This window comes from Ochlerotatus camptorhynchus, unplaced genomic scaffold, assembly GCF_037179485.1.
Source record: "Ochlerotatus camptorhynchus isolate MF236.1 unplaced genomic scaffold, CSIRO-AGI_Acam_v1.1 ptg000104l, whole genome shotgun sequence".
In the NCBI taxonomy this organism is placed as follows: domain Eukaryota; kingdom Metazoa; phylum Arthropoda; class Insecta; order Diptera; family Culicidae; genus Ochlerotatus; species Ochlerotatus camptorhynchus.
Window position 1 is genome coordinate 992,498 of NW_027040594.1, and position 144,179 is coordinate 1,136,676.

Here is a 144,179-nt window from a genome sequence, read left to right on the forward strand (position 1 = left end):
CGACTTTTATTCGAAGGTTATTCCGAACTTCTTCTGGTTTCCCCTAGAACCAGCTACTTCTGGAATTTACTTCTATTTTTTGAAGCTTTTTTGGCTTCCTTTGGATGTGACATCTGATTTTTTTCCGATGGTTTCTTTGAATATTCACTAGAAGTTTTTCAATTCTTGTCTTGGTAGTTCCCGGATGTTTCTCCGAATTTTCTTAGAACTTTCCTCAAATTTCATCCAGAAGAGCTTCTTTCTTCTTTCTCTGGATGTTCCTTGGGAATCTACCCAAGTAACCATAAGCACGTTATTTTGCCTTTTTGGCTATATACGGGCCTCATCAGACCATACAAACGCTGGTATAGCCGTTGATCAGCTGTATATAGCCAAAAAGGCGAAATAACGTGCCTATGGTTACTTGGGTAATTCAAACATTCCCCAGAGTTTTCTTACAGAATTTTCCGATCATAGTCCAAAAGTTAAATTTTTTGCTTTTAAAAACAGCTAAAATAAATTAAAATAGTAAATACCGATATATGTATACCGATTTTTTTTAAACCTTTGATACCGATAAACTTTAAAACAATCTGGCAACACTGCACGGCAGGAACTCATTTTTTGGTGCTCAAAATGCTCAAAAACATGTTTTCGTTTTGTTTTGTTTACGTTCGTTTCGCTTCGAATCGCAAAGGCTGATTCGGTTCAGCTCGAAACACTCGGAAGTTATCTTTTGCAGTTTTAGAAGCTTGTTTTCGCGGAAGTTTTCTGGTGCAATCCGATTATAATCGTGTGTAAACGGTAAAGATGAGCTTCCATCATTCGAATCGCGGTGGAAATCGCCGGGGAGGCAATTTCAATAAAGGTGGCGGAGGTGGACGCCACGGTGGTAGTGGTGGTGGAAAACGTGGAGGAAAGGATGCGGATGTTCTGATCGATGAGAAAAATCCGGTCGTTCAGTGTTTCCGCGGGTACGCCCGGGAGTTGGACGAGAAGCACGACCGGTACGAACGGATCGTCAAGTGCAGCCGGGATATTACCATCGAGAGCAAGCGGATCATCTTTCTGCTGCATACGGTGGATGTCAAGTAAGTGGTTTTGTTTAGAGTCTACAACCGACTAGTTTTGTTTATTGTTTTATGGGAAAATGGGATCCAAACTTTTTCAAAACAATGTTGAGTTCATCCAGTATTAAAATAACTAGGAATATTAGGAAAAGTCAAGAAAATCAAGATCACTATATGCTCACCGTAAACAGTTGAACCCTTAGGGCCTTTTGGGGTGAGAGGCAATCACGCTTACCACTATACCACCGGCGCCGCTACAAGCTGAGCTTCCTTTATACTAAAATAACAGATTTCTCAAATCCCGTCGGCCCTATCTGATGATTAAACTATGTTAATCATCGATCGAGTTTCCACTTGCTGCAATTACGGCCTCCTCATGCTTCCGGAATGCACGGCAGGTTCTAATAATGTAGTCTGGATCCATTTCTCTCCAGGTACGGGTCAATGTTTGTCTGAGGCTTGCTGTACTCGGGTGGCGTTTAGAACAGGCCTTGGCCTTCATGACGCGCCATATTGAGTAATCCAGCGGATTGAGATCAGGGCTGGATGGCGGCCACATATCCTTCGCCAAGAACGGAAGATGTTCCTGCAACCACTGAGTGCAGTTCGAGGTGTGGCACGGAGTCCCATCTTGTTGAAATACAACATCTGGCTTCGGACCGTACTGTTCTTTGATCCACGGAAGATCACACTTAAAATCCCGATGTAGACCTCAGTGTTGGAATGAACACCGGGTCCATTTTTTTGCCATCGGAAGCCACCAATCCAAACACCATAACGCTAGCAGGATGCTTGTTCAGATACACGTTCTTGTATCGTCGGTTGCCACGTCTTTTACCGGAAGAGAACTAATATACCGGTCGGTTCTGGAATTTGATACGGGATCGACGGTAAACATGATGCAGGGTTGTTACGACAACGCAGATTTCGCGATTTTCGCGGATTTGCTTATTAGATTAGGAAAAATAACAGAAGCTATCAGGAAGAAAAACTAAAAGAAGACAATTTTCTTTAGGATTCAGTGTTTTCAAATCCATACTTGATGTTGCTGAACATCAATTCAAATCATCTCAATTCAATAAGAATGTCAAAGAACACACGAAATCTTTTGGGTCGTATTTGTTTGCCCAAGATGTTCCCAATGAATTTGTTCGATTTGTCAGTAACTTCAAGGTTCGCAGGATCATCAATAAGGACTCCATCAAGGAAATCGTCCGTTTAGTAAACAATAATTGATTTCAAATAAGACAAATCTAAGATACACGAATAACTCGTACATGCAAGTGTGAAATTGGTATGTCAAACGTTTGATTTAGATTGGGGATTCGGAAATTCTGGATCCTCTATTTCGAGAAGGAAGTTTCCCAGAATTCAGCACATTGTTTAACATTGTAACATGCGTATCGCATTCCAATGCAGAAGTAGAAAGGAAGTTTTCACTATCCAAGCATTTGATGCCAGAGAACCGAACTAGGCTTAGTAAACAGGATTTCAATAACAGTAAAAATTTTGAGTGGCATGCATTTTTTTGATAATGATGTAACCAAATTTGTTCTTTCGAAGGATTTAATTTTGAATGCCAAGTTCGCGAGGAAATCTTACGAAACTAAGTGTAGGTAGGACATTAAAAATATATATAATATAAGCCATCCGATACTAAGCAGGAACAAAAGAAAGAAGGCGAATTAATGGGAGCTCAGAAAAAGATGGAAAAAGAAAGGAAGCTAGTCAGACACTACATTAAAGGACAAGAAGAAGAGATCGGAAAGAAAAGAAAGGCAAAAGAAGATATTTTTAATTTGATGGAAAAAGAAATCAGAACAATGACATCCAATAATCCAGAAACATCATTCCTAAAAGTTCTTTTGAAGCAAAAGATAATATTGATCAGGACGAAAAATCAGAAAAGCAAAAGTTGGCTAAAATCGAAGACTACAAATCAAGAAGACTGGCAACTCTGCCAAAAATCAGGAGACTGTAACGGCAACGCCTCTTCTGAGCAAAAGTGGAACCTGTGTATGATGGTGTGTGTTAATTCACGAGTGCATTCACACACATAGGTAGAAATAATTAGGTGTCAATTATTGGGTTTGATATGATTGTCGTAAAAAGTGAAACGTTTCTTTCTTTGCTTTATGCTGACAACGAGTTAAAAATCTAGCTGAAACTGAACAGATGCGTTAGTAAATTTGTTTTGAAAATTAAAACTATGGCAAAGATGCCATTCACAATGATGGTGGGACCTTCCTCGATCATTAATTTGCTATCTCAGAATTATCTTCCACTTTTCCTAAGCCCTTTAGTGATGCATTTATGGGCATTCGTATGGTGCATAAGTAAAATACATGCCCGTTCCGCATGGCTTTGGCACTTGGTCATTTGAATTTCACTGGCCAATCCGACACTATTGTTATCATTCTATGGAAGGGGTTGGTCGATTTCAACAATTGTTAAAGCATACAGAGGATCACTATCCGGTGGTTTCATGTTCTGACAGCATCTATATATGGAAATATATTCTTTATCAATACGTACCGTTTGGGATTGTAGTCCTTCAACCTTTCATTTTCATTTTCTCCAACATTAGATCATGCTACGCCTTCCGTTGGATCGTGATGCAGGTACCGGATCTTTCTTCTTTTCGAATCCATGAATTTTCAGCAGCTTTAGAATAACGGTAGTTCACTCAACGGAGGTGGAAGCCGCCAATTCCTTATATTTGATTGCTTCCAACAAGCAAAGTAAACAATATTTCGGTTCATCGTACACAAGTAAAAGTTACTTTCCCTAGGTATCGATCCGAGTTTCAATCCTCTACTTGATCCAACATGACAAGTTTTTCGGTTTGGAGTTGGAAAATAACCGGCTTGCTGTGATTAGGATACAAATTGCCGTGAAATTTTGTAGAGCAAAACAAAAACAACAACGAGTACCGTGTTCTAGCCGGCGCTGGAGGTGTAGTGGTATGCGTGACTGCTTTCTAACACCCCGATGGGTCTGGGTTCAAACCCAGCCGAGGTCGGTGGGATTTTTCTGAGGCATAAAAATCTCTGGTCACGTCTTCCTTCGGAAGGGAAGTAAAGCCGTTGGTCTCGGCCCATGTGTATGTGTGTTGAATGGGTGCGATATCCTACGCAGGTGTGGAAGCTGCCTTCCTGCACATTCGATTGCTGTCAATGGATGGCAATTAATATCCGTCGGTGATTGGCACTAGATTGCGGAACAGAGCCGACGTTAAATAAAGGAAAGAAGAACGAGTACCGTGTTCTGATTATTCGTTGCGGTGACATTAGGTCACACACACAGTCACTGTTAATGAGCAGTCTCACTAACACTTGTGCTTCAAAGTTCAACCTATGATTGTCAGAGGCGCTGTTATCAGTGACGTTTGACATTTGTATGGGAGAAGGGAACAGTTGCCAGTCTTCTTGATTTGTAGTCTTCGCTAAAATGAATGCTAATGAAGATTATTAGTGTTTTGATGCATACATTCAATCAAATAAGTGCTTGCAGTGGCGTCCCGTAACCTCACTTTTTACCTGTGCACCAACTTTCAAAATCAGATTTCATGCCGTCTTCATACTCGAATCGGTTGAAAAATACACTTTATCTTCTAGTTTACTCGATATCTATCCATTGCAAGCATTATTTTGATAATTGTTTATGTTTTGAGAATTGGTGCACAGGTAGATTGAGGTTAAGGAAACGCCACTGAGTGCTTGTTAAATCATTGACAAAAAATTAACGTTTATCGCTGACAGAAGTCTCCTTTACTTTATTAATTGTCCTCCTGCAATCCTATATCTTAGGTTATTTCTTGTTTTCGTCTGAACCTGGGCGCAAGTCAAATTTCGGTCAACATACGCTACTTTGATATAAAGTCCGCGCGGATTTGGCGCGATTTTTATTTAAAGTCCGCGCGGATTTAATTTCAAATTTCTCGTAACAACCCTGAACATGCTCTAGTCGGTGAACAGGTTTACCGGATTTTTTCGCTTAAGGAAGTTCAAGATTTTCTTGCATCGTTCGACTCGTAGCTCCCGGATGCGGTTGGTAATCATGTGAGTTTTTTTTTTCGTGCCCTCAACTTCGCCCCGCAATCTTCCTTTACGATCTACAGTGCTTTAAAGTCACTGATCCCGTGTTCCTTTGCCATTTTCATTATTGAACGCACTGGATTCTTCCTTTTGATAGCAGCGATAACCTTCGGAACCCGAGCTGACCTCGGACGACCTGTGGCCACCTTTGCGGATAGTTGTCCTTTCTTTTTTCGGTCTAAAACTCTTTTGACGGTCCACCGGGACACTCCCACGGCGATTAAAATGTCTTTTTGCGACATTTGCGCATGGGACAAATCACGAATACGCTGCCACTTCGTCATGGTGCAACTGTCAATATATAAGTAAATCATTTTCTTTTATACACAGCCTACTACCATAGAGGTAACTCTAAGACTAGAAGGTCCCGAAATAACGTGCTCAACTTTTTGGTTCAGATCTGGTACTCTCTTCGGTCCCAAGCTAATCGATTCACCCCTCGAAACATAGGAAAATCCACTAATCCCTCATTTTATCTGTCAAACTTTCATAGCGAATCAAAACAAACATTGCGTAGTACTAGAATTTCAACTAGAATGGGGTACGTTAATCGTTTACTTGGGACCAATAGGCTAATCAAGTAGTGAGCCAATTTAAAATCGTTAGTTTCGTATTGATTGTTGCTACTTCGGTATGAGCTATAGGTTACGTGCATGCAAAGAGAACCAAGATATTGTATGCACAGGTGAAACGGGAACCTTATTTGTACTATGGTGCAAACATTATCATGCATACGGTATATCGTCCAGAAGTGAAGTTACAGTTCTACTTTTCAAGTTGTCATATTTTCCAAAGGTGTAACAACATGCAAGCTTCAATGCAGCTGATTTTAGCTTGAAAAAAATATTAATAAATTTACTATGATTTTTCAAATATTTACAAGGGAATCGCACTTCATAGTGCCATTTTCCCATTTTCTCAATGCCTACTTTTTTCCATGTGGACTGATATGGGATTATAGGCAGTATAGGCATAGAGGTAACTCTAAGACTAGAAGGTCCCGAAGAAACGAGCTCAACTTTTTGGCTCAGCTCTGGTACTCTCTTCGGTCCCAAGCTAATCGATTCACCCCTCGAAACGTAGGAAAATCCACTAGCCCCTCATTTTATCTGTCAAACTTTCATAGCGAATCCAAACAAACATTGTTTAGTACTAGAATTTCGACTAGAATGGGATACGTTAATCGTTTGCTTGGGACCAATAGGCTAGTCAAGTAGTGAGCCAATTTAAAATCGTTAGTTTCGTATTGATTGTTGGTATAGGGCGCTTGAGGCAATGGGTGTAGAGAGTGGAACATTGACTTTGAGCATCGATGGGCATAAAATAGGTAGGCGGGGAAATTAAAGGAGGCAAGGAGCGAATCATTCGCAGTTAGCATTAATTGTTGAAAATGAATTGAATGAATTTGTGGAAACGTTTGTCACTATAAATTCTTGGATTTCGGCGCCCCTGTGGCCTGGTGCCACTGGCGAAGGCCACTTTCGCCATCCCCTCACTACGCTGCTGCCTCTCACCACCATCCAGTCTTCATTGCCGGCGTCTTCAGCGACCGTCGCTACCAGTGCCACCGAAACAATCATGTGCAATCCCGCAGCCATAGTAAAATAAAAATCATCTAAAACTAGCCAAGCCAATTTCAAATTGCTCAAACTGAAACACAATACAGATTACCTAGTACCAGTCTTGTAAGCGGTCACGGTAGTCGACACATTTTCTGTGATAATCAACTGCCTTTGCCTCCGACACAAGCAAAACGAGCTATCATAGTACCAAAGTCAAATGTCATTTGACAGGCTCTGTCATACGACACTGTCGCCGAAGACCGTCACGAATGTATGTATTTTAGTTTTTCTCATAATAATAGCTGCTGATGTTGTGCTTGTGTGAATTCAGAAAATAGCAAGCAATGATGTCCTAGGAATAACATTTCTGATCAGAAATGGGTTAATTTACACCAAATTGAGGAATTAGAACGAAATCACTCATGTCATATGATAGTTATTTGATAATTTTCTTTTTGCTCGAATGTTATTCTACCGGTTGTGTTGTGTGAGAGATACGACGGTAGAGCATGAGTGTACAAATACAAACAGACTGTCGCGCACGACAACGAAGTGTAGTAAAAAACAGTACAGTAGCAGCACCTACCCCACCCGTGTCCCCTCGAAATCGTCAAGTCGACGATGAAAGGAGCACATACCGTGGTAGGGGTAACAATAGCTGCAATTACCAAACCTACGACTGGATGCCTTCCTTCAAATAACAACTGAAGTGCGGTAAAAATCGGTAGAACTGTTTCAAACACATCGTTGGTACTTGAGCGGTCGGCGTTCATCTCTTTTTGCCAGTGTTGGGACACCCCTCACCATCCCTCTCGAAAGGGGAAGTTTGGTAAAGAGAGATGAAAAAACCGATTTGTACCTTCCTTAAGAGTTGTCCTAGCTCGCTATCTACATATCTATATGCAATTTTCACACTGCCGTACTCTAACGGAACTATCAATTCTATACTTTCATCTCCTCCATCTATCGTATAAAAATTACCACTTTAGTCTGTTATTTGAAATTAGCATCTTCAACTATAAAATGACTTGTTGACCGATTTGATATACAAATACAGTTAGTAAAATAATGTATCTGTCACCATGTGACATGGTTAATTAACCAAAAAGAGATGGAAACTATTATCCCTTCCAACGAGAAATCAAAACATCTGAACATTAGAAACCCATTCAAAAGATTCCAAGCTCATTCGAAGATAATACAATCATATTTTATTTAGTGAAAAATACGTTTTTGGTTTGATGCTCACAGATTGAATTCAAGCTGCTCAAAAGTAAGAAACGGTTATAAATAGAAAAAATAATATCCAATATATTCTCCTAATTTAAAAAAATCTGTTTATTTTTCAAAAATCTGTAATCTGTATATACAGATATCTGTATCAAAATATTGAACACCCGTACGAAGTATCGCACGCTTCCTCTGAAACTATATGATGTGAGGCTGAATCACATGTACCAGCGAGTCAGTCGTGAATGGTTTTCAAGTTTCCAACGAGGCATCCAGCGCAAACTTAAACTACACCCGAAATCCTTTCGGAACTACGTGAACGAGCAACGCAGGGAATCCGGCCTCCCATCGTCTATGGAATTCAACGGAGAAGTTGCTGCCACTGTTCAGGATATATGCTTCCTTTTTTCCGAAAAGTTTGCCAGTGTATTCACTAATACTAACTGACGACCATATTAACCTGGCTGCCAGGAACGTTCCAGTAAACGATCAAACGCTGGGTGCAATTGATGTTAATGCAGAAATGATTTCTAAGGCCGCGACTCTGCTCAAGTCATCCTTCAATCCTGGACCTGATGTCCCATTGCAAGCAGTATTTGAGTGCTGATCAACATGGGTTTACTGTCGGCCGCTCTGCAACCACCAATCTGCTGTGTCTCACATCGTATATAACCGAAAGCATGTCGGATCGGGTTCAAACGGACGCTATGTATTCAGACCTATCCGCAGTATTCGACAAGTTGAACCATACTATTGCGATTGCTAAACTCGGCAGGCTCGGTTTATGCGGTAATCTTCTGAGCTGGTTTCGATCATATCTCACCGGTCGGCAACTAAAGGTTGCCATAGGAGATTGCAGATCAGCTAGCTTCTTCGCCACATCAGGTATACCTCAGGGAAGCCATATGGGACCGTTAATTTTTATACTGTACTTTATCGACGTGCATCTGGTCATCGAAGCTCCTCGTTTATCAGAATGGTAGTGAACCCAGCCAAATGCTCCGCTATTACGTTCTCACGAAAACAACAACCGATAATATTTAGCTATGACCTGCTTGGCCGACAATCGAACGCGTGAATCAGCTGAAAGACTTGGGTGTGATCTTGGATTCGCAGCTTTCATTCAAGCAACACTTTGCATATGTTGTTGATAAGGCGTCAAGAACTTAAGGGTTCATTTTTAGGATAGCTAAAAACTTCACTGATATCTACTGTCTAAAATCTCTCTATTGTTCGCTTGTTCGATCGACGCTTGAGTATTGCTCAGCGGTTTGGAACCCAAACTACAACACCGGTGCCGAGAGAATTGAATCTGTTCAATGTCGCTTTCTTCGTTTTGCGTTGCGTAGATTGCCTTGGAATGATCCGTTTCGATTACCCAGTTACGAAAGCCGTTGTCAACTTATCGACCTAGAACTTCTCCGGACTAGAAGAGACACAAGCAGAGCCCTAACCGTGGCCGATATCCTGCCAGGAAGGACAGATTGCGAGGCTATCCTGAGGCAAATTGACCTGAATGTTCAACCCCGACCGCCAAGTAATAACCTTATGCTAAGACTGCCTCTACGTCGCACAAATTATGGAGCGTACACACCAAATTTAAGTTTTCAATGTCAGTAAAACGGATTGCTGGATCATGACCAGCAATCCAATGCTTTACTGAAAAACAGCAAACGATATTTTTACTGAAAACATCAGCTAACATAAACTAACACCCAGTAGAAGAGCTGTCAAACTGTTAGCATCACAGTCGCAAGTATTTTTGCTAGTTCGTTTATTTACTAGGCTCAGTCGTGTGTGACACTTTGCGGAGCCAAAATCAGTAATGTTTGATTTACATTTTAAATAGCAGTATTTCTAGGTTAGTATTGGGTAACAATTACTCGTAGCGGGCTCGATTAAGCTCGAGTAACAATTTCGATTGGAAGGATCTAGGTAGGAAACTGGTTTCTGGAGCCTCCTTCAGATACTACTCTCGGACGGTTGACCAAATCCTGGCTGGGCAGGGGCAAGTAGCACAGGAACAGGAGGATAATAAGACTGGGACACAATGGCGAGAAATTGTTTGGAAAGGAGGGGATAGTCACATCAAACTCTAACATCAGACAAACAAAGGAATTCGTAGATCGCTTACATGTAGGAAAGATCACGTGTTCCCAATACATCTCTTACTTCACGGAAGGGTTGTCTACCTCGGGCCACTAGGGTATCCAATAGTCGTGCTCTGGAGGCGTCATTACCCAGGCAATACCAAACTGCGTGATCGATGTCATCATAACCGGTTCTGCACCTACATATATTGCTGTCAACTAGGTTTATTCAATAGAGATGTGCGTCTAGCGAGTAGTGGTTGGACATAAGTCTTGACATCACTAGAATGAATCCCCGACTTACATCCAGACCTTTGAACCACGCTCTCGAAGAAGCATTTGGAATAATGGAATATAACCACCGCCCAAGAGAATTACTTGTCCAATCGTTCTGCCAACTTAAAAGAGAACTCTGACGTACTAATGGGAAAAATTCATCATGTGAAATTCTTCTATCATAAATCTCGCCTTGTTGTGCGCCCACCTTTGCGAGATAGTCTGCCTTCTCATTGCCTGGGATTGAGCAATGTTTATTTGTTTATTTGTTATGGTTGCATCAACAGACTAGAAATAGTCCCAATGATGTGTTGTAAAAAAAGTACAGATTATACAGACGACATACATATACTACAGTTACTACAGTTACAAACGAAAATAACTAGGAAAGCATTGTCAAGTTACTAAAAAATTATAAGTCTTAAATTTTTCACTTAGCTGTTGGCCTTCGGTCAGCAAAAAAGGCAGAAAATCTTCGGCGATGCATTTCCGTGTCAAGTGGAAATCGAACATCGACGCTACTCGGTTGAACAATCGCTGCAAGCCGTAAATAGCGCTCCCTATGCTATAATTAGCTCGAAGAAGTGGAAGTCTCAGCATTAGACTGTTGCGTAGTGATCGAGGTTGAACATTAATGTTCACTTGTTGCAGAATTGCTTCGCAGTCGATTCTTCCTTGCAGAGTATCGGCGACGGTTAAGGCTCTGAAAACATCTCTTCGGATACGTAAGGGCTCGACATTGATCAATTGGCAGCGATTCTCGTAGCTTGGAAGACGAAGTGGGTATCTCCAAGGCAGCTTACGGAGCGCGAAGCGAAGAAAACGTCGTTGAACAGATTCAATTCGCTCGGCCCCATTATTGTAGTTCGGACTCCAGACAGCAGAGCAGTATTCCAACGTAGATCGTACGAGAGAGCAATAGAGCGATTTCAAGCAGTAAATGTCCGTGAAGTTCTTAGTAATCTTGAAGACAAAGCCAAGCGTTCTGGACCCTTTGTCGACGACATACGATATATGGTGTGAGATGTCAGTTTTGAGTTTAGAAAAACGCCTAAGTCTTTCACGCAGTGCACCCGTTCGATAGTCGTGCCTAGTAGTTTATAGTTGAAAATAATCGGTTGTTTCTTGCGTGAGAAAGTAATAACTGTACACTTAGCTTAGGGTTGACCACCAGTCGGTTTAGACTACACCAGTCAGCAAAGATGTCAATCTGATTTTGGAGAGAACGGCAGTCGGCGAGTGAGCGGATGCACAGAAAAACTTTCAGATCGTCTGCAAACGATAATCGTGGCTCTGTGATAACATGGTGAACGTCGTCGAAGTAGAGGAGAAATACCAATGGTCCCAGATGGTTATCCTGAGGTATACCGGACTTTGCGCAGAAGCTTGCTGAGCGACAAGTACCCAAAGTTACTGTCAATTGGTGCTCCGTGAGGTATGAAAGAAACCATCTCAAAAGATTTCCACCGATCCCTAGCCTATCAAGCTTAGCGATCGCAATTTCGTGATTCAGCTTATCGAAGGCTGCCGTAAAATCTGTGTAGATAACGTCCGTTTGGTTCCGAGCAATCAAACTGTCTGTGATGTAAGACGTTAGACACAGCAAGTTCGTAGTTGTGGAACGTCCAGTTATTAATTCGTGTTGATCTGTACTTATATATTGCTTGCAATGCGCATTTAGGGACTCTATGACAACCAATTCAAAAAGTTTTGATACAGCACTCAGCGACGTGATTCCCCGGTAGTTGTTTACGTCGGGGACCCATACAAAGGTAATCATATATGATCTTTCGACCAGCAAACTCATCTGCTCCCTTAACTTTGAAAGAAAATAAGATGAGTGCCTACCTGTTTTCATCGACCGAAAAGCCTCAATCGAACTGAGACTATCCGAGAAGATGAAGTAATGGTCTATGGGCATATCGGAAATCATCCTCAATGCAAAGTTGATTGCTGCTAGCTCAGCAACATAAACGGAACAAGGTTCCTGAAGTTTCCGAAAGGCGGTTGAGTATTCATTGAAAACGCCGAAGCCAGTGGATCCATCAATGCGTGATCCATCAGTGAAAGATTTTACCATAGTTAATAAGGTTAACATCATTGGGGCTTCATCCAGCCTGTTGATGTAAAACAACAATAAAACAATAAAACAAAATCTGTATGGTTACAGATAAATCTGTATATGTGGCATCAGTGGTCACCAGTGAGCCCAAATACACGAATTCATCGACCACCTCGATTTCGTCACCGTCAATCAGAACTCGGGTCGGGAGGCTAACATTGTCTTCCCTAGAACCGCTTCCTCTCATGTATTTCGTCTTCGATGCGTTTATGGCAAGTCCATGCCGCCTAGCTTTAGCCTTCAGTCTGATGTACGTTTCCGCCATCGTCTCAAAGTTCCGTGCCATGATGTCAATGCCATCGGCGAAGCCAAGAAGCTGGATGGACTTCCTGAAGATCGTGTCACTCGTGTCTATCCCAGTTCTTCTGATCACACCTTCTAACGCGTTGTTAAATAGCAGGCACGAAAGTCAATAACCTTACCCCCTTAGAGATTCCGTTGAAGTGCAGCTCATGAAACAAGAAGGCGAAAGATTGAATAGTTTCATCAAATGTACCAATAGTAATAACAGCTGCTGCCGTCTTCGACAGCAGATGAAACCGAACTATTTGGCTCAAATGTTTGTTTGAACTAATAACAGTAATCATTGTGATATGTCATGAAATTCCCCACCCAGGGCTTCTCTGGTAATAATTAGTAGAAAGCCGTTTTTAGTTTACGCCAAAAATATATAATATATTATTCATACCTTCTTCGTTCTCTCAGTAATTCTCGCAGTCCCGTACTTGGTTTGTTAGCTTAATCTATAGGTGTGTAAATTTTACTGGTTGCGGTTGGTGAGTGCAGTTAACATTTTCAAAGTGTCTTTTTTTAGTAAGTGTAATAATTACGATCACTGCTCCCTATTCATCTAGTAGGGTATCATTAGTTTCTGGCGCAAAATGTTGCTACGAAGGACTCATGCATTCTATCGGTAATACCATTATTTGTATCACGCTTCCAAGGCGTTGTTTTTATCGGACTAAACTTTTACTAGAACTACCGGCTGGTTGACAAAAAAAAAAACAAGGCGGTTTCTGCGGTAATTGAAAAACAAACTAGTAGATTACGCTTTTACTTCGTGGAGCGGATTATGGAAATCTCATTAGCACTCTGTACGCCCGTGTTGCATTCTAAATACAATAAACGATAATAACAAATTCAACTAGTTAGATTTCTTGAAAACAAGAATTTAATTTTTTTTGGTGATGTGTCTACAATTTTCTCTACCATCATCATCATAATCAGACGTTTAGAATCAAACGATACATATTGGTAAAAAATATTACAAATAATTTACGATTACAATAATTAGACTAAATAATGTAAATATGTTACTGCTCATAAAAATAAAACTAAAAACAGAATCACAATGTTTTCGACGAAACGATACACCTGAATAGCAGTCGAACGATGGAAAGCACGTATTAGCAAAACCGAATGTGTTTATAGCAGCGAAAGAGAGAGAGTGTGAGGGCGCAAAAACTCGAGCAAGCCTGGTAAGTTTACGCTTACGCCGTCACACTCCGTCCGGCATCGTCCATCACAATGTCCATCGTGGTATCGGAACCGTAGCTCAGATGAGACGGGCTATCCGATATCATCCTCCGGTTGATGAGCACATCGGCGACGTAGATCGGTGCCGGTCCTTCAATTTCCACGATGCTCAATGGTTTGGTTGTGCACTTTTTGATTGGGGACATGAACGTGAACATGATCAACGTCACGCAAAACGCCAAGATCAGGATCAAGGCTCGCATTTCCAGTGCTCCGGCACGAACCCACGCCAATGCCGCCATTATGAATAGCAGGAGAACTACGGAAACTTTGGTCATTGTAACTGCGGTGCTGTGGATCTTCCCTCCGCTTCCCTGGCTGATCATGTTTGATGGTGCGAACGCGAAGAATAGGTTGTGTTTGTCTACGAAATGCTTCAGCATGATGTAGACCATTGCGAAGGGCATGATCAGAGGACAAGCCAGGCTATAGACGGTGCTCATCGTGAAGACCATCACCATCCACGCGTAGTGGATTCCGAATGGGAACGTGATGAGAATTGATTTCCGGATGTATGGTGTTTCGGCGCGAGATTTAGCTGTTGCCAGTTTCCACATGTAGCAGATCAGGTCCGGAAAACGAATCAACTCCAATGCGGTACCGATGAAGGCAGCAGTTATGATGTAGTTCACGAAAAACGCACCCTTGTCCGGTAAGAAGATGCACTCCCAACGGTAGGTCTCGTTGTAGTGGATGGTCCACTGAAGGAATGCTTCGGCGCTGGTTAGACCAAGGGACGGCAGAATCAAGATCATGAACAGTAAGTACCCGAATGTTTTGGTCATGATTACGTAGTTTTGCCGAGATCGGGTCCAGTGGGATAGCCACGTATCGGAGTACGCTACAATAACGGGCATCAACGCGGACATCGACCACAGCAGCAACGTTGGAAGGAATTCCGAAACCAGGGGGCTGATCTTGCTGATTTGCGATGTCGTGTTCTTGGTCAACGCAAACGTATCCAACTGGTTGACTATAATCACCGGAGTCGTCAGGAAGAATAGGAACAGGAATAGGCTCAGGTTGACGGTGACCCATTTGCAGTACCACTGAGCGGTGTCGATGTTCAAATTTTCCCAGAAAATATCCGACGGTGCCGGAGCGTATGCTAGATCCCAATTGCGGTAGGTTCCCGGCTTGAAGTGGAGAATGACATGCTGCGCTTCCTGCGCCGTGTTCAGTGTAATGAAAGCGATGCCAAGTGGTTCATTGAGAGCGGATGCTCGTAGACGGGAAACTTGTCCTGCAAAGTTCAATAAAAATATTCAAACGAAAGCGAAAATATCCGCATTTACATACCTGCAAGCCGTGCTTCTTCCTCCTTGTAGTACTCGAGAGCATCTACCGTCTGGCAAGTGAAGCAGGACATCTTGGCTTGTACTGGTTCGCGATCCCGATTCCGGTGTACCTCACAGTAGATCCTGGCATCCGCTATCCTCTCGTACTCTTCGGCCGCCTTGATCAAGCTGCTGATGTTATAAGCCATCTGAATATCTTCGATCCCCACGTCCGGAAACAGCTGCTGCAAATACGTCCGAATGACCCGTTTGTCACAATCGGCTTGCGCAACATTCATCACCATTACGGTTCGGGTTGGTGCGGTTTTGAATGCATTCCTGCCGGAAGCTCGCCGCATAATCAGCACCACCATTGGGACGTACGCTATCGTAAACACCACATGAGCCCACATCGATCCCGAATTTGGGTCCAGATTCGAAATGGTCGTATGACCGAATGAATTCTTATCTCCACTTAACGTTCCGGAGAAGTTGATCGGCAGAATGATAGTGATTGAGATGAACGTGATGATTCCCATCACTATCATCAGATGTCGCTGGAAGGACAGATAGTGCACGGCATCCGGTCCGCTGTGGGTCAGTATTTGCTCTTTCGTTAACCGCCAGGTCGCAATGATCCAGGAAAAGAACCCCCGATCGATGTTGATACTGGCGTCGCTCGTTTCGACCCCGTTTGGACCGCCCACGTTTCCATGGGCGTAGAACAGCTGTGTCCATCGCTTGTTCTCCCCGTGGCTATTGACCAACGCCAGGCGACCGTAGTCCCATGCTTGCTGCCGCAGGAGCGTAAATAGCAAAATTAGGAAAGCCCACGCAATGACGTTCAGCATAAGCGTTTCCGGGATGCCTTCGTAGAGGTTCAGGATGATTTTCGTTTTGTTCAACACCAGACAGGAGTCCCGGTCCGGGACGTAGTACGGGAAGTACGTTTCGTTGGTTTCCATGGCTTTAGAGCTGGCCTAGCAGGTGGTTTGAGATCATAGAAAAGTGCGGTGCGGTGCTGCCCTGTGGGGGGGGGAGAGAGAAAGGTAGAATGGTTAATTATGTGTGCTGCTCCAAGCGACATCTAACATCAGATTGTATTTTAAAACTCAACATTTCTAGACAACGAGATTGCAACGAGGACGATATTGGTCCATGTCCACTTACTCGAAAGCAATTTGCTGTTTAACAAGCCATTTCTAAGGATCTATCGGTCAACGTTGAGGAACTTTGCTCATCTCGCTCGAGAACTTACTGGTCGCCTCGCATCAAGATGTTCAGATGAATGATCACTTTTAAGGTTCGACTTGGTCAGACAGTCTGTGAATGACAAAGACAATGCAATGTACCTAACGTCCAGTATTCCATGTGGTCCATACAAATCACAAATGAACGCGGATCTACTCTAGGCAATGAAAGAATACGAGTACAATCAACACCCCGAATCTTGAACCGTGCTTAGGAAAGACTTCTACGGATCTAGCTTGCTATAACGGTACGACAATTCATCTAACAAGCCCTGCGCCAGTTGCAGTGTCATAAGAAGCAAATATGCAATGATCTCGCTGAAGTACTGAAAATCACCGGCTTCATCACGAAAGGATGTACCAGAAGATTCATAGACAAGCGCCTGGAACACTTAAAATTTCATCGGGTCTGACATTTGCCTACATTCGGTTACTAACATCATTAACCCAGGAAGAATTCGAATAGTATGGGACGCTGTTGTCTCCGCTCCCGGAGTATCACGAAATTTGGCTGTATCCGAAGATATTCCTACAAGTGAACATGCGTTTGAACTACTAGTACTATAAACGTTGTCTACGGCTTGTAGCTGATGGCCGTCGAATTTTCCCTAGCAACGATTTCCTCTACACAAATTTCATTTGTTCTTTATCAACCCTCAAGGCAATTTTTTTGAAACACAGTCAACTCTCCATATCAGATAAGTGGCGCCGGTGGTGTAGTGATAAGCGTGATTGCCTCTCACTCCAAAGACCCTGGGTTCAATCCCAGTCGGCGCCGTTGGGATTTTCTGAGGCATAAAATCTCTGATCATAGTTGCGAACAGACCATAACTGTCCAATTGGTTGATGATGGAATCACTAATATTTTCTTGTGGTGCGTGGTGGTGTCCGGTCGGCATCAGCAACAGTGCTTTCGGCGCGTGGTGTTGTACATTTTGCTCCAGTACACAACGAAAGGCTCCCCGCAAGCAGCTAGCTATCAACGCTGCCTCAAGGGCCCTCGATTCACCGAATAAGAAGGAAGAAGCCACACCGCTACTGATCGAATTCAGTTGCTCGACGTGAGCCGCTGTGGGCCATCTATGCCAAGCGCGTCACCCTCATTCCAAACAACATACAGCTCGCCAGCCTCATTCGTGTTGAACATCTTAATAGTAATAGCTCAGCATTACTCAACGATCACGACAAAACGGTTCTTTTCAGGACCACTAGTTTCCAGTTTTTCCAGATTTTGTCAGGTAGAAGACACCCTGCAAGATGACAGCGGGGCATGCAAATTGCTAACTGCTTCGTTGAGATTGGAGCTACAAAAGCGCTATATATTTTTTTAAATTATTATAATAGTCACTTTAACACCCTAGGCTCATTCGTGACTTGTCCCGGGATGAGAACTCGGGACTTTGGCGTGAAAGGAATGGATGTTAACCACTACGCCGTCCCCAAGCGTTGAATTTGAATTCGGTAGTACATCGTAGCATAGGCAGACCCAAGAGCTCATGACGGCGGAGGCTTAAAAAAAAGCCAAGCAAGTCGACCTAAATCGGACCTAGAACCCAGGTTAAGGCAAAAGCAAACAGCCGCTTTAGCCCTATGCACCACTGGCGTTGCTGACTACACTTGAGTGAGAGCAACCACGAGTGTAACAGTGTATCGGAACAACCATCAAGTCCGCCCCTCGAGTCAAGCTCGCTACATCGGAAAACATCTGGGCTAAACCAGAATCGCCGCTTGTCAGTACGCAATCGAAGATGTCCGCAGCCCGATTTGCCCCTTGCGTAAACCCGTAAACCCAAGTTACCGACGATTCAAGAATCGCTGATCGCAATCTCGTGCGTCATGGCAATACGAAGCTTTATATCTCTGCGAAGCAAACTACGAGTGATCTTCAGGGATCGTGATACCAATTTCATCGATGCTAACCGAGAAATCAGTCGACCAAGATACCGGAGGTGTTCCGCATTGGCTTGGAATGTTCAAGTATTTGGACCTGCTGTGCGTGGCGCTGAAGAGGTCCCTCATCGCCAACAATGGTCTGCGCCCGTATCGGAACATGTAGGTTCGGTGGAGAATGTCATCCGCGGCTATCTGAGGATGACTGAGCAGCGAACGGAAGCTGCCCAGCAGTAATTTGATATTAACGATTTGAATAATCTGGCGATGCCGGAATTGATTATGATTCATGCTCGGATCGTACGATGCCGTGCGTGGAGGTCTTGTTTCAATACCAGTGTTATTAAGCGATGAGTCAGGTTCATTATCCGCAACGCCTCGGAAGGTGAAAGGAGAGACTTCCAAATGGCAGGACACTCCAAGTCGACAAGACCAGATTATCTTGTCTCGTCTCCGTTCTGGGCACACACGTGCAACTCACAACATGGGCTGCTCCTCCAATTTCCGGAAAACTTGTGACACTTGCAACCTTACCATGACAGTGGAACACATTTTGGTAGATTGCCCAGTGTTCAGCAATATAAGAAGTCTCTACGGTATACCGAACAGCATAAGGAACGCCCTATCGTATGACCCATCAACCGAAGCAGCAGTTATCTTTATGAAAGTATTTAAGCCCAAGGACTGACACTACTGTGCTGTGACACTACTCAACTATTATATGTGTACTATTGTTTGAACCTGAACTCCGAACTCAGAAAAAAAAAACTCTGTATTAGGGAAACCTCCTTCCGAGGCCCACCCAACTCTGTTATTTGGGGCACCTTCTTCTGGGCTTGCCAGAGATGAACCAGCCGATGGCTGAAAGTCTCTTTAATAAAGAAAGAAAGAAAAGAAATACCAGTGTTTGGAGCTGTGGAAAATGTGAGTGCTTCGAAGCCGGAGACGCAGCAGCTGAATTTGGATACGCATCTAAATCAGCTAGATTGGGATATAGATGGAATTGTGGCTGAAGGTACAGAATAGAAGTGGAAGTGTGAACAAATCAGTGTATCAAAAACTGGGAGAATTTTTGTTCACCATGCGATGCTAGCTTGTAGATGCGCTTCACACGGGTTTTCTATGGACACTCACACCATCAAAGCATGCTGCCCATATAAACTGCAGGCAAAGCTTGCCTTCTACCACTAGGTGCGCTAGTGTTCACAACAATAATATGGAGCTGCCTTCGATAAGATAAATCACGCCATCGCGATTGCCAAATTGGATAGACTTGGGATTAGCGGAAATCTCTTGAGATGGTTTCGCTCATATCTCGCCGATCGTCAGTTGGTGGTAGCCCATGGTGACTGCCAGTCCGACATTTTCGCAGCTACGTCAGGAATACCTCAAGGAAGCCATCTGGGACCGTTGATTTTCTTACTCTACTTCAATGACGTGAATTTAGTTATCGAGACTATCGTATGCAGACGATCTCAAAATCTACTTACGGATCCGCTCGATCGATGATTGTCAATTCCTCCAACGTCAGTTTGAAGCGTTTGCCAGCTGGTGCCATTTGAACCGAATGACAGTAAATCCTGCGAAGTGTTCAGTCATCACTTTTACCCGAAAGAAAGAACCAGTTATTTTTCACTATGCTCTCCGGGACACCATTATTGAACGTGTGAGCCATGTAAAAGATCTAGGTGTCATCCTGGACTCTCAACTTACATATAAGCAACACATCTCGTACGTCGTCGACAAGTCGTCAAGGACATTGGGCTTTATCTTCAGAACAGCTAAGAATTTCTCCGATATCCATTGCCTCAAGTCACTGTATTGTTCCCTGGTACGTTCCATTCTAGAATATTGTTCTGTGGTTTGGAGTCCGAACTACAACAATGGTACTGAGAGAGTCGAGTCCGTTCAACGCCGCTTTCTGCGATACGCGTTGAGAATGTTACCTTGGAGAGACCCGTTTCATTTGCCCAGCTATGATTGACTTGGAGCCTCTTCGCACCAGAAGAGATACTTTAAAAGCCCTGCTTGTCGCGGACACGTTACATGGCAGAATTGATTGCATGGCAATCTTGGAGCAAGTAAACATTAACGTCCAACCTCGAATGCTTCGTAACAATGTTATGCTGAGAATGCCACTACGTAGGACAAACTATGCAATCAACGGTGCAATAGGCGGACTGCAGCGAGTATTTAACCGAGTTTCATCAGTATTCGATTTTCACCAGCCACGACTAACACTTCGGAGACGTTTCTCTTCATTCTTCTCCAGAAATGGAAACAGTCAATGATCATGTTTTAATGTTTTGTAGTTTTAACTTATGACTTTAATTTTAATTTTAAGTTAAACCATCATTGGGACCATATCGAGTCTGTTGATGCTGACAAATAAAATAAATAAATAAATGGAGCCACTTTTGAATCCAAAGTTCCACTTCTGTTCTATGCTGGAGGCTTACAAGGCCATCAAAGACATCCATGGTGATCCTACCCAGGAAGAAACCGATGCCGAGGACGATGGTTTTGTGCTACGAAAAGTTGGCCATAGTATTCTGGAAGGTCGAGAATCAGCTGTTCCATGCTGCGGTGCTGCTTAAACCGTTAACGCCCAAGTCGTTTTTGATCTCCGAATAATGCGCGATTTTTCAGGAGTAACCCAAGGATTATTCTCACACTATTTGAAGACAAGATGTTAACGATACTCCAAGGATCAATCTAGTGATAACGAAAACATATTTCAAGAGACACGCCTAGCGCTCTTTTCACGTGTTTTTCTTGTATTTACGTTCCTAAATTCTGTTAAGCCATGATAGAAGAAGAAAAAAAGCTGAACTATAAATAGATCGCAGGGCGTTAATGGTTTAACTTGTTCCAGTTGCTTCGGGACATAAACAATAATATGACGCAAGAGTAGATTCAACTGATGACTACTCACGTTCGGACTGCCAGTTTGACCATTCAGCTTCCGGTTATCCATTCATAGTTTGATCGTTTGATCTAAACCGCTAAAAGTCCTCTTTGAAACGGTCCTGGAGCTTGTCTCTGTTGAAGGATGTGATGCGCTAGTCCGCTCCCCAGTTCCAGAATATGTTCAAGTAGCTGGAAGTGGAATTTTATCCGTTGAATCTGTGCATGCGCATCCAAGGTATCATCGAATAAATCACCGCTTGATGTCCACTTGCGTTTGGAGAAAAAGTTTCAAAAGCCTTAAATTATCGGTATCATCAATTTGCGTCCCTATTGATATTGTAGGTCCATTCAGATCATTGATACGCGATTTTGACGACCGAAATTCAGCTCTTATTGACCTCAGCACACAGAAGGGCAACGGAGCCATGCGTTGGCGGCTATCCCAAGACCAAGCCAACATTTTTTTCGGAAGCTCTGACTGAATAAGTGATTACCTGATAGTATAGTATAGTATATACTATATTGGTGATTGCCGATCCGAATATACCTCGGAACTCTTGGTCAGCAACAGTCTTCTGTTTTCAATTAATATGCAAGCGCAGTTTCAATCCTACTCATGTACGACACATGATAATCGTTGAACCAGCTAGGTAATTTGGTTAGGCTGTCGTCGTTGTTCATGCAAATCGGGAAAGCCTTTAGAATGTTTGCATGTACATATTCTAAATTCAATGAAATTCGCATCCTCTAAAAGGGGCAAATATTCCATACAACATTCTTCATTTCTTAAAGGTAGGCCCGGTATTCTACAAAGATCCTTAGATGTATGTATGTATGTAAGGTAGCCACCATCCCTTCGAAGATCTTGTCTTGTATGCAGCTCCACTTAATAGCAAGATCAATTTGAGCTACCGATCTGAATTCACAATATCGCTGTATGAAGGGCCAAAAACGGTGGGGTGGACCCGTAAGCAGAGACACTTACGCGAAATCCACGAGAATTTAAGAATCTCCTTCCAACGATACGATCCAACAAATCGAATAACGCAATTCGCAATACTTATTAAGCTTCCTACAGGATGGTTTGTTAAGAAGGGCGCGTCAATCTCACTGAAACTGTTGGAGTAGAATTCACACCATCACAATCGAATCGGTAGGATAAAGAAAATGATAGTGTTTATTCCCTCCTAGACTCCGGTTGTCATACCACTCCAATCGTCCAGTTTCAGGTCAAATGATACCCTGATGCTCCCTCCCAACCCAGTATTTATTTATATTTATATTTATATAGTAAACATATGTAATGGAGAAATGAGATATATCAGAACATTAAAATACGTATTAATGAAAATACATTTATATGGATAAAAAACTGGTATTCCGCAATGAAAATAATAATTATTTTACATACAATATGATGCAGCCACAGACAAACAGACGTAACTCTTCATTGTGTGTCTTCGTTCATGCATTTAACGGAAGATTTGAATATTATCAGTTCCGCAAACTACTAGCCGCAGCGCTGGCATCGGATCACTTTGACGTTTCCATACATTCGATAGAACTTTTATGCAATATTGTTTACGAGTTAGCGAGCAAGCTTGTTTTCCGCGAGAAGCCAGAGAGATGTCGTTACTGAGGTTATATGTTTTGAGATACTATGTTTTCAAGAACAAGTTTTTCAAAGAGTTACGTCTGTTTGTCTGTGATGCAGCTCTATGTCTCCTCAGCTCCCAATAAGGAAGATGTAACCCTGAAATTTCCAACAAAAAACACAGAAACAGAGATGTTGTTAGTAAGTTGGGTTCGTTGGATCAGGATTCACCTTGATAAGTGATGCGACCATGGTTTTAAATGAATCAGTGTTATCATGCATTATACTTGGATTTGCCCGAAGCCAAAACCAAATGGTGTCTCATTGGGCCTTATTACGGGTGTCACTACACGGTGATAAGAAAGTGATACTCAGAATAAGAGCCGTGATTACCGTACAAATCAAATGGGAATCACTTCACCGTGACGACAAGTGACAACTTTTCACCGTTATGTGACATCCGTAATAAGCCCCATTATAATATAAATCTGAAGACGTTCCATCATCGAAATGCTGAAAATGAACTTAGAGCATGAGCATGAGCAAAATTGATCGCCCGCGACTGCCAACACCAAAGAGCTGAAAACCAATTCAAACAAATCAAATCAACAGACAAAACCAGGGTGAAAGCTGTAAGAGTGAATCATTACAGTATAAATCTAGTGATGTTCCGTCATCAAAGAGCTGGAAGAAAACTCAAATAATTTAAATCAATAGATCCAGTCTGAATGAAGGCTGCAAAAAGAGAATAATTATACAGCAATGACCCCATTTTGTCAGCTAGCAAAGTATGTGTATCTTAAACATTCATCTTGAAGGAGGAAGGTATGAAATTACAATTATGTGGAATTATTGAAAAATAACAGTCTGATGCGCGGAGAGATTGACAGGATCGGGTCATAACTGTAATGTGAATATTATGAAGATTTATCATCATCAAACTATTCTTGAATTGACCTGGAAGAATGCTTGTGAATAATTGTTATACAGATAAATTAAATTGATAAACTAAATGGTTCAAACAACAACTCCCGCCTGTAAAAAAGCTGAAAATAGGGAATCTTTACAATGTGGATCCCCGATGGTCTTCTACTCAGTAAGCAAAAGCGGCAGCCACCAGGCTAGTCGATCTGCTCAATTTAAATATTGAAACCTTATTTTGTGAAGTTCTTAAGAATACCAATTGAAACACAATGTAAACAAATAAAAGTTAAGAGTCTCATCCGAATCAAATGATTCCAAACGATACGCATTCATAGAAATTCAGTTTAAATAGACAAAAGTAGAAAAATGGAACAATCTCACCAAATCAGTCCAACTGAATCCCTTGCAAGCAGCTATGTCACGCTTGGTGTAGTAGCTCCGAGCATAGACCCGCCCTACGGGGATCAATCCTCTGGTCGAATGTAGTCGATTGCTCCATGACGCGAACACGAAGCGACCGCTCACAAAATCATACAACGCGTAAACAAACTGAAATCAAAAACTATCACACGCGACGCCACAAATTTCTGTACCGGGAGCACAAGCGAAGAAAAAAACAAACAACGCAGATAGCGACACTTCTTCTGATGCCTGCAAACATGATGCATCACGTTTTCTTTTTCGATTCCAAAACTTCTCGGAAAGCGAGAAAACCACCAATCACACACGTATAACCGTCCGGGAGGCAGAGTGCCAGCGCTAATCTGGCAAAATCAGCGAACGCACGCACAAAACAGAAATAAACTTATACACAACCGTATCCGAACAGGTTCGAAGCTGAACTGTGAGGCCCGGTATTCTACAAAGATCCTTAGATCCTAAGATAACTCAAAAGCTTATCCGCAGGCCCTAAGTGCCGTAGAACTAAAACTAGAACTGACAAAGAACCTATAATGAACTCACACCGTGCCCCCATCATATTGAAACTACGTCCCAACCGTTTATAAATTATTCACTAGTACCGCATTCCACACACAGCACCAGCTTTCAGCTTGCTCGAGTCCATTGAATAGCAAATCCCTCTGCTCTAATCTGCTAGCTAGCTGCAACGCCGCGCTTGTTGCATAAATCAACTTCCCTGTTCTAGGTCAAGGTTCTGCGTTCCCGAAAATCACCGCATTATGCCACTTCCGGACAAATCGCACAATCACCAAACACCTCGCCTGCTCCCAGTCGGTGAGACCGATTTTTCGAAACTCAATCCAAATGATAACGACAAAGACAATTTTTTTTTCGCAATGCACCAACACCGATACATGTTATGTATGGCGAGACACTACTTGTGCTTCACCCATAGGTGCGATGACTCACAATCTTCCAATTCAACCGAGACACTCTGTTTGTTGTCCAACATTTCATTTCCTTCGAACGATCCACAACCACTCTCACATACAACCAAAGGTGAGTGATGCAAGCAGCAAGCGTGGTGCGTATTCTTTCGTTATCAATCTTCCCTAACCCCATGTTGTGTAGCTCCTTGATTTGATTGAAGTTAAATTGAATTGACTTTAATCTCTCGGTCAGTCAAGCAACAAAGGCTTCATCCGCAATCTGTGTAGATGTGAAAGGTTGAACAATGATCACATATCCCCTTGCACTTTGCCCATATTCCCGCTAGTTGTGGATCCTGCCGTGTTTCATCCAACCTATCGTGGGCAACATTGCACGGCCCTATACGCAAGTCGAAGTTTGTATTTATTTGCATTCTCAAGAAAGCTTAATTTGACGAAGCCTTTCAAGTGATAAGGAATCATGCATACATGTGGCTTTGAGCTTTATAGTTGTTTTTTTTTCTCAAAGGTTGATTAAAATATGCCGTTCAGTTTGGGGCAAATATTTGCGAATCTCGTGCGGCTTACCTCATCGCGCGAGTAAGCATCGCAGCAGTATAAAACAAAAAGAAAAAAACTTCAACACAACGACGACGACGACGACGACGACCAGATGTAATCACGGCACGATGCCCCTTCTCTTGGGAGTTTCTGCAAACTCACCAGGTATATCGCACTACCTACCTTTCTTTATGGTGCTGCTGCTGCTCTAATGGCAGAGCAGAGCACACAACTTTTGCGCAATTTGGAATGCAATCAACTCCTGAGAGAGCCTATCATGAATTACTATAATAGTGTTCGATTTTCTCGTGGCATAGAATAGGCAAAATAGGTACATAGAGCAAGTAAATACGCGAGGAAAGTACTTTGAACCCTGACTTTTCTGCACTGTACAACAAACACGGCGAAAAATCATTCCATGTTCCAAAATACGTATAATTTCCGGAAACCATACAAAAAGGTGCTATCAAAGTAGTAAATTTCCACCGTGCCCCTTATTCGTCACCGCCAGCAACCGCCTACAGATCTATAGGTACCTAATGACGAAACGAAACCGAATCGTGTCACGCAAAAACATTCATCATTTTTTCACTCTGTCCGCTCATGAAGAATTCAACCAATCACTTACCACCCTTGTGCACTCCGCAATCTGCGATATAGATTCCAATCGCCACTCGGGTTTCCTCCAAGGAGCAGGATATATTTTTTTTTTGTTAGCCAACAAATCACGCGAAGATCTATAATCCACAATATCCGTTTTCCGATTTCTTTTTATGTGTCGCTACTGATCGAACTGTACCGTACGATTTCAATGTAGATAGGTTCCTGGATTTATTACCACCAGTAGCAGCAGCTGTGCGATATACGAGCTGGCGTTCCGTTCCGATGGAGCGATTTTGATGTTTTGATGTGCTGCAAGTTTTCGCAGAAGCTCGGCTCTCTTGACTTTGATGATGGAATTGAGAACTGTCAAAGCGAATTTGCGTGGCGGTGACGGCGACCAGCTGATGATGATTGAGAACGAAAACAAACGTCTGCGGGAAGCATGAAGTAGTGTTGCCAGAATCTGGCCTGATTGTGTGCAGTTTCAGAATGGTGTACCAAAAATGTTATGGTTATTTTCCCTAATAATAGACGAGTGCACGGATGGATTTGAGTTCACTCACTCGACAAAAAGTGACACAACAGCGGGGCCCTGCTTACTAAAAATGAACACATATGTGTTCATTTTTAGTAAACAGGGCCCCGCTGTTGTGTCACTTTTTGTCGAGTGAGTGAACTCAAATCCATTCGTGCACTCGTCTATGTACGGTTATTTTGTATTTTGTGGACAAGTTCGACTATTTTGATTATTGTTCGTTTATGGTATTAGTTTACTAGGGTTACTTAATGGCGTGTTCGGGGTATCATCCAAACCATTTGTGGAAAAGTTCGACTATTTGGGTTATCTTCTCTTTTTTTAGACTTTATTTTTGAGATTTTTAGCCGTAGGCTAGTTCATCTCGTCCATGAAAGGTGGGGCCTCAGAAGGAGGACCCCCAGCGGAGTAGTTTTTACAGTGTTTATTTCAACCGAAAATTGGTTCCTGGCTCGATCGTACATTTACACAACATATTAAAGACACAACATTAAAATCTGAATAAGACAGAGCTCCACACCGGGGGAACCGGGAGGGCCCCCACCAGGCAGAGATGTCCCAACAGCCGAAAGGAATTAAAAAAGACTAAACTTTAAAATACAATGCAGCATCCTTTAAAAAACGCATTACGGCCATAGAGGTAACTCTAAGACTAGTAGGTCCCGAAGATACGTGGTCAACTTTTTGGCTCAGCTCTAGTACTGTCTTCGGTCCCAAGCTAATCGATGCACCCCTCGAAACATAGAAAAATCCACGAACCCCTCATTTTATCTGTCAAACTTTCATAGCGAATCAAAACAAACATAGTGTAGTACTAGAATGTTGACTAGAATAGGGAACGTTAATCGATTTGCTTGGGACCAATAGGCTAGTCAAGTAGTGAGCCAATTTAAAATCGTTAGTTTCCACCGGTTGTTACTGCTGCCAGTGTGGAGGGGTCATCACCCAGCATGTCGCGTATGCTATTTGGAAGCCCGTGGAATTCCCGCAGGCTCTGATACTGAGGGCATACGCATAGAATGTGCTCGATTGAGGCTGGAGTTCTACAACCGACGCAAGTCCTGTGGAACGGCATGCCACCGCAATTGTGCGAGATCTTGGTGTGGCCGGTTCTCAAACGCGACGTTATCTTCTGATCCCGCTGGTTCAACTGTTCTGTCCATTTCCTCCTCGTCCCTTTGATCCGTCTGATGAAGAGGAACCGGTTTTGAGCCCACTCTGCGTCCCAAGCTTCCCGTACTTTGCTCACGATTCAGCGCTTGACATCGTGTAACGGTACTTCGTTAGTATAGCGAGGGGCAGATGGTCCTGCCCCAGCCAGAAAGTCAGCTTCAGAGTTGCCTGGTATTCCGCAGTGCCCCGGAACCCAGCAGAATACCGTGTTTGGTGGCGCGGACTTCATCGTCGCCTGTACCCAGGGATGAGTCGGGGCCTCGGATGTCAGGGCTTGTATGACGCTGTGCGAATCCGTGTGGACCAGGATCGGTCGGTTGGAGAGCGTTGTAGCAGCGATGAAGATGGCAGCAGCTTCAGCAAAGAAGACAGAACATTGCGGCGGTAAGCTGCAGCTGGTTGGTGTGATGTTTCCGGCTAGACCGATATCGACCCCGGTCCGAGAGCGAGCTCCGTCCGTTTATCGGTTAGTGTGCGTGGGGTATTTTTCTCCTAATATTTCAGCTACAGTCCTTTTCATGGCCATGGAATTGTCTCCGGCTTTAGATTTTCGGTAATGGTGTTTCCCAGCTTTTGTCTCCATGCCAGTGGACCCTGGCCACTGTGGGGGGAGATCTTTGTTGGCAGCCGTGCGGAGGAGTCTGTTCCCCTCGTCGAGGAGGAAGATCCCTTGATTTCCGGATGTCTTCGAGATGAAAGCAGCGGCTTTGGTTGCGATGGCTGCGGTTATACGGAAGCGGAAAGGCAGACGTAGCTAAAAGCTTATCCGCTGCGATGCAGGTCATCTCCAACCCGTATTGAAGGCGACTGTCGATAATTGCACTCGTGAAAACGGATGCTGCAGTTGTTCGATCTATTCTGTCGGGAAATGGTCCGGATGAGCTTCACTCGGCTGCGGCAATTTTTCTTGACGGCTTGCGAAATGCTGTTCAAAGTTGAAGAATCGGTCAACGAGAGCTCCCAGAACTCGGACGGTCTTCTTCAGCGGTATGGACTGGTCGTCGATTTTGATCGGTGGTCCGCTAATTCTGTGTCGAGAAGGGCAGACATGGCACCTGATGCTTTTAGAGGCTGATAATTCAAAGCCTACTGAGTGGGCCCACCTGGCGACGGCGGAGACTGCCGCTTGGGCTCTCATCCTTGTACGTACTGGCGTGGGTCCGGTGGTGACGATGAGGATGTCGTCGGCGTAGACGAACACAAATATGTTCTTCGGCAGTTGACGGAAGACTCCGTTCATCGCCACGAGGAACAGGGTAATGGCGATAACCGATCCTTGTGGGACACCCGTTTCTTCGGGGAAAAGCCGGGATTTGGTATTGCCGACTGCGACTCGGAATGAGCGGTTGGACAAGAAGTTCTGGATGAAGTGAAGGATGGGTCCGTTAAGACCCCAGTCGATTAGTTGCTTAAGGACGAGAGGCGTCCACGTTCTGTTGAACGCCTTCGATATGTCGAGCGATACTATCTCGATGTGCAGACCACTGTCGTAAGAGTTCTTGAGAACTTCCCCTAGGGTTGCGAAATAGGTGGACGTTCCGAAACCTTGTTGGAAAGCGTGCTGTCGGTGATCAAGGAAATTTCCAGCTTCGAGGTGTTGCTTCAGTCTTCGATTGACCATACGCTCTAGGACTTTGGCCATACAGCATGTTAGCGCTATTGGACAGAACTTGCTGACTTCACGGGTGGCTACCCCGGCTCTCGGGATGGGAACTACCAAGCTTTCCTTCCATACTGCTGGGTACCCGTTAGTGAGCCAGAACTTGTTGAAGAGGTCTAGCATCCGTAGCTGTTCTATGAAATATAATGTAAATTTATATTTATCTATAGCCATTTTAAATCGATAAAATTAAAATCCTTAGCCCAACTATTCCGTTTTCTCCACACACTTGAAATCAAAATCTGTCCTCGGTGAAATATATTCCCGTATAACAGTTCAGTAAACTGAAAATTTGCCAATGCTTCGTTGAACACATAATAGTTTACATAAATTCGGATCAGGTTTTTGCAAAATTTCGGTAAATACAATCTTTTACCAAGCCTTGTTAATAAAAATTAATTCTCGTGCGCCTTTTGTACACTTGAAGTGTGCCTATTGTTTTAGAGATCCTATTTTGCGTTCTTCAACACTTTGTCTTGAAGCTATTGAATAGAAGCATTGTGGAGATGAACTAGTCATAGGCTAAAAATCTCCTTAATAAATAATTAAAAAAAAAAAACGTATATGGGTCTGTGCCTAGGGGTATGAACGGAAGCTTGACGTAGGACCGCTAGTCGGCGGAACAAATATGTTGAGCCTTTAGTTCTTTTAATTGATCAATAATCTATTATCTTAACTCTTTCCGTTTTGGATTCATGGCCGTCATTTCCGTCACAAATGAAACTGCCATTTTGGATCGAAGCGAACAAACTGATGTACTTGGGTATCTCCAGAGACAACGTGCTCAGTTGGCTTTCCTGGCAGCAGCATTACGCAGGTGATCATTGTAGTCAAACTCAGCTGTGTAACGTTCGAAGGATTTCGTTGCCGTTGGTAATGCTTCTCATTCCGATGCCCGTGTCCACTTTCTTGGTCTTTCAATTTAGTTGTGACGACTGTCCCTACAGCTAATGGAATTGCAACTGATCACATTCACTGAATTACAGTCTGTTTTATACTTGCAGAATAGCTAATTAGGCCCCTCCCTTTTGGAGTATTTTTCGTTAGAGCGTTTCTAGTTGCAACTATATGGCAGCATTCACACCAGGTCGAAGGTATTGTCGAAACTAACATGCATTTCCCTTAATTTTCGTTTATCATTATCTGATCCGAGCGGCGCCGGTGGTGTAGTGGTATGCGTGATTACCTCTCACCCCAGCAGGCCTGGGTTCAATCCCAGTCAGCGCCGCCGGGATGTTCTGCATAACATCTCTGATCACGCCTTCCTACGGAAGGGAAGTAAAGCCGTTGGTCCCCGGTTCATGAGTTGATTGATGGGTCGATAGGTAGGGTCCAGGTGTGGGAGCTGCCTTCCTGGAGTCGGTAGCATTGGTACGCAGTACGGAAAACAAATCAAGGAAAAAAATATCTGATCCGAACTTATCATAAAAATTTTGTTTTAAACTATCAACTATACACATGCCGAATAGATCATATTTTACTATTTTTCAGTGAAACAGAAGCCATAACATAAATTCGTATAACAACATGGAAAAAATCTTTAATTAAAATGCCTAGCAACTGATATATGCATTACGATATTAAGCCCGCGAACAAAAAAAAAACCGTTGAAAGACCTGATCTAAATACAAATTAAGCTATCAATCCTCCCAGGATTAAAACATTCCATTCACATTGTCTCCTTTCAGGAAAAACAACCAATCGCAAGTGTGCGAGGAAGCGAAAGCCCGTCTGCAGAATCTCTGCCGTACCCAGTTCGCTACGCTAGCCTGGGAGCTCCATAAGCAGGATCCCTACCAATTTCTCCGTGCCTACACGGCCGGATTGCAGGAATTTATCGAGGCGTACACGTTCTGCGAGTATGTCAACTCGCAGAACATCTCTCACTGGACTGCAATCCAGAAGCAGTTGAAGTACAAGATACCGCCTACCGAAGAGAAGAAAGCAGCGGAGGAGGCAGATGAAGCAGAAGATGCTGCAGAGACTGCCGAACAACAACCGGAAGACGAGATCGACATAAGTTGCCCCATACCTCCGATGGAGTTTGTCCTGGGTGTGGGCGATCTTACCGGAGAAGTCATGAGAAAGTGTATCAATTCGCTTGGTTCGGGCGATGTGGACAGTTGCTTCGAACACTGTCGGTTCCTGCAGGAACTGTACAAGGGCTTCATTTCGATTAGCAATGCCAGAAATCGCGACTTCTCACAGAAGCTGTTCACGTTGCGCCAGAGCTTGTTGAAAAGTGAGAGTGTCTGCTACAACGTAAAAGTTCGCGGTGGTGAGGCAGCCAAGTGGGGCAGCACCGATGACGCTGGATTCGTCGGCATGTCCAAGGACCACCCGGACGAGGATGAAGGAGTTTTCTTTTAATTCAGGTAAATGTTTGCTCTGTGTTGAACCGTTTTTTTTCTCGTCTTAAATGGCGGTACACTTGAATTGGAATAAATTACGTGAAATCAACGCGAAAGAACAAAATTGCACTCATGTTATGCTCAAGTCGAACTTATCAGGTATCCTCCATCTTCGGGGGGCGAGCAAAAGAATTGCGCTTGATAGATTCCACTAACCATTTGATTCCTTCGTCAACACCTTCCCTGGAATGGTAGCAGACAAATCAATCAATAGAAAAATAGAGAATTTCCTAATTTTTCTGAATCACACACTTACCCCGTCAGCGCCGATACTGGCATAACCAAGCAATCTCTCCTCCCAATCAGATGACCTGCCTCCTGGAACACCGGTTTAATTTCTCTCACGCCCATGCAATCAGGCAGATCTTGCTTGTTGGCCAACACGAGCAGCGGAACACCGGATAGGTACTCATTTCCAATCATCCTATCGAAAACGTCCTTCGATTCATGCATCCGATCCCTATCGTTCGAATCCACCACGTAGATAATGGCGTGGGACTCGGAATAATATTTGTCCCAGAGCGATTGCAGTTCCTGCTGGCCTCCCAAGTCCCAAAAACTTAACCGAACTCCCTGGATATCAATCTGCCCGATGTTCAATCCAACTGTGGTGGTGATTTTGCTCGGATTCATTCCACGGTAGTTTTTCGTGAATTTGGTTTTCGCTGCCTCCAGATAGGTCTGTGAAGTAGTGGGTGGGGATTTAATTTAGTCGAGTATGGAATTCAGGTAGTGCCACGCAAAACAACCAAACCGTACCGTTTTTCCAGCGTTGTCCAGTCCTAGGATTAGTATGCAGTATTCATCCTTTTGTGTGAGATATTTGTAGAATCCACTGAGGAGCGTGTACATAATGCTGTATATTTAGTTGTCTGCAGTTTGAGAAATTTTACATCAAATATAATTGTTGAAACAACACGAATCGCAAAAAAAACGATGATGTTTTCTTTCGTGATAAACACTTTGTTTTGATTTCAGACGGCCAGCAAAAAATAGCTGTCAAAGTCGAGTTCTCACTTTTTGTTTTACGGTAAGGGAATTCGGGGTTTTGCGATCCTGCATGAACTTATTCACTAACGGAAAAAAAAAAATATGTTGAAAATTTCCGACTAAGAAAAAAATGTGCATATACTATAGAATATGACATCCCTAATAAAAAAATACCATACCCGAACGATAACCCAAAAGATCGAACTATTCCACAAATGGTTTTGACGATACGCTGAACACGTCGTTAAGCAAAATAACCATACAAATTTTATTAGGGATTGTATGCAAGATATCTTGCATACAATCCCTAATAAAATTTGTATGGTTATTTTGCCTAAAGATGAAATTGGGATGGTTTAAAGATGAAATTGGGTACATAGCAAAAAAAAAATGTAATATCGATCAATGTAATTCAAGCTGATGTATGAAATAATGATGTAATAGCAAAAAGCAGATACAATATTACATCAATGGATGTAATTTTGTTCGCAAAATCGATGTACATCGTACAATGTTATATTACACAACCGATGGATTGACCTGGTTGCAGCAGTTTGGAACTTTTTTTTTGTGTGTATGAGTAATATTACTCATACCCAATTTCATCTTTAAACGCTGGCCAGACTGAGCAGTTATAACGTGTTATAACGGTTATAACGGTTATAACGGTGGTCAAATAATTGCAACCCAGAAACCACCATCAAGATAGCATTATAACATGTTATAACTCTGTAGTCTGAACGTACTATTAGTCGGTCGAATATTCGGATCCCTGAAAAGTAATGGTGTCGCATATTCGGTATTTGGTCAAACGCCGAATAGTATTTACAGGTATTTACATGTATTTACTATTCGGTGCTTCTCTGGTTACGGGCTGTTCATAAACTACGTAAACCGCTTTTGAGTATGTTAAAAAATCTAATCAATAGTTGAGCCATCAAACAATCAACACTGTCCGTCAATTATTAAACAGTTCAAAATGTGTGTTGGAATGGTCACTTAAATTATAGGTAAAAAAAATCATCAATTTGGAGGTTATATTTATTAATGTTCTATAGAACTTTAGACTTCCACATTGCGAACTCCTCTTTTGTCATGACTTGTCATCCTTCCAAACACAAATCTGAATCATCATACGCAAAATAAATGACATGAACATCAAATGTAAGAGTGGATTTACATCCTCTTTATATATTTCTAACGACAAATGTAATGGCAGTACTTACAATGGACTGTAGCGTACAAGCATATTTTTTTTAGAATTAATATATTCATATAAAACCTTCATGAGATGTTTTTCTAGTCGCAGTGCATTCGGAGAAGCAAACGTTGTTCGTCAATTACAGCCAGAATTAGCCACTTCTCCGGGGTAACCGAAACATTTCCGGGGCACCGAAACATTTCCGGGGCACCGAAACATGCCCGTGAGGGCTTGTGTGACCGTGGACTATCAATAAGGCTATAGCGCTTGTCATATTTTTAATTGCAATATTTTTTAAAAAGAGGAAGAAATAATTTTTTTCGAATTTAGCATCGTAGTTCACGGGCTTATTCCGGTTTTTTTTTCGGAGACTTCGAATTTCCGGCATTTTCCAGTTTTTCCAATTTCCCGATTGATTAGTCACCCTTATTATTGTGTTTTTTTCCAGTTCGTACTTTTCTGTTCGTTACTTTAATGAACTTCTAACTAGGAACTGAGCATATTGTTGCACTATTACAACTTATATTTATTTTTTTAAATGATTTTTCATTGCAATTCAAGTAGGAATGGCGAAAAAATGACTCTAGTGACTTTTTGTCGAAAATAGGGATTTTAATTACTATCCTAAAAAAAGTGACCCGCTATCAGCCTTGCTTCGGGAAAGTAGTCAATTCTCAAAAAGAATTAAAACTCGTCGTGCGACTCATAAAACGTCATGATTTTATTAAATTCGGCAGGTAATATATTACACTTAATCTATCTCGGTAAAATCTCTAACAGCCGATTACCTCGGCATTTACTTTTGCTGATATCTCTGCAAAATATCTATTTGTTAGCTGATATCTCAGCAGAATCTTATTTTTGTTAGCTGAGTCTCGGCGATTGATTCACTGAATCTCAGTCAAATATATTGCAGAACTACTCGGCTGTTGGAATCTCGGCGAAAAAAATTAAGTGTGGCAGATAACTTCTGCACTGTTATAAAGACATTTTCAAGGTATACTCCCAGTGATAAACTGAAATTTATTTTTGAAGAATAGAATGCTGCACACTGACGTCACGAATGAACACAATGAACCCGCGTTCATCAGTTTGGCATTCAGTGGTGGTTTGTTTACTTTTGCCTGATAGTCGAATCAAAAGGGAGTCAGAAGTTTAAAAAATAAAAAGGACTAAAAGATATGCTATCCACCTGAGTACTGCGGACTTGCTCGATATTCTTGTCACTTGCGAAGCAGTGTGAACTATAGTCGCTATATTCATTAGGTTCTGCAGCGTGACGTCACGAATGAACTCAATGTTAATAGGCTGAACCTTTTTGACAGTTCAGTGGTTCTGTTCGAAATTGAATATTCTAAAATTACCGAACTTTTACTTGAAAATTGTCGAGGAACAGCGCGATGAAAGGATGTTGCTCGTGGACAATGCAGAAGTGTGGTTTACATCTCACTGCAGTCTGAAAAATTATCGAGAAAATCTACCCAAGAAAAAAACGACTAAGTCCACGTAAACAGTACCACTGAACTGTCATCAGATTGAAGTTAATCCCGACGTTGCAAAACCTAATAGTCTGGCAGATAGAATCTTGGGAACCAATTGAGCTGTCAAATAGCGGAATCAATCGAGCAAATCACGACCAAGAACAGAAAGAGCACATCAGCTATTGTGAACAAATTTTCGGAAACCCTTTTCTCGTGACTCAAGGCTTACCTTCGCAAACTAACACCAAACTTAGGTTGAGGAAAGTTTCCCCTAACCGATGATGCCGGTAATTTGCGTTCGATTGGCGTGGAAACAATAATCAACGTTTTGTTTATAAAAGTTGATAGTACCTTTTCAATTGTTGGTCTAAAATATATTGAATTGGTTCCGCTTTTTGATAGATCGAAATTCTATCCGCCAGACTATGAATATAGCGACGAGTGTGAACTATCAAAATGGGAGCCAAACATGTAGCAGCAACAAATGTAGTTACTGTTCTTATTTATCGTCAAGCATTGTAATCTCATAAAAACCATCCATAAAACATTCTTAATTTACGAAAAAAGGCAACAAACATCGTACTAAGTGATGAAAGTTTAAAAACAAGCATAGTTTTTATGACTCAGTTGAGTTTTCAATTGCAATAAATCAAACTGTTGCAAAAAAACCAGCAATATTTTGCTGGATTTTTCCGAGCTGAAAGTCCAGCAATCCATCCAGCAAAGTGTTTTTGCTGGACAACCAGCAAATTGATCTAGTGTCAATTTGACAGCACCCAACTGTTAAATCAGCAATGTTTACTGTTTTTTTTTCCAGCAAAACGGAAAGTAAATCATTTTGCTAGAATTACCGCAATATTCGATGTTTTATATATATTCATTTGTGTTAGAAGTTTTAAAAACACATTTTATTACATATGCACTATTTCATGTTAATATAATACTAAACACCGGTTTCTTCAAATTGATTAGAATTTCGAGCCAAAGGAAAAAAATAAAGTCTTATTGAAGAACTTTTGATGGGCCTCAATGGGTGAGTTTTCAGGTGAAAGGACTGCAAAGATGAAAAGAAGTGAGTATTTCAAGTACGCCGAAAAGGATAGAATACTTACTCCACGATTCCAGTCAAATAGTCATCCCAATGATAATTCGCAAGCCGAACGCTTCTTGGACTGCAAAATACTAAAAAAAAACGCAAACCAGTTATTTACCAACCAAACTGCCTGACACGCCTGAATTTGACATTTGTTGCAATTTACTGATTTACTTGATTTTGCTGGAAGTGATCCAGCAATTCGTTTTGCTGGAACTTAATAACAAAATTTGGTGTGTACCCAGGGGAGGACCCGGATACGACCACCCATGTGTGTCTAGAGTATCGCACGAGCTGACGAGTGCAACGTGAAAGACAGTAGGTGTATAGACTAGGGGGTTGATCCCTAGATAAGCCTTCTTAGCGGAAGGCACAGCCTATGCACTGAACAATTACAATTACAATTCTGAAGATTTCCTGCAAAAAGATGATGCTCGATGCAAGTAGATGCGACAAATGAAAGAAGATTTTTCGAAGATTGATTCGCTAGTGTGAGATTTGTTGAGCATCTTAACTTGAGATTTAGATGTGTCGCCCCCTCGGTAGGAGTGTCATTTTTTCATGTATTTTATCCAGGCTTGCAATTGCTCATTACAGCTAAAATGCTTTTTTTTCGGATTTATGAAACTATGCGATATTTTAATAGTAATTCTTATTTACAATATACAATATAGGAGGCAAAGTATTTGTATGATACATAAAACTTGTCAATTTAGCTTTCAGAGGGTCACAATAGCAATTAGCTGTAACGATGAGCAACGCGATGAGCGAGCAATCAGCGATCATAAAATCGCTAGTTGTGACCTTCTGAAAGCAACGTTGATAAATTGTGTATGTCATACACAAACTTTACCACCCATTCTTGCTTCTTACAAATAAAAATTATCATTATTGTATCTCATAGTTTCATAATTCCGAAAAATAGCATTTTAGCTGTAATGAGTAATTACAAGTCTGGGTTTATGTATCATACAAATATTTTACCTTCTATTCTTGCATATTTTAAATAAGAATTACCATTAAAATATGAAATAGCTTCATAAATCCGAAAAATAGCATTTTAGCTGTAATCAGCATTTGCAAGCTTGATTTTTATCAAAAATCCCCATACAAAATTCAAACTAAAAGCGCCAGCTCATCCTACAACCAAATGAGCTAAAACTTTAAGAGAATGGTTTTCTCACCGGCACAAATCTAGAGGTTGGCCCGTGGAAAATTGAAACTTTTATTTTCGTACACACAAAGAAAAGTCGTTGCTAAAATTAATAAAACCATTGGTAGAATAAAAAGTTTGCATTGGTTCTTTTTGGTAGAAAGCGGTTGGCTTTCAAAACAAAAGTCAGCCAACTGTTAAAGCAAAAGTTGACCGCTCACTACTTTCAAAAGTTAAAACTTTCAAAATAAATTGTACTACTGTCAAATTAAAAGCTCGGGAGTGGTAGATTTAAAATTGGCATCTTTTCAATTCAAAACAAAGTTTCGGTTTGAAAATGTGATATAGTTGAAACCACAAACGAAGTTACAGACGACTAACTGGCGAAGAAATCCATTAAAATAATGTGGTTCACTGTAATAGAATTTTCTTGGAAGCTTGTGCCATCATCCACCAGATGGGTTAGTTTTTTTGTTTTGATTTGAACAAAGTTCATTTTGTGTACAATGATTCTTTGACAGTGTGCAAAGAGTGCGTATCATTTTGTCATTTTTTTATGCATTTCAGTTTTGAGTAGAGTGAATGAGATAGAACCAAAACATTCTAGTACATTTGGTGAAAATGCTAGTTCAATCTAATAGTAGTGTTGCCATGTGGTACAGTCCAGTAGTAGTGGTGTTGCCGTGTGGTACACTGAAAAATTGCAATAGCAGGTTAGTCACCAAAGTTTTCGAGCCGCTCCGTCTGTCACTTCGTTTGTGGTTGAAACAATAAATAACATTTTAAATAGAAAAACAAAATTTTGAAATTAAAAACATGCATTTTCATTGTAATATCACTTTTTCATTTTAAATTCTAAACAATATTTAATTTATGCAAAACAGATCAAAAATGTATTTATTTTCATTTCCTTTTAAACTAATTAACAATTATGTAACGAAATTCACAGATAGACACAGGTAGACATCCCGGTAAGTGAGGGTTGATACGAGGAACACATAATCCAGACACTGACAAGGCAAGCTTGGTATTGTTTTCCATTTGCAGAAAGTACCAACTGGTGACGGATTCTACGGGCAGCGGGTTTTCGTCCTTCTCCCAATCAAAGCTGAATTTTCGTTTTTCCGAGGCTTGTAGTAGGGTTTGATCCTTCTCCGACAGGAATTTTATAAGGTCGATACCGAAACCTGGCGTGATGTCGTCCTGACAGATTTCATAAGCTGAAATCTAAAATCTAAAATCCAATAACAATAACAATGAAAATAGTTTACTTACCATTTGGAATGTCAATTTCACATGAGTCTCCACGAGGGTCTCTAGCAGCGAATAATTTCGGAATATCTAACTAATAACAGTTCAGTTTCTGGTATCCCACAAAAGAACATGACTCTTGTTGTAGCTTCTTATCTGGATTTCATGTTTACAGCGGCCAGACTAGTGAAAAGGGCGGCATATAAGATTCCAGTGCAGCCAGTAAAAACATCGCTGAGGGGTATTTTTGACAGTTGAACAACTTTTGTTTTAAAAATATGTACTTTTAAAATCACGAGTCAAAAGTAAAAGAAAAACTTTCAATTAAAAAATCCAACTTTTATTTTGAATATTTTTGCTGTTGAAACTAAGAATTTTGGGAAAATTTTAAAATGAAAATGCATTATTTTTATTAATACAATTTTCGTTGTTTGTGTGTATTAGCCGCAAAAATACATGCCTAACATTTTTTACGTGAAATGTAAGAACCTTATTGTAACTAAAATCAAACACTTCATCAAGAAGTAACTTTTGGTTTTATATACAGTTAATATTCTGATTGGTTTAAGATAAATATGAATCTACGTCTCAATTTCACGAAGTTCGTGTACCTGATGAGTTTAAAATTTCGATTATCTTCAATGTCCACAAAATTTAAATCTTGGATCATTTTTATCAATGTTCGAGAACTCTAGTTTTATTTTGAGTAATTACGTTGTATAAAATCTGTCAGTTCCGGAAGCTGGGATTGTTTGTTCATGATCTCGATTTATTTGTCATCAAATGTTGATATATTTTCCTGGTTCCTTGTAATGTTTTAGAAGTCCAAGATTTTCATTTTTTCCCTATATCACAGGATCCACAGTTTCGTCAAAGTTTTGGAACGAAGTGAAAATTTCATATGAAATACTCGATTTTTCGCCAGCGTGAAAAATTTAATTGACAAAATTTCACTTCGCTTGGAACTGTAAACAGATATGATCACGCGATTGTCTGTTAACTCGGCAGCAACCGTTGTGTGGTCGTCCTCATTGTTTTTTCGTTAGCAGTTCTTTCAGTCGATGCGTCGACGACTTTGGAAAGCAACCGTTTCGTGATGAGTGTGTGAGTGATGACCACGTTTTGCGTCCATTGCTGCAATGGAAGCGCTCTGACCGACCCCCGTTGGTGAATCTGCCATACAATGAAACCACTGGAAGCGGCTCCCGTTCTGGTGGAGGAGGCGTATTGGATAGTGGAAGATATTTATACTTGTATTTAAATAAATGATCAATAATGTATTTTTAAAATGTCGGAAATTTTACCCAAAAAATTTGCTTTGCTTTTTTTATCCAGTTTGTTTATTTGCAAGGCTCAATCGCGTTAGCTTTACGGAGCCGATAATTGATTGTTCATTGGTAGTAACAAAATTAACTTAATTCTATGTCTAGTAGGAGTTGGGCCGAATACTCGCGGCTTACCCGAAGTTGGAGGGGTACATTGTCGAAGGATAGGATCAGAGGAGGAGCTTGGGGGTGGGGTTTCGTTGTCTCATCAGAGCGTTGTCGCCAGTATGAACGGTAGTGCGGTTCTATAGAAAAAATATCTTTGATAATGTAAAAAAAAAACCGTTGGTAGAAATAAAAGTTTGCATTGGTTCTTTTTGGTAGAAAGTACTTAACTTTCAAAACGAAAGTCAGCCAACTGTCAAATCAAAAGTTTAACATATTAGTAATTTTAAAAGTTAAAACTTTCAAATCAAATTGTAGAACTGTCAAACTGAAAACCTAACCCTTTTAGATAGACGTTAGAAAAGTGTTGCTTCAAAACACGGGTATTTCTTCGCAATTAGTATAAGTTTTCATCTCAATTACAAATTATTTTTAAATTAATTGCTTTTATGATGCATGCAGAAAATAATCAATATTTATCTCGGAACAGATAGTCGTCTTCGGCGGATAATGAAGGTTTTCTCCTTAATGCGAGGTTTCAACGTGCAGCGGACTTGGTCGAACGGAAGTGCATCTTGCTTTCGTTGCTGGTCGACGATAAGCACCAAAGCCGGGTATGGATCGGGCGATCGGGCGTCTGAATTTTACCAGTAGGAAAGAACGGAGTCTCTAATCCCTATTGATAGCCACCAAAAACGTCTCGGCTCCAACGTCCCACGATGCTGGCGATCTGAAAAATTCTCAATTTCATGTTCAAAATCATCCTCGAAATATGTAGACAGTAGTAGCAATCTTACCTTCTGCGAAAAACTCATTTTTTTTTTCACTGACTCCGGTACCGGAATCGGTTCCACGGGTTGTGGAATTTCGGAAGTGCACAAAGCACAATTGATTTTCTGCGGTTGGATTCTAGTATCTTACCTTATATGCCCTATTAGATTTTTGGACAATGACAATGAGCTTTTCAGGAGGTCATTTTGACATTTCAAGACCAACAATTGAAACGGCCTCAACTCCATTTTGTAAACAAACTCTGTAAGGCCATTTTCTCGCGAACCAAAGTCCGCTAATGCAAACCGACAAAATGAACAGGTAGGGGAAATTCTCCTCTACTCGATTATGTGTTAGGTTTGAGAATGTAGGTTTCGGTTCGCGAGAAAATGGCCTTACAAGGTTTGTTTACAAAATGGAGTTGAGACCTTTTCAATTGTTGGTCTTGATTTGTACAATTTTTGTTTTTAAAATGTGAACTTTTAAAATTACGTGTCGATAGTCAAATAACTTTCAAATGATAGAAAATAAATTCACTTTGAATATTTTCGTAGTTGAAACTACCAAATTCGAGAAACTTTTAATTTTAATTTGTAGCATTTTTATAGATACCATTTTTGTTTTTTGTTTGTAGCTTCGTCTTGAGTTCGACCGGTTATGGTGACAATATAGTACAAACAAAAACCATTAAAAAGAAACGAAAGACAAAGGAATTAAATTCTTATACTAGACATTTGCAGACATGTCCGTGGACTTCGGAGGTATTCAACAGTCACTCTATGGCGGCGTCATTATCCGTACATTGTCAAACTACGTGATCGATGTCATCGTAACCGTTTCAACACCGACAGATGTTGCTGTCCACGAGATTTATTCTATGGAGATGCGCATTTAGCGAGTAGTGGTTGGACTTAAGTCACTCATCACGCGTATGAAGTCACGATTTAAGCCCAAGCCTTTAAACCACGCTCTCGAAGAAACATTAGGAATAATTGAATGTAACCACTATCCAAGATTTCCAGTGTCCCAATCGGTTTGCCAACTCGAAAGGGTACTCTGACGCACTAAATGGTAAAATTCATCGTGTGAAATTCGTCTGTCATAAAATGCGCCTTGTGCAATGAGAGGAGACCAATACTCAATATTTTTTTTTATTTCCCCCTCATGATGATTTTCAGAAAATTTTAGTGGACGGGGGGGTTGACAAGAAAAAAGCTTATGATTTTTTCCGGCCTTATACGTTTATTCCTAAGAGTCTTATAATAAAATTTAAACCCCGAAAATCACATTTCAAACTGTATCCAATAACGTGTCTGTACTAGAGAGGGTCTAGTATAAGAGCGGAGAGCATTCAAAACAAACTGCCTTGGCAACCTATGCCGAAGTGATTTCTAGTAACACCGCCAATGTAATCAAGATAGGCGCTGCTCGATTGGCTCTGGCTTCAACAGTTCGTTTGGCTCAAAACCAGCCAATCCGCTCCTCTCTTATGCTATACCCTCTCTAGTCTGTACTACTCCCACCGTCTACCAACACTAAAACATAATAATCGTAAGGTCGGACTTGTCCACATCGATCGTCGTCGGTGGCGGTTCCTTATTTATTTCATACTGTCGCCACAGCAGCAGTCCAACATTTACACTATGGAGCAGAACCGAAATAAACAGAACCCAATAGCTCGCTCCCAGCGAGGCGAGGTTCGCCGAACTGTACGGTGCTTCCGGTGTAAGCGTATCCGTGATGGCAATGTTGGCACTTAACTGCGATCCGTACAAGGCACCCCACAGTATCATCGTCAGCACAGTTGATCCTATCACTATTCCGTTCCAAATGTACAGTCCAAACACGCTGAAGAACGGCTCGACCGGATTGAAGAGTACATTAATGATTGCAAAGCTAGCCGAAGCGCCGGCAAATATCATCGCTATTCCAAGGAATATCACCGTACTTAACCAGAGACCTGCATTGATAAACTCGTCCTTGGGAGTTGCTGCTCGATCGGAATTCGAAGGTTTCATCTCGTAGTCTGCCATTGTGATGAGCGACTTAGCGTTCGATATAGGACATTCGGCTGGCTTATTTCCGGCCAACAATGCAACGACTTCTGCTTCCCGCATCGCTTCCTCCTTCTGGCAGCTGTAGACGCAAACATTATGCTCGTACACACAGATAACTGATAAAGCAAAATATTTCCAATATTATCTACACAGGTGCAAGGGCTATTGAGCGACCACTTTATGATGAGTGGAGCCGATAAGACAACAAATGTGTTGCGTTGATAGTTTACTCAGTGACATACCTATTAGATCGTACGGTACTGGAGTGGCTAGAACGTTCCTGGTTAGAGATCCAGCGAAAAGGCCGTATTGTATTTCACTGTTCTTGTAGGCCGTCCTTTCGCTAGCCTGCGAGACCACCTGTTGGGGGCAAAGGGAAAGAGAGTTCAGCGTTTAATATTGTTAGGTTATCTACCAGACTCTTCGGGCTCTTACCCAGTATGGAGTGCAAAATGCTACGATGAGAGTGGCCAACGAAAGGCACGACAGGACGAACGCTGCAAACAGGATATTCCACTTGGTTTTAGCCATATTGTGTGAGTTACATTCTAGACCAGGTAAACTGGCACATCACTTTGAGCTACGCTCAAGCAAGGATTCCTTCCTGTACGAAGCTGAAACAGATACTGCGATTTGATACTACTTGAGTCATACGCCGTGGAAGTGTTCACATAAATTGAAAAAAAGAATGGCTTCGATAAGGAAGGTTGCATCGCGAATAGGGGAGACGAATTGGCTATCAGTCTGATAACGGGTTGTGATATTAGTAATTGATTGACCCGTATGTGTGCGATTAAAGATAGTGGATACAGCGGTCTGCGGAATGGCAGCGCAACGCAGAACAGTGTAATTTCGGGTTGTTCTAGTCAAAATCATTGTTTTAGTTTTGTTTTTTAAAAGACGATTTTTAATTCAAAAATAAAATTACAAGTTCGATTTCACGATTGGCAATTCGACGCATTGTCCTTAACCTAAGCATTAAATTCTAGATTAAAAAAAAATGATTTGTTCATCTTTAGTTCCAACGTATGGCTAACTTGAGTTACTTCAGCGATGAGTTCGTAGAAAATTACTTTCTAAATTCAGATTGTTTTGTTTTACCAGAGTATGAAGTTCAAAATAATAACGGTAGATTCACATCTCACCTTCAAGGCAGTATCGATTTCAGTACAGCATGATCGCCCCTTGAGTCTTCTCGTCGGTGGGCACTTCCAGCACTCGGTTCCGTTCCCGCTTCTCAATGGTGGTGGCTACAATCAGCAGCGTGATGTTGATCATTACAATCACTATGCCAGCGACGACAAAGTAGAAGCTGGTGCTCAGCGAAGCTAATCCTTTGCTGTACCAGTTGTTATTTCGATCATCCGTCAATAGAACATTGTGCTGGAGATGTTGGATGAACTGGAGTACCCAGCAGGCGAACGATATGATTTGCGAAATCCCCGCGAGGATATTACTGGCATACAGGACCACCATCGTACCGGTTTTTTTCGATGCCGATGAGGATTTCAGAACCGAAGCTACAGCACCAACGGCACCGCCCAACGCTCCCAGGCCGGTGCCAATGGCTGCTCCGAGCCATAACCAATAGCTCATAACGTCCGGTTCATCGCGGAGGACGGCGAGTACTGGAAACAGAATCGGAAAATTAGTCAGTTACTGTTTAGTGATCGATATTTATAGAGTAAACTGCAGAACATTATTCCAAAAATTTGCTGGATTCAATAGTAGGACCATTACCCTGAATGCTATTTTCCGGAATAAGTCATTTCCAGTTCATTTCGATGGCATAATTTTTAATTCATATTTACACAGGACTTGGGTTATGCAACGAATGAGACAACTACCCAAATAACCACCAAGCCTGTTAGCCCGATAACGGTCCTTTTTTGTTATTGTTATTCAGGGTGTCTACTACCTGGAAAAACCTGGAAATCCGGGAATTCACAGGGAATTTTATTTTTTCTGGAAAAACCTGGAATATTCAGGGAATTTTGGTTCCACTCAGGGAAGTTTCCAATTAGGGGAATTTACGTATTCTCGGCAACCTAAGCAGCGACCTTCTTTCTATAGCCTTTTTCTCTATGGAACGAACACATATGCAGTATTGGTTTGTTTACAATCTTTTGCTGCCAGCTGCTCTAACAATTTCAGTCGAAAGAATTGTCAAAAACTGTTTTGAAACGCTTTTACAAAGCTCCAATCTTCTCTAGTGAGAGCGAGTATTGTCGGCAACCAGTTTTTCTTCGGCAACCGTTCCATTTGAACTGCATGTAAATCTGCTGTTCTATTATCGGCAACTCGAAATCAGCTACAATTTGTAGTGCGTGTGTTTCATTTCAAGAAAACCCTGCTATATTGCTTTTTCTCAGTGGTAAAAATATAGTCAAATTGAAGCTGAAAGCATAAAGAATCGTTTGCATGCATTCAGCGAAGTGTTTTCGTAAGAAAATCCAGTGAAAATAGTGTTTCAATTTGGGTTGCCGAAAATAGTCTGTCATGCCGAAGCCGTCATTTCCCCTATCACTTCATTCGTAATTCAAAAGAAGTTTTTCGTTCAGTTTCTCGAAACGTTTCTTAAGGACACTGAACTTGACAAGCATCTGACAAGCAGGTCTGAGAACCTACATAGAATTTTTTGAGCTTCAGAGAGGGTCGGAGATCAACTGAGAAATTTGTTGAGCTTCAGAGTAGTTCGTAGATCTTGAGAACAGAACTGCAAACAAATTAAAAGTAATTAAAAGAAATTCATAGAAACAAAATCACAAGAGAGGTCGTAGATCTTCAGATAAATGTTCAAAGAAATTTTCAAAACTTCAAGCAAGCAAAAATAATTTCAAATTGATTTGTAAAACTATAAGCGAAATTTTGCAAATCTTCAGGGAAATTCGCATAACTTCAGACAAGTCCAAGAACCTACAGTGAAATATAAAGTATTTCAAAGAAGTTTGGAGATCCTCGAAACATTATTCAACATCAGAAAAGTTCGTAGATCTTCAGAACAAAGCTACAGAACTTTGAAAAAAATTACAGGACTTCTGAAAAAACACAAGAATCTCAAAAATGTTAATGGATCTTCAGTAAAAATTGCAAAACTTCAGGGAAGTTCGGCGATTTAAAAAAAAAAAATTACACGATTTCAAGAAAATTTGTAGGAGACATTTTAAACTTCAAAGTAGCTCAAATATTTTCAGATAAATTTGGACAACTTTAGGTAATCTTCAAGGAAATTTTCAAATCTTCAGGATAACCCGAGAGGAATTTACAAAACATCAGAGAAGTTTGCAGATCTACTGAGAAATTTATTGAGCCTCAAGTTTTTTTTTTTTGTAGATCTTGGGAATAGAGCTACGGAGCTTAAGACAACTTTACAGAACTTTAAAGATATTTGCAGGAATTTGACAGAAAGTTTCACGGTTTCACACAAATGTGAGATCTTCAGAAAAATTCGTTAAATATCAGAAAAGCACCTCAATTCCAAAAACAAATCGCAGCGAAGTACAAAAGTACAATATTTTGCAGAACTCCATGGAAGTCGGAAATAGATAGATCTAAAGAACTTCAGAGAAGTCCGTAGACCTTAAGAGAAGTCTGTAGAACGTCAGAAAGTTCGTACGTTTTTAGAAAAAATTGCAAAACTTCAGCAAAACTCACACGATCTTTAGATCAAGAATCCACAAAGAAATTTAAAGAACTTTAGAAAAGTTCGGAGATCTACTGTGAAATTTATTGAACTTCATGGCAGTTCGTAGATCTTTAGAGCAGAAATAAAGTACTTTAGAAAAATTTACAGAATTTGAAATAAATATTAGGAACTTCAGAAAAGTTCAGAGGGTAAATCTACTCAAAAATTAGCAGATGTTTGAATAAATTTTCAGAATTTTACTGCGGTTCTTGGATTTTGAAAGACTTTTACAGAACTTCAGGTAAGTTCACTGATCTTTAGAGATATTTGCACAGCTTCAGAAAAATTAGAAAAACTTCAGAATACTTCCTAAAACTTCCGGAAAGCTCAAAAATTTCTATATAATCTTTTAATCTTTAAAATCTTAATCTTTTAGAAAATTGTACAGATGTTCAGAGATATTTGCAGATATTCATTGAATCACGAAAATCTGCAGAGAAAATTACAGAACTTTCGAGAAGTTTGTAGATTATTAGAAATTTTGTGAACATCAGATTTAATTGTTGATCTTCAAGGATCTTAAATCTTCAGGGATTCAGGAACTTTGTAGATTTTTAGGAAAATTTGCAGAACTTCTGAAGAACACACAGAACTTCAAAGAAATCTGTAGAACTACCGAGAAATTTGCAGATTGTCAGGAAAGATTGTTGATCTTTAAAGAAATTTTACCGGAGAACAGAAACAAAACTTCAGGGGCGTCAGAAGTTTTGAAGACCTTGCAAAATTGAGTTGTTAACAGAAATTTTCAGAACTCAAGGAATCAGGTATATCTAGTGAGAACGTTTCCCACTAGCTTGTCTAAAGATGGACAAGATGAGCCAGATCCCTGCCGGTGTTCCTCCTGAGCAACAATTTCCTACTCCACAAAGTTCACCTTCTCTTTCTCATTCATGAGTAATTCATGATGGAAGTATTTACTTTTGTTTCCTGATACAGTTTTGTTTTGAAATCTAAATTGTCAGTTCTTTCGACATGTGCAAGCAGTGTGAACACCAGCAAACAGGGGGGTTCGACAAAGTGTGTCGAAAGTAAATTCGAGCAGATTTTTCACTATGGCGGCGGTCGAAATCAGACCAAGAAATCAGATAGTCTAAACGGACCTTAAGAGATTTTAGACATGTGAAACCATGATTTATTCTGTCTTGATCTTCCAAACAGAGTTGGACTCAAACATATTATCTAAATAATATTTTGTTATTGAAAGCATATTGTTATCAAATTGATATATCAAATTTTTTTTATCGAAATAGTATAGACAGGTTTCTTACTTGTATTTATATTCTTGAATTAAAAAAATACTACACAAATACAAAATAAAGAATGTAATATTGATTGACGTAATGCATGCAACTGTATGAATAACTAATGCGATTGCAAAAACGAAATACAATATTACACCCATGGATATAATTTCTTTTCGCAAATTATGTGTAGGATAAATGCACCAATAGTGGAGGTACTTTAGTGCAATGTGTTCCTATGGTGGCTTATAGAGTCTCCCTAAGCCGCTATAGAAGCACATTGTACTAACGTACCTCCACTATTGGAGCATTTACTAAACATAAATTGTTCAAATTAATATTAAACAACCTATGTGCATCTGTTCTGCTGTAATATTCAATATTTTTTTTGCTGTGCCGACTTATAAGTTTAAACAATCGAAAATAACATAAATCAATAAGTACAATAGTACATAAAAGGGATTCCAGATGGATAAATAGATAAAATAATAATGTGTATAATTTGTATGCAACTGGAATTTTTTTCATCCGACCTGGAAAAATCTGGAAAACTCAGGGAATTTGATTCCTTGGATTGGGTAGACACCCTGTTATTGTTATTGCTCAGTTCACACCCTGGCAGGCTGCTGCCTACCGATCTGCACTTAAGCCAGGCATGAACCTACGGAAATTTAGTCTTTACGACTTTCCTTTCACTAGCAGGCTTTTTGGTCCCACTAGCGTCCGATTAGGGGATAGTAAGAGATTAAAAGAATAAAGAAGAGAGATAGAGAATTTTGTTGTTTTGCTGGAAAAAAAATTAAAAAAAAATACACGCCGGCTTGTTGTGCAACATCAGGTTTGTTCGCTTTCATTCCGTTCCAAGGGGCAACGTCCATCGTCGTCGTACTCAAATACCTGGGAATCTCCAGAGGTGCACAGGGCCAACGTGAAAGACTTCCATTCTGGGCAGCTGCTTGGCCTGGGCCCAGGTCAAATTCCTATCGGCTTGCTTAATTTCCTTGTTGACGCTCCGCCGCCTAAGTATTTGATTTGCCTTTGCTGCGATGTTCTGGCGCATTTAATTCATAATCAAACGCTTGCCTGCAGACTTCGTTTCTATTGCTATCGGCTTCTGATGACATTTACATCTGAGATCCATTTGTGAGGCCACCAGCCACAAGTTATATACCGCAGGCAGCGGTTGATGAGACCTGCAGCTTTTGAGTGTTCTCCACTGATGCTGCACAGATTCCACGTTATAATCGAAGTTTCGAATTTTGGTACGTTGACCAATCTGATTTGATCTCCGCTTTTGTGTAAATGTCATATTATCATCGACCTTATTACCATCACCTTAGTGTGTGACATCAGGTGTACGCTCCTCTGTGTTTTCGTTACCAATGCAGTTTATTTGACACGTTTGTCTCATTCCCGTATGTCTCAATATTATTCTTGCTGAACCACCGTCAAACCCACTATCCAGAGGCAGCGAACCACCTTAACACCTGAAATTATACAACAGCTCCAAGTCATGCAACAGGATCATTTCGTGCCCCATGACAACTTGATCCAGTTGCTTCCAGGTTCATTGTTTTGGCGCCAGCCGGGAGAGACTTGGTCCTGTACCAAATGCTTTCCTTGTCTCCATTCCGCTCAGCTACTCGCAATTGATTGTGATATAGTGGGCGGAATATTACAATGTGAGACAATTCAATGCAGACTTCTTCCAAATTTGGCCGATCGTCAGGTAATCAGTGGGCTACCACCTGGCACCTCTTAGCAAGCACTATGCTACGAAGCGGACCGGAAGTTTCAATGAACAACCTCCCCCTGTTAGCCCGATAACGGTCCTTTTCGCAATATAAGACTGGTATACGGCTTTTAATTTCAATAACAATTCTATCCACTATCAATTGGCATCTCCTTTAATATTATGTAATAAAACTATAGACTTTGATGGTGAAAAATGTGAAAACAACATCAAGTCAGTTTGTTCCATCAAGCAAAGTAATCGCATATCCAGAAGTCAAGTTACAGTTCTGATTTTTAAATTAAAGGGTGTCCACGATGAAATTGCCACACACGTCCTCGGAGTAGTGGCATGAGGCCAAATCCGGCCAGAAGATTGTTGGGACGTTGTGGGCCTTCAGGAGAGGAAGCAGCCGCTTCTGGAGGCACTCTTTTATGTACACCTGTCCGTTCATCGTGTCCTGGGTCACGAAAGGTGCACTCCGCTTCCCGCACGTGCAGATGGCTTGCCAAACCAGGAATTTATTCGCAAATTTGGACATCTTCTGAGTGCGGACATGCTCCGGAACGCTGAACTTATCCTTGGCCGTGAAAAACAGGTTGCCGGGGATCTGTTTGAAGTCGGCCTTCACATATGTTTCGTCGTCCATGATGCAGCATTCAACTTTCGTCAGCATGTTGAGGTACAACTTCCTGGCACGGGTTTTGGCGGACTTGTTCTGCTTCTCGTCGCGATTAGGGGCCTTTTGTACCTTGAACGTTCGAAGCCCAGCCTTAGTTTTGGCCTTCTGGACAAAACTTCGGCTTAGGTGCAGCTTCTTAGCCACATCCCTAACGGAGGCGTTCGGATTTCGGTTGAAGGCCCCAACTACGCGGTTGTGATTTTTGGTGTTGTACGGAATACTTTTTCCTTCACTTCTGGGCTTCCGATCGGTGGTCAACCGTTCCTCGAACCGCTTAATCACTCGCGACACCTTGGAATTCGCGATTCCCAACGTTTTAGCGATGGAACGATGCGAGAGATCCTTGTTCTCGTGATGAATGCGCAAGATTTTATCACGCACGAGCTGTTCTTTCGACTCCATTTCCGCGAGTTTTGATCACAGGACTTTAAAACTTGCAGGATGTAAATAATGCACTATGAACTAAATCCACCCAAATTGTCATTAAATTCTACCCAACGGTTAAAAAGTTAGAGCAATTTCATAGTGTGGCAATTTCATCGTGGACACCCTTTACCATATGTTAGAGACGGCTGTATTCGGTCGGAGTGCTAACACCTGCGAATGCGCTCCCTGCGACGCTGAGCTCTCGAGTGACAGCGCATAAATGTAGAATGACGCATGTATTTTAGCTAAGTAATAAATTCTATTTTATCAGTTAATGTGCACGTCAGTTATTCCGTATATAGGGAGACAATTCATTCACATACCGAGTTTCCCGTAAACACAAAAGTGGCGACGATCGGGTCGGTTTTGTCGTCGGTTTTCGCGTGATTTTGTTATTCTGGGAACCTAACCAACAATTCCGTCACCCGGGACACATTCTGTTGTCAGGTATCCAGTGCGCCTGAGTCTGCTATTGGCCTGAAGAAAACATTCCCGAAGGTGTTCAGTGAGGAACTTGCTTTGTGCCATAAGATTAAAGTGAAGTTGGAGCTGAAAGAAGAGTGTTTTCTGTCCGAAACGTCCAGTGGCGTATGCAATGCAAGATGCCGTGAATCAAGAGCTCGATCGCTTAGAGCAATCAAACATTATTTCGCCGGTGGATTATTCGGAATGGGCTGCTCCGATAGTCGTGGTACGCAAAACGAATGGTTCGATTAGGATCTTCGGAGACTATTCGACGGGACTGAACTCCGCTTTACAGCCTCATCAATACCCGCTTCCACTTCCGGAGGATATTTTCGCCAAGCTGGCAAATTGTACAGTGTTCAGCCAGATAGATCTCTCCGATGCGTTCCTGCAAGTGGAAGTTGATGAAGCAAGTCGTGGTATGCTAACGGTAAATACCCATCGTGAACTGTACCACTACAATCGCCTTTCACCGGGTGTAAAGATTGCTCCCGGAACATTTCTACAGCTCATCGATACGATGCTCGCCGGTCTCAAGGGAACATCCGGCTCTGTGGACGACGTCGTAGTCGGTGGCGAAAACGAGCAAGAGCATGACCGCAACTTGAAAGCGGTTCTACAGCGCATCGAGGATTTCGGATTCACGATTCGAGCTGAAAAATGTTCGTTCCACAAACGTCAGATTCGGTATCTGGGCCATGTCATCGATCATCAAGGGTTGAGCCCAGATTCAACGAAAATCGAGGCAATCACCAAGCTTTCGCCTCCCACTGACATCTCTGGCAGGGCTGGTAGCGATCAATGCTGTCAAAATAGTGATTTTTAGTGACCATGTTGAAGAAAAAAGTGACCAATTAGTGACTAATGTTTGTAAAAAAGTGACCTAAGGGAAGAAAATTAGTCGTTCTGATTAGACTTATTCAATTAGATTCTCATAAATATGAACAATAGGAACCTTTAAATCGAAAGATTCAATAGAGAGTTTATGACTAAACATCCAAGCTTCTACTACCTGTAAAAACCGGAAATTCGTGAAGAATTTTATTTTTCCTGAAAATACCTGGAAGTATCAGGGAATCTTATCATTACTCAGGAAATTTAATAATTCTCTTGCTAAGAATGCATTTTGAAATAAAAACATTTAACATTTCTACACAGTTTTAAAGCTCATGGAATTTTATTATAATTTCTAAGGACCTCATTGCACGGGAGTTTTGGGAAAAAATCCACGAGAAAAACATCAACTGCAATCTGATTTCATGGTACTTCTGAGGAATTTTAGACTTTATGTGAAGCCTGAGCCTAAGATAGTAAACTCCAAGCGAATGAGAAATCTGCATTGCATATGGAATGGACTATTCTGAGGTCTTCATAACTACTTGAAAGTTCCCAAAATATTCCTAAAGTTAATTAAAATGCCTTGAAGTTCTTTTGTAGTTTGAGAATCTAACCTGATGCTAGCAATACTTCTCATCATTTTTTTTAACTTCTCTAAACTTTTTCGGACTTTCTAAAGCTTCCACAATTTTCCTAAAGATCATGAATCTTCTCTAAAGTGTTAACAATTCACTGAATTTTTCAAAGTTATGTTGTTGTTTAGAGCTTTATTATCTTTCTCGAAGTTCTCGAAACTTCTCTAAAGTGTTTGCAGTTCTTATGAAGCTTACTGTACTACCATGAATTTAATTGAACTGCTCTAAAAATGTTTAAGCTTGCGTGAACTTCTGAACTTATGTGAAAACCTCAATAATTTTCTTAACATCTCTAAAGTTCTCTGAAAATCTGGGAACTTCTTGAAATTTCCCGCTAATTTAGTGAAACTAATCGAACAGAACTCCCCTGAAATTTCCTCTGTTTTTGGAGCTTTACGAAACTTATTTGAGATACTCCCGAAATGTCCATAAAAGTTCCTGAAGTTCTCGGATCTTTCCTTAAGTTCCATAGACTTTAATGAAGTTCTCGAAATGTTTCTGCAGATCTCTGTACTTCTGTGAAGTTTTCGAAGTTATTCTGAAATTTCAGGAACTTCTTTAGCCTTCCAATCGTCCTCCAAGTACTTGAAACTTAACTGAATATAATGAAACAATCTAAAATTATCTAAATTTCTTAGAAGGTCTCTGGAATTTCTTGAAAATATCGGTGCTTGCTAAAAGTTTTCGCCTTATTTTATTTAATGGAACTTCGTTGATGTTCTCTAATCAACTTAGCTAAATTTTCGATTTTTTTAGATCTCGAAATTTCCATGATATAACACCCTTGAAATAACTCTTACATTTTCCGGATGTTCATACAATTTTTATTGCGTTCCAGAAATTTTCTCTGAGCAAACCAAAGTTTCCGGAAATTCCGGTTCCTGCAATTGAAATTTTTTGAACTGCCCTTTAGTTCTCTGATCTGTCTTGATGTTCTCGGAGCTTCCTTAAAACTCTCAACGCTAATGACGATATCGGTTCTGCTTTAAAATAAATGGAATTCTCGTAAACACATTTAAACTTCCCTGGAATTCTCTGGATTTCTCTGATTCTCATGGAACTATCCTGAATTTGTCTAAATTCACGCTAATAGATGTTTAAACCAATTCAATAGTCTGGGCTAAAGTTTCGGGGACTTCCTCAAAGATCTTTAGATCTTGCTTTTCTGAGATCAATAGAACTTCATTAAAGTTTCCACAAACGTCAAATAATAATGTTCAACTTCAACATTTAATGGATTTGATAGTAAAGCTGTTTCTTTAAAACTGATTGTCATGTCTTAAAAACGTTTGCGTTAAAATGCGTTATTTTTAACGCATTCCGTAAACAGTATTCTTATTATAAACCTGGAAATTATCCGCCAAATTTATGGAAAAAACCTTAAAAAACTAAGGGAACTTTATTTAGCCAAATGATTGGACACCCTGTAGATAGAGAAGAACAATTAAACGTAAAAACTAACGTCATCAACTTCTAATTGCCCAAAACTAGAACAAAATGTAGGCCTATCAAGAAGAATGATCAATTTTGAAATAAATTCACGTTTAAAAAAAGTTTAAAATGATGACTTATTACAAGAAAAAGTGACTGACTTGAAAAAAGTGACTCGCTACCAGCCTTGCTCTGGAGTTAAGGGTAGTTTGTGCCGAATATGCGGATGTTGCGCTATCCGCTAGACAGCCTGCTCAAGTTTTTTTTTTAAATTATGGTCACTTTAACGCTCTTGGGTCATTCGTGACTTGTCCGGGGGTGAGATTAGAACTCGTGACTTTGGCGTGAGAGGTGTGGATGCTAACCACTACGCCGGGGGTCGCCCCCAGCCTGCTCAAGTCAGAAGCAAAGTTCGAGTGGAACAAGAAGTGTCAGCAAGCATTCGACAGTTTCAAGCGAATTCTCTCTTCGGATCTGCTACTAACTCACTACAGTTCAAATCTGGAGATCATCGTGTCGGCTGATGCTTCATTCATGCTTCAAGATTACGTCATCGCCAGTATCCGTCTCGAGGAATATATCAGGGCGGTAGTCTCATGTACAGTTAACGCTCTTCCTCTCAGTTTCAGAGTCGTCGCTCAGGGTACGCAGTCCGATCCACTCCTTCGCAAGGTGTTCCGGTATGTCAGAGATGGTTGGCCACAAACGCAACTCATCGAGAATGGAACTCAAGCGATTTCAAGCCAGGCAGGAGTCGCTCAGTCTAGTGGATGGCTGTATCCTGTTCCGAGAACTCATTCGGATCCTGTCCCATGGCCCAAAGCATCTGGTCCATGGCAACGTGCTCATGTCGATTTCGCCGGTCCAGTCGAAGGCGAATACTATCTCATCGCCGTCGACAGCTTCTCCAAGTGGCCTGAAGTGGTACAAACTCGGCGTATCACTTCCCATCAGCATTCTGCGTGGACTATTCGCTCGTCTTGGGATGCCCGCAATCTTAGTCTCAGACAATGGAACACAGTTCACCAGCGCTGAATTCGCCAACTTCTGCATGGCGAATAGGATAGAACACATTACAACAGCCCCGTTCCAGCCACAGTCAAACGGGTAGGCTGAACGTTTTGTGGACACCGTCAAACGCACCGTCAAGAAGGTTCGAGAGGGGGAGAGGAGCAATCGACGAAGCTTTGGACATATCTCTGCTTACATATCGGAGCACACCAAATCGCTCCTTATTCTTTGTGAGCTTTCCATGTATCCGAACTTGCACTGACATCTTTCGGTCTGTATGGATTTCTAGACAAGATGTTTTAGACGAGCCCTTGAAGTCCCAAGCAAAGCATTGTATATTTGACTATGGTGTTCATTTTTAAAGTAGTTAACGGTTTGCTGCCTCGATATTTGTGTGATCGAATTGAAAGAGGAAGTGACTTTCATAGATATAATACTAGAAACGCGGTTGAAATAAGAACACCACATTTCATGACTTGTGCTTCACAAAATTCATTATATTATAAAGGAATAAATGTTTTCAATTCGATGCCTAGACATATCAAACGTTCAGCAACACTTACAGAATTTAAAAGACACTGCATTTCACACGTTAAAACTGTCTTTTGAACAGTTATCCAGTGATTTTTTTTATGAATTGACAAATTATGTATCTTGACGAAGTTATCTCTAACGGATTATTTTATATGGATAGCTGTCATAATGACTTTTTAATAATTATTTTAGCACTGCAAAAACTATTTCTGTTCGCCACGAGGGTGATGATGGATTTTTAATATTTGATTTAATAGTAGATTAATTAAAAAAAAAAAAAAAAAAACAAAGTAGTCTACAAAGGTTTGAGCCTCGCGCGCGTATTACGGATATAGAGGACTGAATTTAACATTTGATAAAAAAAAATGCAATTTTGAAGTTTATTTGGAAGATACCTTGAGTTAGTAGTAAGTTTTCTGGCAAATGTTGGGGGTTCGTGAGCATTCCTGACATTGCTGAAAATTATGATAGCATCAGATTGCGGGGTTGCTAGTGTAATAGGATGCTTTGTTGATTGTTCATTAACTCTTGATTGCTTGTAATACTTATGAATATTTTAGGTGGACAAAAAGGCGAACTAAGAGGTGGACTCCTGAACTTCTCCACATTTATATCGCTGTGAAGTAACTGTAAACTCTAGAGGGAATTTATATCTGCAACTGAAACCAGTTCGATTTTGTTTGCCAACCTGGTTAAAATGTCATATTTGATTATCTTAAAGATAAATCGTCCAGCTCATACCTTTGTAGGGGTAAGAGGTGGGACCATCATCAAAAAAAGTCCCTGAACTGCCCTTTTTAGCATAGTTGTCCCATCCGTGAAAACAGCCAGCTGAGAAAAACGCTGCTGAGCATTTGTTTTCTCTACACGGCGAATGAGAACGACCCAAATTTGAGTTTAGTTCACTCATAATCGCCACTAGTGCAGGAACTCAGCGATGAGTAAATTTGTCTCATGGTTTCCTGTGGAAAACCTAAAAATCTGCCGGAAAATGTGGAAATTGACGAAAATTTTATTCAGTCTCGGGGTAGTACCAATAGACTGAGTGAATCCAATCTATACTTTTCTCAAATTCAAATTCTCAAAAAATGCATTTTCATTTTAAATGCAAATTTTCTTGAAAATTAACCTTTGCGTCTCTGACATATTTTGCTGTCCTAAATGTTGTAGTTAATTTGGCTCTCGATTCAAACCAAACAACCTGCACATAATCGAGAAATTACCAGAGTTTCATAAGTCACGTCGCGGTTGTGTATTTACACGGAAATTCCTTGGGGTCTGTCCAATGGTGAGACATTTTCATGATATTTTTTTTTTATTTCTAATATGAAACTATCACTTTTTGTTTTCAAATCATAACCGAATCGTATATATGTGATTACTATGTAGGTATACCGGAAATTATATGTTTTCCAAATCGTTCAGGACATCAGTTGATTTGTTCTACTAGATCAACTAAGACTGCAATAATGTCTGTAGTATTGAAAAATGTCCAATCAGATTCAAAGTGTCTATGTGGATTATGCATGATCTATTTCCGAGTAATCCAGATGTTCAAGGTTCTTCAAATCGTCCTGGATAATTTGGATCAGATCATTTGATCAACCGTATCATTGTGCTTGCCACACAATATACGAATTCATGCATTGGTATTGGCATCGAAAGCTCTCAATTAATAACTGTGGAAGTGCATTTAGAGCACTAAGTTGAAAGCACGCAATAAGCTAATATGCACTAAGCAATAAACTTGAAATGTGAATAAGAAGATGAAGAAATCGTTCTGGAGTTCAGATGATTTATTCTGCTAGATTATGACTGGGACAAAGTCTGTAGTATCGAAATATGTCCAAACAGATTCATAGTGTCTATGTGGATAATGTTTAATTATTTCCACGTATACCAGATGATCTAGGTTCTCTAAATAGTCCTGCAGTTCAGCTGATTTGTTTTACTAGATCAACAAAGACTAGGATAATATCTGTAGTATTGAAATATCGATTTGGAAATCCTAGAACATTTGGCATACACGGAAATAGGTTGGCATGATCCACATAGACACTGGGTGGATCGCATATTTGGGCATATTTCGATACTACAGATATTGAATTAGTCTTGAAACTAGTAGAACTAGTAGAAAAATAATCTGATCTCCATAATGATTTCAGAACCAATAACATATTGTATACATAGCAATAGGTCGGGTACAATTCACATAGACATTTTGAATCTGTTTGGACATATTTCGATACTACAGACATTATTGCAGCCTTAGTTGATATAGTAGAACAAATCAACTGAACTCAAGGACGATTTGGAGAAACTAGAATATCCGGTATACATGGCAATTCCTCGCATATATACGATTCGTATATGATTTGACAACGAAAAACGCTATGTTGGTATTGGAAAAAAAGGAAAATGTTTCACATTGGACAGACCCAGAGAATTTCCTTGTAAATCCGGTGTGACTTATGGAATTGAGATCATTTCTCGATTATTTGCAGGATGATTGGTTTGAACTGATAAAAATTGAGAGCCAAATGAACAACAAAATTGATTCAGCAAAATAATCCGGGACGGAAAGGTTACAATGAATTCTACAATTTTAGTGACAGCACATCAGTCCCTTTGCGACATCATTTAATGTTTCCGCGATTTTCGCGGCTGAAAGTTCAAATCCGCGACTAATCCGCGAAATTCGCGAAATCCGCGCCTGTTGTAACAGCCCTGGGACTCTTATTGACAGGACAACGTAGTTTTGGTATTTTTCGCGACATTTTCTGAGCAAAGTAGGAAACTTTTCTTGTTCATTGTGAAGTTATGATACTTGACAATCGATTTGTTTGTTTATGAACTAGACAATCGATCGATGTTTCTTACTTGTGATTGTGATATCGTAGAATCTAACCCTCACTCCGTGGCACACACAATATGGAGCATCCATTAAGTAACGCTCTAAGTGGTGTGAGAGAAACAATGCATTAGGTACACGGATAGAAATCTCCTTATACTTTTTGGCACATTTCTATTGCTGATTATTCATAAAATGTATAAGTCAACTTATAAGCAGACGCCTTGCAAAAAGTTAATGAAGATCATGTGTCAAATGAAATGTATAAGCGGTCACACATACCTTTTATGCATTCTTATAGGACCTATGTGGGTTGTCTTATGGAATGTATAAGGCTGATGTTTTGGCAAAAATGTATAAGTGAAACACATGAATAAAATAAGTGATTTTCGTTTCGTTTATAGGGAAAACGTTACGATAGGGGGAGAGGGGTGTTGTTGATTTTCCCTAAATTTTGCATGACGTACTTACTGCATGCTCCCTATGCTTTAACGACTAATTACACCGCTCAACGTAGCCCACGAATTCTACAAGTTAGAATCATAACTTAGAACATGCTAATCATCTGAAGCATCATTCAAAATTTCTCGTTCATGCACCCTTAATATTTTCGAAGGTCTGAATTCTCTACAGAAATCACCGCACTTTTGATTCCCACCCATTAAGCTACAAAACCCACAACCCGCTTGACTTACCATCAATGTCGTGCTTCCGCCAGCCGTACGCCACGTTCAGATGTTTCTGGCCGCTGAACAGCCCGAAATGGATTCGTCCTTGCGATTCGCTCGAGTTGTACCGCTTGGCATTGGCCTGCACCCAGTTGTCGGTGGTAAGTGCCGCCACCAAGAGACCTACGATCAAGCAGCTACCGAAAAAGGTGGCGAACACGATCCCTCTCGTCTTCAGGCTCATTTCTGTTGCTGTTCGTCGTCCGAGTACCGATGCAAAGTTGTCGTAATATCTGTTGTCTATTCACGTGAAAGCTATTTTCGATCCTGTGGGTTGCACTTTCCGACGTCTGAGGGCGTCACTGTCGCCTTTGGCATTATTTCAACTACAACAAAATAAACGACGATCGAATGAATGAATGCCTACATGGCTGAGGGTAATAAAATGTGATGTTTTATTATTTCGGAGATGAAATTGTTGATTGGAATTCGAGGGGCGGTCGGACGAGTTTCTCAAACGACTGCAGCGAGCGACCAGGTGACTAACCTCCTGTTCCCACGAATCTTCAAATTGTTCATAAACAATGTTTTGCGATTGAAATCACAGTCAAAGCAGTCTTATTCACACTTTGCCACTTCAAATAATAAATAGATATGCAAACGCTTTGTAGGGCACTGCATTTGCATTTCAGTCACGTCACAACACTTCTTGCTTACGTTAGCGTTTTGGTGATATCCACAAAAAATATCATGAATGTATCGAATCGAAAAAAACTACTGTGACACAGGTTGATACAGCGCGTTCGTAGTGTCTATTATATTCCACCACACACACACACACACAGCAAACATCAAGAACTTTCCTCTTGGGATCCCGTATATGTCATGGAATTTTCATGTCACAATCACTCATGTTTTCCTTGGCTTCGTTCACCGTCGGTACTGTAGGCAAAAACTGTACCCTAAACGATCCCTAGTGCAGCTAAAGACCGCGATCATTCACCGTTCCCCGTGCATCGATCGATCAACAACTCACAAGGCGGAATTCACACAGTTAATAATTTTTTGTTTATTACATCTAATGGTCCGCACCGCGCCGCACCTTTCAAACCTCTCCTGCTCAGCTCGTATAATTGACCAATTTTGAGCAGGTACCAGTCTGGTGGTGGGTTTGCCGAGGAATCCAAATTTCACTTTTCATCAACAACGCGAAAGATCAACACTCTCCTCGCGTCTTACATGGTATATGGATAGACCGAAGGGGCCCGATGTAGGCAGCTGCTGTGTTGTTGAATGCCACACCGTATACATCCACATACAGACAACCATCGGATCGATCTACACAATATAACAATGCAGAAAAATGCGAAACATATGAATGCAGGAGAATAACGACCGTGTACCTGTATATGAGCAAAGCAAAAGAGTGGTTCAACCTTATGCGCGATCTATTGACTACTGGCTCGCTCTTTTCCAGTCGTGCAAGCGTGGAGTAGGATCGCTTACCATTGGTGCTTGCAAATCAGTGGATATGGATATGCAGTTGGTGAGAGGTATTGCATTCAGTTAGAAGCAGTTTATTCCTTATTTCAGAAAAATACTATACTAAATACTAAACACTAATAAAATACTATTTTTTCTTTTCTTTTATTTAACGTCGGTCTCTGCTCCGCAATTTAGTGCCAATCACCGACGGACATCGATTGCCATACATTGACGGCAATCGAATGTGCAGGAAGGCAGCTTCCACACCTGCGTTAGGATATCGCACCCAATCAACACACATGGGTCGGGACCAACGGCTTTACACTTCCCTTCCGAAGGAAGACGTGACCAGAGATTTTTATGCCTCAGAAAAATCCCATCGACCTCGGCTGGGATTTAACCCAGACCCATTGGGGTGAGAAAGCAAATCCTGATGAATGTAGGCGTCTTAGTGGAATACCTGTATGAAGAGAGTGAGAGAGAAAGATTAGTAATTTCCATTTATATCCACTACCTTATTTGCTTATCCTTGACAGATACGCGTATTTCGTCCACAATGTGCAGACTTCTTCAGTGTCTTGTACTACAGTCGAGTATTAGTACACGACACTGAAGAAGTCTTCACATTGTAGACGAAATACGCGTATCTGTCAAGGATAAGCAAATAAGGTAGTGGAATTAAATGGTGAGAAAGCAGTCACACTTACCACTAGACTGCCCGATGATAAATTTAAGTAATAATGTCAAAATGACAGGAAAAAAACGAGGAAGGTTTTATATATCGTATAGGGTAGGTGCTCCAGTAATAGTGGTGTACCTATAGTTGCGGTGAGGAGGTTGTGCCAGAATAGTGAGGAGGACCCGGATAAGATTATTTTTTATCGGTAGCTGTCCTAAAATAAAGCATATTTGCATATTTCAAACTTAAAATTAGCCCAAAAATTACGGAAAATCATTCATTTTTCTTAAGATTTTCACTCCTTTGCACCTTTAGTTGCGGTAGTGTTCCTATAATAGTGCACACTTAGAAATAACTAATTTTACAAGTGACGGAATCCATCTTGGACATAAAAGATGAGACGTAAACAAACATGTCATGTAATATTAAGTGCTCCAAGACTGAAAAGTTCGTTGTTCGACGAAAAGTACGAGTGATTAAGCTATATTTCGCGTCTGTTATGACTCAAATTTATGTCAAAATTGACGCTCGTATATGTCAGTCTCAGAGCACCTAAATTTACATGAGTTTTTCTAAGTGTGTGGAACCCATAAGAAACCAACGCATTCCACTATTATAGGAACCAAAATTAGCAACGACCACAACTACTGGAACAGTGTTGCTATTAATGGAGGACGATCTTTCTAAAATTTCATGCAATTTTATTACACTGTAATATTTTTCTATCAAAATAGAGGTTGAAAGCTATAGATTGACGTATAAGAATTGTGTGTACATCCTATATTTATTGTTTAATTAATAAATTGGCTTAGTACCTCCACTACTGGCTCACCCACCCTAATATCACAGTAGAGATGGGGAAATGTTTTGATGCAAAGGGTTTAAAGATGTGTTGCATCTTGTTTAGAATTTGGGTAGCAGGCGATGATCGATTTGAGTTGTATGTTCAAATTAAATATTTTAATCGAAAATTATCCAACATTTTTAAATAAAACAAATCTCTTTAGGTGATTTCATCGTTTACAGGAAACGTTTGTCATTCAGGAATGAATGCTCCTTATATAACGTTACAATTTCTTATATGAAAATGTACGTTTCAATCTAGGTTTTAATTTAGAATTTTAGAAATCACTAACCCTTGTTGCGTTCAATTTAATGACGAAAAATTCGCGAAAGCCATTTCGTAGTTTATTGAAGTTTGTTTGGAATCACATCAAGAGCAAATTTTCATTACGTCGAATTTAACAAAGGTAAACAAAGTCAAGCTATCAGTGTCAATCGATTCTCCTGCTATTACACTATATACTGTCCGAATATAGGATCAAATCCCATTTTTAAATTTATTTACCAGTCAAATTGCTTTTTGACGTAATCACCTTCCGATCAAAATAGTTTTCGATGTTACTTAAGTCACCCAATTTCTATGGAGATGCCGTTTGACTTAAGTAACAGCGCTGAGAAACCCGTGAAAAGTGTACGTTCGTCGTTTTGCTTTCTCATTATTAAAGTGAATAAATCGATCTATTTGTTGCTAAGATGATTTCGGTGGTCCTAAAATGATGAATGGGCTGCACGTAAGGAGACGTAATTGATAATTCTCCCGAATATCCTGGTAAATACACTTTGACTTAAGTAAGAATAGGGGCCACCAAACGACGTATAATAACTTTTGACTCAAAAACCAGTATTTTTTAGCATGAAAGCTAGCGATTTGCATTTGTATGATTAAAACCCTGCTAAATATGTTAAACATTGCTATCACTATGAGATGTGTTTACTTGAAAATAGGAATAACTTTTCGGTCATCAAAACAAAACTTTATTTTTCTCGGATTGGTGCGGATGTTACTTACGACATAATGAAAATTTGCTCTTGATATGCGAGTATGCTTTTCTAACATTCACAACCCAGTCTGAAGGTATCCCTAATAAAAATAACCATAAGAGCTTAATGACGTGTTCGGGGTATCATCCAAACCATTTATAAGATAGTTCTACTATCCGGATTACAGTTCGATTATGGTATTTGTTTATTAGGGATGTGTTTAATGGTTAATATAGTTTTTCACGTCCGGTTGTATTGGTGCGATACCGAGCGTGTGAGTGGAAATCTGAGGAAAACACATAACAAATCACTGTCAAACTCATTTTGACAGATCTAATTTCATACATTTTTTAGGTTAGTCAGAGGAAATAATCAACAAACTCAAGAGCAAATTTTCATTACGTAGAAAGTAACAAAGGTAAACAAAGTTGAGCTATCAGTTTCAATCGATACTCCTGCTATTACGCTATATACTGTCCGAATATAGGATCACATCCCATTTTTAAATTTATTTACCAGTCAAATTTCTTTTTGACGTAATCACGATCAAAAATGTTTTCGTTGTTGCTTAAGTCGCCCGATTCCCATGGAGATGCCGTTTGTCTTAAGTAACAGTGCCGAGAAACCCGTGAAAAGTGTACGTTCGTCGTTTCGCTTTCTCATTATTAAAGTTAATAAATCGAGCTGTTTGTTGCCTAGATGATTTCGGTGGTCCTAAAATCATGAATGGGCTGCACGTAAGGAGACGCGATTGATAGTTCTCCCGAATATCCTGCTAAATACACTTCGACTTAAGTAACATTAGGGCCACCAATCGACGAATAATAACTTTTGACTCAAAAACCCGTATTTTTTTAGGATGAAAGCTAGCGATCTGCTTTGAATGATTCAAACCCTGCTTAATATGTTAAACATTGCAATCACTACGAGATTATATGTGTTTAATTGGAAATAGGAATAACTTTTCGGTCATCGAAACAAAACTTTATTTGTCTCGGATCGGTGCGAATGTTACTTTACTCTTAAACTTTACACTGCGATGCACCCGCTGGTGTGCGTGCGTTAAGAGTCGCTTCAATAGAGCTTTTTGACATTTAATCGGCGCACACTATTGCACCATTTAAATTGAACAAGTGCGAGCAAGAAGGAAACAGATTAGTGGGAAAACAAACCGTGCATTCACCATGTGTGCTAGATAGAGAAAGCCGATTAAACGTCAAAAAGGTCATATCATGGCACAAATCCATCACATTAAACTTTGAACCAGTGTTGTTAACTTTTCATGGAGTACGATCCGTACACGGTTAGAAAAAAGTACCCAAAATTAAGTTCTTTTCACTCATCTCGGCACTATAGTGCAGGAACTCAAAAGTAGGTAAAGCGGGTCAAAGTAATTTTCATTTACTTGTGTGCAGTTCGTATGGAATTTTCCACTCGCTTTCTACCCAAAAGTAAGTTAGTTGTACCCAAAAGTAGGTAAATATGATTATACTCGACGTTGGGTTCCCACACTTTACTACCCCTGTTGGGTGGTTTTGCTCCTCCGTTTTTGACAACATTAGAAGGAGAAAAGGAGACAAACTAGTCAAAAGTAGGTAGAAGTGAACTTTCCGTTGGGTACTTTTTTCTTACCGTGTAGATAGGTAAATTTGTTTCCACTGCGTTAATTATTGCTAAATTAAATTACTATTTGCCAAAAACATTCAGACAAAAAGTTATGTTTTTTACAGTGTCGAGGCATTTTTTTTTTAATCTGTACATTTTCTTCGGCTGTTTAAAAAAACTGGAAAATCCGTATAATTTTCTGTAGTAAATCTGAAAATTCGTAGATCTACGGATATATAACAAGTGTCAGACATGAGATCAGCAGTACCAGTAGCAGTTGTTGGGTCTGAAATACAGAGTGAACCACGCGATGTGTTAATTTTTTTGGTTGAGTTGAGGGGTCTTGAAACAGCAACTGTCTATACGCTAATTTGAAACTAACCCATTAATGAGTAACATTTTACCCATTTTAAAGAACAACTCAATTACTGGCAAACAATTTACACATTTAATGAGTAACTGTTACCCTTTATTGATATTTTTAATGTATAACAGTCATTAATGGGTGACAGATACTCAATAAATGGGAAAATACATTACCGTAGAAACTATTAAGTGTAGCATTTTGATGTCTTCTGGAATGTTTTCTTCAATTTTTGAGTACTTCATTTGATTGGTGAAATTTTTTTTATTAAGGAGGGTATACACGAGGGGTGCGACACATCTAAATCTCGATTTTAAATGGTCGAAAAATCTCACACTAGCGAATCAATCTACGAAAAAAAAATTTCATCTCTTGCATCTAAACCCATCTACTCGCTTCGTTCTCCACCTTTTTGCAGGAAATCTTCAAAATATTTTTAACTTTTATATGCCTTGTTAAAATTGATGAACTTTTATGGAAACATTGTAGATGACATCATTTTTGTCGAACACGACAGTTCTCTATCTCTCAACTGGACGAAGTTATACGGTGAAAATAGATTACAAACGGTAGTACCAACCGGTGGAAGTTAACGATTTTAAATTTACTCACTACTTGACTACCCAACTAACAATTTTCACAATCTAGACGCTTCACCCATTTCATTTATAAAACATCAAGCTGTATTCAAACGTTATACGATATGAAGCAACCTTTACTTACTTTACAAGCAAATTTTATGAACTTAGTCAGCTACTTATGGTTGTTGGGACAGTTGGAACAAGCTCTTATTGCACTTCCATTTACGTTTCTAAACAACTGTTATCCTGCTGTTTAGTTGTGTGCGAACTTGAAAGGCGCTTATTGAACCTTTTCACGGTTATCCAATAATTACTACACAGCTTTCTCTTGAAGCCTGGTTAAATAATGTTTACACTTTTTTGTTGGAGGAATTGATTGATTTGCTATGAATCAAATTAATCGAAATTAGTTTATAAGCAAACCACCAAATCATTTATCCTGCACCGGAACCTGGAATCGAACTCGAGACGACCGTATTGGCCAACCTTGACACTACCAACATCGCTACGCCAACACTTTGAACTGATGCAAATAAATCAACATGCCCTTCTTCAACAAAATCGCTGAGTAGAGGCTTTATAAAAGTGCACATGAATTACACATGAATCCTTACGCGACAAATTGGTTCAGCTTTGTAAAAGAGTGGAGTAAAAGCTGCAAAACTGTACAAGTCTAAAAATAAATCTAGATTACTTTAAAAATGCTTCCAAAGTAGCGCTAACACAGTTTATTAGCAGAGTACAGGTTGTTTAGTTGTTTAAAAAAACCCTTTTGATATTTATTTTATTAAGTAAGAGTGGTTGGTAATATTCACTTTATAAGCTTTGTTTTGCAGCTATAAGTTGAAAGTTGATTAATATTTGCATAGATGTGACATTAGCGGTTATTGGGTGATGTTATTCAGTGAAACTGACAAATTGAATAATGGTTGTGAAAAAGTTGAGTAAACGCTCTCCAAAACTATTTTACTAGCTTCTTTCAAGCTTGTTGAAAATGCTTCAATCTACTTCATCTCCATGAAAACCATATCAAAATTCAATTATATGTCTAAGATAATGATGGAAATGTAACATTAGCTCAACATCTCTCAAATATTATAGGATATGCAGTAAACAAAACAAGCATTTCCAACAAACAATTTTAGCTGCAGCTTAGCTTATGCAGGCAAAAATTAGCTGCATAAGGCAAATTTTGGCTGTATAAGCTAATCTGCAGCTAAAATTGTTTGTTGGGTTGCATTCACTATATTGCATTTTACCGAACCGCTGGTTCTACAGCGAGCAATGCACGTAACAGTTGCTAAAAGAACTTATGCTTCTATTTCACATGATTTATGAATGCTATTTTATAGCGCAAACATGTCAAGACGTTAACTTATACTAAGGTGCTCATATTGCCCCGTTTGGTTCTTGATCAGAGCAAAAACTAATATTTTGAAAACATATTAATTTAATGCGTAGGGGAAATGGATGTAATGTCGGCTTAAATGCCCCTAACTTGGGCCCATACATAAATTCAGCAATCGACTAAATTTACAATAGCGACCAAAAATATCCATTAGTACCGTCCCAATGACGCGTTCATCTAGATAAAATTGATAAATAGCTAATTTTTAGCTATGGGCCCAATCTTAGATCCATAGGCCAACATTAGAGACATTTCCCCTATATCATATTTTGTCCATATTTTGAACGCTGTATATGATCAAGCATATTCCAAATGAATGTTTTTCATGTTTTATTATGTGCTTTTCTTAGGGGGACCATATTGCCCCTATCTACCCTATACTGTATCCAGAAGGCAGCTTCAAAACTTTGTTCTGAATCCTTTGAAGTACTTTTACCTGGTGATGCAACAACGTGGTGGCCATACAATATTTACGTAAAGGAGGAGGAGGAGTTGTTATAAATTTGCTTATGGAGGGAGGGGAACTCAAACATATCTTACGTAAGCATGAACAAGTCATAGGGTTACGGTATGTAATGTGGGTCTAGTCCTTTCATTCGGCCTATCACGCAAATAAATAATTAATTAAGGAATATTACACAAAAAATAAGGAAAATATTGATCACTGATGGTTCATAAATGTGTACCACACACACATCAATTTATATCACAACATTTCAATACATTTTCAGCTCTCGTAAGTAATAAAACTGGTTGAGAATATCACTCTGTTCGGAGTTTTTAGCCGCCATGACTTATAAGGTTAAGATGGGAAGGTTGCACTGACGATCATCAAATGGCCTGATTATGGCATTTATTGAATGGAATTACCTGATAATACACACTAGACGTAAAACTCACAGTTACTGTTTGAATATTTTATGTTTATTTTAATTGTTTAACAACGTTTTCACAAGTAAATCATGGACCCAACTTTAGGGACACATTTCTTTTCTATGTTCCTAACTATGGCCCATGAAATTCATTTGACAGCATATAGCAATAAGAGTAACGTCAACAATGTGGTTTGCATTTGGATGATAAGGAACGAACAGGAAGGAAGATTTTTTCTGCCAAACCTGTATAATGAACATCACAATGTTTTGATTTCGCTATTCTGCGGTCGAAAGACGATAAGCGAAATTTTTAATTTTTAATTTTTAATTTGAGTGATTTAATGTAGTTTTCGTAAAATTTTCTCTGTGAAATGTTTTGAGGAATGAAGAGCATTAAGTTAACAGTGATAGTGATAAAAAAATATACATCAGAAAACGTTACCAAGAGCGTTTTTTTGAGGATCAAACAAGATAGGACGAAGTTGCATCCATAAATAGACCCAATTTGGGGACAATAGACCCATATTACATACATTTCCCTGGTGAGTTATTGTCTCAAAAAAAGTAAGTTTTTCAACTTTTCGTGGTTTCTGGTAGCAAACGACATAATAAGCATATCTAAGCATACCATTTAGCAGTAGAATATCGTTTGCAGGTAAATTAATTGATGAGTTATGATTAAAAACGTAATCGATGGCTGCATATTAGACCGAGGTTAGGGACGTATACCCTATACAGGCCATTCAAATATTCGATGTAGGATCTTACAAAGGGAGAGCAGGGTTTTGTTAAATATTAATAAGTTTTACTCTGGGGTTTGAAAATTCAAAGAAAGTGCTTACGTAATTATTACATGACCCCTGGATCATATTGGCGCCGCGTATAATCCACTAGGATTAATTCAATGATTCAATAATTCAAATTCAATTACGGGTCGGTTAATGCTGGGTAATGCGCAAAACAGATCCCATTGAGATCACTAGCCTCTTCCCAGCAACTCCTATCCCTACCTCCCCGTGGTACCGGCCGGGAACTGTGAGCAGGGGATCGGGTAACCAACCCCGGTGGGAACTTTGGTCATAGGCTGACAGGGAAGGGGGAATTTGCTTCGGCAAGCCTGAGCGTCTGTTCTCCAGGAGGACCGGCTCACAACAGCGTCTGTTCCCATGTTAGGGGCGGCTGATCTACGTCCGAGTGCCAGTGAAGGACTCTAAGCACAACTGTGCACCCTGGTCCTCCGGAAAGTTAGGGGGTTGATGTCAGGCCCTGCGAGCCAGCCATCAAAAAAGCATTGCAACGGAAAACCAGCAACAGAGGAATACGAACCGAGACCAACGGCAACGACCCCACCGACGAATTAGGACTTGCGATTGGAAACTCGGCACGTGGAACTGTCGATCTCTCAATTTCATCGGGAGCACCCGAATACTCGCCAATCTACTGAAGGACCGCGGATTCGGCATCGTAGCGCTGCAGGAGGTGTGTTGGACAGGATCCATGGTGCGAACGTTCAGAGGTAATCATACCATTGTCGGTGATCATACCATCTACCAGAGTTGCGGCAACACACGCGAGCTGGGCACAGCTTTCATCGTGATGGGCGAAATGCAGAAGCGCGTGATCGGTTGGTGGCCGATCGACGAAAGAATGTGCAGGTTGAGGATCAAGGGCCGATTCTTCAACTTTAGCATAATCAACGTGCACAGCCCTCACTCCGGAAGCACTGATGATGACAAGGACGCATTTTACGCGCAGCTCGACCGCGAGTACGATCGCTGCCCAAGCCACGACGTCAAGATCATCATAGGAGACCTAAACGCTCAAGTAGGCCAGGAGGAGGAATTCAGACCGACGATTGGAAAGTTCAGCGCCCACCAGCTGACGAACGGGAACGGCCTACGACTCATCGATATCGCCGCCTCCAAGAACATGGCCATACGTAGCACCTTCTTCCAACACCACCTCCCCTATCGTTACACCTGGAGATCACCACAGCAGACGGAATCGCAAATCGACCACGTTCTGATTGATGGACGGCACTTCTCCGACATTATCGACGTCAGGACCTATCGTGGCGCTAACATCGACTCTGACCACTACCTGGTGATGGTCAAACTGCGCCCAAAACTTTCCGTCATCAACAATGTACGGTACCGACGCCCGCCACGGTACAGCCTAGAGCGACTGAAGCAACCGGATGTCGCCTTTACCATACGCGCAGAATCTCGAGGCAGCGTTGCCAGAGGAGGGCGAGCTCAATGTGCCCTCTCTAGAAGACTGCTGAAGTACAGTAAAAGCAGCCATCACCGACGCAGCCGAGAGCACCATCGGGTACGTGGAAAGAAGTCGACGGAATTAATGGTTCGACGAGGAGTGCAGAGCGATTTTGGAGGAGAAGAACACAGCGCGGGCTGTAATACTGCAGCAAGGAACCCGACAGAACGTGGAACGGTATAAACAGAAGCGGAAACAGCAGACCCGCATCTTTCGGGAGAAAATACGTCACCTGGAAGAAGCGGAGTGCGAGGAAATGGAACTGCTGTGCCGTTCCCAAGAAACACGGAAGTTCTACCAGAAGCTCAACGCATCCCGCAACGGCTTCGTGCCGCGAGCCGAAATGTGCAAGGATAAGGACGGGAGCCTCTTGACGGACGGACGTGAGGTGATTGAAAGGTGGAAACAGCACTTCGAGGCGCACCTGAATGACGAGGAGAACGTATGCACGGGAGACCAGCACAATGGAGGAAACGACCACGTCAGTGCAGCAGAGGACAGAACTGACCCAACTCCCACGCTGAGGGAAGTTAAGGACTCCATTCAGCAGCTCAAAAACAACTGGTAAGGATGGTATCGCAGCCGAACTCATCAAGATGGGCCCAGAAAAGTTGGCCACCTGCCTGCACCGGATGATAGTCAGGATCTGGGAAACAGAACAGCTACCGGAGGAGTGGAAGGAGGGGGTAATCTGGCCCATTCACAAGAAAGGCGACCATTTGGAATGTGAGAACTTCAGACCGATCACCATTTTGAATGCCGCCTACAAAGTGCTATCCCAGATCATCTTCCGTCGTCTATCACCTAAAATGACCGAGTTCGTGGGAAGTTATCAAGCTGGCTTCATTGACGGCCGATCGACAACGGACCAGATCTTCACCGTACGGCAAATCCTCCAGAAATGCCGTGAATACCAGGTCCCAACGCATCAATTGTTCATCGACTTTAAGGCGGCATACGACAGTATCGACCGCACAGAGCTATGGAAAATCATAGACGAGAACGGCTTTCCTGGGAAGCTGATCAGACTGATCAAAGCAACGATGGACGGTGTGCAAAACTGCGTAAGGGTTTCGGGTGAACTATCCAGTTCATTTGAATCTCGCCGGGGACTGCGGCAAGGTGACGGGCTCTCATGCCTACTCTTCAACATTGCTCTAGAAGGTGTAATGCGACGAGCCGGGCTCAACAGCCGGGGTACGATTTTCACGAAATCCGGTCAATTTGTGTGCTTTGCGGACGACATGGACATTATCGCAAGAACATTTGGAACGGTGGCAGAACTATACACCCGCCTGAAACACGAAGCAGCAAAGGTCGGACTGGTGATGAGTGCGTCAAAAACAAAGTACATGCTAGTAGGCGGAACCGAACATGACAGGATTCGTCTAGGAAGTAATGTCACGATAGACGGGGATACTTTCGAGGTAGGGGAGGAATTAGTTTACCTTGGATCCTTAATGACGGCTGTGAGTCGTGAAATACGAAAGCGCATCATCAGTGGAAGTCGTGCCTACTACGGGCTCCAGAAGAAACTACCGTCAAAAAAAATTCACCCCTGCACCAAATATACCATGTACAGAACGCTAATAAGACCGGTGGTCCTCTATGGACACGAGACATGGACTATGCTCGAGGAGGACCTGCAAGCACTCGGAGTTTTCGAGCGACGTGTGCTAAGGACGATCTTCGGCAGTGTGCAGGAGAACGGTGAGTGGTGACGAAGAATGAACCACGAGCTCGCTGCACTCTACGGCGATCCCAGCATCCAGAAGGTGGCCAAAGCCGGAAGGATGCGGTGGGCAGGGCATGTAGCAAGAATGCCGGACAACAACCATGCAAAGTTGGTGTTCGCTACTGATCCGATTGGCACAAGAAGGCGTGGAGCGCAGAGAGCACGATGGGCGGACCAGGTAGAGCGTGATCTAGCGAGCATTGGGCATGACCGAGGATGGAGACCGGCAGCCGCAAACCGAGTATTGTGGCGTACTATTGTTGATTATGTCTTATCTTAAATGTGATGTTGTACAAATAAATGTATGTATGTAATTCTATTATAGCTCTGAGGATTTAGAAGACGGACCATTTTAAAGCACTCGGTGAAACTGAAACTGTTCAAGCATTCTGTTTGACGCTTGGAATTCACGAATGATGGATAAATAGATATTGTATAGACTTGTTCTTAATTTACTAGCTTTTATAAGCAAAGGTTTAAATTATCACCACCACTTCTGAAAACCCTCAAATTCGTCTCTTATACCTAATTCGACTGATAATTGCTAGAAGTCGATTAAATATTACATGGCAGTTCTTCCAACTTCCTCTGGTAGACTTCGACACTGCCTCAAGAAGTACAAACAGCTCCTAGAAGTCAAAAGCCGACTAACCCGCATACATTAGACAACTTCAGTCTATTTGTGAGCGATTGTATTTAGTTACAGGCCAAATTGACGTCAAACATCAAAATACAATTTTTAACCCTGATGAGGGTGATATCGTTAAGATTAATACAATTTCAGGATATGGATTTACTATTGCCAATATGTGCCACCGTTTGTCATCTACCCCACCGATGGTTCGCCATTTCAAACCAGCATTGGTTAGAGCCTGTTGATGTTGACAAACAAAAAATCAAGTAGATGACCCATCTTACCTCAGCTACACTTGCATGCACTAAAATGCTAACAAAAGTTCATCAAACTACCCTCGTCAGAATGTCCTTCAAACTAGGTCAACACGTTTTACTTTCACCAAGTGCTAATAGCTATGCTAAAACATCGACCAACAAATACCTTTCGATATGGCTTCTAAAGGAATTCCCCCTAAACCAGATGTTCTACTTTCCACCTGTTGATTCGAACATAATATCAAAATAGCTGAACTCCCCTTTTTAAACGCGCCATTTTTTTGCGCATTACACCCAACGATCCTAGCAACCGAATGCCCGTTCCGGTTACCCACGCGATGTCTTGGAAGTTTTTTGTTTATTTTGCCAATCCGTCTGGGACTGTGTAAAAAAATCTGGAATAAAGGAATTTCCGCTATATTCCGCTAATTAATTCATAAAAAATGACGGAACGAAATATCGAGCTTCAAACCACCTTGGTGCGGTACAACAATCCCGTTTTGGTGGTAAAGCACACGGAGAAGAAGGACACACCTCCGGATGTGGCGAAGGAGCAAACGGGACGTCCCGGTTCCGGCGGAGCTGTTGTTGTCGAAAGCCCACGGGAGACCGAAGAAATTCTCAACTGTATTCTACCGCCAAAGACTTGGGAAGAGGATGGGCAGCTATGGACCCAGACCGTTTCCAGTACGCCAGCTACTCGACAGGATGTGATCAACTTGCAGGAAATGTTGGACACAAGACTTCAGCAAACTCAGGCCCGCGAAACGGGAATATGTCCGGTGCGTAGAGAGCTGTACACGCAGTGCTTCGATGAGCTGATCCGACAGGTCACGATCAACTGCACCGAACGTGGGCTGCTGCTGTTGAGAGTTCGCGATGAGATTGCCATGTCGATGGAAGCGTACGAAACGCTCTACTGCAGTTCGGTGTCCTTTGGAATTCGGAAGGCCCTGCAGGCCCAGGAAGGCAAGGAGAAACTTCAGGAACGGATACAGCTGCTCGAGAAGGAGAAGGAAACGCTGGAAAATTCTATCAGTGATATGAAGATCAAGGCGGACCAAGCCGAACGAAGAAATGCCGAGTTGCGGGCGTCCGAGGAGAAGAAGCATGCCGAGGAGATTGCCTTCCTGAAGAAGACCAATTCGCAGTTGAAGGTGGGTGTTTTTTTTTTGGGTTAGAGAGACGCTTTTGGTATGTTAACTTTAATATTTTTCAGGCTCAACTGGAAGGAATTATCGCCCCTAAAAAGTAAACACCGGTAGGCTTTCGTGAAGATTAGGTAATTAGCATTATTTAGTCATACAAAAAATCTCACTTTTATTTCATAACAAGAGGAAATGCATTCGTTTTCTAACAATTTCACTTCGAACGAAGAGTGTGCTACTGATTGTTGTATGCCGAATAGTACCCATTCGAAATAGAACGTTGAACCTGATTGGGGGAGTTGGGGGTAGTTTAAACCTACATATTTCTGCGCGTTCACTGGTTTTCAGCACTTTTCGTTGATCTCCGGAATAGCCTTGAACAAATCGGCGACCAGGCCGTAGTCGGCAACCTGGAAGATCGGTGCCTCCGGGTCCTTGTTGATGGCAACGATCGTCTTCGAGTCCTTCATGCCGGCTAGATGCTGAATGGCACCGGAGATACCGACGGCAACGTACAGCTCCGGAGCGACAATCTTACCGGTTTGACCGATCTGCAAATCATTCGGTACGAAACCGGCATCAACGGCGGCACGAGAGGCACCCACGGCTGCTCCCCACTTGTCGGCCAGGTCGTACAGCATTTTGAAGTTGTCGCCAGACTTCATGCCACGCCCACCGGAGATGACAATCTTGGCAGCGGTCAGCGATGGCCGATCGGACTTGGTCAGTTCCTGGCTAACGAATTCCGTCAGGTCGGTTTTGTAGTCGCCTTCCGGAGCCTTTTCGGTGGCTGCGCTTCCGCCGGATCCGGCCGCTTCGAAGTTGGTTCCACGGACGGTGACCACCTTGACTGGGTCCTTGCTCTTGATTGTTTGGATGGCGTTTCCTAGGGAGAGGGTGTAGAAGAGTTAAGGTTGGATTTAGTAAAAAAATTGTTTTTTTTTTCGAAGGCCGTGGGATTTTTTTTAAATAAATCTAGATAGAGCTGGAAGTAGGGCGTAACAGCCTTTGTAAACAATACCTTCTCTCATTGATTTCTAGGAATTCACAAACCAACATATCCATCGAGTAGGGGAAATCCTCGATGGCGATGTCGATTTGCCAGGGAGAGCCATGACTTTCCCGAAATCATCGAGAGAAGTCTTTGTTTACAAAGGCTATTACGCCCTAATTCCAGCTATATTTAGAAATCGTGATAAGTCTATCATGGAGGAGTTCGTAACGCTGTGCTGTTGGATTGTTATTTATTTGCAGTAGTGTTTCATTGTTGTCTGAAGATTTCCAGAGCTTCGGGACAAATCGGTAGAACTCCATAAGCGGGTACATTGTGCTGAGTTTCGACAACAGATCCGGAATGTCTCAGGTCAGGTTCCGGGAGACTGCCGTTCCAGGTCAAATAGCGAAAAATAAACAAATTTTAAATTTTACCTCTCCGAATTCCATGACCTTTGCATGATTGTTCGCTAGAACCAAGTTTATGCTAAAATTCGGCCATTTTGACTCACGCCTCACGTGAACAACTATGCGAGTTCAAAAAGTTCATTAATAGTTGCTTTACAGTACTTTTATTAAAACTTCAAAGTTACAGCATTAGATGGTTACATTTCTCCAGTTCAAACGAAATTTCGATTGCCAACACTAGAGGCGTGCTAGCGGCGCGCGAGGGGCGTTCTTATTTACTTTTAGTCAGCCTTTATGACTTGTGCATACTTAAGTAATATATTTCTGAGACAACCTTCCCCCTCATTCCCTTCTGTGCCCCCCCCCCCCCCCTCCTAAGTACTAACGTAATTATAAAATGTCCCCTAATATGTTTAATGATTTCTAAATTCGAAGAATCAATAGAAGAGATGCCCAGAAAATTATTGATCGCTTAGATCTTCCGAATAGGCTGATCGTTCGAACGAACACGAGAATATGGGTGACATATTCATATTCCAATCGGTTGAAAAATACACTTGATCTTCTAGGTTACTCGGTATCTATCCATTGCAAGCAATATTTTGATAGTTGTTTATGTTTTGAGAGTTGGTGCACAGGTAGATTGAGGTTAAGAAAACGCTACTGGGATTATCATGAAGATCTTTAAATCAACTGAAATGTATGCTCTTTTCACTGGAGCTAGCTTTTGAGGGCCATACATTTATTTTGCGTGGCATTACGTTGCGTTCGTAGATTGTATACTGGCAATTTGGAAATCAAAACCGCAAAAACATGACACCGATCTCCTCCGTTACGAGGAAGGAAGGATTCTATTCCTGTCCTTGTTTTTTTGCTTTTACTGTAGGTAGGTTACTGCCTCAGGGACCTCCCTTAGTTCAGTCGGTAAAGGCGCAGCTGCAAAGCAAGACCATGCTGGAGGTGGCTGTGTTCGATTCCCAGTCCGGACTAGGAATTTTTCGGGTTGGACAATTTCTCGACTTCCCTGGACAATAGCAGGGCTGGTAGTGAGTCACTTTTTATTGACTTGGTTGTCGTGACCGGACCGAGGTTTCCAGCCTCGGCAACACGAATTAGTGATGCAGCTCCCACGGGTGCGGTTGCTTCTATTGCTGCTGCTGCTGTTTCTGCTGCTGCTGGTGGTCCGTCACCTCCAAAATTCGTTACAAGAATGACTTCAACGAGCTTAGGTACTTCATATTTATACCTGCTAACCTATCAAAATTCTCTAACCAATGAGATTATGTTTACATGCGAACTATCACGCTTCACGCTCACTTGATTCTACTCATTATTTATTCAACACTAACTCTATCTACTACATTCTTCCCCTCTTCTACTCTCCTTAATTGAGGAAGGGGGCATTATATCCACCCATTTGGGGGAATTTTATCTACCCTCTCGGGGGACTTTCATCTACCATCTCAGAGATATTTCATCCATCAGGTCATGGCAATTCTAACTATTTAAAAATTTCTTCAGTCCATCCATCGGGTAATGGAAATTCTTATCTACCATCCGTCCCAGAATTACCAGGTCATGGTAATTCTATCTACCATCCATCAGGTCATGGTAATTCTATCTACCATCCATCAGGTCATGGTAATTCTATCTACCATCCATCAGGTCATTGTAATTCTATCTACCATCCATCAGGTCATTGTAATTCTATCTACCATCCATCAGGTCATGGCCATTCTATCTACCATCCATCAGGTCATGGTCATTCTATCTACCATCCATCAGGTCATAGCAATTTTTTCAAAATAATTCTTCAGTTCTTTAGTCATTCCACTATACTTACACTATCGTATCGACTGCGCCATTGTCGTGACCGGACCGAGGTTTCCAGCCTCGGCCACGACAACACGAATTAGCGATGCAGTTCCCACGGATGCAGCTGCTTCTATTGCTGCTGCTGCTGCTGTTTCTGCTGCTGGTGGTGGTCCGTCACCTCCAAATTTCGTTACAAGAATAACTTCAACGAGCTTAGGTACTTCATATTTATACCTGCTAACCTATCAAAATTCTCTAACCAATAAGATTATGTTTACATGCGAACTATCACGCTTCACGCTCACTTGATTCTACTCATTATTTATTCAACACTAACTCTATCTACTGCATTGGTCACTTTTTTCAAGCCAGTCACTAAAAGGTCTCTTTTTTTAAGGTCAAGTCACTAAAGTCACTTTTTCTTGTAATCAGTCACTATTTTCAACTATTTTAGCGTGAATTTATTTCAATATTGATCATTATTTGCTTTGTGACGTTTAATCGTCTTTTTCTATCTACAGGCTGTCTACTCATTTTTCTAAATAAAATTTCCTGAGTTGTCCAGGTTTTCCCAGAACATTAACGGATAAATTCAAGGCTTATAATAAGAAAGCTTTTTTTTAATGCGTTTAAAATATGCTTTTTCTGTTATCAGTTATAAAGAACATGTTTGTAATCAAATCCAATGAATGTTGAACTTAATTTTTCACTGTTCACAGTTTAAAAAAACGTACTTAATTTGAGTAAGTCCAAAATCTAAAAACATTCAATGTCTTGTAGTTTCGTATTCCATGTACAAGTTCATGATATTGAAAATTTTCCAAAGTGCCTGAATTAAGGAAAACATTAAATGATTTATTTCAAGTTCGTGATTAACTTTATGAAATATTAGAGATCTTCATTGCAGTCCCATTAACTTCACAATAATTGTAGGAACTTTGAACTTTGAGAATTTCAGTAAAGCTCCATAAACAAACTGCGGGAACATAAGGGAAGTAAATACACTGAAATTATGGGGAACTTACTGGAAGCTTTAAGATCCTCAAATCGGTTCTTTTAACATTTATGAAGTTTTTAGAATTTCAGAGCACATCACAGGTGTTAAGCAAACTTGAGAAATATAGAAACCTTGAGGGGTATTGTGCAAATTAAAAAAAAATCTAAGCGCCTCAGAAAAGCTAGATCTAGAGATCTTTGGGGAATTTCAGATCTTAAGAGCAGTTCCCATGACTTTAGTTCAGACTTTTTAGAGCAGTTTAAATATCTATAATCGTAAATTTAGGAAAATTTAGAACCCTTAAGATGTTCCGCGAATTTCAGGGAAGTACAGAGACCATCAGATAATTTATGAAAACTTCATAAATATTTTAGGAACTTCACAGAAGTCCAAAGAATTTCAGAGAAATTTATCTTCAATAGAATTGAGAGCTTTAGGGAAGCTTCGAGAACATCAAGGCAGATCAGAGAATCAAAGGGCAGTTCAAAAAATTTAAAGAAAATTGTAGAAACCTTCAAGAAGTTCCGGAAACTTCAACAAAGCTCCGATAGAACTTTTGGAACGTGATAAAAAAGTGAGTATTTTAAGGGTGTTATATCATGGAAGTATCAAGAACTTTAAAAAATACGAAAGTTTAGCTAAGTTGATTAGAGAATATCAACGAAGTTCCATTCATTTAAAAAAATGCGAGAACTATTTTAGCAAGCAGAGATAAATATCTTCAAGAAATTCCAGAGAACTTAGAATTTAGATAGTTTCATGATATTCAGCGAAGTTCCGAGTACTTCGAGGACGATCAGAATAATCCCATTAACTTAAGCAAATTTGCAGCGACTTACAAGGAATTCCGTGGATTTATGGGATATTCCAAGAATTCTATGATTGATCTAAAAACTTCAGGGAATTTTAAATATATAATATGTATTAGAAAATTTGGCGGACAAACAAATTTAGAGAATTTCAGGTAAGCAGAGTTTAGGGAAAATAAGTGAGCGTTTTTAATGGTTACAATACTTAAGGAAAATTGTCCAAACTTCAAGGCAAATCAATTAATTTCAGTAAAGTTGTGGGTTGTTAGAAATACTGATAAATTCAGGGCAACCTAGAGAACTTTAAAGAATTTCGTTTAGGCAGTTTTAATAACACCCGGAAAGTCTAAACTATTGAAGAAGTTTTAAATTAGTGTCTATAATTTAATGGAAGTTTCATGAACTTCAGAAAAATCATGAGAACTTAAGTGAAAATCATAAAACTATACTAATTATTTCATTCTTTTTTTTTATTAATTTATTTGATAAGGCTCAACCGAATTAACTTTACAGAGCCTAGGATTCTTGGTCACTATACAATACATCTTAAAACTATAGTCAAAAGGTGCAACACAATAAACACTTTATCTTCCGCTATCCAAAAAGCTTCTTCCATCAGAACTGGAGCCGCATCCAGTAGTTTCATTGTATGGCAAATTGTTGTACGCCAACGAGGGTCAGAGCGCGTCCATTGCAGCAATGGACGCAAAACGTGGTCAGCACTCACACACTCATCACGAAACGGTTGCTTTCCAAAGTCGACGACACATCGACCGAAAGAACTGCTGATGAAGAACAATGAGGAGGACCACACAATGGTTGCTGCCGAGAAAACAGACGATCGCGTAGCACACATCGAGAGTGGCCTGCTTTTGTCGACAGCCGAGTGAACACGAATTATTTCATTCTAATTTCCATGAAAATTGCGGGAGCACAAAAGTTCCAGAAATTTAGAAAAACTTCGAAAACTTCAAAGAAGGGCAATACCACTGAAACATTTCGAGAACTTCATAGGAAAAATTTGAGAAATTCTCAGAATAGTCCATTTCATATTCAACGGAAATTTCGATTAAGCTATCCTTCGAATTCAATTTTCTTTTAGTTTTTAGCGGAATTATCTTGAAATTCCCCACAATAAGACACCCTTTGGAAAGATTATCAGAATATTCATTGAATTCATTTCAGATTTCCTTTTGTATCTCACTCCTTCCCTTGGAATTCTACTCACATTGAAAGTCTCCTAAGAATTCATTTTCTACTCACAATTTCCTTAGATTTCTTCTCATAATTTGTTTGGAAAACTCTCCTGAATTTATTTTCCGAATTCCTTTGAAGATGTCCTGGAGTTATCTCAGATTTAATTATAATCCCTCTTTTCGTATTTTCAAAAAAAATTCCAAGGACTTATGCTCCGAATTTGTTTTCTCCCACACTTTATGAAATTATTCTCAGAATGCCCTTGGAATTTTCCTTTGAAGTTCACAGGAGTTGTGCTCCTCAGAAATTCCTAAGCGTTTTCAATAAAATTTATTTTTAATTCAATTCAGGGTCACTTTTTAGTCACTATTTTTACAAATATCAGTCACTATTAAGTCACATATTTCTTCAACATGGTCACTAAAATCATTATTTTTGACAGCAGTGATGACTACCAGCCCTGCAATAGAAGTATGATTGGACATGCTACAAAATTATACCAATGCAACAATGGTACAGGCTTCGAAATCTCTCTATTAATAACTGTGGAAGTGCATCTATAGAACACTAAGTTAGTTGAGAGCACGCTATAAGCTAATATTCGATATGCAATAAGCTCGAAATGCGAAGAAGTAGAAGAAGGCGAAGAAGAAGGTTGCTGCACTGTGAAATTGCGAAGCGAAATGAGAAAAAGGACTCTGGGTACAAGGAACCATAACAATCTATTACTACAATACACTTATCAATATTAATTGTACCTGCCTTGTACAAACCGTGTACCGCTACAACATTCAAATTTGCATGGCTAAACCGCTAGCCAGACTGAGCAGTTACAACATATTATAACACTGTAGTCTAAACGTGGTGTACCGATACAGCATTCCATCCATAAATGCGATGGGTGGTACCGTCCACCCACCGCTATTTGTTGGTTGTCCTTCAACTAATTGACCTGATTTTCGGTAGATAACTAGTTTATGGTTGATACTAATGACATACAAAAAATCAACGTAATTGGTTGAAGAACAACCGAGCAATAGCGGTGGGTGAACGGTACCACTCACCGCATATATGACGGGAATGCTGTACAACGTCAAACTCCACGGTCATATGTCAGCATATTTCCATATTTTTAGAACTACGAACCGATGAAATTAACAGCCCATCTTCTTCTTCTTCTTCCTCGCATTTCAAGCTTATTGCGTATGGCATATTAGCTTATTGCGTGCTCTCAACTTAGTGTTCTAGATGCACTTCCACAGTTATTAATTGAGAGCTTTCGATGCCTGTAACATTTTTGCATTAGTATAATTGTGTGGCAAGTCCAATCATACTTCTATGCCCAGGGAAGTCCAGAAATTTTCCAACCCGAAAAATTCCTAGACTGGACCGGGAATCGAACCCAGCCACCTCCAGCATGGTCTTGCTTTGTAGCTGTGCCTTTACCGACTGAGCTAAGGGAGGTCCCAAATAACAGCCCATACACTACACAAAAAGAGATAAGAGAAAATCTCCAAACGAAAAGTCACTCTACTCACCGGCATAGATCGTCCTGACGAAGGTATCCGCCGACTTAATGTCGATGATTTCGGAAATGGGCGAAACATCCAGCTTGGCAGCGATCCGTGGCAGAACGGCCTTTCCCATAGCGGACGCTCCCGCCAGGATGTGGGTAAACTTGAACTGGTTCTGGGTGGCCAGGACCAGTGGGGTCAGGGCCTCCGCTACCTGTCCGTTGAAGGCAGCGCCTTCCGCTACCAGCACCTTGGACACGCCATCCAACTTGGCGGCGGCTTCGGCCACCGAGCCGACCTTGGTACCGGCGACCAGTACGGTCACATCTCCGCCCAGTTTCTTGGCAGCGGTCACAGCATTGGCCGTGATCGGGTTCAGGGTATCATTGTTGTGTTCGGCCAGCACCAGTGTACTTTGGAACCGGCAAAGCTAGTGTAAAATGGATTCTTATGTAATGAGCTATATTTTTGAATATACTATTAACAGCGGTGGACTAAACTGAGCACGTCTTCTTCTTATTAATCCAGTCGCCGCTTAGTAGCAGGTAGTGCCGTTATCAGTTGCTTGCCATTCCTGCTGATAGGGGCTTTGCAAGTTGTCCTCGTCGCTACTTAGTTCGACGTCATGCAACTGGTTTCGTAATTTAGAAACCATTCGCTGAATCTGCTTACCTGGGTGGAACGGACAATACCGGATGAATATCTGGCGAACATTTTGATCAATTGCACACAGAGGTTGATTGAATTCAATTAAATACAATAAAACTATGAAATAATGTGGATGTTCTGCACGCACCACTGATGTTACCACTGCTGCACGGAACGGAACAAAAACACGAACAGAGGCACACACAAAGAGAGAGGAGTGATGATGACTTTTTGTACTTTGCTCCCGACGTAACGTAACGCTTGTTCGGACGCAAACCACGCAAACGCGAATTCGCGGATTATCATCATTGATGATGACAGCCGTCTGGGTTCCAGAATCTGCTGTGAAGCAGTGAGGTCAGAAGATTATGTTGAGTATTTTTGATTCGGTTTTATCTCGGATTTTATAGTGTGAAATTTTGGATGTAAACATAAATACATTCAGAAGCATTTAGCACATCCGATTACAATGAGCTACAAGGAAGATTCAGTGCAAGTTGTAAATTATACTTTATGGAGCATTTGAACAGGTAGGTACAGTTTACACATTATTAAATAAGGTACAGCCCTAATCAAATTTGCATGGTTATTACGACGTGCTCGAGTACATTAAAATTTATTGTTGAATTGTTGTACGGGAGAAAAAAAATAAATTCATTTTTTAACGATACAATGCTCAAACAATTGACGAGTGCACGGATGGATTTGAGTTCACTCACTCGACAAAAAGTGACACAACAGCGGGGCCCTGTTTACTAAAAATGAACACATATGTTCATTTTTAGTAAACAGGGCCCCGCTCTCGGCGCCTAATACATAGGTGCCACAGTCGGAAGAAGTGTTAGTTTGTTTACTAAAATGAACCATGCCCATTTTGTTATGGCATGTTTGCTATAAGAAATGCGCCTCGTGTTTATTAGCGAATTTCACATCAAAGATTTATTAATTGAGTAGAAAATCAGTTTGGCACGGCATTTGTGACCAGCATACACCTTCCGGTAGTATGAAACAGGTCAAAAACTGTTCAAATCCGCAGATCAAAATTTTTGTTTTGAATTTCTGTATAGAAAAATAGTGAACTTTTCGTGAACATTAACGGCAAAGAACTCACCAACACTGGGAGACCGTGAGTTCCTGCCCACCTGTCATAAAACCGTCTTGGGCCCCGCTGTTGTGTCACTTTTTGTCGAGTGAGTGAACTCAAATCCATCCGTGCACTCGTCAATGGCACATTTAGATAAACATTTCAAAAGGTCCTATATGCATTGATCGATTCTCTTCATCGACTTTGGGCCCATGCATTAATTATGTCACGCTAAATCGAGAAGAAATTTACCTAATGCATTGCTTGTCACAAAATCTTAGACAAAATATGCTAAAGGATTGCCGAAAACAACACCAAATGTATACCGCAGATATTAAAAAAAAAAATCAAAGTAATTGAATATAACGATCCATACAGTATGTCCTTTCCTGCGCTTGGAAACCAAAATATCCCGTCCACGGTTACTACTGGTCATGTCGTCGATTACCTTCTAAACTTCGTGTCTCCATATACTGGTCATCCTATGAAGATAATAGTCAAAGTATGGATGGGTATAAAAAATTCGAATCCGGGTTCGTACATTCCGTCCAGGGAACTGTACGAGAAGGCTATCATGTTGTTGTTGGAAAGGTAAGAAACCATATATGTGGGTAACACATAGTAAGTTTATTTTTTTTTTAATCTTTTGTCAGGTTATCCACTCGATGAAGCTGAGGGAAGGTATGTTGAAACCCTGGATAATCTTAGACCAACGAGGAAACATAATATATGCACACTGCACCTGCGTTGCCGGTATAAGCGAGACATGCTCCCATGTCAGTGCCATCCTGTACTCATTAGCTAATCTTCATGCCCAGTCTATTAATAGTTCTTCTATTCGCGGAACCTCCGCTGGGATATCTCCACCATACTGCTTCTCACGGACGGGAATCGGAAAATGTAGGTTGTAAATGTAAATGTGGGTTGAATTACATTTTGGAACAATGCACTTTTTAGTCATCTTTTCCGCGAAATACTACTTTGAGACTATGAAACGGATCAACTATTGTTCAAAACAGACTTGTTAAACATTGCCCGCAGCGGATGTCATTTCCAATTGGAACGAAAAGTATGCCGTCACGGTGGTTAAGTTCTTACACGGTGTTTCTTGAATACCCATTAATGGGTAAAAAATACCCATTTTCAAACCGTGTATAGTGCACATATTTAGTCGAGACATTCACCGTTGAGTTACGAAAACCCCCCTCTGAAATGGTGCGTTACTGATTAAAGGTTTTATACATTAGGGTGAAAGTGACTGATCGCGCATACACGGTAAGAAAAAAGTACCCAACGGAAAGTTCACTTTTACTTACTTTTGACTAGTTTGTCTCCTTTTCTCCTTCTAATGTTGTCAAAAACAAAGGAGCAAAACCACCCAACATGGGTAGTAAAGTGTGGGAACCCAACGTTGCGTATAATCATGTTTACCTACTTTTGGGTAGAACTAACTTACTTTTGGGTAGAAAGCTAGTGGAAAATTCCATACGAATTGCACACAAGTTTATGAAAACTACTTTGGCCCGCTTTACCTAATTTTGGGTTCCTGGGGGGAGGTAGCTCATCGATTCTTCCGGTTCGCCTCCTAGCATCGTGCTATAAGGTACCAGGCGATAACCAGGGTAGTTGATCGATAGCTCGATGACGTCATTTCGTTGGCGTCTGCTATGGGAAATTCTCATAGCAGGCGTTGACGATGGGACGTTGTCGAGTTGTTGAATAGCAACTATCGTGGTAACTCACCGATTACCTGTCGATCTGCCAAATTTGGAAAGACGTCTGCATTGAATTGTCTCATATAATAATATTCCGCCCACTATATCACAAGAAATTGCGAGTAGATGAGTGGAATGGAGATAAGTTAAGCATTGGGTACAGGACCAAGTTTCCCCTGGGTGGTGCCAGAAGATGAGCGCAATAGAATCATCAAGTTGCCATAAGGCACGGAATGAGACTATTGCATGGCTGGGTAGTCAAAGTCTTCCATTCGTTAGTCATTTCAGGTGGATTAGAACAGGTTTAGGTTTAGGGTGGGCGTTGGCCAGATTTGGATTTTTCAGATATACACCCCTATTCTGTATTTCGTTTCGAACGAGATTCTCATACAAAAAAATATTTTTTTGTATGAGAGTTTCGTTCGAAACGAAATACAGAATAGGTGTGATAATCCTAAATAGGACCTAGATTATTTAATACACTAGTAACCTCAACTTCTGTCACAATGTTTCATTGTGACTAATCAACACTCAATGGGTAAAATATCAAATTTGCGGTAAATTTGAAAAAAGGGAACTTGGAGTGTAGAGTGCACTGCCCACTGGACGATTCTGAAGCCTGACCAAGTGAGTGGGTTACGGGTTTATTTGATTGTACGTCATTTCCAAGTTACATAGATACATTCATACCATTGGCATTTTGTATTTGAGATAAGACAGAGACAGGATGCGGAGGGCCCGCTTAGGGGGAGCGTAACCCATGTTATGGCTTCCATTTATTAAATAGTTCAGATAGGCTGGAAATGATAGGTTCATGGTGAGAAAATGTACCATATGGTGCCCGTTCACTGATCAAAATTAGATTCAAATCGTCAGGCCCTGCCCTGGAATAAGGGAATTGACGATGATTTGTCAAGTTTCATTTTGCATTTGCATATAATTGTAAGTTTAGGTTTGCTTTTGTAATTGTAAGATAGATAGTTTGCCTCAATTGAAACATTGAGTTAAACATGACGAATCATACCTCTAAAATAGTAGTAGTTACAGTGCCGCATTATCTAACTTTTGTTTTGTTTGTTTACATATAACTAATACTAATACCTCCTTGTTTTCTCTCTAATTTGTCTACTATGTCCCACCATCACGATGAGAGATGAGCTACCGTACATGGTACACGCTCATATACACTCCCAAAATAGTATGCCGCAAGTAAGTATATCACAGAGGCAACTAAAGATCCAGAAACAAAAACCGAAAACGCTGAACGGCAGATTGGTTTACAGTGGTCGACCAGGGTGTGTGCTGATAAATTACAAAATTACAATTACATCATTATTTCATACATCAGCTTGAATTGCGTTGATCGATATTACATTTTTTTTGCTGTGCACTACACCACCGGAGCCAGCAAAGTTCAACAATCCATCGTTGCTTATGCCTTTGTTGTCGTTTGGAACCAGTTTTGCGAGGTAGGTGACGATTGTGCGTATTTCTCACGTAAATTTTTTAAAAGGGCCTAGCCTGAACAATACGTAAAGAGCAAATTGAAACATTGTACGTCGCGTGAAATTGGAACTTAATGAAGGCCTAAGTACTTTTTCGTAGTTTTTAGTTTTCGGATTTGCAAGATCGTCGGTTACAGTGGCCTGCTTACTGAGCATTGTGTATTTTGCGAAACTCGTTGTTGTCGTTGGTTCCGGGTTTGAATGGATACACAAATTTGAGCAACGGTATTATGTGATATGAGGGGCTCGGTGGCCTTAGAGCAACCGTTTTTGCTTACTGAGCAGAACATCATGAGTCTATTCTCAGGCCCATCCACAATCAAGATTCGTCAATCGTTTTATTTGTTAATATGACTACATGGTAATAACAGCAACTCGGTGATTAAAAAGGTGCTCGTCTGCCTAGTGGCAAACGTTTTTGCTTACTGAGCAGAAGACCGTGGGTTTAGTCCCAAGCTCCTTCGCGTTATATGATCGTTAGGACATCAATTCAGCTTATCGTTTACCAAAACGAACCCTGCTGCAAACCCAACCCTCTTATCCAACATCCCAGTGATTCCTCGTGGAAGTGCAGAGGTGTTCTCGGCTTCCATCAAAGCGAGTGTCATGTCAACACAATCCTTCCCATTCCTTTCTTGACCTGTGTTCGGGCGCGGCCGGCGCTGGTATTGCCTAATTCAAGATCACCAGTTTTTACACATTGAGGATGATTGCTAGTCCCAAGCATCGTCTATTGGTTCTCTGTGTAATTACAGCTGATCTGGCAATAACAGAGTAGCAACCGTGGGCGGTCAATCAAGCTCAAGCTCAAGCTCAAGCTTTACCTAATTTTGGGTTCCTGCACTATAGTGCCGAGTTGAGTGAAAATAACATACTTTTGGGTACTTTTTTCTAACCGTGTAGACAGGACCTTTTTTTTTTAGTTGAAGATGCTAATTTCAAATAACAGACTAAAGTGGTAATTTTTATACGATAGATGAGGAGATAAAAGTATAGAATTGATAGTTCCGTTTAGAGTACGGCAGTGTGAAAATTGCATATAGAGAGTAGCAAGCGAACTAGGACAACTTTTAGGAAGGTACAAATCGGTTTTATCATCTCTCTTTACCAAACTCCACCTTTGGAGAGGGATGGTGAGGGGTGCCCCCCCCCCCCGCCACCACTGGCAAAAAGAGATGATCACCGACCCGCTCATGTACCAACGATGTGTTTGAAACAGTTCTTCCGATTTTTACCGCACTCCAGTTGTTATCTGAAGGAAGGCATCCAGTCGTAGGTTTTGAAATTGCAGCTATTTTTACCGCTACCACGGTATGTGCTCCTGTCATCGTCGACTTGACCCTACCCGTGTCTTCTCGAGATCGTGACAGATAATGCATGAGAGAACTGTCAAAAAAACCGGAAACTTATCCATTGAGCGCCGGTCTTTAGCATAAGGTTATTACGAAGCGGTCGGGGTTGAACATTCAGGTCAATTTGCCTCAGGATAGCCTCGCAATCTGTCCTTCCTTGCAGGATATCGGCCACGGTTAGGGCTCTGCTTATTTCTCTTCTAGTCCGGAGAAGTTCTAGGTCGATAAGTTGACAACGGCCTTCGTAACTGGGTAATCGAAACGGATCATTCCAAGGCAATCTACGCAACGCAAAACGAAAAAAAGCGACAGGTAGGCAGGGTTTGGGTTCCAAACCGCTCAAGCGTCGATCGAACAAGCGAACAATAGAGCGATTTTAGACAGTAAATATCAGTGAAGTTTTTAGCTATCCTAAAAATGAGCCCTAAAGTTCTTGACGCCTTATCGACAACGTATGCAATGTAAATATTATCGGTTGTTGTTTTTCTTCAGAACGTAATAGCGGAGCATTTGGCTGGGTTCACTACCATTCTGTTTAAACTGCACCAACTAGCGAATACATTCAGCTGACGTTGAAGAAAAGAAAGTGAGGTCATCTGCATATGATAACCGAGGAGCTTCGATGACCAGATGCACATCGTTGAAGTACAATATAAAAATCAACGGTCCCATGTGGCTTCCCTGAGCAATACCTGATGTGGCGAAGAAGCTAACTGATCTGCAATCTCCTATAGCAACCTTTAGTTGGCGACCGGTAAGATATGATCGAAACCAACTCAGAAGATTGTAGAGCGTCCAACAGTAAACCCATGTTGATCGGCACTCAAATACTGCTTGCAATTGGACAGCAACGGTTCCATAATCACTAGCTCGAATAGCTTCGAAACGGCACTTAACGATTTAATTCCTCGATAGTTATCCACAGCTTGCTTCCTTCCTTTTTGTGGACGGTAAACATGTGCGCAAATTTCCAGCAAGATAGAAATTAGCCACTGGAGAGAGACATTCGGAACAGGCGAAGAAACGGAATTAACAAGCTAGCAATATGTCTCTTCAAAAACACAGATGGAACTCTATCAAGTCCAGGATTGAAGGATGACTTGAGCAGAGTCGCGGCCTTAGAAATCATCTCAGTATTAACATCAATTGCACCCAGCGTTTGATCATTTACTGGAACTTTCCTGGCAGCCAGGTTAATATCAACAATCAATACGAAACTAACGATTTTAAATTGGCTCACTACTTGACTAGCCTATTGGTCCCAAGCAAACGATTAACGTATCCCATTCTAGTCGAAATTCTAGTACTACACAATGTTTATTTTGATTCGCTATGAAAGTTTGACAGATAAAATAAGGGGTTAGTGGATTTTCCTATGATTCGAGGGGTGAATCGATTAGCTTGGGGCCGAAGAGAGTACCAGAGCTGAGCCAAAAAGTTGAGCACGTTTCTTCGGGACCTTCTGGTCTTAGAGTTACCTCTATGTTAATATGGTCGTCATTTAGTATCTCATTAGTGAATACACTGGCAAACTTGTCGGAAAAAAGGTGGCATATATCCTGAATAGTGGCAGCAACTTCTCCGTTGAATTCCATAGACGATGGGAGGCCGGATTCCCTGCGTTGCTCGTTCACGTAGTTCAAAAAGGATTTCGGGTGTCACTTAAGTTTACGCTGGATGCCTGGTTGGAAACTTGAAAAGCATTCACGACTGACTCGCTGCTACATGTGATTCAGCCTCACATAATGTAGCTTCAGAGGAAGCGCGCGATACATCGTAAATCTTCGCAAGTGGCCCAGTAAGTGGGTTAGGGTCTAATGATATCTGAATGGACAATACAGTGCAGGTGAATGTTTTATTTTATACTCCCTATATTATACTTCTAGAATCAGTTTTAGGTTTTTGGGTTAACAGCGGTAGAACGCGGAGGGACCACTTAGGTAGGGAAAGCATAATGTTCACACTTGAAGGTTTCAGAGCGGCTGAGCTATTCGGTGGTAGTTTGACCTTCCTTTCAAAACCAATTTGGCTCTAGAACAACTTCAAACATGTTCTGCATTATTCACATGTCGCTAGTCTAGAAAAAAGCTCGATATAAAATAGCAATAAAACAATAACAATTATATAGAGATGCCAGAATCTTAGCGAGTAGTTCAGCTGTTCTGGTTTCGATAGAATTTGTTGAGATCGGGTATAGTTTCTGAGCATGTTGTTTGTGGATTCCCAATTTGAAATAGTTCAGGTTAGCATAGAGTAATATTTTTATTGCTAGGGAACATTCTTTCGGGATCGTCTTTACTTCACACATTTTATTTTATTCATACTATATAAAACGCTGTCCAGACTGGAGAGTTATAACAACAATCAATACGAAACTAACGATTTTAAATTGGCTCACCACTTTAGTAGCCTATTGGTCCCAAGCAAACGATTAACGTACCCTATTCTAGTTGAAATTCTATTACTACACTATGTTTGTTTTGATTCGCTATGAAAGTTTGACAGATAACATCAGGGGTGTGTGGATTCATGCAGAACATGCAGGGGTGAGTGAAATAGCTTGGGACTGCTTGGGACCGTTGTTCTGGTACTGAGTGAGCCAAAAATAATAATGATTTTCTTCGGGACCCAGTGGTCTTAGAGTTACCTCTATGGTTATAACATGTTATAACGGTTGTCAAATAATTGCAACACAGAAACCACCATCAAGATACCGCTATAACATGTTATAACTCTGTAGTCTTTTTTTATAATTACTTTATTTGTACAGGCTCAATCGAATAAACTTTACAGAGCCGAGTTATCCTTTGCGTTATACATTATTACTGTCTTAAATTTAAAGTTAAAGGAACTGGACCGAGTACTCGCGGTTGGCTCGAGGTTAGTGGAGATTTACATTTTTTTTGATGGGAAAAGGGAAGAATAACTCTGTAGTCTGAACGTACTATAAATCATGATCAGTCTTAGAAAATGTGCAGCTCGCGAGAGGTTGCCAAATATGGGTTCTGTTTTTCATCCACAATAGTTTGGGGAGGGGGAGTCAAACGTAGCGATCTAAGAGCAAAATAAAGGCAAATAAAATAGGGAACACAACACCATGACCCAAACGACTAACCAACGCATGCGGCTCACACTTAACTTGTTCTACTTCTTTCGTCCTCTCATGTACCAATATTACCTGAGAACAAATGTTCACGGCGAATGAGAACGACCCAAATTTGAGTTTAGTTCACTCATAATCGCCAAAAGTGCAGGAACTCAGCGATGAGTGAATTTGTCTCATGGTTTCCTGTGGAAAACTTAAAAAATCTGCCGGAAAATGAGGAAATTGACGAAAATTTTATTCAGTCTCGGAGTAGTACAAATAGACTGAGTGAATCCAATCTTTACTTTTCTCAAATTCGGGAACTTTTCCTTGGAAAAACCTGGGAAAACATGAGACAAATTTTACTCATCGCTGAGTTCCTGCACTTTTGGCGATTATGAGTGATCTAAACTCAAATTTGGGTCGTTTTCATTCGCCGTGCAGTGTTCCGCTTGTATTATTTTCTTTGTTTTATTGCTAATATTACGGTTTTCTCTTTTTGTTGTTTTCTATGTCACATTAAAAACCATATCACATGTATTACGGACCGAGCGCTCTTTCGGATGCTGAGCGGACTGTCATCTGGAAGGGTTGTGCACGAGGAGCGATTTTAATCCCCCCAATTTTGACGTGGCATATCCAGAAACACAATACAACAAGAGAAGGAAGTAGGATTGAAGGTAAACAAGGAGTACATGGGAACGTCGAAACTGTAAGTATACTCCGATCTATTCTAGTACTCTTGTATAAAACTTATAGTAAACCGGCTAGATCGTAGTCGTCGTCGCAGGGACGCATAGTCATGTGAAGATTACCAGATCCGTGATCACTCATGATAAAACACACAAGGTTCTCAACATTAAATACATTGCATGGGTTAGTTCGCACAGAGGGTTGATTAGATGTAAATTGCTTTGAAACACCCGCATGAACGATAACCATAAGGAGTGCCTAACAACCTATTCGGGTTATCATCCCAACAATATGTGGTACGGTGGCACGATTTGTGGTATCGTTCATGTATGGTGCCCCCCCCCCCCCACCCTTTATAAGAGTCGCTGACGCACATTGCACGCTCTTTCGTTCTCCGGCTGATTGAATGGATGACAGAGTTTGACGTCACACTCCTTCAGACGTTTAGGCGGCGGGAGGGCGAGAGGGATGGCTGTTCAGTACACGGAAACAATTTAACAAATAATGTATTTCTAATAGGGGAAATGACGGCTTCGGCATGACAGACTATTTTCGGCAACCCAAATTGAAACACTATTTTCACTGGATTTTCTTACGAAAACACTTCGCTGAATGCATGCAAATGATTCTTTATGCTTTCAGCTTCAATTTGACTATATTTTAACCACTGAGAAAAAGCAATCTAGCAAGGTTTTCTTGAAATGAAATACACGCACTACAAATTGTAGCTGATTTCGAGTTGCCGATAATAGAACAGCAGATTTACATGCAGTTCATGATAAAAACAGACACTGCCGACAATACTCGCTCTCACTAGAGAAGATTGGAGCTTTGTAAGAGCGTTTCAAAACAGCTTTCGACTGAAATTGTTAGAGCAGCTGGCAGCAATAGATTGTAAACAAACCAATACTGCATATGTGTGCGTTCCTTAGAGAAAAAGGCTATAGAAAGAAGGTCGCTGCTTAGGTTGCCGAGAATACGTAAATTCCCCTCACAGTTCAAAACTCACTAATATTCTCTTTCAATCTCTTTTAATTTCTTTTTCATTGATGGTGTGATGTAATCGATGCGCTATGTGACGAGAGCACAAACCAAACGAGGCCATTTTTCAACGATACGATAATAACTTATGCGCTTTTCACACAAAACCTACCCAAACCTTTCCTTTCTACAATCCCTGAGCCGCTGGTTTACCATAAGTATACCTCGCAGAACTTTTTTTAACCCCCATGGGTAAAGATGCTGTGTTGCTCACTCCTCTTCCCTTCCCTGGTGTATTATGGATGGTGTGAATATTCACATCGGTGACATGGCCCCTGACATCATAAAATGAAATTAAATGAAAATTCTAAATAGAGCTGGAATTAGGGCGTAACAGCTTTTGTAAACAATGACTTCTATCGATGATTTCTAGAAATTCAAGTAACGCCCACGCATACCAACATATCCATCGAACAAGGAAAGTCTTTCCCTACCCGATGGTGTTGTTGAATTGCGTTGGCGAGCCTTAACTTTCTAGAAATCATCGATAGAAGTCATTGTTTACAAAAGCTGTTACGCCCTAATTCCAGGTCTATCTTCTCGATGTACACACAGTTACGAAGATTGTGTAGCTGTATGTTTGTCGTGTCCTCGAGTTGAAGTTTCACTCTCTTCTCGAGGAATTTTTTAACTTTTCCCGCGTGCGGACGTTTCGAAAGGACACTGAATTCGACGACTAGAGTGTTTTTTTTTTCGTAAAACACTAATGTCTACCGACGTTCGATTTTGTAACCGTAAAGAATGAATTTTTTATACGTCCGATGCAAACTACCCTAAAAATACCATAAACGAACTTTAACCCAAACGATTGAACTATTAATGGATCATACCCCGAACGAACACGTCGTTAAACAAAATAACTATAACAACTGCCACATACATTTTTTTTAAATTTATATAAATGATTTACTCAGAGCCAGAGGGAGGGGGAGAGTTGTTTTCAAAACCTTCTAGAAAACTGTCCACCCCAAATGGCATTGTGAATATATTTGCGGAGGAAGAAGGTATTTCTGACTACCATTCCATGGAAGGCTAAGAAGTTCACTGAACGAAAACATCCGCAATACTTCGACTGATTATTGTATTGCTCGAGCCCTTTAACAATAAGCTGTCGAATTTCGGATGATTTCCTTATGGTTGAATTCGTCATCAACTGATGAGCATCTATATGACTGTCTTCCAAATAAAGGATGATATTTATTTGAAAATAAGCTGTAAAATATACAGGGCTCATAGGACAACAATTTAAGGGGCTGTCCATAAACTACGTAGACAGTTTAGAGGGGGGGGGGGGGTTGAAAATTATCCACGGCCCATACAAATTTTAAAATTTTTGTATGGGCAATTGTCTACGCAGGGGGAGGGGGGGGGGTCAAGAATCCCAAAAAACTGTCTACGTAGTTTATGAACAGGCCCTAAGGATAGGATGGCTTGTAAATGCTTTTGATTAGATTATTAATTCGATTGCTTAGATTTCCATATTAAATAGCCATGAACAGCCATTCATTATGGATAAAAAAATCCTTTTTGTTTGGTAGAGGAAACTTCCTCCACCACGACAATTTGTCATTTAAATGATCTTTATTTATTGTGATTGTGTGGTTTACATGTATGAATTTTTTAAGTGACACAGATGCGTCTTTTCAACTTTAGTACATTTCAGATTTTAATTATTATTTACAGTTCCTAGTCCTATCAGGTCTATTTTAAAGTATGACCACCTTGGTGGGATTGGTTTGATTTGAATTGGAAAAAGGAGACTACTTATAACTACTATTTACAACTACAACTAACCTACAACTACTATGTACACCTAACCTACTATATACAAATTGCTTATCAAAGCATGTTCTGATAAATTACATTTTTGTGCAAATTTAGTCTTAATTTCGATAATTTTGGAATCTATTTTGGCAATGCCTGCCTCTTCATGTAAATTTGTTATTCTAGTGTCGAAAGGACGATCAAGAACCATCCTCAGCACTCTATTCTGAGCTACCTGAATTTTGTTCCTGTGAGTCTGTGCACATGATTCCCACACCGGAGCTGCGTAGAGGATCGCAGGTGCAATGATTTGTTTGTAGACGGCCAGTTTGTTCACCCTTGAGAGGCGGGATCTGCGGCAAATGAGCGGATACAAACACCTAACCAAGGCGGAGCACTTAACTAGGGTTTTCTCTATGTGCGAGCGGAACAGGAGCTTCTCATCGAACAACATCCCGAGATAAGTAACATCAGTGGACCACTCGACCCTTGTACCATCCATTATTACGGTACAGGAGGGAGACGGTTTAAGTTTTAATGATTGTCTGTGAAGGAACATGATCGCTTGGGTTTTCGAGGCGTTGATTTTGATTTTCCACGTGGTGGCATAATCAGCAAAGGCGTCAAGGCATCGTTGAAGCTTGTTTGTTATTTCACGAGGCATCCTTCCCTTGACGGTTATAGCAGTATCATCTGCGAACAGAAATAACACGCAACCGTTACCCAAGGGAGGAATGTCGGAAGTGTAGATGCTGTATAGCAAAGGGCCCAACAGACTTCCTTGCGGAACACCTGCTGGGATGGAAAATGTGCTTGAATTGCAACCATTCAACGATACCCTGAACGACCTTTGCTGAAGGTAGTTACGGGTGATTTTAACAAGATGCAAAGGAAAGTTGAAGTTACAAAGCTTGTATACAAGCCCATTGTGCCAGACATTATCAAACGCTTTCTCAACGTCTAACAATGCCATGGCTGTAGACTTGGATACAGCCTTGTTACTTCGGATGTTATTCATCACCCGTACTAGCTGATGATTTGTGGAGTGCCCCTTCCTGAACCCGAACTGTTCCGGTAGGAGAATATTGTGTTCCTCGACAAACTTGAGCAAACGATTGAGAATGAGTTTCTCGAACAATTTGCTCAGCGCTGAAAGGAGGCTGATTGGTCTGTAGCTTGAAGCTAGCGTTGGGTCCTTCCCGGGTTTGCGGATAGGTATGATTTTCGCTGTCTTCCAGATACTTGGAAAGTAGTGCAGTTCCAAGCATCTGTTGAAGACAGCAGCCAGCAGAGAGTGAACCTTCATGCTGAGATTTTTCAATACTAGGTTGAATATTCCGTCAAACCCGGGGACCTTCATATTTTTGGTGCATTTCAGCGTTGAGCAAATCTGTTCCACTGTGATTCTATCCTCCGGGGGGATGGCACAAGGGGAGGAATCAAGGTTGAGTACACATTGCTCAACCTGAACTTCGAGCGGACTTTGGATGTCGAAGCCAAGCAAGTGCGATTTGGCAATATGCTCACCAATCGCATTTGCTTTCTCCTGAGGGGTGATTATGAGCCGATCGTCATCATTTTCATCTTTGAGTGGAGGAATGGGTTTGGGGTGCGTCTTTAGGACCTTAGCTACCTTCCAGAATGGTCTGGAGCGGTCGTCCAGATTCTGGACAAGCCGCCCGAAACTTTCGTTCTGGAGTGAGACCATTCTGGAAGCAATCTCCTTGTTCAGATCGGCCATTTCACGTCTCCTCGCTAGATCTCCGGTTCTCTGGAACTGGCGTCTACGCACATTTCTCAAGCGAATCAGTAATTGGGTGTGGGAATCAATGGCAATAAACTTACCCCTCACAGGAACTCGTCGGACGCACGCCTCGTCAGCCACGGTTATGGCTTGGTGGAGTCCCTCCAACGCTCGGTCGATGTCCTCCACGGTGTCAAGCGACGGGTTGTCGATGATGTGCCTGTCTACCACGCGTCCAAACTGGGCCCAGTTTACGCGATGGTAGTCCTTGCGCAGGCTTGAAGCAGGAGCCACGTTGCAGCCCAGTTCAGCCACCACCGGTTGGTGGTCGGAGCTGAGTTCGTTCAATGCCACCGGCTTGGACAAGCCGATATTTGTCAGGAACAGGTCTAGCGTCGATGGGTTGCCAGCCGGTGGGATAAATGTTGGTTCATCCGAAAACCAAACGGAGTACAGCCCATGCTGTGAGTGGTCGAACAGCAGACGACCGTTCTGGTTCTGCTGGTAGTTCCGCCAGGCCTCATGGCGAGCATTCAGATCTCCTCCAACTACGAAGCGGGAACCGGTACGGGTGATGGTGGACAGATCTTTTTTGAATTTAGCCGCTAGTCCACTGTTGGCGGCACACTGTCGAGGGCAGTAGACGGCGATGAACTGGACGTATCCAGTCGACGACTCCACCTCCACACCAAGGGCCTCGATGATAGAGGTGCGGATATGAGACAGAGTGTGGTATTTTATTCCTTTCTTGACGACGACCGCAACACCACCCCCCCTGGAGCTGGTGCGATCAAGCCGAATAATGCCGACAATTTACAGTTTCCACGCTTTACCAATGCTCGTACCACCTCTGATAGCGATGGCTATGCTTCCACCTCGTTTGTCTGCTCAGAGCAACAAATGACATTCGATAGATTTATTTACATCATCGTTTTGAATGATTAGTGCTAAGGGGCTGAGCCAATAAACCTTTTTGGCGTTTAATAATCTTTCTCTATTTAGCACACATGGATGAGAACGGTTTGTTTTCCCACTAATCTGTTTCCCTCTTGCTCGCACTCGTTCGATTTAAATGGTGCAGTAGTGTGCGCCGATGAAACGTCAAAAAGCTCAATACCAAATTAATTTCAATTTAAGATGACTACCATTCTACAGAGAGCATTACGCATTCCAACTGAAGGCCCTATCTCTTTTCAAAACAATGTTCATCCTGTATTCGAGAGAAAAATCATCTGATTTCAAAACAGCCGTCATCCGGTTGCAGCTATCATTCGGAAAGGCGATTTCGATGTTTCGATTTGAATGGTCTGAGGTTTCATTCGAACAGAGGACGGTGGTTTGATACAGTGTAGGGTAACTTAATGACGGTTCAGCAAACGATCGATAATCGCATCAACCGACAGTAAACACTGGTTGAAAAAGGGCGGAGTCGCTTGAATGAAACTTGCACTCATATCCGCTTCGAACGCTCCTCGGGGAAACCATCGAAGCATATTAGCAATCCGGTCGTGAAGTAACAAAGTGAGATCAATGCAGTTAGGGACCATCCTCCTCCCTCGCAGTACATTTTGCTTAAGGTGATACGATCTAGAAGCCCGGCCTCTGATGCTACTTCACATTTTCCAGGCGATAATTATCTGCCACCGGAAAACATATTTGTGGATGCTGACTCGTATCACCTTAATAACTAGCCGGTCACATCTTCTGAACGTCATGGGAGGATCATTTCTCAATTTCTCTACCGTAATGATAGTGCACATCGACCTAAAATATTTAGTTATTTATTTTACTTACACTTGTAGTTCAGACATTTGGTTTTGTTCTAAGCATATCGAAAACTTAAAAAAAGTGTTCAAATTTGTTCGGAATTGAATTGCATTCGGTGAAACGAAACAAACACAAATACTTTCATTTTTTGTACAAACTGCATGAAATTGGAGGAATCCAATTTTGTGTTTCATTACTTTTCAAATGACTGCGCTCTTTTTTGGGTTGAATGAAATCGGATTGCAGGGCAAACGGTGTCAATTATCCTATAAATTTTACTACAATTTGTCACGATACTGCCTTCGACAGGACTTTTTAAACATGAGGGGACGTGTCGAAAAAAATAATAAAATTTGAATCAAATTCCATTTCTCTAGTATTGTAATATTGTTTACCATTAGTTGTTCCGATCCTTATTCCTCTTTCAAATATTCTCTCTAGCTGCAGTAATGTTCATTTAAAAAAAACAACTAACCCCTTTCCTTAATAGTTATTCTCTGACTTACTTTTAACGTTCTCTATTTGCATAACCTTGTAGGTGATTTTTGTGTTGGCTCTCATGAAAAATCGCTTTTGATCGTAGTTGTCATTATATTGTTCGAGTTAATATCAATCAAGTTTTAACGGTACATCAGATCGTTCTTGGTGCTACTCGCATGAACTTATTATTTTTTTTGAATATTAATAAATACAATAACAAATTGGAAATGGTGGGTAAGAAACTAAACCTGTTGGACGGTGATTGTTTTTTTTTGCTTAATATCATACATTGTAGGATGACAACTGAAGAGGTACTTGAATTGGGTTTGGAATTGTGGAGTTTTAAGTAGGAATTAGAACTTTAGAGGGAAAAATGCACTGATTCGATAGAATACTAACACTATAATCACAAAAAAAAAGTAGAAAGAGATTCTACGCTTTAGGTTTTGGTATTTACAACACAGAAAGGAAGGATTCGACTGGTTACGAACTATTTTGAACTAAACAACGTAAATGGTGTGATGCTGTTCTGTAGCTTTTAAATAAGTAAATGACTAAAAAATAAACTGATAACCTATGTATGGGTCAAAATCCGGTCCGTTTTTTTTTCTTCAAGTGGAATGATTAGATCGATGGTTTTTTGTTTTGTTATTAATTGATATTCTATCCTGTCTGAGATAAGTTCAAGCTGCGTTTTGATAGAACGAAAATAAAATCGTAGTTTGATTTCTATTTCCTTTTGCCTTAGAGACCATGTGAGATTTTTGCAGTTCGGGAAGAGGTGAGACTCGATCGCCAAAGGCGTTTTGTGTGTTAAAAGTAAGATTTATAACCAAACTTTTGCTGGTCTCGCGTGGTCGAATGCTCTGCCAGCTGCTCTGTCATGACTGATGCGTTTTTATTTTTTTTTGTTTCTTCAAAATCGAATTTATGTGTTATTCCTAAAAATGGGTTCGATTCGCTTCAATCGAGGGACTGTATACGTTTTAATCGGTCAGTAATCGCCAATGAGATATCTACAAATTTTTAGTGCTGATGCCTTTGACCGGGAAGAGTGTTGACTGGAGATGTTCGGAGGAGATTTGGAGAAACAAAATGCTATAAAGGTTCTGTTCTTCGGTCCATCTTAGTATGCGAAGTGTTCTCTCAGAAGAACTTTATGGCGAATATGTTTTTTTTTATCCGAGTCGGAACCAGTTCCAACCCAGTGCGAAACTTTTTGTCAGCATGAACCTGGAATCTTAATACCTGATCCTGGTTGGCATTGAATCAAAAACAAATCCGGTATTAGATATCCAGAAGTACCTACTTTATCATATGATTTGGCTATAGATTTATGCCGCGCATACACTTGGATGACAAACTATGAGCATGAGCATGATTTGTATAATAATTAGAAGTACAATACAACAACTATACAAGTGTGACCATGGATGTGCTCATAAGTTATTATACAAATAATGCTCATGTTCATAGTTTGTCATACAAGTGTATCCGCGGCATTAGTATGACAATTTTAAGTGCGTTAGTGCCGTTACTGCCGTTAGTGCTTCAGACAATGAAAAGCATATTTGGCAACACTGCGAATTCGCTTTTATTTGGCACAAACGGCCATTGACTTCTCGGCGCAAGATCTCGCTAATACAACCTAGCTAGTTTAGTTGTGTAAAATCGATTTGTTTATTATTTTCAACCACGAAATCATCTGTCAAAGTGTCTGACTTGACCGTGGTTTGTTTTTTATTTTCAACCAGTTAAACGCATGGATTAGTGAAACTGCTCACTAATACTAACGGTGGTAGAGAATTCAATTGAGAATAACCCAGAGAGAGCGAGAGTCACTTCTACTTAGAGGTATGGGAAAATTTCTAAAAACTGCAGGTACTCAGCGCTGAGCAGGCATGGAAAATCATTTGCATTCATTTCGTGCATTTATTTACATTCATTTGTCCCTAACTTTTTTCAACAACAGAGTTCCGCAAAATAATGTATGGAGTTTTTGTAGGTTTTGTTATTAACTACAACTTTTGTTAACAACTTAAATCCGTATCTCTTATGCATGACGAACCAGAGCGAACAGAAGCCACTACTGTTTTTCAGTGAATGTATTTTACATTCACTGAAAAAAAGTAACATGTTCTGCCCGCTCTAGTTCGTAATGCATAAGAGATACAGATTTAAGTTATGACCAAAAGTTGTAGCTAATAACAAAACCTACAAAAGCTCTACACATCATTTTAAAGAATGCTGTTGATGAAAAAAGTTAGAGGCAAAGGAATGTAAATGAATGTATGAAATGAATGCAAATGATTTTCCATGCCTGCCTGTAGTTTTTAGAAATTTCTCATACACCTGAGCAGAAGTGACTTCCTCTCTCCGGGTTATTCTCAATGGCCATGCAGAGATCAGCAAAAGAAGTATAATTCAAGCTGAACATTGCATTAGGTCCTAAGTAACATTGACAGATTCTCTTCGTCGACTTTCTCTTTGTATCTCCACGGCCATGTAAAGACATTTCCAGGTATTTTCAGCACACAGATCGATAAAAGAACTTATTACCTAGCATCTAATACGACACACACAACAAGAAATGGGTTTGTGCTCAAGTTATTAACGAAAGAGAATGTGGCCGAAGAGAATCGATCAATGTTACTTAGGACCTAATGCAATGTTCAGCTTGAATTGTCATGGATGGCGCTGGTGGTGTAGTCGTAAGCGTCACCCTAGTGAGTTTGCTGAGGTAAACAAACCTGGTCACTTACTGTGGAAGGGAAGTAAAGCCATTGGTCCCGGCCCAAGTGTTAATGGGTGCTATATCTACCCTGGCATTCGATTTCCGTCAATGTATCGCGATCGATGTCCGTCGGTGATTGGCACTCGATTGCGGAACAGAAACCGACGTCATCAATCAATAAGGGCATGTTCATAAACTACGTAGACAGTTTTTTTTTGGGATTCATGACCCCCCCCCCTCCCCTCCCCCTGCGTAGACAATTGTCCATACAAAAAAAAATGTATGGGCCGTGGATAATTCTCGACCCCCAGCCCCCCTAAACTGTCTACGTAGTTTATGAACAGCCCCTAAGCAGAATAATTGTCATAATTATTGTTATTGTTCTATCCACAGTACAGAGCTCCCTTCATTTCTAGAATCAAAGTCAACTGCCCTGAAGTTTTTCCAAGTTCCATGATTTTTTCCAAGCTTTCTTAATTCGACCAAACTTCCTGGAACACCCTGAACCTTTTCTATGAATTTTCCTAAACATTTGGGCGAAATAAAGTTTCCAAAACTTCCAAAAAGTTCATTGAGCTTTTCTGAAATAAGCTCTTTGACAAACTGTTACGAAGATTCCTAAACTGATTCGAAGATTTAAGAAGTTCGTCAAAGTTCCCTAACTTTTTCAACGTGTCCTTTACTGTTATGAAGTTTGAAAAATTCCTCGCTTTGCTTCGTAATTCGCTAGATTTAAACAAAGTTCGCTTTCGTTGATTTTCTGCGAAGTTCCCTGAAGCTTCTAATGAATTCTCTGAATTATTCCAAGTCCATCAAGCTTCAACGAAGTACTCTGCATTTAAAAGAAGGTTTCGGAACTTTTATGAAGTTTCCAGAAATGAAACAAAGTTTTTTTTTAACTTCAACGAAAGTCCCCAAACTTGTACAAAGTTTCCCACTTCTTCGAAGTTTTCCCGAATGTTTCACCGAGCTTCTTTGAAATGTACTGAATTTCCATGATGTTTCTTTGAATATCAACAATGTCTCTAAAGTTGCTACGAACTTTAATGTGGGTAATGAAGTTTCCTGGATTTCTACAAAATTCGCTAAATTCACTGAATGAAGTTCGCTGCACTTCTACCATAGAGGTAACTCTAAGACTAGTAGGTCCCGAAGAAACGTGCTCAACTTTTTGGCTCAGCTCTGTTACTATCTTCGGTCCCAAGCTAATCGATTCACCCCTCGAAACATAGGAAAATCCACGAACCCCTCATTTTATCTGTCAAACTTTCATAGCGAATCAAAACAAACATTGTGTAGTACTTGAATTTTGACTAGAATGGGGTACGTTAATCGATTTGCTTGGGACCAATAGGCTAGTCAAGTAGTGAGCCAATTTAAAATCGTAAGTTTCGTATTGATTGTTGCTTCTACGAAGTTCCATGAACCTTTAAGTGGAAGCTCTACAATGTTTCCTGAATTTCTACGGAATTCTCTGAATTATTCCAAGTCCATTAAACTTTAACGAAGTACCCTGCAGTTAAAAGAAGGTCTCAGAACTTTTATGAAGTTTCCTGAAATGAAACAAAGTTTCCTTAACTTCAACGAAAGTCCCCAAACCTGAATAAAGTTTCCCACTTCTTCGAAGTTTTTCCAACTGTTTACAAAGCTCCCTGAATTTCTACGAAGTACTCTGATGCTCTACGAAGTTCACCGAGCTTCTTTAAAATGTTCTGAGTTTCTATGATATTCTTTTGAATATCTACAATGTCTCTGAAGTTTTACGAACTTCGATGGAGTTAGTTTTTTTTTAAGCTTTATTAAAGAGATTTTTAGCCTTAGGCTAGTTCATCTCTAGGATGGAGTTAGTGAAATCACTGAACTTCATCTAAGTTTTCCGATTTTCTACAAAATTCGCTAAATTTCGCTGAATGAAGTTTGCTGGACTTCTACGAAGCTCCATGAAGCAACAGCAAACGCACCGACAAACGTTAATTCTAGCGAGTTTTTAACAAAAAAGAAAGTTGACGAAGAGAATCGATCATCGCGTTTACGCCCTTATGCATGCTCACTGTCGGACTGATAGTTCATCCCGGCAATGAAAGCTTCCTCTGGCTTCGCTCAAAAAGATCTTCTGTCTTCTCCCACCAGTTTTCTTTTGCAACTTCCACGAAACTTCAAGGATGCTTTCAGAGTTTCATGGTGATTTCATTAGCTTCAGGAAAACTTCATAAAAGTCCAGAATTTTGGGTAAGTTCAAAGATCTGTAAGGGTGAGTTCCGATGAATTAAGGACAGTTTCATCAACTTCTGTTAAATATCGAAAACCCGAAAAAAAGTATTAAAAGTCTTAAAAAGGAAAGTCCAAAGAAGTCCAGTGATTTTAAGGAAACATAAGAAATATTGTCTAAAGGACTTAAGCGAAATTTAATTGTTTTCAGGACAGTTCTATTTATTTCAGGAGAATTGAGAGAACTTTAGAGATGCTATGAAAACATCAGGACAAATCAATTCATTCCAAGGTTTATGAAATTTTAAAGGAGTTTAAATTTTGTTCCGTCACTGTGAACTAGCCCAATCGATCAAAACATCTTGTAAGTTCAAATTGGACATTTTTTTTTTCATTTGGAAAAACAACTTTGGGCAATACTCAATTGAAACGCAAAATCGTTTAGCCTAGGCACAGACAAACAGATGTAACTATTTGAAAAAGTTTTTCTTGAAAACATAGTATGTCAAAACATAGGACCTCAGTAACGACATCTCTCTGGCTTCTCGCGGAAAACAAGCTTGCTCGCTAATACGCAAACAATATTGCATAAAAGTTCTATAGAATGTATAGAAACGTCAAAGTGATCCGATGCCAGCGCTGCGGCAAGTAGTTCGCGGAACTGATAATATTCAAGTCAACCGTTAAATGCGTGAACGAAGATACACAATGAAGTGGTACGTCTGTTTGTCTGTGGTTTAGGACTCAACCTGTAATCTATCCAGATGAAGAATCTGCTAACTGATCTCTTGTCCGAATTTCCCTTGCCAACCCATCCGTCAACCCCGACGAAGGCATCATTCAACATCTATGTTACTAAAATCAGATTCTAAACAGGAATAAGGGGAGCCTAGTACTCTTCATATCTCACACCGAACGCACCACCACCACTACCTCCACACTACCACCAAGACCAGTTGCCGCTCATTGCAAGTCCGTCCCATAGCACAAATCAACAAGTCTAAAAAGGGTTTTCTTAATTTGCTTCGAACCATTGGGACAACCTTCCAAACTTTTTTCAAACAAGAACGCAACTGCTCATTCCGCCTCAAACATGTTTGTTCGAAATCTTCAAACCATTAGATGTCATGGTCGCTGCCAAAATTAACCTAGTAAACCCACAAGTAACACAAGCCGGAATGAACATTTGCAATATTGGTCATCAGAAAAAAGTTGCCAAGTTGGTCCAATGCTAGGAAAACCCGGGTGATCGACTACCAGGGGACCGACTTGCACCGAGCGGCAGAGCAACCAGCTCACTTGACGAACGTCAAATTGTACGTCCGGAGCTCCATCGGTTCGAGGAAGATGTCCCCCACCGATCGCACTGGTGCCCCCGGGTGCAACCCGGTCAGCGAGGTGCTGGAAATTTGTTCGAGCTGTACCCCACCGAAGAGCTGCAGCCGGCTACTGTGCTTATCTACACTGTTACTATTGTAATAATTGTTATTATTAATGCTATTACTACTAGGACTTACGCTACTACTGCTATTGTTACAAAAATAATTCACTATCTCTTCGCCGCCTATCCGGCAGTTGTAACCTTGCCGGTGCAGCACCAGCAGGGCCGCGTTCGACGGGAACAGTGGCAGGTTACCCTCGGTCAGGGTACGGAGATTCAGAATGTGTAGATCACAGGGGAACGGAGTGGCTAGCAGCTGGACCGCCCGGTTCAGCTCTATCTGATTGCTTTCGTCGTACTTCTCTATAATGAACAAATTCGCCGGGTAGTTGAGCCCATTCGCCAGCTGATTGGCAAAAATGCTGGGGAGTTGGTATACATCGGGTTTGGGTTCATCTGCAGGCCCCGGAGGATTATCAGCCACTGCCGGTGCAGCACCGCCTTCGATGGTTTCCAGTATGACCCAGAATCGATGCCGGGTTAGGCGACTGTCTACGACGCCTTCGCCCATGCCACGGTAGTCGTCGTACAGCGTTCGTCTGTCTAGCATGACTTCCAGTTGTCCTGGTTCCAAACTGGCAGCGCCCTGAGCGTGAGTCGTCAGCAAGGTCAGCCTCATTTTGTTGTCTTGGATGAAGGCTCCACTGGTAATCGGGAAGTAGTTTCCTTCGATGCCGATTGACGGGACCTTCACCCGTTTCTGGTACTGGAATCCATTCAAATCCGAATAGAACTCTGGATTCTCGCTAGCTCCATTCTCGATGTCCGTAACGAACCGCATGAACATTTCGGTTTCCCGGTTCTTTGGAGGCATCTCGAAGTCGATGTCGTTTTCTATGTAGATTCCATTGTCCAAAACCGTGTTGGAGTTGAAGATCCTCACGGTGTGAGCCAGGAATGGTCCGTAGATAGCCGTCACGTCACTTGCCAGGGGCCCGGACGTGATCAGAATCGTCATGTCATTGTACTGCTCCAGTACTTCCTTCTCGGAGTTTCTCTGCTCCGGGTCCGTCTTGAACAGATAGGCGCCCGAGTGGAACTGCGCGCTCTTATATGCTGCAAACTTGATTGCACACTGAATCTGCTTACCCATGTTCTTCTTGGTGACCGACTTTAGGAAACCGCTCTGCTCGTCAAACAGTAGGCGCATTTTAAAGTTCTCCAACTGGATATCGCCCGGCTGTTTGTTCCGGATCTCGAAGATTTCATTTTTTTCGTCCTGGCACTCATTACAGTACAGGGTGGCCATCTTAGGTTTGAACTCATCGTCGTACGTAGCCGTGTAGGTCGTCAGCGACAGTGGTGCCAACTTGGCCACAAACATTATCTCGTACTCCTTCTCCGATGGAATGATCTTTCTGGAAGCAAACGACGTTTCCGTAATGTTCCACACCGGGTTGATCTGAATGTCCATTGGCTTTCCTTTCGGGTCCAGAATCTTCACCCGTGGAGTGAGGGTTCTAATCAGAACGACTTCCAGTCGCTCTTGAGCCAGTGCGTTGTAGACCACGAAGTCTGTGCTGCGAGCTTCCGTCACGATCAACGGAGTCTTTCGTGGAAGTTTACTGAAGTTGTCCCGTTCCAGTTCCCCGATCAGGAAGTTGTGCTCGGTGCTTTTCTTCTGAACGAGCAATTCGATCGTCTTCTCCTGCAGCTTGACCGAATCCTGGATGCTCTCAAACAGTCGCAAGGCATAGTCTCGCATGACGTTGCCTTTGGACGTTCCGGTGATGGCATCGTGATGTTGGAACAGGCCCAAGTTCCGCCTTGCCAAGATCATCTTCTCATAGTTCTTTTCGTAGATCTTGAAAGCATTCGAGTTACCGGATTGCCGTGCACGGTTGAACGCTAGCGTGAACAGAATCTCCGAGCTTCGCAGGTTGTGCTCAAGCTCCCGGCTGAGAATCTTGTAGTACGGACGGGTGGTAAAGTACCCGGACCAATAAGCTGGCCGACCTTCGTTGAAGATGTCGGCATAGACGAAGAAGTCACCCTTCAGAGTCGGAAACTTGTCGTACCGTTCCTTGATGGCGCTGAAGTAGTCCTTCGGAGTACCGAAGCTGATCTCCGTCTTGTACTTGTTGCGGTTCTCGTTGATGTAGTCGATCAGCTTTTTATAGTTGGTGTACTGTTGCTCCATTTCCTTCTCCTTGTTGTAGCGGAAGTCGTCACCGACGGGAATGAGTGCTACGTTATGCGGAAAGAGGGAAGCCGTTCGGGAGTACTGCTCCATGAGTAGATCGGCCTTGGATTCGATATTTTCCGGCGTGATAAACTGGGCCTTGATCGAGTACTCGGTGTACTCGCCGGGAATCTTGCGGAAGTCAAAGTTCAAGCAGATGAACGGATGAGGTCCACAGGAATGTTTAATCGAGTAGATGTCGAAGGGCATATTGTGGGTCAGCAGGGTGTGTTTACGGTCCAGCTGACTGGATGGGGTTTGCCAGTAGGGACTCCACATGAAGTCACCGTATCGATGGCGGGCGAACCACTGCTTCCACGCGTAGTGTATCCGCTGTATGATGGTTCCTTCGAATCCACTAGCTGCCAACAGGTATGGGACGGTGCTGCCGTGACCGAAAGGATCTATACTCCAACCGGTCTTCGGTGTGACATTGAGATTCGTTTTGACCCATTGATGTCCTGTGGAAAAAAAAGGAGAGAAGGTAGTTGATCGGGTTTGGGATTGCCGCTAGTCTTCTTTTACCTTCGATCAATTGATCGACCATTGCGAAAACATGAGTGTTCGCTTCATCTGTCATGACCCACCCGCCAGTGGTGATTTCCAGTCGTCCCGACTTGACCAGCTTCTTCAAGATCTAAAACAGACAAAGCATGGATAATTAGTGAATTGGTCTAGAACACTACATCGGCAACGAACCCTCTGCTTGGTGGGATGTGCCTGATCCCACCACAGCTGCAGAAAACTGATTTCGCTCCAGATGAACGACATGTTGTTGTACTCGGGCATCTTGGTGACGGCCAAGTTGAGAATCTGCCGTGAATCCGACTGGAAGTAGTTGACGAAGGTCTTCAACCACCCGGGGTCGTTGTGTGAGTGGGGAACTACCACAATCTAGTGCCGAAAAAAAAAAGTTAAAATTAACAGAAGAAAAGTTCGGCTCGGTTGGTGGCAGTAGTGGAGGACAATAATTAAACCTCGGCTGAACAATAGCTGAGAAAGTATCACATTTTCCAGAAACCCGTTGAAAGTCAACAGCACTACCACTTTTTTTGTATTTGTTTAGCAGAGCACTAGCGAATGGGGGGTGAACTCCAACCGAGTCAAGCATAGCAAAGATTAATTTGCATAAATAATCACCTTCAACGGTGGTCGCTTCGGATCCTTTTGCAGCTTCTCGTAGCGGCTCTCGAAGTCCTTGTCCCAGTACTCCTTTGTTTTCATCCATTCGGGCTGCAAAAAAAAGAATAGAAAAAAAAGAATGAAACATTGCGGGTGAGGGGACGGCAATTGAGAAAACGGTCAGTGTTTATGAATATGAGCGAAAATAGAAAAAAAAAAATTGCGGAAGAAGCGAGAAAGATTTTGATAAAATTAAATTAAAAACCAGGGCAGATTTTTTGCCCGTTTTCTTCGGTTCTCTCTGGCCGCCGCTTATTCCATCATAATTTGAATTGGCAAAGTTTTTCCCAGTGCTGTTTTCCGCTCGTTTAGTTTGTTATGTTTTTCTTTGGAAGGAGGTTCAGGATGAAGAACAGTTCAACAAGTTCCAGTGCACATTTGGGATGAATTAGATACCGACTGAACGGTTCGCTAAGTGGGCTGTAGAAATTAAGGTGTTTGAATATGCAGAGATTGAAAATCGATCATTTAGAAATGAAATTTCGGTTCTGCTACGATGATAACTATTAACTATTGTCCGAAAGTTGTTGTTTAAGGATTTTCGTTAATTTTTGTAAGTGTTCAACGTAAAATTTTCACACTAGGTTATAGCTTTTCACTATTTTTTTTTAAATATTGAAGTGGGTTATTTCATGTTATTTAAATTTTAAACACTTCTTTGGAATTTTTACCCAAAATTACTGGATTTTTTTAGCGTGTATATTTTTTTTCTGGAAAGTTAGATTTTTTCCGGCAACTTTGTTTCAGACGTCATTTTGATTGGAAGCAGCGTCCACCAAAGTCATTTTCAATTGAAAATCGTCAAGCGGTGAAGAAGCTATCAACCATCACTTTCAATTGAAAGTCATTCTTTCTTCTCTTCGAGTAAATCCCCTTCAACATCAACAGAACCACTTTCTATTAATTTTCATGCTGTTTTTTTTTTTTTTTTTTTGGATTGACTTGTGTTCATTCCGGCTTTCATTGTCAAATGAACTTACTTTCGCATTGAAGCGAATCTGTTCGATCTAAATTCGCGCAGTTTTTCTGACTTTTGTTGATTGTTGACACTCGGTTCATTTAAGTGAATGCGCATAGATCTGTGCACGTGGATGTCAAATGTATCATTGTCGGGTAGTTTGTTTTGGCTTCCGTTCGATTCCATGTATTGCCGTCACTTTTACTCCGGTGTGAAATGAAAGGGACCGAAGGAGAATAAAATGGGAATTTCAAGACCACGCACTGATCTATAGAAAAAAAAAACAACAGCACGCGTGTCACATTCCGAATTCAGAAAAAGTGGGAAATACTGACGCCGAACCATCGATATGGGTGTTTTTGGAATCGGGGTGGCGTTTAGAGATCGAAGATAGTGGCTTCCGGTTTAAGAAAATGTAGGAAATACATCAATATAGGCATTTTTGGAATCGGGATGACGTCTTGAGGCCGGAGATCGATTTCCGACGCCATTTTGAAATCCAAGATGGTGGCTTTCGATTTCATAAAAATGTGTCAAATACCCTAAAATATGGGTATAAATATTCGGAACGGGGATGACACTGTTGAAATACCAATGTTCGTATCACCCTAAGCATATGGTACACCCTAAGCGAGTTGGTAAGGAAAGAGCTACAATTGATTCTTCTGCAAACTGCTGTACAATAGATTCTACTGCAAACTGTTGTACAATAGAATATGCGCTATCTTTTACTGCGCAACTGTTTAGCTGAACTACGTGCCGTATATGCCTATACGGACAGCCGGAGAGTGTGGAAGAGTTCGGATATTGTGTAAATCGCTACCGGACTATACTCTGTATATAGATATTAATGACTAGATTTCATGTAAATAAATTATCTTTGGAATCGAAACGAAGAGTATTATTAATATACAATCTATTCGATTAGTTCACGAACCACAACAGGTTATGGGCCCAGGAGATTACTAGTATCACTGGCATATATTTCTTGAACTCAGGACGATTATAAGAATCGCTGGGTTTAAAAATAAGATCTTAAGACTTCTTAAGATATGAAGATAATTGGCTCTTCAACATTCAAAATGGAAGCCAAAGAAGACGGACAACGGCAGCGCTTGGTGATGATACCAACCTTCCAGGGAGCAGTTGGAAAGGATTACCCGTTCTGGAAAGTGAGAGTAACGCACTACCTGAAGCAGCAAGGACTATTGCACCATAGAGGTAACTCTAAGACTAGAATGTCCCGAAATAACGTGCTCAACTTTTTGGCTCAGCTCTGGTACTCTCTTCGGTCCCAAGCTAATCGATTCACCCCTCGAAACATAGGAAAACCCACTAACCCCTCATTTTATCTGTCAAACTTTCATAGCGAATCAAAACAAACATTGTGTAGTAGTAGATTTCGACTAGAATGGGATACGTCAATCGTTTGCTTGGGACCAATAGGCTAGTCAAGTAGTGAGCCAATTTAAAATCGTTAGTTTCGTATTGATTGTTGGTTGCACTGCCTGGATCGAATTCCCCCCATGGAAGAGTATGGAGATACACCGGAGGGCGCCACGGAGGAAGTAGCAGCTTTGCTGAGCGCGAAGTACCAGAAGCGCTTGAAGGAAGACGACGAGGTGGTCAACATTTTTTGGACCTCGTTGGACAACGACGCCATGGCCCGACGTCTGGCACTGTTTTCGATACGGCGCAAGCTGTATAACCTTCGGACCGCTGGATACAAGACGCTTTTGGAGCTGTTCTTGGCCCACGAGAGGCTCATCCAGGATTTGGAGAGAGCGGGTGAAGTGGTATCAGCAGGTGAAAAAGTGAACACCCTGCTAGTTGCCATTCCGGATCGCCACCAGAACATTTTGGATGCTATTGCGGTAATGTGTCAGGGCGATCTAGCTTCGATGTCACTATCGGACATTCGTAGCCTTTTCCTGGACGCCGATGAGAAGAAAGAGGAGCAACACGATTTGGAACCATCTAACGTAGCCATGGCTGCCGACAACCGGATGAAGAAGAAGAATAAGAAAAAGGAGACTCGAGCATGTTATGAATGTGGCAAGGTAGGCCACACCAAGAAGTACTGCTACCGTTTGCTGAACCAACAAAGGAAGCGTGGTTTTGAGCGGGGATGTTTCCCAGCAGAGCCCAAGCGAGAGAATTTTTCTGAACGTGCAAATATAGCACTGGTTGGTGTTTCTGAGCAGGAACATGTCCCAGCAGAACATACCGTGCGGGACCGAAATCCGTACACCTTAGCACGAGAGAATCATTAACGGTCAATACTAAATAATGCTATCACATTATTCTCTGTATCACATCTTTTTCCTTTACATTTATCTTTATTTTTCCAATATATGCAAACACCAGGTCTTAAAATTACCTTTAATTATTAGAAAAAAGGATTTAAATTGCACATATCTTGAATCAAAATCCGTACAGCGTTTTACGATTGAATCAAAATCCGTACAGTTTTGAATCGAAATCCGTACACTGTGTTGATGATGAATCAAAATCCGTACATGAATTAAATCGATCCAAATCAATGAAAAAAAAACGTGTTGCTATCTTGAATAAAGTATTTTTTTGTAGTTGCTTGGCTAAGAGTCCAAAACAGCTATATTCGTTTAAATACACTAGTTTACAGCATATTTGAACTTTGTACGCTGATGGTCATTTCCCATGTAAAATCGTGCGCTGAATCCAAAAATGTAGTCCAAAAAAATCTCGGTAGGATAGTTTTGGAGATATAGGGGTAAGAGAGGCATAGTGAACAGGTGGGGCATAATGAGCATCGCGCGTGCTCCAGCTTGGACTTCCGGCCGATCAGAACAAATTTGTTGGCTGTAGGATCAATATCTTAATTATATTGATCCTACTACCAGTTGATTTGTTTCATGCAGTTGGAGATCCAGAGCCAAAGTACGGGATGCTCACTATGCCCCACCTGTTCACTATGCCCCTCCTTCCCCTAGCTAAAAAATGAAATCACACGTAAAAAAAAAAACTAAAACACAAATATCTCTGGCTGCAATGAAGTGATATTAATTATTTTAACGCCAAATTAAATGTATTATTTCGATCGTTATAACACTATTTTTCCGTGAGAGTAATGGTAGAACCACCATAAACATTTTAATTTACATTGCTTAAAAACTTAGCAGAAATTCATTTTTTCTTAGGAAAACTTAATAAACAAACTATTAACTAACAACAATACCATCAATCTCACTGACAATTGATGTTCAATTGATCGAACGAAAAAATTTCTTTCCTCTAATTTAGCGTTAAAATAATTGATATAATCTCATTACAACCGGAGATATTTGTATTATAGTAATCAAACTTGTTTAAATTGATTTTTCATTTTTAGCTGTATCTCAAAAACTATCCTACTGACATTTTTTCGACTACATTGTTGAATTCAGTGCACGATTTTACGTAAGAATCATTCATCAAAGATTCAAGTTATTTTTTTTTTTACTTTTACTTTTTTAACTAATGATATCAGCGTTAGATTAATTGATGCTCCAATCGATTCAAAGGAGAGGTACCTGAATTCTTTTTATTTAAGAAGGTAACTGTTCTGGATTTTTATGCTAACTAATATCATGTTTAAGGATTAATTTCTTCCAAATTTTATTCTATACCAGTGCTTTGGGTTAAATATTCTTACTGGAGTTTTCCTCCGATCACAACTTCGAGGTTTTTGAAATTTGACATGTGATAACGTGCAAGATGCGCCATACTTTGGAACTCCACCAACCCACTGGCATCAAGCGATAAATTAACCGGTTCCTAAGATGGTAGCTCTATAATGGCGGATAAGTAAAAGAAAAATACAACCATAAGTAAAAGAAAAATAGAAACCAACAAAAAAAGACAATGAACTGACATCAAGGATTAGTTTTTCGTTTTGTGCATGAAAATTAAAATTGGTAAAATAACGACTATAACTTAATTTAATTTAATGCGTCAAGAGAGTAATAATCATAAAAATACAGATCTTTCATTGCTTCTTTTCCACAGCTTTCTTCTGCTTCTTCTCCATTGTTACTATTGCCTTTTCAGGTTATAATGCTTTCTTGCTTCCAACCCTAATAAAAATAACCATAATAGAGAGCTTCACGACGTGTTCGGGGTATCATCCAAACCATTTGTGGGAAAGTTTACCCATCCGGGATAAAGTTCGTTCGTGGTATTTGTTTATTATGGAGCTTTCTTTGCTCTTCTTCCTTTTCTTCCTCCTCTTCCTCTCTCGCTCAACCTTTTTCTTTTATCGTTCCTCAATCCTTTGTTTCTTTGCGTTCTCTTTATCAATTTTCGCCCGCACTACTTTCATGTGTATTTCCGGTCATTCCTCGCTGGTAGCTACTGCTGGGAATGCTCTCTGGCCCATTTCTGTCTGCTCTCTGTATTTAATTTGTATATGCGTGTTGGTGATATCCTGTAGGGGAGCTGCGTTGTTTTATTTTTCGGCTGGTTCTTGACGCTCTTCATTAAAAGATATTAATAATATAACGTTTACAATACGAATAAAATAAGAGAGTAGCGATTCAATACGGCATCTCTTATGGTGGTGAATTGCACAATTGTACGGATTTAGAATCAGCTGTTATATATGGATCGAAATCCGTACAGTACTAATTTTGATAAATAAATACCATATGAACGATCCATTGCTTAGAATTGAGATATAAAACGATAAACACTAACCTTTTCGATCGACCTTCAGGAAACTACTTGCAAACATCACTGAAATACGCTTAACAAACTGAAGTAAATCCGAGAGATTTTCTTAGAAAATCATTAAGAACGCAACCGATTGGCAGAAATGCCCGACACGTGTTAAGGTTTTTATTTTTCTTATTTTAATTGCATGACATTCTGCTTAATTGTTGACGTAAACATTAAGCTAATGCATGAATGAACATGAATATGTATTCATGCATACTATTTACATTGTTATGATGCATATAAATAAACAAATTCAACAGGGTGTACGGATTTCGGTGCTGTACGGATTTCGGTCCCGCACGGTAAGCGCAAAACGTTTGGATCTTTTCGAAACTTTGCCGATTCTGAGCGGGAAATTTTCCCAGCAGAATATAGGCGTGAGAAGTTCAAAAATGAACGTGGATTGATTGCCGGTTCTGAGCGGGAAAAATTCCCAGTAGATTGCGGAAATAAGAAACCTAAGACCGAAGGAATCTCAGGTAAATCGGAATCAACTGGTTCCACCTGCAAAAAGATTCCCCCGGATTGTGGATTCAGGAGCGAATGACCACATGATTGTTCGAAAGTTTTTGTTTAAGGATTTTTGTTATTTTTTATAAGTGTTCAACGTAAAATTTTCAATCAATGATTTCACCGTGCATAAAGCAATAGGTTTGTTCCGATGCGTTAGTTCATTACCTACAACATAAATCCTGTTAGAGCGCATTGTATGAATATTTACACTCATTGTTCTCAAAACAAAAGAAGCGCTCCAACACTGAACGAAGTATTCTGATAGTTTTTAATAGAAAAATCCGATGCATACGCTAAGATTCAGTTTTAATAAGTTCTACATGAATCTTATAATCATGCTCTACTAGAAATAATGTGATTAAACCATAATAACTATATGTGTTGCCATTAAATTTCATATGATTTACAGCTATCATGAAGGATGTGCAAAATCAGATAGAATGTATGTGATTTTCCAATGTGAAAAAACATAGTGTTTTCAAGATGGCGGCTAGCAAGCAAACTTTATTCGCTGATTCGCTGGAGTTATTTAATCGTAGGTGTATTTTCTAATTTATTGGCGGGTAATTTTACATTTGTTATATTTCTAGCATGTGGAATTACTCTGTTTGAATAAGTTTCGTGTTCGTTTGAGGATTTCAAGAACAGATTGAAATCAACGTCAGTCCAGTGGAAATACGAAGTTCTCTTCGACGCTATTGAAGCTTGACGAAAGCGCAATGTAAGTTTTTTGAATATATTTGTATTTAAATGCAAATTTTCTAATAGTTTAATAATTTAGAGATTGTTTGTGGTAAGACAATTTCCGACAAAACCAGAGCCACTTGAGTCAACGGAGCTAGAAGAAAGACAATCGGTTCACATCGTAAACACTTCTGAGGAACACGACGATCATCCAAGTACGCTAGCTATTGACAATTCTGGTCGAAGAGTGAAAGAAGAATTATGTGATGTTCCGGATGTCACATCATGCATTAACGTAACGCTTGTGGCAGCTGGATCGGATGAAAACGATGACCCAGTGATTGCATACGAAAAATGCTCATACAGCAACTGTACAGACAAGTATATCAGAAGTGAATAGTCCAATAGATGAATAGGAACATCCATCTGTAGAAGCAAGCCCCGCATTTGCGCCAAAAGTCTTACAGTCGTTGTTGGAAGCAACAGAGGAAGGAAAAGAAATTATTGAGAAGTCGAAGATCGGTGAATTATCAGAGGCAAACAGCTGCAGCTAGCTGGGACCATTGCCAGATTCCACCTGAAGAACAGAAACAGGCTTAGGACAGAGGATTTGGAAGTTTACAGTTTGGTGTTGACAACACTGTTTAAATTCGGAAGAAAGATAAGTTTGATAGATTTTGTGTTGATGTTTTTTTCTGATTATGTGCTGATTACAGGAAAACTATCACATTTGCCGCGGTGGACATCGACGAAATCATGGTGGTAAAATTGCAAACAAGGTTGCAAGCTTGAAGCAAAAAAAGCGTAAAAGTGCATGCAAAGAGCAGGAGCATGCAAAAAACTTAAAACTGTCTGCGGAATCTGTACAAATCCATGAGCTGACGTCAAAAGCAGCTATTGAGTGGCTGGATCTAAATCAAGAACCGTGGGATACGGTCTTGTACAACTGGCCTATAAGTTTCAGTTACCGGAAACAGTATCTCAACAAGCACAATTTCGTTACTCGATTGTTTACGACGTTTCCGCACTATAAGGCACCTCATTGTTAACAATTGGTAAGTTTTTTCATTGTATATTGCTTATTTGTGTCGATTTACCATCAATGCTTCTGCTTATTGCTATAAATCAGTTTAGTGAAGTATTTTTAAAGCTATGTTCAAGCTCCAATACTGGAAAAAGCCTGAATTAGTCTTAGTCACAACCATAGGGGAAGCCGGGGTAATCAGAAACGCAAAATGTAATAAGAAACATCCCATTTTCATAACATATTGAAACTAATACGGATTTGGTTAGTTTTATTTATTATAATAATAAGGTACAGTGGGCAGTGTAGGTGGGGCAAGTGGGTAATTGCTTTCAAACCAATGAACTATAATAAAATGAATTCAATTTATTTGAATTACCCATTAATTCGTAATGCTGTCTTAAGGAGCCAACGTAATAAAACATTGTCCGTTGCTATTGTGGCTTAAGACAATTTACCAGCTTGTTCGAACCAATTTTCACTTACCCCACTGTACCTTATATAATAAAACTGACGAAATTCGTTGAAATTTGAAATCGGATGTTTTTTATTACCCTATTTTCCCCGAAGTTTTCCCCTATCGATAGTTTTTGTTTTTTTTTTATCAGAAATATATTTATACATTCTCATTTTTCTTTAAAGGTCGATATCGATTATCGTCTCTTGGAATTGGGCGCATCCGATGGATTAACTAAACAGGAACAGCTTACACCAACTATTGTATCGTACATTGCTAGAAAAGGCACTGACCCATCTGTTGTCAATTTGCTGAAACATCTCACGAATAGCAACACAAATACAGGTAAAGCGCTGTCCAGACTGAGCAGTTATAACATGTTATAACGGTTGTCAAATAATTGCAACACAGAAATCACCATGCCCATACCATACTCCAGTGTCCAAACATGTTTGGCATTTCTTAGCAAGCTCAGCCTACGGTATCAAACATCCGGAATCTTACGCGAGTATCAATCGGTTGTATGGTCTTTTGAAAGCAGCTAAGGATCAACTGTAAATCATGTTCAACAGTATGTTAAAAGAGTGTAACCATGTTTTCGAGACAGCAGAATCGTATCTGGATCACCTTAAAGAGTTCCACCGGGAACCAACTATCTATCGTTATGAATGCATAAAGTTGGATTGCCGTCAAATTTTTACCAAATATCATCCGTTTAGAAAGCACATCATAGGCCATTCCGAACATCGAGCTGCGAATGTACAGTATGATACAACCAATATCAACGATGATACCAATGTCATAGACGAACACGTGGAAGCTACATGTGAAGAATCTCCACATTCCAGTGCTAAGAGGCAAAAGTTTGAGGAAGCTACCATCAGCTACGATCTAGAACGGTATAATACTGAGAAACATGACAAGGTAGACCAGGCAGCTGTAATGTTTACATTAAGTTTGCATAATAAGAATAATATTACTAGAAAAGATGTATACGATATTCAAAACGAAGCAGGTATTATATTTTCAGAGCTAGCACATTTTTTGGGTGATTTGAATATGGCGTTAGAAAATGTAGAGGATGAATTCAATTTTTAAAACTACCTTGAAGAGATGAAAAACGTGTTTAGATTTATAAGCTCAGATTTTAATTTTTTTAATTACTTGCGTAAAACTGGAAACTTTCAATTACCAACAATAGTAACGGTAGAGAAAAATAAGATAAAGTCTAAGCTCATGCAATTTGAAGCAGACGTTGAAATAGAACTGGACACAAACTTCCTTATTCTAATGCCTATAGAATTCCAAATAAAGTCGTCTTTAGAATCGCACAATGTACTGCAAGCAATCATTTCACACAACGCAAAACTAGAAAAGGCTGCGAAAATTGTAAACTTCGTCAATGGAACTAAATGGCACGAAATCAAGCAAAAGTACATTAACGACACAGTGCTACCTATTTGGTTGTATACAGTTGAATATGAAATTAACGATAGTCAAAGCTCCCATAGTAACAGGCATGTTGTATACGGAATTTATTACAATTTTCCGACTATTCCAGACGAATTTCAAGCAAAGCTATGTCATATCTTTGTAGCAGACATGTTGAAGAAAGTCGATGCAAAAGATAGTGGAATTAACAACCTAATGAACGCATTGATAGAGGAATTCTCTCAATTGGAACAAAACGCAGTAGAATTGAAGCTTAATAACGAAACGATCAAAGTCAGATTTGTACTATGTCTTCTACAAGGAGATAATTTGGGCATACATACAACTTTGCTTATGTGAAGTGGTTCTGTCGACGGCCTAAGGAACTATTGAAAAATGATACTAAAGAACACGCTGATTGTATACGACGCAGAGCCGATTATACAGAAGACTTAGATATTGATATGCATAGCGAGACAGGCATAGCAGGATACTCAGTTTTCAATAATTTACCATCATTTACCATGACGAGCTTAAACGAATGCCAGATTTATCATAAACTTACAATAGTAAAGAAAAACGCAAATCCGTGTCCATGCGCCTCACTTCCAATGAAATGCGCATATTTTGCCATTATTTTACATTAATAGTTGGAAGATTTGTTCCACAGGATGATGAGGTTTGGAATTACTGCAAAGTATTAGTACAGTCCTCACAAGTTCCTACCTCACGCCTCTACGAGTCATATGATCACAAAAGACTGCCAGCTGAAACATGCACACAGCTGGTTGGCGTAGCCTGGGCAATGTTGTCAATCCGACAATTGCAGAGTGAGGAGGTGCGACGCGAACACTGGCGCGGTAACCATAGCACGGTGATAGAGGAAATGCTTCGCCAACCCGAGCGTCTGTTCACCATGGAGGTGCGGCTCAAACAGCGTCTGGCTGGCATCCAGCGGCTGAATAAGAAATGCTCTTCCCCTGAAGCTACACCTAAGATGACAGCCCCATTACGGCGGATAGGAAACTTTAGGCCAACCACCTACTGTCTCTGAAACCTTAACAATTGTTACAGAAACCAACAGAGAAAGACATCGAATTGATTTAACGGCAACGACTTTTAGCGCAAAACAACGGATACGAATTGGATCATGGAATGTATTGACGTTAGCCCAGCAGGGTAAACTGGCACAACTCGCCAACGAGGCGCGACGCATGAAGCTAGAACACTAGACTTGAAGTAAACTAAGTAAAAATCATTAGAAATTCCGTTTCGCGAATTGCCAGGAGGAGATTTCATTTTGATTTTGATTACTTGGAATGGCTCAACTCCAAGTAATTTAGTCAATTCACCTTTGATCCAATCCAGAGATTCACCACTGGTCAGACCTTTCAAGACAACCTTGAACAGACGTTCAGTGTTGGTGTCGTAAATGAATAATTGGTGTTGCTTCTCAGTAAGATACTGGAGAAGACATTTGAACCCGTTCAAGGTTTCAGCCAATACACGGCATTCACCCCGACGGCCAATTTGCAGTGAAAACTTAAATTTCAAGAAGTTCAAAAGTTCCGTGCGAAGAGCATGAAAATCGGAAGTGGTTACTACAAGGGAATAGGGGGTACCTTTTCCTTCTAAGCCGGGAGAGTTTATTATAATTTTTCCTGGATGATGGATCATTCTCATCAACCGTGAGCATATCCACTTGATTGCTGAAATGAATTTCATCAGAAGGGGGATCAAGCGATTGCCCTTTTCTTTTGCGATTAAGCATGGCGGCGGCAGAATTATGTTACTTCCAATCGATTTCCAAGTAGATTACTATAAGAATCCGAAGGAATTTTCCAAGTCAATGTCCAAGCAGGATTACCTCGGGTGGGGTCCAAACAAGGATCGAAGAGGAATAAGAGTCGAACAAGATAGAAAATTTAGCACTGAGAAGTGCTGCTTTAATTAGTTGTAGCTTTAGGTAGCAGTAGCACTTCCTTCAGCAAAAAGCAAATAGATCCGCAAGGCAAGAGAGCACGATGCGCACATATTGTTGGTAGTTAGTCTAGTCTAGTACACCACGAGATCACATTTGAAATTGTTCGAACACCCCCAAAATTTAAAGTTATTGTAAAAAAAAAACCGATGTTGGGTAAGTGGCCGCAAACCATCATGAGTGACTTTATAATAATAATAGGTCAATTGAAAAGTAATAAAATTTATTTTATTTTTAAAACTGTGTAATTCATACTACATTCTGTCTACCACACCCACAACTTCTGATACTTCAGGTACTCTTAAGAATTTGCAACATTAAATACTACAATATTGTAAGTTGCAACCACAACTGGACTGCTCCAAATATGCAAAATATGTGATTTTACACAAAAGTGCACTTTAAAGGGCGAACACGAAATTATTGCGACACCGAAAATGTCATGCCAATTTTCTTATAATGTTTAGAATCAAACCAAAATTTTAGGGTAGTTTTATACATGTATTTACTTCAAAAATCAAAAGAAAAATTAATCGATAGAGCCTTGAGTGTAAAATTGAACGCATTTTCGCTTGATGCCCTCCATCAAAGTCTTTACAGTGTCATCCGGTACCAGTTTCTCAGTTTTTTTTTTCCATTTTCTTAACATGTCCTTCTCGTCTTTGACTGTCTTCTTGCACTTCCGAAGTTCCCGCTTCATTATTGCCCAGTACTGCTCCACCGGGCGCAGCTCCGGACAGTTTGGCGGATTCATGTCCTTTGGAACAAAATGGACAGAATTGGCCTCATACGACTCCAGGACACTTTTAGAATAGTGGCATGATGCCAAATCTGGTCAAAATAGCGGAGCTTCGTCGTGCTGCTGCAAGAACGGCAAAAGGCGCTTCTCGAGGCACTCAGATTTGTAGACCTCGTCATTTACTGTGCCCTTTGTCACGAAAGGCTCACTCCTCAGTCCGCAAGAGCAGATGGCCTGCCAAATGAGATATTTGCAGGCGAACTTCGACATTTTCTTCTTCTTAAATTTGTCGTCCACATCGAACTTGCTCTTGCCGGTGAAAAACTCCAACCCCGGAATTTGCTTAAAATCGGCTTTTATATACGTTTCGTCGTCCATCACACAGCAGCCATATTTTGTCAGCATCTTCTCGTAGAGCTTCCGTGCCCGAGTTTTAGCCGTCGATTGTTGCCGCTCATCGCGGTTTGGGAAGTTCTGTACCTTGTATGTATGTAGTCCAGCTCTCTTCTTTGCATTCTGGACGTAGCTCTGCGACATGCCGATCTTTTTAGCCAAATCACGGCTTGAGACGTTGGGATTTGCTTTAATCATCCGCTTCACCTTTCCCTCCGTCTTTTTGTTCTCCGGTCCCGGTTTTCTTCCAGCTCCTTTGCCGTGGTCCAACGTCAACCGCTCCTGGAACCGCTTCAACACTCTGGAGACGGTTGAATGGTGAATTTTCAACATTTTTCCCAACTGCCGGTGCGACAGGTCAGGAAATTCCAGACTAACAACTACACAACGACTAGCATGTACACTAGACTGATGCAAATTTTGAAGTTTTTGCTCCACAAGTCTTAAACGATCCCATATTGGATCCTAATCATCTAGCCAAAATTTGAGCCCATTTGGTTACAACCTGACTTCGCACAAACCTTTTGAAATTCATATGGGAATTACTATGGGAAAATCAAGTTTTTCGTTGGTATCATTCTAAACATCCTGCATGGCGGGGACATATTTGTTATTTGCACTTATAGAAAATTTTGTCAGCTACAACTTTGTGGTGGACCGAAATTTTGTACGACTTATAGAAAAAATGTTATTCAATAAAACTTAAAGACATAACTTTTCCACTCATGATTTATTAGTTTATTTGCCAACACTGGTATGAGGAAATTATCCCTAGTAAGCCAAGCCAATGTATTTGTTTTCAATATGTCAATCACGTAAGAAACCGCATCATGAGTACAGAAAAGGTGTTGCGTTCTAACTTGAATGTGTTCCTCGTGGGACCGGTGAAAGCAGACTTTGTTTTGCAGAAGATTCCGACCAATAGAGATACATTGCATGTGTTTTTCTTTTTCCGACTTGTTGACAAGATTTCCATAAATGAAAGTCTCACAGCAACGACCAAAAAAGTCGAAAACCTGCTAGTGGATAACCTGAAGCGAAGTGATGTAATTAAAAAGGAGATTAATCGGCTTTTTGAGGCCTGGCGATGTATGTAGTTGCATATAAGTATTGTGAAATATATTATATAATAAATAATTTATTTGCAGATCTACAATCAATTAAAAAACGGAATAATCAGAGTGACATCTACCGGCGGCAGCAATTCATTCGTAAATTATCGGAACAAGTTAACTGTTTATTGATTCTTCAAGCAGAGATGGTATTTTAATCATTCTTACCGTTAAACTAAATTGGCAGTACATAATGTTCTGACAGAAAAATACATTACTTTAGGGTATTCATGATGCAAACATCAGCGGTAAAACGGAAGATATACTGTTCCATAATTTTACATCGGAACCGGGTTCATCACATGGCAATGAAGACAGGTCTCGTAAAAAAATCAAACTATTGACGTCTACCGTGACTGCTACTTTAGACAGAATTGGCATGACGGATAGAAACGCAGGAATGCTATTGGATGCGCTTATCAAGGATAAACTTATCGACTCTTCCAAAAACAATTATGCAGTAAACTACAGCTCGATCAGACGCCATCGTATGAAACACCGTGAGAAGCTGACCGAAGAGGTAGGTTAACTTCTGATATGATTCTATTTGCACGTTATTATACCAATTATCATTTATCATTGACATGTCAGATTCGAGCCCATTTCAAACCAAACGTTCCACTTACCGTTCATTGGGATGGTAAGCTTCTGCCGGACATAAACGGGAAGAAAGTAGATCGCCTACCAATATTGGTAACTGGTGAAAACGTGTCCAAGTTGTTGGCCGTCCCAGCCCTTTCGAAAGGGACAGCGATTATCGAGGCAACGACAATAAAAGATGTCATCGAAGATTGGGGTATAGTTGAGCGAGTTTCAGCTATGTGCTTTGATACCACTACGGTAAACTCGGGACACAACGTAGGTGTGATAAACCAGCTACCCGAGCTAAAGGGTGATACGGTCAAAATTTGGTCAATATCAACTTGACGTATTTCTTTCAATTTTGCATTTAAAAAACCTGAACACCCCTCATTTTGAAGGTGTGTGTGTGTAGAATGTTGCTCCTATTTTGATTTTGGAATTCAGTCTTCAGTTGTCAAAATGCCGTCCAAGCAAGAAGAGCAGCGTATCAAAATTTTGCTCGCGCATCGCGAAAATCCGAGCTACTCGCACGCAAAGTTGGCAAAATCGCTAAAAGTTGCCAAATCAACCGTTACAAATGTAATTAAAGTGTTTGGGGAACGTTTGTCGACAGCCAGGAAGTCTGGATCGGGGGGAAATCGAAAACCGGAAGCCGCTGAGACGACAAAGAGAGTTGCCGGTAGTTTCAAGCGAAACCCTAACCTCTCTCTCCGAGATGCCACAAATAAGCTGGGTGTATCGTCTACAACCGTGCATCGAGCCAAAAAACGAGCCGGACTATCGACGTACAAGAAGGTAGTGACTCCAAATCGCGAGGATAAACAAAATACGACGGCCAAAGCGCGATCCCGGAGGCTGTACACGACGATGCTGACGAAGTTTGACTGCGTGGTAATGGACGACGAAACCTACGTCAAAGCCGACTACAAGCAGCTTCCGAGACAGGAGTTATATACGGCAAAAGGAAGGGGAAAGGTAGCAGATGTTTTCAAGCACATGAAACTGTCAAAGTTCGCAAAGAAATATCTGGTTTGGCAAGCCATCTGTACCTGTGGCTTGAAAAGCAGCATTTTCATAGCTTCCGGGACTGTCAACCAAGAAATTTACGTGAAAGAGTGTTTGAATAAACGTCTGCTGCCTTTCCTGAAGAAACACGGTTGTTCCGTACTGTTTTGGCCGGATTTGGCATCTTGCCATTACGGTAAAAAGGCCATGGAGTGGTACGCCGCCAACAACGTGCAGGTGGTTCCCAAGGACAAGAACCCTCCCAACACGCCAGAGCTCCGCCCAATTGAGAAATACTGGGCTATTGTCAAGCGGAACCTAAAGAAGACCAAAAAAACTGCTAAGGGCGAGCAGCAGTTCAAGGCAAACTGGCTTTCTGCGGCGAAGAAGGTGGACAAGGTGGCTGTACAAAATCTGATGGCAGGGGTCAAGCGTAAGGCCCGGCAATTCGGATTTGGAAAAGCGGAAGCCTAACTGAATATTTTTCCTGAATTTTATACTAATTGAACTTGAAAAAGAAATTTAATTTGATTTTTTAAATAAACGATTTCACCGATTTACACGCGTTTTCCCTTGACCAAATTTTGACCGTATCACCCTTTACTACGCAAAAACATGCAGGCACTGGCCTGTGGACACAATGTGGCCGAAATTGTTCTTAAGCATATATTTGAAGTTCACGGGGATGACTCAACATCCAGTATTTTCGACGATTTCAAAGAATTCCAAAAAAGCCTGAACGATAGCTCGATTGAAACTAACAATCGTTGATTTCTGTGTAGAAAAATTAACCGAACAGCAACCTCGAGGCGATTATGAGGAACTTTTGGAGCTGGTAATCATGTTTCTCGGTGAAATCCCTCCGAAAGGAGCTCGTTTCCGGAAGGCTGGAGCTATAAACCGAGCAAGATGGATGGCTCGTGCAATTTATGTACTGAAAATATGGATGCTTGCTGATCAACTCGACATTGATGCAGCACTCATGCGGCATTACAAAACATTGTGTATTTTTATTGCACAATGTTATGTAATGTATTGGTATCGGCTGACAAATGCTGCTATTGCTCCCAGGGTGGATCTTGAGTTCATCCAAGATCTTTACAGGTTTCATAACGGAAAGTACGCTCAAGTTGCAATTCGTGTGATTTCAAATCACTTGTGGTACTTAACGGAAACGACAATAGCATTATCGTTTTTCGATAACGGAGTAGAAGTTGAGGAGAAAAGAAAAATGATCAAAGCACTGCACAATCCGAGAATTGTTTATGACCAGCCATCTTTGAGCATCAAGAAACGCAATGTCGAAGTTCAACCATTCAAGCCTTCAAGAAGACCTACTACTATATCGAAAAGCTCATTGTTGAGTGACTTTGTGACGGAGGGAACACACGTGTTTTTCGATATTTTGGAAATTGGACGAGATTTTCTAAAAAGCGATCCTGCTGAATGGTACAAATCTGAGGAATATTTGAGCGCGCAGAACCGGGTAGCAGCTTTACATGTAGTAAACGATATAGCAGAACGAGCGGTAAAGATGGCTACAGATTTTAATGGAAAATTGACGAAAAATTCCGAACAAGAACAATTTTTGTTACAAGTTATTGAATATCACCGATCATTGAATTAGTTTTGTTATTGAAATACACTTGTTGAATATAATAAATATACATAAAATTATTCATTTATCTTAATTATAAACATTTTTTTCTTTTACGGTTGTTTGCGACGTATGACATTTTTAGGGTTCACTGGTGTATAGTTCCTTCTAAGTGCGGGCCCTGAACGCTCCGTTTTCGAATATGGCAATGGATTTGGTAGAAAACGGTCCAGGCGGTTCAGAGTTACGCTGGAACATACATACTCACAAACATTGACTTTTACATGTATATATGATTGAACAGAATCTTCTGCAAAACAAAGTCTGCTTTCACTGGTCCCACGAGGAACACATTCAAGTTAGACGCAACACCTTTTCTGTACTCATGATGCGGTTTCTTACGTGATTGACATATTGAAAACAAATACATTGGCTTGGCTTACTAGGGATAATTTCCTCATACCAGTGTTGGCAAATAAACTAATAAATCATGAGTGGAAAAGTTATTGAATAACATTTTTTCTATAAGTCGTACAAAATTTCGGTCCACCACAAAGTTGTAGCTGACAAAATTTTCTATAAGTGGAAATAACAAATATGCCCTCAAACCGCCATGCAGGATGTTTAGAATGATACCAACGAAAAACTTGATTTTCCCATAGTAATTCCCATATGAATTTCAAAAGGTTTGTGCGAAGTCAGGTTGTAACCAAATGGGCTCAAATTTTGGCTAGATGATTAGGACCCAATATGGGATCGTTTAAGACTTGTGGAGCAAAAACTTCAAAATTTGCATCAGTCTAATGTACACAATACACATCAATGAGAAAGTGTGCAAAATTTGGTTGATTTTTACCCAATGGTAAAAAAGTTATGCCCTGTTGAATGTGTCGCAATAATTTCGTGTTCGCCCTTTATGGAGCGATACAAGGAGCAGTACAACGATTTAAGGCAGTAGATATAGTAGATAAAGTCTTTGGCAATCCTGACGATAAACCCTAGAATTCTGAAAGCTTTGTCGACGGCGTGCGAGATGTGCTGCTTGAAAGAGAGTTTTGTATCCAGAATCACGCCTAGGTCCTTAATTTGGCTGACGCGCTCAATTTCAGTGCCTAACAAAACATACTTGAACATAATAGTCTCTTTCTTGCGGGAAAAAGAGATAACCGAGCATTTGGACGGGTTAACCTCCATACGATTCAGAATACACCAATCAGCAAAAGCATTCAGCTGACGTTGAAGGAAGCAACAGTCTTCAATTGAGTGAATTCGGAGGTAGAGTTTAAGGTCATCTGCGTAAGATAATCGTGGTCCCTCAATTACCAGATTCACGTCGTTGAAATAAATCAGGAAAATCAGCGGTCCCAGGTGACTACCCTGAGGTATGCCGGATGTGGCAGCGAACGTACGGGACTGGTGATCACCAATGACAACAGTAAGATAGCGATCGGTGAGGTACGACTGAAACCATTGCAAAAGGCAGCTGTGGATACCAAGCCTGTCCACTTTAGGGATTGATATGCGGTGATTCAATTTATCGAAGGCAGCAGATAAGTCAGTATAAATGACATCCGTCTGAGCACGATCCGACATACTGGTAGAGATGTAGGAAGTAAGGCACAGCAAGTTAGTGGCAGTGGAGCGACCAGCCATGAAACCATGCTGATCGATACTAATATACGGCTTACAGTGAGCGAGTAACGGTTCCATAACAACGAGTGCGAACAATTTAGCAACAGCGCTAAGCGAAGTAATGCCACGGTAGTTGCCAACGTCATGTTTGTTGCCTTTTTTATGTACTGGAAACATGTGCGCTAGCTTCCAACATGATGGGAAAACACCGACGTCCATAGACCGTTGAACAACGTGCAGCAGTGGAGGGAACAAACTGTCCAAGTGCGTTTTGAGGAACGCCGATGGAATTCCGTCAGAACCCGGATTGTACGACGACTTGAGTTTCGAGGAAGCCCTGAAAAACATCTCGGGATTGATGTCAATCCTGCTCATGGTTTGGCCAGAGAATGGTACGTAACTGGCAGCCAGTCGGGCATGGTCGTCACTCAGTCTCTCGTCCGTGAAGACACTAGCAAATTTTTCAGAGAACAGCTGACAGATATCTTGCGTAGATGAGGCCACGTTACCATTATGTGTCATAGACGACGGCAGACCAGCTTCATGGCGTTGTTCGTTGACAAACTTCCAAAACTGCTTGGGACGTGACTTAAACTTTCTCTGCAATCCACGTCGATACTGAAGAAAGCACCGTTTCGCAACTCGTTTGTATGCGTGATTGATCCTGACATAGTCCCGTTGAAGGGATAGTGTGCGGTGCTTGGTGAACTTCCTAAGAGCGGCTCTCTTTCTGGATTTCAGTCGACGAAATTCGCTCGTATGCCATGGTGGATGGGTCGTATGATGATGAATCTTTTTCGGAACGTGTCTGTCAATGATATATGCCAAGACATTTGAAATAGTTTGAGCGGCGGACTCAATGTCAACGGTGTCCAATAAGTCGTCCCAATCTAAATTGGAGAGTAACTCGGCGATACTACCATGGTCGGCGTTGCGAAAATCGTAGGAAACGGTGGCAGGTGAAATATTAAAATCATGCATCAGCTTAGTACTTAACGTCACCAGTAGCGACGGGTGGTGACGATCCAGTCTCACCAGAGGAGTGGGCGCCTCGCATGAGAAAGGAGCCATGTCCTGGGCGCTTACAAAACAAAGATCCAAACTGCGGTTGTTCTGGTTAATAACATGGTTGATTTAGAGAAAGAGTGGCTGAGCTGTAATTGTCCAGAAGGAGCGAAGCGTAGGAATGGATGACAGAGTGATCCATGTCAGGATAGAGGAAGCCGTTGCGAGTTTTTTTTTTCCATGAGATGAGATTGAAGTCACCAAATGCAATAACTTCATCGGTTGCTTTGGCGGTATCCAGAACAGAGAAAACCGATTGGCAATGGGTTTCGATGAGGTCACACTCCCGTATACGGTCGGGAGGAAAGTAAACCGCACAGAGAAACAAGGTACGATCGCCCAGTTTAATCGACGTCCACACCTGCTCTAAGCATGTCCAAGCATTATTTTCTAGTAACCTCGCTCTAAACCTAGAATTTATAGCCACTAAAACACCTCCACCTTTAACTTTCCGACTATTAGCAGCATTCCTATCGCAACGGAAAACTTCATAATCGTCGCCGAACATCTGACGAGAGAGCGTGCGTGAATCCAACCATGTCTCCGTGAGAATAATGATGTCGTAGCAAAGATCCAAGGTAGCTACGCGAAAATCGTCGACATCACAGTTGATACCAGCGACGTTCTGATAATACAGCAGCAAGTCTGAAGGAGCAGGTATAGTTTCAATACGTCCTAGAATCTGAGCAACTTGCGATCATTAATGAGTATTCGATGAATACGTCAAAAAAAATTACCCTTTTTGTTTCTGTAGATAAATAAAAAGTACCCTTTTTGTTGATTTGTGAACTTTTATGAACCAATTTTCTGTCAAAAACGTGTCTTGTATTTTGTTGACTGCGTTGCCCATAATGAAATAGTTTTTGCACGGTGGTTGCCACGAGAGAAGAAGAACACGTTAGTGACAAAAAGAAGCTTCTTCTCTTCCTCTTAGTTCTGGAGCAACAATAGCAAAGGGTCCATCAGCATATGTAAACAAACCGTTTCAAAGCCCTTTCCTCACAAAGCAAAGGCCGTCCACGCAAACCAACAGCATCATCGTGTAGGGGACACTTTCCGCTACTCGATGATGCTGTTGGTTTGCGTGGGTGGCCATCGCAATGAGGAAATGAGGAAACGTCTTTATGTTGTTTTTCCTTAATGTAACGTCGATCTCTGTTCCGCAATCTAGTGCCAATCACCGATGTACATCGATTGCCATCCATTGACGGCAATGCTCCCCCTAAACCCAGCAACACAAAGGCTTTCGGTGAAATGGGATTCGTCCAAATTTTCATAGATTTTTTTTGCCCCTCCCTAGCTCGAAACCTAGCTACGCCCTTGACTATGTAGATGCTGATATCTGCTCCCGCCAGACGGGACTGTCCACGTCACCGCACTGCCTTTCGATTGTGAAGACGACGATGAGCATGCCCACATGGATGATTCGTTCATGGATCCCGATGAGATGCTGGACGATGATATTTGTCCTCTGGTTCTCGTCGTGATGTAGGCATCTTCTGTTGCTCCGGTTGCGGACCATGGCAGTAAAGCTGGGTTTAGACAGGGCAAGTCAATTGATCAAGTCAGTTGAATTCAACTGACTTGAACGCGAATTGAACGTGCAAATCATGCCATTCAACTGACTTGAGCAACTCACTTGAATTGAAAAAAGTTGTACCAGGCTCAACTTTTCAAGCCAATTGATTTCAACTGAGTAAATCATTAGACTTACCTAGTCTAAACCCAGCTTAAGGGTGAGTTGGAGGCGCTCCGGCGAAATTATCTGTTGCGGATACCAACAATTGTTTGTCCTTTGGTTTGTTTTTTTCCGTCGATCTTGTTTTCCGTGCTGAGCACCAATGCTACCGACGTGCCAGGAAGGCAGCTCCCACACCTGGACCCTACCTATCGACCCATCATTTCATGAACCGGGGACCAACGGCTTTACTTCCCATCCGAAGGAAGGTGTGATCAGAGATGTTATGCCTCAGAACATCCCGGCGGCGCCGACTGGGATTGAACCCAGGCCTGCTGGGGTGAGAGGTAATCACGCTTACCACTACACCACCGGCGCCGTTCAACAATTGTTTGTGTCAACAATCAAATTTTGACACATCCGCACTGCGCAGGCGCAGAAATAATGCGGTGATGCCAGTTACTTTAAATATCATAAAAATTATGTACCATGGGTGTCAAACAGTGGTGTCGCCCTAACCTCAATCGACCTGTTCAATAACTCTCAAAACGTAAACAAATAAAACAATATTGGTTCCAAGGAAACCAAAACTGTGAAACTAGAAGACCCTGAGTCTTTTGAAATTAATTTGAATGTAAACATAACCCTAAATAACGTTTTCAAACTTGTTGAACAGGTAAAAAGTTAGGTTACGAGGTTACGCGATGCAACTGTGAACGAGTGTCCCCAGGTGTTTTCATATGTGTTTTTGGCATACTGTGCTGAGTGACCAACCCCATGGTTTCTACAGAAGCTTTAAAAGTTTCCAAAAACTTTGGTTTCAAATGAAGAAAAAAAATGACGATTGATTCGTCTATGAACAATGATGATAAAGCCACAACCGGCTCCATCACGACGATCATGTCGATAAATGAAATAGTTTGCGTCCCTTTTAACCTTATGGTCAGGTTTAAGGAACGTTTCAGTTATAACGGCGACATGAACGTTATGAACTTTCAAAAGTTAAATAGCTCATTTTCATTATCATTAACAGATCGAGCATTCCAAGTCAAAGTATTTAGGGGGAAAGTTGGCTTCGGCAATACCTTAACCTATTATCGTCAGGGGGTAAACAAAGTCCTAGAGCACTTAAATTTGGCCAATAGTTGCTCTGAAATACAATGTATCCACATGTCAAAATTGAGCTCTCAAGGACGTTGTTTACCCCTGACGATAATAGGTTAAGGTATTGCCGAAGCCAACGTTTACCCTTGATTTAAAATCCATTTCTGAATTTCAAAGTCATGACTATGTTATTAGCAAATTTTTCTCCAGTTTTAATAGCATTAAATATGGACTTAGTTTTCAACACAATTTCAACATTTAAATTTCTTAGGATCTTCCTTCACAGGACAGGCGTCCTTTGCGTGATTGGAATCACCGCAACTGATGAATTTAGCTGGAATGTAGCAATTTCTTGATCCGTAACCCCATCTCTGGCACTTACGGCACTGGGTGAGGTTTTGGAAATTTCATCCTGTCTTCCTGATGTGTTCCCACCGTGGTTTACACTAAGACCTTAAAGTTGTTTAGAACACTTGAAGTGAACTAAATAAAAATCATTGGAAATTCCGTTTCGCGAATTGCCAGGAGGTGATTTCATTTTCATTTTGATTACTTGGAGTGGCTCAACTCCAAGTAATTTAGTCAATTCATCTTTGATCCAATCAAGAGATTCAGCACTAAGCAGACCTTTCAAGACAACCTTGAACTTGAACTTGAACTTGAACAACTTCAGTGTTGGTGTCGTAAATGAATAATTGGTGTTGCTTCTCAGTAAGAGAAGAAGACATTTGAATCCGTCCAAAGTTTCAGCCAATACACGGCATTCGCCCCGACGGCCAATTTGAAGCGAAAACTTAAATTTCACTAAGTTCAAAAGTTCCGTGCGAAAAGCATGAAAATCGGAAGTGGTTACCACAATAGGGGGGACCTTTTCCTTCTAAGCCGGGAGAGTTTATTATATTTTTTCCTGGATGATGGATCATTCTCATCAACCGTGAGCATATCAAATTGGTTGCTCAAATGAATTTCATCAGAGGGGGGATCAAGCGATTGCCCTTTTCTTTTGCGATTAGGCATGGCGGCGGCAGAACTAAGTTACTTCCAATCGATTTCCAAGCAGATTACTATAAGAATCCGAAGGATCGAAGAGGAATTTTCCAAGTCGATGTCCAAGCAGGATTACCTCGGGTGGGGTCCAAACAAGGATCGAAGAGGAATAAGAGTCGAACAAGATAGAAAATTTAGCACTGAGAAGTGCTGCTTTAATTAGTTGTAGCTTTAGGTAGCAGTAGCACTTCCTTCAGCAAAAATCAAATAGATCCGCAAGGCAAGAGAACACGATGCGCACATATTGTTGGTAGTTAGTCTAGTCTAGTACACCACGAGATCACATTTGAAATTGTTCGAACACACCCAAAATTTAAAGTTATTGTAAAAAAAAACCGATGTTGGGTAATTGGCCGCAAACCATCATGAGTGACTTTATAATAATAATAGGTCAATTGAAAAGTAATAAAATTTATTTTATTTGTAAAACTGTGTAATTCATACTACATACATTCTGTCTACCACACCCACAACTTCTGATACTTCAGGTACTCTTAAGAATTTGCAACATTAAATACTACAATATTGTAAGTTGCAACCACAACTGGACTGCTCCAAATATGCAAAATATGTGATTTTACACAAAAGTGCACTTTTATATCACTTTTAATAGGTGAAAACGCGCATATTTGTCCAGTTTGGTAAGAAATGCGCAATAATTTCTTAAATCCATAATAGTGTGTCAGTAGCCCTGATCTCTGATGTTTAAGTTTTGTTAGCTCCGAAGGTTCCTTAGGTAACTAGAAATTCAAGTTACATAAACATTTCCGGTTTATATCTTCAATTCTCAGAGACTATCGTGGATTATCTTTAGTTCTCGACTGCGCCATTGTCGCGAACCGATGTAATTCTTAAAATCCTGTTCCATCACACGACACTGTACTACACAAGCGATATAACGCGAGGGGGACGACTCTATCTACGATGCAGGAACGATTTTGTTTTGGTGTGGTTAGCTGCGTGCACGCTGAATAGATAGAAAGAAGATTGATGACGATTCATTGCCTACAACATCTTTTATTAGACTGACTCAACCGAACCATGTAGGTACAAGGAGAAGTATTCAAGCCAGAGCCTCGATGATCAATCGCCCCAAAAACTGTTTTGAGTCCGCTCAAAACATGGGGGAACAGACGTTTAGATAGGCTCCTTAAAGAGGAGTCCCACTTTCCCTGTCAGCATACCACCAAGGTCCCACCGGGGTTGGGTACCCAATCTTTCCTATGGTTACCCCAGCGGGCACCAAGGGTGCAGTTACTGGACAAGAAGCTAAGGACCAAATTGGGCTCTATTTTACCAGCCGTGTACCAGCCAAATTGTATCTTTTGAACGAAGCATTTTAGAGACTTGGTTTCAAAGTTTTCATTGAGATTACGTTGAATAAAGTTGCTGAAGACTCCGAAACCGTCAGGGCTATTTATTTTTTTTTTTCGTGTGGTGCTAATATCTCAGTTTTAGTGGAAGAGAATCTAATTAAATCACAACCGAGAAACATTGAGCTATCGCAAATAATTTGCACAATGATTTATATTATTACAACCGGGTACTGTACCCAAATCGTTCTTTTCTTCCATAAAATTCCTGTCTCCTTCTGTGATGCTGCTGCGGCGGTGGCTATACAATTATAGGTTTCCAACCATTTTCCCATTCAGTGGTTCCGTTTCGGTATTTATAGCTTTCCGTCTATGATGGTTAAGTTCAGAGAACTACAGTGTCATACCATCACAACCGACGACTACTGGCTGCTGACTGGCTATGGCACTATGGGTCATCCGTGGTCAAAGGTAGACAAAAGACACCCGACCTCGACTAGACAACAGAAATGCCAAGAATGACCCATTGCGATGGGTAGTGGGAGGCATACAAAGCAGACGCACAAGCTGCCATCATCGTTAGCATCTCATTGTCGTCGCTTAGCAAATTCGAAACTGGACCAAACTCGGTCGGAAGCCTTCGTGGAATGAGAAGCAAGAAATGATGCTATTCGAAGAAAATTTTATTTTTGTTTGGAATTCCGAACATGCTTATGAATAAATAATTGAAAATTTCATGGAGGATGGAATATAGCGTACATGCTGCTTCTATCAACATTATACCACCATTACACATACCATTAAGGTTTGGATCCAAAATTCCCAATGCCAACCAAATCTTGCAATTCATCTCAAGCCTATAAAACCCCAACAACCACTGATAAGCAAAACTTTTCCAAACTCCTAATGAAGAATGTTCCCCCATTGAGCCGTTCAACAGCGCGAATCCTTTTCATTTCACGCGCCCATGAAAGTAAAACAATTTCCACCGAATTTCCCTCGCCCAATACACGGCCAAACCCAGCCCATCCTGCTTCTAATAAGTTTCCGCGCTGGCAACTTTTTGTCGATGGTAAAAAATAAAATTTTAATCAAAACTCTGGCCGGCGCAAACTACTACATAATATAAACACAAGAACACGCGAAGCCAACCGAGAGAAGCGCAGAAAAAGGGAAAACTTTTTATCGCCAATCAATCTTTCGACAGCCCTGTGCTCGAGAGCTACGGGTGGACGGACGGTACGAAACCGAGGTACTGTCTGATGGAGATGAACCGGAGCTGATGATGATCTTCGCCGTCGACGATGGTCCAGTCCAGTCAAAGTTCTCCATCTTCGATATAGCTAACACGTCGAATGACTGACTACCGACTGTTGGAAGGTGCTGGCTGCTCTTTCATCTGTGGTGCAAAATTTACGACCATCTCTCCACCAATGCAATGGATGGCTGCGAAGAGTGAAGAACTTTCTTCATCTTCTGGCACGAGGCAAGTCATTTTGCAGCTTATAAAATGTGCTGCTATATGTCGCATTCCCTACCACGATGGAAGGATGGGTGCTCCTTCTATCCTTTGCCATGTGGAGGTCCCAGAATGCAACGATGGATGCCGAGGAGTGCAATTCGGGTAAAACCAAGATACATATCTATCCTCATCTTAAACTTTGTCCAGAAGAAGGATGATGAACTAATGGGTTGTGACCTTCAACGCATCTTCAGAAAAGGGTAGCTCGGTGGCTCAAATTTTTATCAAAACGATAACTTGTTCCATATTAACTCCATATATAAGCACAAAAAGACCAGCACTAAAGCAAAGACAAACAGAAACAACTCTTTGAAGAACTTTTCCTTCAAACATCATCGTTTTTTTTCATCCAAACATTGACTCCACGAAATTCATGTAACCACTGGCGCGCGCAGCCCTTTTCATTGGGGGGCGCTTCATAGCTTTGAGGGCGCCTATAATTTTGAAGAGTTAATGTTTACTTGCATACATTTTCCTTGAGCTTTCCAGATTTTCACGATTTTCTTTGAAATATTTCGAGGTTTGACGAAAACTTTTAAAAACTGTTGTTTGTTAGACACATATCTTATTAACAATTGAGTTTATAAAGTAATTAATTTAACACTGAGACGAAGTTCTCTGTAAAATAATTCATCAACTGAATTATGTTTTGAACTCCACGTCCAAGTACAAGAGATTTTAGATGCAGCTTTGAAACTTTCAATGCACAAAAAAAAACTACAATGGACAGCCCTATGGGGTTGTACGCAATGGTGACGTATGACTACGTGGTCCTATATAATAAATCTTATTTGTTAACTGCAGCACGAGCTTGTGTTTTGTGTAGGAATAGGAATTTGAGCGGAGTTTTCTCTGTTTATCTTCTTTAGTATGACGCGCTTGACATAGATGGCCCACAGCGACCCGCGAAGAGCTACTGAATCCGATCAATAGCGGTGCGGCTTCTCCCTCTTTCTATGGATGCTCATGTGGGCTGCAGCTCACTGCTTGCGGGGAGACTTTCGTTGTGTACTGGAGAATTCTACCACTCACCACGCAGTGATTGAATAAACACCGTTTGGTGAGACCGGATGGAATTCAGCTTTGAAATCTGTGTTAGGGAAATCCCTTTTCGCAGGCCATCGGTGATAATTTTAATTATTATAGCAACAATTGCACATTCGTGCAATTTTCAATAGTGACATTTTTAAAAATGATAAAGTCTTAAATTTAACAGATGCGTAGAAATATATCTGAACGATTGGTGATAAAATTATTGAAATTGATCCAGGGGCAGCTGAGTTATTAACGTTCAAAATCTGTCATAATTTTGTTACATGTTCCATTTTTGATTTTCCCAAAGTGTACCCCCATATAGAAATCACAGACGTAGTCCTACGTCAAAATTTCAATATTCGTAAGCATTGAAATATTGATAATTTTCGAACACACCAAGATTCCGAGTTTGTTATTAGATATAGAAGTTGAATTTATCTCAGATCACAAATAAAAACCCTTTGGTGGTGTATTCAGATTCACAACCCCAGTACTTTAGTTTAGACTTTAGAAGATCTTCAGAAAACAGAATTTCTTTCAGTACTTTTCCTTCAAACCAAGCTCCAATTCATATGTACCTATTCCATTGAAATCCAATTTCTAATGCTGACAAATATACTCTGCCGTCGTGTACCAATAATGCAGAAAGTCAACTGTCGACAACAAAAGAACCGCAAAGAGTATTTGGTCTGGTCCGGCCACTGCCAACAAACCATCATTCGCTTTTCAATTGCCCATTATTGCCTCCCGTTCACGATGGACATCTAATGCGTAGGCGGATCCACCAACAGTCAAATACTCCTACCCAGAATGTGTACCATCATTTGTTAGAATGTAAGAGCGCGAGGGTGGTGGATAGGGAATTAGGAATTTTCAGTTCAGTTCCTAAAATTCGACCCAAAACCGCAATGCGAATGTGGTTAAACCTGCCGTACCGAAGGGAGTTTTCTATAAAACGGTTCGGTACGTGTTGTACATCAAGAGACGGGACCGGTCACCCGAATAAAAACGTACGTTAATTGGATGTTGTTGCACTCGGGTCTTATAATTCTCAAAGTACACTTGAATCTAATGTTCATTTGATGCTAGACAACATTGCTCATTACTCAATTAAATTTATTATCTATGCGTTCTATTCGGGCAGTCAGGGTGTCAGAAAAGTTTAACGGACCGCATAGAGTAAAGCTATATGCTTGTCGGTCCCTTTGTTGGATTGTTGGAGATCAAGAGTTCAAACTTTCATAATTGATTTTTACACGAACACCATGGAGCTCATGTTCGGTTTCTAAACCACTGGTTCCTTTAGCTGGATGGCCAATCGATTTTGGAACTCCAAAATTCCAACACTGCCTTCAACTCCCCATGCGTCCCCGACGCCAACCTAACCGAAAATTTCCCGCCGGGAAAAATTATCACTTCATGCAAACTCTCTGCGAAGCACCCCCGCCGAAAATTCAAACCCCTAATCGGCCCAGAGATCGTTCACTCACCTGGAAGTCGAAATTTCCATATTCCTCGCCGGTGGTGATATCGGTTGGTGTTTCCTCCAGTGCGGCACACTCGTCCCACTTGGCACTGAAACGGGGTGGATGGCTTAAACCGCCTCCACCGTCGCCACCATCCGGATATCCTCCGGTGTCGGATTCTGGTCCACCGCCACCGCCGAAGCCGCCGGGTGGTCGGTCCTTGTCGTTGCCGTTGATCGAATTGAGATTGTTCCGCAGCCAACTGTGCCAAGATTGATTTGCATGTGGATTGCCACCGGCACTGCCGCCGCCGACACCAACACCACCACTACCGCCGTGATGGGAATCTTGAATGTTGCTTAATCTGGAATAATATTTGGAAGACGAAAAAGGACAGAATGAGAACCATGATTAGCTTTGCCGGGAAGTTTTGCGAAGTGGGTCAATGCAATGCAGATTTTTTATTCCATTCTAAATCGCATTCTTCTGGTATGGTAACGAAGCGAGTGGATTTTGGGAAAGGTCAAGATGTAGATAAACTCTGGAGTTTCTGGGATTAAAAATTTGCTCCGTTGAACGTCGGTAGACGTTATGCAAATTGTTCTTACTGTAGTTAAGAAGCACTGGAAGTGTTTCAGTCTAATTTAGTCGATGTACGTTTTTTTTTTGGTTCTATTCGTAATAATGAAGCAGAACGTATAACATTTGCTTTAATTTCATTTGTGGAATTTGACTACTGCTTGTTTAAATTCTCATTTTTATCACTGTTGAAAGTAGGCAATTAGGGGGAATGTTGGTGTATGGTTCTCTAGAACAAAGCGTCATCTGGACAATACCAATAAACACTTTTGGTTGCTAGCTATGAATTACCAAAAAAATGCTTTCATTCGAAATTTATCGATGGGCCCAATATTAGGGACACTTAGGCTGATTTTTTGGAGTGCATCTAACCCTTCAGTGCAAGCAGGATTGTTTTCAACCAGTAGCATATTTCGTGAGATCTTGTTGCTAGAACACATATGTTGCCAGTGAAATCGTCGTATTAGTTTTCATTAGTTTTCACAATAGCAGGGCAAACACTATCGCGTTTCCAATATCTTCGGTCCAACGCACCTTAAAGATGAGTTTCGGTAAGGACTAAGGAGGCCGGCTTGGTTTGAAAGGTCGTTGAAAATAAATAACCAATTAGTAAAACAGGAGTGTTTATGGCTATTATTCAATTTTGAGAGAAAACTAGTTATTGATTGTTTTCATGGAAATGATGTTGTGAATTTCTATATTGTTCATATACGTTAAATCAAACATATTGTTTATGTTAACCATAAGCCATAAAAGGCTAGTACAAGAGTTAGTGCTCACGTCCCAACCGTCACGGGAAAATAGAGCATCACTTATTCTTTCTTGCCTGGATGCTTTCAACGACCAATCAATCATATAATTTCCAAAAAACGTACAGTCTGTTCCAGTTAGTATTTGGCCGCTTCTTTTGAAGCGCCTCTATTTGGCATAGTAAGAAACTATTGACAGCGTTTTGATCCGGAAAGATTGTTTATTTAGTAGTGAAAATTTCATCTCACGTGCAAAATCCAACGTGCTTAAACGTTCCCGGGAAACACTAACGTTGGATCGTGCAAAATAAAACAAACGTAGAAGTGGAACATATGACCGAAAACTACGAGCGAAGGTCATAAGGGCAATCCAAAAAGAATCCTGGGATCTCCGGTCGTGATTTGGCGAAAAGGTTCAGTGCGGCACACAGTACAGTTCGGCGAATCTGAATGCGAGAAGGTTTCCGGTCGTACCATGCCAGCAAACATCCCAACAGGACGCTGAAACAAAACCTGGTTGCCAAAAACCGTGCAAGGAAGCTGTACGAGCAAGTTCTAACCTAGTATAAATTTTTTTTTCAATGTAGGTCTCTAATGGAATTTTTCCAGTTTTTTTTTTCGATAATTTGGACCATTTCTTAAAAGTCATCATGCAACACATTTTTGTAGGAGTTGTCATTTTTCCATAATATTTTTTTGGAAAAAATCGGCAAAAAAAAGTTTGACCCTTCTCAAAGGTTAGTCTAGATACATTTTGGAAAAACTAAGCATATGCAAAGTGGCCAGAAAGTTTCATTGAAATCTGAGAGGGTGCTGCCAGCTTCGAATACGATTTGGCGCGAAATGCGTCTATAACGGATGTATTTTGATGGACGATGAAACTTACGTAAAAATGGACTTTGGACAAATCCCCGGGCCAAAAAATTTACTTTGCTAATCGTAAGGGGGATGCTCCAGATAAATTCAGATTTGTCTTAGCAGATAAATTCGCTCGCAAGTTGATGATTTGGCAAGGCATCTGCAGTTGCGGAAAGAAAACAAAGGTTTTCATCACTGGAGCGACTATGAATGGACAACTTTACAAGGAGGAGTGTCTCCAGAACATAATGTTGCCGTTCATTCAATCACACGGAGGTCCCGTAAAGTTCTGGCCTGACTTAGCCAGCTGCCATTACAACCACGATGTCATAGTACAGAATTATTTCGATTTTATTGAGAAAAGTATCAATCCACCAAGTTGTCCAGATTAAATTTTGGCAATTATCAAGCGCAAATTGAGGAAATGTGGCAAAACAATCAAAACACCATCTGATTTGGAGAAGTGGTGGAAAAGGATGGTATATGAGGTTGACAGTACTACTGTGCAAGACATGATGACAAAGTTCGAAAATTTATCCGAAAAGCTGACGAATAATTTTTGTTGTATTCTTCCCTTAAAGCGAAGACAACAAATCAAGAAGACTGGCAACTCTTCCATTTTCTCATACGATCGCTGTGAGACAGGTACAGTCAGGAATCCTTATTGCCGGATTCCTTATTGCCGGTATCTCTTATTGCCGGATCCTTATTGCCGGGCTATCCGCGAATAAGGATACCCACAGCTTATGGGATTTTCACTAATGGGGGCTGTAGTGGATTATCTCATTTGTTTCAATACATAAAGCTATACTGTCTTCGACAAAGTTGCTGTACTGGGTTAGACCAAGAAGCCTGTGCCATTGGATTCAGGTTAAATTGGGAACTACGCCGCTAGAGGCGCTTCACTTTTATGTTACTTATGACGGGCGCTATAATATATGGATCATATTTCCAACATAGAATATTTCGTGATCCTGACCATATAGAAAGTTACTGTCTTGAGCAAAGTTGTTCAGGTGATCAAGTCCTTTCGGATGGTGGCCATATTAGTTCAGAACTCTCTCACTACGCAGCGCTAGTGTGCATGTGCAATTCCTATATAAACTGTATCTCGAGAGCCTGGCCATATAGAAAGTTGCTGTTTTCAGCAAAGTTGTGCAGGTGATCAAGTCCTTTTGGATGGTGGCCATATTAGTTCAGAACTCTTTCACTACGCAGCGCTAGTGTGCATGTGCAATTCCTATATAAACTGTATCTCGAGAGCCTGGCCATATAGAAAGTTGCTGTTTTGAGCAAAGTTGTGCAGGTGATCAAGTCCTTTTGGATGGTGGCCATATTAGTTCAAAACACGCTCACTACGCGGCGCTAGTGTGCATGTGCAATTCCTATATAAACTGTATCTCGAGAGCCTGGCCATATAGAAAGTTGCTGTTTTCAGCAAAGTTGTTCAGGTGACTAAGTCCTTTCGGATGATCGTCATATTATTTCAGAACTCTCACACTACGCGGCGCTAGTGTACACATGAACTTCCTTAATATGTAATGTCTCCAAACTTTTCCATATAAGATGTTGCTGTGCAATGTTAGAACAGGAACCGGAAAAGAGATGACGTGTAGAGGCCGGAAATTGATGTCAGATGCCATTTTGGAATCCAAGATGGCGGCCATCGGTTCAAGAAAAACTGTCAAATACCCTACAATATAGATATTTTTGGAAAGGGGACGACGTGTAGAGGCCGGAAATCGATGCCAGACGTCATTTTGGAATCCAAGATGGCGGCCATCGGGTCAAGAAAAACTGTCAAATACCCTATAATACGGGTATTTCCAGAGAGGGAACGACGTGTAGATGCCAGAAATCGATGCCAGACGCCATTTTGGAATCCAAGATGGCGACCATCGTGTCAAGAAAAACTGTCAAATACCCTACCATATGGGTATTTCCAGATAGGACGACGTGTAGAGGCCGAAAATCGATGTCAGACGCCATTTTGGAATCCAAGATGGTTGCCATCGTTTCAAGAAAAACTGTCAAATACCCAACAACATGGGTATTTTCGGATAGGAGATGACGTGTAGAGACCGGAAATCGATGTCAGATGCCATTTTGTAATCCAAGATGGCGACGATAGGTTCAAGAAAAACTGTCAAATACCCTACAATATGGATATTTTTGGAAGGAGACGACGTGTAGAGGCCGGAAATAGATGCCAGACGACATTTTGAGATCCAAGATGGTGGCCATCGGGTCAAGAAAAACTGTCAAATACTCTACAATATGAGTATTTCCGGAAAGAAAACGACGTGTAGAGGCCGGAAATCGATGCCAGATGCCATTTTGAAATCCAGGATGGCGGCCATCAGTTTAAGAAAAACTGTCAAATACACTACAATGTGGGAATTTCCGAAAATGGACGAAATGTAGAGGGCCAGATATAGATTCCAGGACGCTATTTTGGAATCCAATATGGCGGCAACATGTTTTCCATTGTCACCATAGCCAATCGAACTCCAGACGAAACTAGAACCGCACTACCGTTCATACTGGTGACAACGCTCTGATGAGACAACGAAACCTTCCCCCAAGCTCCTCCACTGATCCTATCCTTCGACAATGTACCTCTCTTACCTCGAGTAAGCCGCGAGTATTCGGCCCAACTCCTACTAGACATAGAATTAAGTGAATGTTGTTACAAACAAAGAACAATGAAGTATCGGCTCCGTAAAGCTAACGTGATTGAGCCTTCCAAATAAACGAACTAGTTAAAAAAACATGTTTTCCATATATAAGGCTAACCAAGAATATTGCGTATAATTTATTGTGTATAGCGTATCACTGAGCAAGATCACAACATAACGTGGAAAATTCCTCAAAACAATAAAACGCTTTTAATTGTTTTGTTTTTTCTATCGTAAACTACAGATTTATTCCTGGACCACTCTACAGTGAATATGGTTGATATTTTCATCCACCACCTGGCCTGGTGCGGCAGAAATCGAGTTAAAACTAAATCAACTATCCGAGGTCGAAAGTTTCTACACATTGGACAGCAATGTTGAACGGAGTGCAAAAATGCAAGATTTGCTAAGGGAAGTCGAGACCCATCTCACGGTGTGGAAGAACGAGAGTGACTAGAATGCATAAAACATGACAGCGCTGGTTGGTTCTTTGTTATCGAAAGAGAAAATAAAATGTGGAATAAATCTGTAGCAAAGCATTTTATTGTTTTGCGGAATTTTCCACGTTATGTTGCGATCTTGCTCAATGATACGCTATACACAATAAATTATACGCAATATGCTTGGTAAGCCTTATTTATGGAAAACATGTTGCCGCCATATTGGATCCCAAAATAGCGTCTGGAATGTATATCTGACCTTTACACGTCGTCCCTTTTCGGAAATTCCCACATTGTAGGATATTTGACAGTTTTTCTTAAAACCGATGGCCGCCATCTTGGTTTTTAAAATGGAGCCTTGCATCGGTTTCCGGCCTCTACACGTCCGGAAATACTCATATTGTAGGGTATTTGACAGTTTTTATTGAACCAATGGCCGTAATCTTGAATTTCAAAATGGCATCTGGCATCGATTTTCGGCCTCTACACGTCGTTCCCTTTCCGGAAATACTCATATTGTAGAGTATTTGACAGTTTTTCTTGACCCGATGGCCGCCATCTTGGATTACAAAATGGCATCTGACATCTATTTCCGGTCTCTACATGTCATCTCCTATCCGAAAATACCCGTATTATAGGGTATTTGACAGTTTTTCTTGACCCGATGGCCGCCATCTTGGATTCCAAAATGACGTCTGGCAACGATTTCCGGCCTCTACACGTCATCCCCATTCCAAAAATATCCATATTGTACGGTATTTGACAGTTTTTCTTGAACCGATGGCCGCCATCTTGGATTCCAAAATGGTATCTGACATCGATTTCCGGTTCCTGTTCTCACATTGCACAGCAACATCTTATATGGATAAG

At 41.0% G+C, this 144,179-nt stretch overlaps 8 protein-coding genes and 1 pseudogene across 10 annotated transcripts; 3 read left to right on the forward strand and 6 right to left on the reverse strand.

Moving 5' to 3' along the window:
- The first annotated feature begins 670 nt into the window (after window positions 1-670).
- Trax (Translin associated factor X) lies at window positions 671-32,154 on the forward strand. Its single transcript, XM_065219423.1, has 2 exons — window positions 671-1,070; window positions 31,359-32,154. Exons 1-2 carry the CDS (start codon window positions 790-792, stop codon window positions 32,038-32,040), a joined length of 963 nt encoding a protein of 320 aa, XP_065075495.1. The 5' UTR covers window positions 671-789; the 3' UTR covers window positions 32,041-32,154.
- On the reverse strand, window positions 13,478-26,629 carry Tmem63 (transmembrane protein 63). Its single transcript, XM_065219422.1, has 3 exons — window positions 26,328-26,629; window positions 15,262-16,265; window positions 13,478-15,205 (listed from the first exon to the last, which is right to left on the reverse strand). The coding sequence occupies exons 2-3, from the start codon at window positions 16,202-16,204 to the stop codon at window positions 13,917-13,919; spliced, it is 2,232 nt and encodes a 743-aa protein (XP_065075494.1). The 5' UTR covers window positions 16,205-16,265; window positions 26,328-26,629; the 3' UTR covers window positions 13,478-13,916.
- Arfrp1 (ADP-ribosylation factor related protein 1) lies at window positions 32,058-33,004 on the reverse strand. Its single transcript, XM_065219424.1, has 3 exons — window positions 32,841-33,004; window positions 32,338-32,762; window positions 32,058-32,264 (listed from the first exon to the last, which is right to left on the reverse strand). Exons 1-3 carry the CDS (start codon window positions 32,931-32,933, stop codon window positions 32,177-32,179), a joined length of 606 nt encoding a protein of 201 aa, XP_065075496.1. The 5' UTR covers window positions 32,934-33,004; the 3' UTR covers window positions 32,058-32,176.
- A 9,682-nt stretch (window positions 33,005-42,686) lies between these two features.
- On the reverse strand, window positions 42,687-44,123 carry LOC135699216 (uncharacterized). The gene is made up of 3 exons (XM_065219419.1): window positions 43,944-44,123; window positions 43,751-43,868; window positions 42,687-43,624 (listed from the first exon to the last, which is right to left on the reverse strand). The coding sequence occupies exons 1-3, from the start codon at window positions 44,037-44,039 to the stop codon at window positions 42,987-42,989; spliced, it is 852 nt and encodes a 283-aa protein (XP_065075491.1). The 5' UTR covers window positions 44,040-44,123; the 3' UTR covers window positions 42,687-42,986.
- A 517-nt stretch (window positions 44,124-44,640) lies between these two features.
- On the reverse strand, window positions 44,641-60,808 carry LOC135699227 (uncharacterized). 3 transcript variants are annotated; one of them, XM_065219431.1, is made up of 3 exons: window positions 60,783-60,808; window positions 59,734-60,092; window positions 44,641-45,136 (listed from the first exon to the last, which is right to left on the reverse strand). In XM_065219431.1, exons 2-3 carry the CDS (start codon window positions 59,948-59,950, stop codon window positions 44,673-44,675), a joined length of 681 nt encoding a protein of 226 aa, XP_065075503.1. In that variant the 5' UTR covers window positions 59,951-60,092; window positions 60,783-60,808; the 3' UTR covers window positions 44,641-44,672. The 3 variants fall into 3 exon arrangements, with proteins under 3 accessions (XP_065075503.1, XP_065075502.1, XP_065075501.1); XM_065219430.1 differs by lacking the exon at window positions 60,783-60,808 and adding an exon at window positions 60,254-60,461; XM_065219429.1 differs by lacking the exon at window positions 60,783-60,808 and having other exon boundaries at window positions 59,734-60,461.
- A 12,947-nt stretch (window positions 60,809-73,755) lies between these two features.
- Dnali1 (Putative inner dynein arm light chain, axonemal Dnali1) lies at window positions 73,756-74,682 on the forward strand. The gene is made up of 2 exons (XM_065219426.1): window positions 73,756-74,584; window positions 74,647-74,682. Exons 1-2 carry the CDS (start codon window positions 73,871-73,873, stop codon window positions 74,680-74,682), a joined length of 750 nt encoding a protein of 249 aa, XP_065075498.1. The 5' UTR covers window positions 73,756-73,870.
- Window positions 74,683-74,719: 37 nt separating this feature from the next.
- Window positions 74,720-83,165, reverse strand: wal (electron transfer flavoprotein subunit alpha wal). The gene is made up of 3 exons (XM_065219425.1): window positions 82,981-83,165; window positions 82,333-82,738; window positions 74,720-75,461 (listed from the first exon to the last, which is right to left on the reverse strand). Exons 1-3 carry the CDS (start codon window positions 83,020-83,022, stop codon window positions 74,920-74,922), a joined length of 990 nt encoding a protein of 329 aa, XP_065075497.1. The 5' UTR covers window positions 83,023-83,165; the 3' UTR covers window positions 74,720-74,919.
- A 260-nt stretch (window positions 83,166-83,425) lies between these two features.
- On the forward strand, window positions 83,426-84,951 carry LOC135699206 (uncharacterized; annotated as a pseudogene).
- Window positions 84,952-102,272: 17,321 nt separating this feature from the next.
- alpha-Man-IIb (alpha-Mannosidase class II b) lies at window positions 102,273-138,369 on the reverse strand (the record flags this gene model as incomplete). Its single annotated transcript, XM_065219410.1, has 5 exons — window positions 102,273-108,212; window positions 108,277-108,388; window positions 108,451-108,645; window positions 108,892-108,984; window positions 138,030-138,369. Coding segments are annotated over 5 exons (3,529 nt in total), but the record flags the coding sequence as incomplete, so codon positions are not given.
- Between the last annotated feature and the right edge of the window lie 5,810 nt (window positions 138,370-144,179).

Bases quoted from the DNA above. Each gene is read 5' to 3' on its own strand.
- wal (XM_065219425.1), bottom strand. From the start codon at position 83,022: ATGTTCGCCAGATATTCATCCGGTATTGTCCGTTCCACCCAG. The intron at 82,739-82,980 runs GTAAGCAGATTC...ATTTTACACTAG, and splicing joins GTATTGTCCGTTCCACCCAG to CTTTGCCGGTTCCAAAGTAC. The intron at 75,462-82,332 runs GTGAGTAGAGTG...CCCTCTCCCTAG, and splicing joins CGTCAGGACGATCTATGCCG to GAAACGCCATCCAAACAATC.
- LOC135699216 (XM_065219419.1), bottom strand. From the start codon at position 44,039: ATGGCTAAAACCAAGTGGAATATCCTGTTTGCAGCGTTCGTCCTGTCG. The intron at 43,869-43,943 runs GTAAGAGCCCGA...TGCCCCCAACAG, and splicing joins CATTTTGCACTCCATACTGG to GTGGTCTCGCAGGCTAGCGA. The intron at 43,625-43,750 runs GTATGTCACTGA...TTGCTTTATCAG, and splicing joins AGTACCGTACGATCTAATAG to TTATCTGTGTGTACGAGCAT.
- Tmem63 (XM_065219422.1), bottom strand. From the start codon at position 16,204: ATGGAAACCAACGAAACGTACTTCCCGTACTACGTCCCGGACCGGGAC. The intron at 15,206-15,261 runs GTATGTAAATGC...TGAACTTTGCAG, and splicing joins GGAAGAAGCACGGCTTGCAG to GACAAGTTTCCCGTCTACGA.
- Arfrp1 (XM_065219424.1), bottom strand. From the start codon at position 32,933: ATGTACACGCTCCTCAGTGGATTCTACAAATATCTCACACAAAAGGAT. The intron at 32,763-32,840 runs GTACGGTTTGGT...ACTACTTCACAG, and splicing joins TGGACAACGCTGGAAAAACG to ACCTATCTGGAGGCAGCGAA. The intron at 32,265-32,337 runs GTAAGTGTGTGA...CTACCATTCCAG, and splicing joins CCAGTATCGGCGCTGACGGG to GGAAGGTGTTGACGAAGGAA.
- Trax (XM_065219423.1), top strand. From the start codon at position 790: ATGAGCTTCCATCATTCGAATCGCGGTGGAAATCGCCGGGGAGGCAAT. The intron at 1,071-31,358 runs GTAAGTGGTTTT...GTCTCCTTTCAG, and splicing joins CTGCATACGGTGGATGTCAA to GAAAAACAACCAATCGCAAG.
- Dnali1 (XM_065219426.1), top strand. From the start codon at position 73,871: ATGACGGAACGAAATATCGAGCTTCAAACCACCTTGGTGCGGTACAAC. The intron at 74,585-74,646 runs GTGGGTGTTTTT...AATATTTTTCAG, and splicing joins AGACCAATTCGCAGTTGAAG to GCTCAACTGGAAGGAATTAT.
- LOC135699227 (XM_065219431.1), bottom strand. From the start codon at position 59,950: ATGAGCCTGAAGACGAGAGGGATCGTGTTCGCCACCTTTTTCGGTAGC. The intron at 45,137-59,733 runs GTAAGTCAAGCG...TTCTGTTTCCAG, and splicing joins GCGGAAGCACGACATTGATG to TACTCGCCGTCCTCCGCGAT.